At 34.9% G+C, this 134,285-nt stretch overlaps 23 protein-coding genes and 1 long non-coding RNA gene across 38 annotated transcripts; 12 read left to right on the top strand and 12 right to left on the bottom strand.

Moving 5' to 3' along the window:
- Nucleotides 1-4,271: 4,271 nt before the first annotated feature.
- LOC140965647 (cytochrome P450 94B3-like) lies at nt 4,272-5,884 on the bottom strand. The gene has a single exon (XM_073425781.1). It carries the CDS (start codon nt 5,851-5,853, stop codon nt 4,345-4,347), a length of 1,509 nt encoding a protein of 502 aa, XP_073281882.1. The 5' UTR covers nt 5,854-5,884; the 3' UTR covers nt 4,272-4,344.
- Nucleotides 5,885-11,229: 5,345 nt separating this feature from the next.
- LOC140965624 (uncharacterized) lies at nt 11,230-14,226 on the bottom strand. Of its 2 annotated transcripts, none has more exons than XM_073425741.1 (6): nt 13,934-14,226; nt 13,247-13,417; nt 13,055-13,144; nt 12,870-12,989; nt 12,712-12,789; nt 11,230-11,687 (listed from the first exon to the last, which is right to left on the bottom strand). In XM_073425741.1, exons 1-5 carry the CDS (start codon nt 14,114-14,116, stop codon nt 12,754-12,756), a joined length of 600 nt encoding a protein of 199 aa, XP_073281842.1. In that variant the 5' UTR covers nt 14,117-14,226; the 3' UTR covers nt 11,230-11,687; nt 12,712-12,753. The 2 variants fall into 2 exon arrangements, with proteins under 2 accessions (XP_073281842.1, XP_073281841.1); XM_073425740.1 differs by having other exon boundaries at nt 11,232-11,687; nt 12,712-12,778.
- Nucleotides 14,227-15,601: 1,375 nt separating this feature from the next.
- Nucleotides 15,602-17,990, top strand: LOC140965623 (O-fucosyltransferase 37). Its single transcript, XM_073425739.1, has 6 exons — nt 15,602-16,374; nt 16,537-16,705; nt 16,777-16,866; nt 16,962-17,245; nt 17,327-17,585; nt 17,727-17,990. Exons 1-6 carry the CDS (start codon nt 15,749-15,751, stop codon nt 17,940-17,942), a joined length of 1,644 nt encoding a protein of 547 aa, XP_073281840.1. The 5' UTR covers nt 15,602-15,748; the 3' UTR covers nt 17,943-17,990.
- A 1,893-nt stretch (nt 17,991-19,883) lies between these two features.
- LOC140965631 (mitochondrial pyruvate carrier 1-like) lies at nt 19,884-28,549 on the top strand. Of its 2 annotated transcripts, none has more exons than XM_073425751.1 (5): nt 19,884-20,052; nt 27,204-27,320; nt 27,404-27,458; nt 27,529-27,664; nt 28,245-28,549. In XM_073425751.1, exons 2-5 carry the CDS (start codon nt 27,228-27,230, stop codon nt 28,282-28,284), a joined length of 324 nt encoding a protein of 107 aa, XP_073281852.1. In that variant the 5' UTR covers nt 19,884-20,052; nt 27,204-27,227; the 3' UTR covers nt 28,285-28,549. The 2 variants fall into 2 exon arrangements, with proteins under 2 accessions (XP_073281852.1, XP_073281853.1); XM_073425752.1 differs by having other exon boundaries at nt 19,972-20,096.
- Nucleotides 28,550-29,306: 757 nt separating this feature from the next.
- Nucleotides 29,307-34,616, bottom strand: LOC140965671 (ribosome biogenesis protein NSA1). Its single transcript, XM_073425818.1, has 12 exons — nt 34,376-34,616; nt 34,159-34,277; nt 32,937-32,966; nt 32,699-32,835; nt 31,950-32,129; nt 31,801-31,864; nt 31,571-31,678; nt 31,135-31,288; nt 30,305-30,394; nt 29,879-29,934; nt 29,563-29,620; nt 29,307-29,476 (listed from the first exon to the last, which is right to left on the bottom strand). The coding sequence occupies exons 1-12, from the start codon at nt 34,455-34,457 to the stop codon at nt 29,313-29,315; spliced, it is 1,242 nt and encodes a 413-aa protein (XP_073281919.1). The 5' UTR covers nt 34,458-34,616; the 3' UTR covers nt 29,307-29,312.
- A 2,102-nt stretch (nt 34,617-36,718) lies between these two features.
- Nucleotides 36,719-42,347, bottom strand: LOC140965638 (uncharacterized). Its single transcript, XM_073425774.1, has 2 exons — nt 41,157-42,347; nt 36,719-39,576 (listed from the first exon to the last, which is right to left on the bottom strand). Exon 2 carries the CDS (start codon nt 39,553-39,555, stop codon nt 36,919-36,921), a length of 2,637 nt encoding a protein of 878 aa, XP_073281875.1. The 5' UTR covers nt 39,556-39,576; nt 41,157-42,347; the 3' UTR covers nt 36,719-36,918.
- A 328-nt stretch (nt 42,348-42,675) lies between these two features.
- On the top strand, nt 42,676-44,310 carry LOC140965688 (uncharacterized). Of its 2 annotated transcripts, none has more exons than XM_073425838.1 (3): nt 42,676-43,069; nt 43,195-43,870; nt 43,995-44,310. In XM_073425838.1, the coding sequence occupies exons 1-3, from the start codon at nt 42,971-42,973 to the stop codon at nt 44,066-44,068; spliced, it is 849 nt and encodes a 282-aa protein (XP_073281939.1). In that variant the 5' UTR covers nt 42,676-42,970; the 3' UTR covers nt 44,069-44,310. The 2 variants fall into 2 exon arrangements, with proteins under 2 accessions (XP_073281939.1, XP_073281940.1); XM_073425839.1 differs by having other exon boundaries at nt 44,013-44,310.
- Nucleotides 44,311-45,963: 1,653 nt separating this feature from the next.
- On the top strand, nt 45,964-49,156 carry LOC140965687 (uncharacterized). 4 transcript variants are annotated; one of them, XM_073425834.1, is made up of 10 exons: nt 45,967-46,293; nt 46,675-46,697; nt 46,915-46,990; nt 47,069-47,290; nt 47,785-47,907; nt 47,980-48,037; nt 48,123-48,196; nt 48,561-48,649; nt 48,750-48,828; nt 48,922-49,156. In XM_073425834.1, the coding sequence occupies exons 1-9, from the start codon at nt 46,198-46,200 to the stop codon at nt 48,817-48,819; spliced, it is 831 nt and encodes a 276-aa protein (XP_073281935.1). In that variant the 5' UTR covers nt 45,967-46,197; the 3' UTR covers nt 48,820-48,828; nt 48,922-49,156. The 4 variants fall into 4 exon arrangements, with proteins under 4 accessions (XP_073281938.1, XP_073281936.1, XP_073281935.1 ...); XM_073425836.1 differs by having other exon boundaries at nt 45,972-46,293; nt 47,069-47,278; XM_073425837.1 differs by lacking the exon at nt 47,785-47,907 and having other exon boundaries at nt 45,964-46,293; nt 47,069-47,278.
- Nucleotides 49,157-50,004: 848 nt separating this feature from the next.
- On the top strand, nt 50,005-51,045 carry LOC140965621 (non-specific lipid transfer protein GPI-anchored 9-like). The gene is made up of 3 exons (XM_073425734.1): nt 50,005-50,386; nt 50,552-50,593; nt 50,837-51,045. Exons 1-3 carry the CDS (start codon nt 50,068-50,070, stop codon nt 50,950-50,952), a joined length of 477 nt encoding a protein of 158 aa, XP_073281835.1. The 5' UTR covers nt 50,005-50,067; the 3' UTR covers nt 50,953-51,045.
- A 753-nt stretch (nt 51,046-51,798) lies between these two features.
- On the top strand, nt 51,799-58,278 carry LOC140965629 (uncharacterized). 2 transcript variants are annotated; one of them, XM_073425749.1, is made up of 12 exons: nt 51,799-52,371; nt 52,486-52,577; nt 52,935-53,129; nt 53,925-53,972; nt 54,042-54,170; nt 54,900-55,024; nt 55,362-55,472; nt 55,846-55,954; nt 56,063-56,181; nt 57,058-57,211; nt 57,696-57,840; nt 58,009-58,278. In XM_073425749.1, the coding sequence occupies exons 2-12, from the start codon at nt 52,545-52,547 to the stop codon at nt 58,065-58,067; spliced, it is 1,227 nt and encodes a 408-aa protein (XP_073281850.1). In that variant the 5' UTR covers nt 51,799-52,371; nt 52,486-52,544; the 3' UTR covers nt 58,068-58,278. The 2 variants fall into 2 exon arrangements, with proteins under 2 accessions (XP_073281850.1, XP_073281849.1); XM_073425748.1 differs by having other exon boundaries at nt 51,800-52,371; nt 52,449-52,577; nt 58,009-58,277.
- Nucleotides 58,279-58,379: 101 nt separating this feature from the next.
- LOC140965628 (GRAS family protein RAD1-like) lies at nt 58,380-61,107 on the top strand. The gene is made up of 2 exons (XM_073425747.1): nt 58,380-58,941; nt 59,041-61,107. Exon 2 carries the CDS (start codon nt 59,248-59,250, stop codon nt 60,757-60,759), a length of 1,512 nt encoding a protein of 503 aa, XP_073281848.1. The 5' UTR covers nt 58,380-58,941; nt 59,041-59,247; the 3' UTR covers nt 60,760-61,107.
- Nucleotides 61,108-61,543: 436 nt separating this feature from the next.
- LOC140965630 (nucleoside diphosphate kinase 2, chloroplastic) lies at nt 61,544-64,425 on the top strand. The gene is made up of 7 exons (XM_073425750.1): nt 61,544-61,939; nt 62,041-62,094; nt 62,377-62,463; nt 62,773-62,853; nt 62,956-63,068; nt 63,166-63,215; nt 64,126-64,425. Exons 1-7 carry the CDS (start codon nt 61,700-61,702, stop codon nt 64,191-64,193), a joined length of 693 nt encoding a protein of 230 aa, XP_073281851.1. The 5' UTR covers nt 61,544-61,699; the 3' UTR covers nt 64,194-64,425.
- A 1,419-nt stretch (nt 64,426-65,844) lies between these two features.
- On the top strand, nt 65,845-67,952 carry LOC140965678 (uncharacterized). The gene is made up of 3 exons (XM_073425826.1): nt 65,845-66,365; nt 66,442-66,534; nt 66,681-67,952. The coding sequence occupies exons 1-3, from the start codon at nt 66,291-66,293 to the stop codon at nt 67,635-67,637; spliced, it is 1,125 nt and encodes a 374-aa protein (XP_073281927.1). The 5' UTR covers nt 65,845-66,290; the 3' UTR covers nt 67,638-67,952.
- A 1,140-nt stretch (nt 67,953-69,092) lies between these two features.
- Nucleotides 69,093-69,599, bottom strand: LOC140965641 (uncharacterized). Its single transcript, XM_073425776.1, has one exon. It carries the CDS (start codon nt 69,597-69,599, stop codon nt 69,093-69,095), a length of 507 nt encoding a protein of 168 aa, XP_073281877.1.
- Nucleotides 69,600-74,354: 4,755 nt separating this feature from the next.
- LOC140965675 (uncharacterized) lies at nt 74,355-77,121 on the bottom strand. Its single transcript, XR_012173128.1, has 4 exons — nt 76,889-77,121; nt 76,030-76,237; nt 75,403-75,903; nt 74,355-74,613 (listed from the first exon to the last, which is right to left on the bottom strand). It is a non-coding gene; the product is annotated as an uncharacterized lncRNA (long non-coding RNA).
- A 163-nt stretch (nt 77,122-77,284) lies between these two features.
- On the bottom strand, nt 77,285-78,536 carry LOC140965665 (thaumatin-like protein). The gene is made up of 3 exons (XM_073425810.1): nt 78,334-78,536; nt 77,785-78,165; nt 77,285-77,715 (listed from the first exon to the last, which is right to left on the bottom strand). The coding sequence occupies exons 1-3, from the start codon at nt 78,395-78,397 to the stop codon at nt 77,414-77,416; spliced, it is 747 nt and encodes a 248-aa protein (XP_073281911.1). The 5' UTR covers nt 78,398-78,536; the 3' UTR covers nt 77,285-77,413.
- A 652-nt stretch (nt 78,537-79,188) lies between these two features.
- On the bottom strand, nt 79,189-89,279 carry LOC140965622 (probable serine/threonine-protein kinase SIS8). Of its 5 annotated transcripts, none has more exons than XM_073425736.1 (13): nt 88,176-89,278; nt 86,818-87,255; nt 85,755-85,855; nt 84,112-85,322; nt 83,973-84,013; nt 83,073-83,141; nt 82,585-82,685; nt 81,806-81,884; nt 81,672-81,707; nt 81,465-81,533; nt 80,280-80,329; nt 80,002-80,178; nt 79,189-79,477 (listed from the first exon to the last, which is right to left on the bottom strand). In XM_073425736.1, the coding sequence occupies exons 1-13, from the start codon at nt 88,656-88,658 to the stop codon at nt 79,399-79,401; spliced, it is 2,934 nt and encodes a 977-aa protein (XP_073281837.1). In that variant the 5' UTR covers nt 88,659-89,278; the 3' UTR covers nt 79,189-79,398. The 5 variants fall into 5 exon arrangements, 3 of the variants coding, with proteins under 3 accessions (XP_073281837.1, XP_073281836.1, XP_073281839.1); XM_073425735.1 differs by having other exon boundaries at nt 79,194-79,477; nt 81,609-81,707; nt 88,176-89,277; XM_073425738.1 differs by having other exon boundaries at nt 79,197-79,477; nt 81,609-81,707; nt 86,818-87,274; nt 88,176-88,351.
- A 1,803-nt stretch (nt 89,280-91,082) lies between these two features.
- Nucleotides 91,083-98,167, bottom strand: LOC140965677 (uncharacterized). The gene is made up of 4 exons (XM_073425825.1): nt 97,923-98,167; nt 96,961-97,824; nt 92,090-92,173; nt 91,083-91,530 (listed from the first exon to the last, which is right to left on the bottom strand). The coding sequence occupies exons 1-4, from the start codon at nt 98,055-98,057 to the stop codon at nt 91,369-91,371; spliced, it is 1,245 nt and encodes a 414-aa protein (XP_073281926.1). The 5' UTR covers nt 98,058-98,167; the 3' UTR covers nt 91,083-91,368.
- Nucleotides 98,168-99,335: 1,168 nt separating this feature from the next.
- LOC140965625 (uncharacterized) lies at nt 99,336-102,873 on the bottom strand. The gene is made up of 4 exons (XM_073425742.1): nt 102,652-102,873; nt 101,703-102,518; nt 99,884-99,967; nt 99,336-99,781 (listed from the first exon to the last, which is right to left on the bottom strand). The coding sequence occupies exons 1-4, from the start codon at nt 102,769-102,771 to the stop codon at nt 99,644-99,646; spliced, it is 1,158 nt and encodes a 385-aa protein (XP_073281843.1). The 5' UTR covers nt 102,772-102,873; the 3' UTR covers nt 99,336-99,643.
- Nucleotides 102,874-105,147: 2,274 nt separating this feature from the next.
- LOC140965681 (mitogen-activated protein kinase 9-like) lies at nt 105,148-110,783 on the top strand. The gene is made up of 11 exons (XM_073425828.1): nt 105,148-105,607; nt 106,336-106,744; nt 107,032-107,159; nt 107,265-107,324; nt 107,983-108,132; nt 108,337-108,492; nt 108,612-108,749; nt 108,846-108,922; nt 109,106-109,207; nt 109,791-110,031; nt 110,469-110,783. The coding sequence occupies exons 1-11, from the start codon at nt 105,590-105,592 to the stop codon at nt 110,538-110,540; spliced, it is 1,551 nt and encodes a 516-aa protein (XP_073281929.1). The 5' UTR covers nt 105,148-105,589; the 3' UTR covers nt 110,541-110,783.
- Nucleotides 110,784-116,607: 5,824 nt separating this feature from the next.
- LOC140965685 (protein MOTHER of FT and TFL1) lies at nt 116,608-118,196 on the top strand. Its single transcript, XM_073425832.1, has 4 exons — nt 116,608-116,825; nt 117,041-117,102; nt 117,436-117,476; nt 117,814-118,196. Exons 1-4 carry the CDS (start codon nt 116,631-116,633, stop codon nt 118,032-118,034), a joined length of 519 nt encoding a protein of 172 aa, XP_073281933.1. The 5' UTR covers nt 116,608-116,630; the 3' UTR covers nt 118,035-118,196.
- Nucleotides 118,197-118,396: 200 nt separating this feature from the next.
- Nucleotides 118,397-122,767, bottom strand: LOC140965679 (exonuclease 1). Its single transcript, XM_073425827.1, has 12 exons — nt 122,666-122,767; nt 122,531-122,567; nt 122,265-122,439; nt 122,069-122,147; nt 121,371-121,415; nt 120,864-121,013; nt 120,663-120,777; nt 120,344-120,444; nt 119,975-120,072; nt 119,622-119,714; nt 119,255-119,421; nt 118,397-118,930 (listed from the first exon to the last, which is right to left on the bottom strand). The coding sequence occupies exons 1-12, from the start codon at nt 122,741-122,743 to the stop codon at nt 118,488-118,490; spliced, it is 1,581 nt and encodes a 526-aa protein (XP_073281928.1). The 5' UTR covers nt 122,744-122,767; the 3' UTR covers nt 118,397-118,487.
- An 888-nt stretch (nt 122,768-123,655) lies between these two features.
- On the bottom strand, nt 123,656-126,326 carry LOC140965683 (small ribosomal subunit protein RACK1). Its single transcript, XM_073425830.1, has 3 exons — nt 125,783-126,326; nt 125,099-125,516; nt 123,656-123,993 (listed from the first exon to the last, which is right to left on the bottom strand). The coding sequence occupies exons 1-3, from the start codon at nt 126,250-126,252 to the stop codon at nt 123,892-123,894; spliced, it is 990 nt and encodes a 329-aa protein (XP_073281931.1). The 5' UTR covers nt 126,253-126,326; the 3' UTR covers nt 123,656-123,891.
- Nucleotides 126,327-127,073: 747 nt separating this feature from the next.
- On the top strand, nt 127,074-132,328 carry LOC140965669 (peroxisome biogenesis protein 3-2-like). 4 transcript variants are annotated; one of them, XM_073425817.1, is made up of 9 exons: nt 127,074-127,259; nt 127,476-127,596; nt 127,861-128,022; nt 128,113-128,312; nt 128,415-128,545; nt 129,576-129,703; nt 131,274-131,501; nt 131,607-131,814; nt 132,058-132,328. In XM_073425817.1, the coding sequence occupies exons 4-9, from the start codon at nt 128,174-128,176 to the stop codon at nt 132,190-132,192; spliced, it is 969 nt and encodes a 322-aa protein (XP_073281918.1). In that variant the 5' UTR covers nt 127,074-127,259; nt 127,476-127,596; nt 127,861-128,022; nt 128,113-128,173; the 3' UTR covers nt 132,193-132,328. The 4 variants fall into 4 exon arrangements, 3 of the variants coding, with proteins under 3 accessions (XP_073281918.1, XP_073281916.1, XP_073281917.1); XM_073425815.1 differs by lacking the exon at nt 127,476-127,596 and having other exon boundaries at nt 127,075-127,259; XR_012173127.1 differs by lacking the exon at nt 127,476-127,596 and having other exon boundaries at nt 127,076-127,259; nt 131,607-131,955.
- Nucleotides 132,329-134,285: the final 1,957 nt, after the last annotated feature.

Consider the following 134,285-nt stretch of genomic DNA (forward strand, 5'->3'; position numbering starts at 1 on the left):
AAAAACGAGCCATTAACGAGCCGAGCTCGAGCCGAGCCCGAGCTTCATAACTTCCGAACGAGCCGAGCCCGAGCTTCAAACCAAAGGCTCGTAACGAGCCCGAGCCGAGCCCGAGCCGAGAAAATATTTTAACGAGCCGAGCCCGAGCCTGATACTGTTCGGCTCGGCTCGGCTCATTTACATTCCTACAAATTAATAATATAAATTGAAGACCTTGCAGCTACAGAAAATTAAATAGAAAAACTATATATGGGTAGCATAACGTACAAAAAAAATACATGACATATCCTTACAAATAATGAGAACTTAATTTAAAGTTCTCCGCTTTCTATAAGCGAAGATATGGACTTCAATTAATAAGAAGTACTCTTGCGAGTTGTTCAATAATCAAAGGCAGAATGACATATCCAATACCTCTATTTTGTATTAATTTGTCACTGCAAAGACTCAAAAATAGAGTCAGAATAATCAATATGGATGGGAACAAGTTACGATCTTCACTTGTCATGAACTTTGTTTTTCTTGGAAATACAATCGTAAACTAATATTTCCTTTCCATATGTTTGTCTCCCCATCTATGATCCTTTAGGTAAGTTTAAAGGGTTGTTATTATTGTTGTAAAATTTAATGAAGAATCATACTGTTATTTGAAATAAGAGTAGATCTCTTGTGAGACGGTCTCACGAATTTTTATCTGTGAGACGCGTCAACCTTACCGATATTCACAATAAAAAGTAATACTCTTAACATAAAAAGTAATATTTTTTCATGGATGACCCAAACAAGAGATCTGTCTCACAAAATACTACCCGTGAGACCGTCTCACACAAATTTTTGTCTTGAGTTAATTATATTTATATTTAGGGTCATATCATGACTTTAAAAAACTATTGAGGGACTAAAGAACAATTTGAAATTTAAAACAAATGTATAATATGTACGTCATGTAACATTAATTTTAAGAGACATTAGGAAAGTGACTAAAGTGCAATTTGAAATGTTGAAAAAAATATATGATACATACATCATATAAAGATAATTTTGGAAAAAAAAAGATGTTATATTTAGAATATTCTTTATATAGTTTTGATATGCTTCACACCTAACGTACACGCCTATGTAAGCACCGATGAGGTGTCAGTCACCCATTGGATGTGATGAAATATAGAAAAATTGTGTATCCAATGGGCGAGCGACACCTCATCGGTGCTCAGATAGGCGTGCATAGTTTGTGTGAAGCATATCAAATTTAATTCTTTATATATAGATATAGATAGATAACATAGATATTTTATTTGACTAAACTCCAACACAATATCTTTAACGTCTTGCAAACTATTTTAATTTTAACTTTTAAAAGGTAATTCAATGCAGTAAGATGACAAACGAGAAAGCCCGCATGGACCCTCTGCAATTTTAATTTATTCGAATCTCTGGTCGATTATTCTCTGGATTTATATATATATGAGTAGAAATAGAAATAGAAATAGAAAAAGAGAGATTATTACTATATTTAATTCTCATTTTAGACATTAAAAACCTGCAATAAGAAAACGAAACGTAGTTGATAAAGAAAATGAGAGCCATTCCACCAGATATTCGACAACTGTTTTTATTTCAGATTTTCCATTTTCTTGATTGATGGGAACTAAGGATATGGTGGGTTCCAAGAAATAATACCAAATCATGGGCATTTTTTTGAATTTGAAAACCTAGTGCCAACAGTTTAATGCTGAACCGGTGGTCTGCGTTGGATAATTAATATTTAATTCATAAAGTCATATTTGAACGTAATAATCATATATTAATTTTAAAATATGAACAGCATAACTTCAAATCATGCTTGTATTAATTAATATTGTTTAATCCAAAATTAATTTGACCTCTGTGGGTTCGGAAAGCATAGCTCTCTGATCTACGTCTGCTATTTGCATTTGTTGCTTTATTGTATGGCCTACACGTTTGGCTGTGCTTCATATCTCTGAACCTTTCTTCGGCAGACAGGATACATCACAATACCCATTGGAAATGGAAGAATCAGAGTCATTCATTTTAACCAAACAATTAATTTTTATCAGAATTATCGTAACAATAATGTTGTAAATTTTTGGAAGAACTTATTGATTTATCTTAATTCCTAAAACAATAACAATATCAAAACAAAACTTGTTTGCTTAAAACACATATTTAATATATTTCTAATTTTTTCTTAAAATTTGAAACATAAACAAACATTAATATTTTTTTCCCTAAAATTAATTACTATTTTTTCATTTTATTTTAAATAAATATATTGTTATAAAACTTGTTTTCTGTAGATGTATCATTGTCTATAAATGTATTATTGTTTTAATATCTTATAGATCACATTAATCACTTGCAAAGGAGGCCCATAGATCACAAAGGGAGCTCAAATCTTGGAATAAAAACAAGAGGGAGCAACTGTAAAGCTGGAGGAGTTGGTTGGGACAGTTAATGATAGGATGGTATATATATATGTATAGATTCAGTAGTCATTCTTCTCGATTCTTTTCACTTGTAAACAAATCATCATTTCAAGCTTGTTGGTATCAATGAAAACCCCAACCGCTGCAAATCGATGGTGTTCTTTTATTCTTCACGCTCATTCCATGTATGTGTTTGTGCTTCTGTGAATATCTTCTCGACAACTTTGATTCACGAACTCAAGAGATAACTGGTGGAAATCTTAACAATACCAAGGCTAGCTCGATCACCAGTTGCTGTAGGCCAACCGAACTTGTTTCATTGCTGGGTTGAGACGAGTCGGTAGCGGACTCGTTAGCCATGATGGGCGGACTAAAAATAAGAAAAATTGTATTTTTGGCCGTTCAATTTACTTTTTTCTTTTTTCACTTTTAGCTCTATTAACAACGAATTTGTATTTTTGGTCATGTAACTTGCATGTTTTTTTTTCGTTTTTGTCTTGTTAAAAATGAATTTGTATTATTGGTTATGTAACTTGTATTTTTTTATTTTTATTTTTGTTAATGGTGAATTTGCAATTATAATCATATAAAATTTTTTTTTCCATTTTTGGGCTTTTTTAAATTAGAAGAGTCCATCCAGTTTCATTTCAAATAATATTTTTAAAAAATCATGACACATATGCAAGTTTCCTTCTAAAATTCATGTTAGCATCCACGTCCCCCAAAAAATTGACCAATTAGTTTAAAAACATTCATGTAAGTTACATGTGTAAAAATGCAAAATAAGACCAAAAATAAAAAGAATATTATTCATCAAAAATATGTAGTAGAATATCCACCCTAAGAAATGTTATATTCATCAAAAGATCTATTGAATAAAATTTTCATGGATATTAAATTTTCCACAACAAGAAATTAAACCAATTTGTTTAAAAGTACTGTTATCTTCCTAAAGTGCCATTTTAATATTATTATTTTTTTATATTAAATAATTTTATATCAAAAAGTTATTCTCGCATTGAATTTTTTTACATTAATTTAGCATTGTTTAAATATAAAATAATTTATATTTCGGGTTTAAAAGATACAACTAACGTGATTATATATAAATAATATAAATATGTAATCAATGAATATGATAACGTCACATATAATATTCCAAACAACTTGGTTAACATATAGATCGGTAAAAAAAAACTAAATATACTTTTAAAAAAATAAATTATTTGCTTGCAGAGTTGGTTTAATTCAAAATTCAATCAAACTTTAATGTGACTCTATAATTTTTAATCAAAATGTTTAAGTTTTGATAATATTAATTTTATTTTCAATAATTAATATAAAAAGGTCTTTCTTCAAGAAAATTCGTTTTTTTGAAACAAATTTGTAGAAATCAAAACATAAACAATTACCAATATCGTCACGTATGTACAAATTTTGACCAAGGTTTGATTACAATTTGCTTATTTCCAAAAGGTCAACAGCGATACTGTCGGGAGAAAAAAGAAAAGAAAGCATTAAAAGTAAAAACTTGATGGTAACAATTGGTAGAACAGTCAAAACAGACCATTTGACTTCAACCCTGCATGTAATGTAATGAATGACGATACCGAAAATTGGACTTCACACTCCTCAACGGTTGTTTTTTTTTTTTTTTCAGTCTCTGGGTACTTTTTTATTACCACATTTCCACGTGAAGTGTACCACATTTTCACATGAAGTGTACCACAATTTGTATGACATAATACCACAATTTTGTGGATAGGAAGTGAACCAAAAGAAATGTTTTGAGTGGGGATTTTTCACCAACTTCCCATGACGATATACATAAAATTATATAATTTTATTTTATAGTTTAAATTAATGTAATACAAACATAAAAAATTATCATCGCCATTTACGCTGCCCTCCGACGTCGAATTCTAACATGGAAACCTCCAGCCATGTGAGCCGTCAGCAGAGGAACAAAAATCGGTTGTTCCTGAAGAACCGGTAGAAGCTCGAACCGGTTTAAGACCGAAGCAACCACATATTTCATCTGAATGAAAGCCATTTCTTTCCCAAGGCACACTCTTGGACCGGCCTGAAACACGGGAAACTTGTAAGGGCTCACTTGTTTCAAAACCCCGTCATTATGGAACCACCGGTCCGGTTTGAACTCTAGTCGGTCTTCGCCCCATAACTCCTCCATTCTGCCCATTCCATATGGAAAATACGTAACCCGGTCCCCGCGGTAAACCGGAGTCCCGTCTGGCAAAATGTCGTCGTTTGCTGCATGCTTCGAGTCCCACGCCACTGGTGGGTAAAGCCTCATGCATTCACACAAGCATGCTTTGATAAAATTCATTTCTTTCAAGTCTTCGAAAACCAATTTGTTCTCGGAAATCTTGATTGAAATAATTTCCTCCACTGCTTGCTTCTCGATTTCCCGGTGACCCGTAAACAACCAGAACAGCCACGTCAAGGCGGCGGAGGTGGTGTCTCTTCCAGCCATGAGAAAACTTATAGCCATATCTCTTACCATTACACCATCCAGACCAGCTTCCAGAAACCTCGACAAAAAATCGCCGCCGCCGCCATTATTTTTTATCTCCTCTTTCTTAGCTTGAATTATTTCATCCACACAACCATGCACAATATCCACAGCCTCTTTCAATTCCTTCTCCGATCCCAAATTCAAGGCTCTCTTCAATTTCCACATCGTGGAAACGGGCGCAACCCCGCGCATGGCGGATTTCTCTGAAGCAGAATCGAACGCAGCCGCAAGAGGCGGCGCTGCTCGAGAAAGGTCCAAACAAAAAGGGTCCGCCCCCAGTGCAACCTTACAAATGGTATCGAATCCGAACCTCTTCAAAACCTCTTGCATGTCCAAGATCTTGTCATTTTCCGCAGCATTTTCGAGAATAGGAATCAACCTAGTTTCCACCTCGCCTTCAAGAACTTTCACCACAAATTCCCTCAGAGATTTAGCACTGAATTCATGGCTAGCCAGCTTGCGCTGAGTGCTCCATTTCTCACCATCAACGTTGAAGATTCCGAGCCCAAGAAAATCACCGAGCAAATCCGTAAAAGGCCTGCCCTTTGGAAAGTTGACGAAGTTCGTTTTCAGTATATATTCAACGTTTTTCGGGTTTGCGATAACGACAATTCTCGGTGCACCGATACGGTGCACGATAATCGTCTGTGTTTTGGATTGAGACAAGAGGTGTGTGTACCAATCCAGCAGGCGGTGGCGATTCTGGTAGAATGAAATCAGACAATTAATGCGAAGGATCAACGGAATCTTGACAAAATTACTCACACAGGAGGCGAACTTTTGGAATTTTAGTAAAAGTTTTTTGGATGATATAATGCAAGAAACCAGAAGAAACCCTAGAGTGACACAAGAAAGAAGAGAGAGAAACATGGTTAAATATGAAAATGGAGAAGATGATTGATTTGGGTAGGAGTTTGGAGAATTTGCGCATAGATTTATATTAAGAAAATAGGAATTAAGTCACGTGCTCAATTGGTGAAAAAGAGTGTGTGCAATAATGATATATATCTCAGTTTGACTGCCAAGGTGGACGAATGATACGGGTTGCGAGCGAAAGCGGGCGGGGTTCGGCGCGGTGACGGAGAAATAGGCCCACATATTTATTGTCCGAATTAAATTTCACTTTTTGGTAAAAAAATAATAAAGCAGGTCGACGTAACCTATGAAAGTTGAAAATAATAATTATTATTAAAAAAAACATAATTATATATTTTTATTTAATAGTTTGAACTCGTGCGAATAAGATATTTATCACGGAATCGTTGGTAACTTTAATTATTTGGTTATAAATTTGTAATTGCAGAAAAAAAAGGAGAAGACATTTTTATTTTTCATTATATAGTTGAAACATGCTTTCGAGGAAGAAATTTTTTTCGAAAATCATTGTCTCTCTCTAATTGTTACAAGAGTAGGTCTCTTGTGAGACGGTCTCACGAATATTTATATGTTGGACGGGTCAATCTTACCGATATTCACAATAAAAAGTAATACTTTTAATATAAAAAATAATATTTTTTCATGGATGATCCAAACAAGAGATTTGTCTCACAAAATACTACCCATGAGACTGTCTCACACAAGTTTTTACCTTGTTAAAAATTCAAAATCATAGAAAATCTATCAGTATATCAACTTCGGATAATCAACACATATAAATATAAANTACAAAAATTTCATTAATCAAATTTTCATGATAAATTCAATACAAAATCTCATGACATAATAACAAAATCTTACGATATAATTACTGTAAATATCGTTGTATCATATATTTTTAGCATAATTCTATATTTCATTATCACTATTTTTAATGATATATTTGTTATGGTAGGAAATCGATTTTGTTCGATGAAATTATAAGCAATAGTTTAATCAGGTTCTGTACAATGAAATCGAAAATAGATCGATTGCACAAAATCCATGTCTCAAATAAATAAGTTTAGTATGACTATTTTCTTAAAACCGGCTTCTTTTGTTCGAGAAAATGATTATTACAACAGAATCTTGAATCTGAAATCTCGTCTCAAAATTAACATTAGTGCATGTCAAATTAATAATTGTAAATCAATAATTAAAAATTAACTTGAAATTAAGAATCACACTATCAATCAAACAAAAGGTTGTGCGAATATCATTCAAGAAAGAACAACTTGAAATTATCTCCCCCTACTGAGCAATCTCTTGATTTGAATTGAAACATTCAAAACAAGAAAATATTATCATTCGTACGAGATAATGAAATATGTATAATCTAGAGACGATAAATCAATATANTTATATTTTTATCATATTTCTACTGGTGGTAATTATAACAATCGGGGATCGAGGCTTTGGTGAATGTGTTTTTACCGTGACCCGAAAATTTTAATCAAAAGAATAACATTGTCCAAGAAAATCAAAATTGAAAGGAAAACAATTTTAAAATACGCTGGAATATTTATATATTTGTGTGTGTGATTTTTTTAATTTGGAGGAACTCTGACTACGCATTATTTCATCACGTTTGAGGATGATTAGTACACATTGCTTTTATTTTTTTTTAATAGTTATTGACTTGTCGGCGTAGTTCTTGATATTCTCCAAACCAGAAAACTAGGTTACATGTCGGCCCCGACGCACCATTTCAACATGAAACGTGGCATCCTTTCTTCCTTTAAATTTTATTAACTATATTATTTGTGATCGATATGCGATTACGTGACATTTAATAATTTTTTTATATGATAATTGTTAATTTATATTAAGATATGTAATCAAAGTCTAAATGAAATCATATAAAGTAATACTTTATTTCAATTTATTTGACAAAAATATAATCCAAACAGAGTTACGTTGCTCACTTGCCTAGAAACAGCCAAATCAAACCGCCTTCTGCCTCCTTTTTTTTTTATTTTATTTTTAGAATTCAAACACATCACCGCTCCCAAACAAAAACAATAATAAATAAATAAATAAAAAACATATATACATAATATATTTATAGAAATATTATTGTGTAAATATTAAAAATTATATCCATATTTTATATACCATTTGAATCATAACATAGACAAAAAAGGTCTTTTTGGAATCCCTAAAATACCACTTTTTCTTTTTTCTTTTTTTTTTATCCCCCGTTTTCTTTTTCTTTTTTGGTATGGGAAAATAAATTTATGTGAAAAAAATCTAAAAAACTTATAAAAAATCAGTAAGTTATAATTTTATTTTAATTTTCGAATTTTAATTTAATTTCTTTAACAAAAGTACTCATTAAAAAACCCGAATAAGAATGCACACAACGCGTGCACATGGAGATAATGTATATTATTTTGTTTTATGAATGTGATATTTTTGATTGATCATTGATTGCCCATTCTATATGAAATTATATTAGGTTTTTTAATTGAAATTAAAATAAAAGATTGCAATAATTTATTTTTACCTCTAAAAACGTAACCATTTTTATTTTTTGGAGCTAAAACGTTAGCATTTTTGTCAATGGAAAGAGACATAGCCATTTTAAACATAAATTTTATTTCAAGATTACTTGATTGCACTCCACGTCTTCAATAAAATGAAACAAAATATTTGAGAAAAATTACGCTTATATGTGCATATATGTAAAAAATGCTTCTATAATCTATATATACACACACACGTACACATTCATAATTGATTCGCTCTCCACTCACAGTGTCTACTAATGAAATGTCATTTATCTATTGGATGTGATAAAACATATCCAAATTATGCATTTAATAGATAAGTGACACATTATTAATTAGTACATAAGTGGATAAGGTGAATGAACATCATATCAAAATTATATATGTGTGTGTTGTACGTGAAAATAATTTAAAAAAATATTGAATAAGAAAGGGGCAATAGTCTCCCGCATCTACATAATTTAGGTGGGATTAGGAAAGCAGCCCTGCGACTCTTTTTAGAAATCCCCCGTCGAACAAATAGGAATAATATCAACTACTCACCAATTGAATTTTTTTAATTAGATTAGTTTGATGCCAATTTCACTCTTTTTTTAAAAGCACGTGTAATAACTCAATTTTATTTCAGAATCTGTCCTCTCGATTCCCACTTTTTCCGGCGCCGCAGTAAATANGTGTCAAAATCAGACACGACTTACCAACCGTTACATGGTTCAATCCGAAAAAATCAGGTTTGAGTTTGAAGTTTTCGGGATCTGTTCAGATCGGGTTGGACCCGATAGCTGACCCGAAAAAATGATCAGGTTGGGTTTGGTCCGGGTTGATCCGAAAACTTTAAATTTTTTTTTCAAAAAATATAATTAATAAATATTGTCTACATTTTTATATATTTTATGTGTGAAAAAATATTAATATATTTAATATTTATTTTGAACATTTTTTATTTTTTAAATAATTGTTTATTTGATTTAGTAAATATATTTTATTTTTTATAATTAAACTTTCAAATTTAAATTATATATTAATATATATGAGGTAGATTTTGTTTATATGTTTAAATTAAAATATTTTTTTTTGAATTTTTTTAATTTTATTTTAAAAAAATTAAAATAGGGTTAATCGGATTGATTCGGGTTCGAGATGAGAGTTTTCGGGTTGACACGAGTTCGGGTTGATAAATTTTTGAATAGTACTATTAATTAATCCGACTAAACCTACTTAACCCATCCAAATTGACACTCTTAAATTTACTTGGGTAAAAGTCAACATTGTGAGACGTCAATGCACGTGAAGTAGGATTTTGGAGGTCAGCACTCGACGCTTGGAGTCGACATCGGACCATTTTGAATCATTGACCATTGTGTGCCACCTCTCTTTCCATTATATATGGGTTTATTATAACTGGAGATTTAAAAAAATTATTGGAAAATTATTTTCTCTCTTATTTTAGTCTTATTTAATGAATAATTTTAAAAATACAATAAATAGAAATTGATTTATAAAAGAATAGCGAAAATAATACTCTTTACATCCTAATTATATAGTCTTTTTTTCCCTATGTAGATTAAGAATGTCGTTGAGAAAATAAATTGTACACGTAAATTTTCTGATACATCTTTATTTAGTGATATTGGGAAAACAAAGTGAATAAAATTATACACATTAAATATGGATATATTAATAAAATGATTTATTAAATGTGAAAAATAGACTATTTATTTGGGATAGACTAGAAAAACAACTTGACAGCGAAGAAAAAAAAACATCAAGTTTATTTATAAATAATAATTGAAATTACAATGTGTTTATTCCAAAAAAAAAAACTCGTCGACATTACATAATAGCGACCATCAGATAACCTATTTTTTATACATCAAAACAAACTATTAAAAATAATTGTCGCTGAATAAGTAAAATCATATCAAATTAGTAATTGATAATTATATTTATTCTCCAAATAACTTATCGTAATATTTATTAACTTCTATGCATTTATCATCTTTATTTATTTTTATTCTTAAAAACGACTAATTAAATTATTAACCACACGGTAACATCTTTGAAATCATATTATATATAGAGTAGGTCTCTTGTGAGACGGTCTCACGAATCATTATCTGTGAGACGGGTCAACCCTACCGATATTTACAATAAAAAGTAATACTCTTAGCATAAAAAGTAATATTTTTTCATGGATAACTCAAATAAGATATTCGATCCACGAAATTGATCTGTGTGACCGTCTCACAAGAGTTTTTGTGTGATATATGTACATATTATATTATTTTCCAAAAACTTTAAATTCACCACTTACATGTTTATATAACATTTCATGATAAAGATGATTTTCAATTCACTCAATTATTGAAACACATTCTGCTTTATATTACTAATATGTAAATTAATAAAATGTTAATTTAATATTTAATCTATTGTTTCGTTATAAACAATAAAATCAATCAAAACACATCTTCTCACTATGAGGATTTGGTTAGAATAATTCAATTTCATGATTGAGTTTATACCATATTAATGGCATTAGAGAAAGCAGATAAATATGGATTTCATTTCCATATTTTATTCACTGAACGTCGAGCAATCTTACACTAATTCTTCTCTAAATTTTTCCAGAAATTGGTTTATTGAGTCTAAATTCCAACTTTGTTAATCAATTAACAATTGTGACATTTACTTATGCATTTTCTTTGTCTTAAAATAAGAAAATATACTTAATTACTGGCTTTCTTTGATTTGTTGTAACACAGGAAATTGATGCTTTTAATTTGATAATCAAAACGCACGTAATGGTTACTCTACGTTAAAGAAATTCTGAGTTTCACAAGTGTCAGATGAACTCACTTATTGTGTCCATCTATGAGATGAAACTCATCTATTAGATTTGATGAAAGCATAGCCTCATAGTTGGACACGGTGAGTAAAATATCACTGTACTTATCAGAATTTTTCTACGTCTTCAACTGGATGACAAACGCAAACCTGATGCCCGATCGAGCAGCACCTGACATCCCCTCGACCGTAAATATATAACGGTCTGCTGACATCTAATAGCGAGTTATGATCAAGGAAATAAGAATGACATTTCCCAAGAACAAGGGCCTCTTCGGTGATTTGGCACATGGATCTCAAAAATTCCATTCTTCATACAACATTAATGAACACCATTCAAGAAGTCACAAGTCCAAACCACCAAAAATTTTCACTTTTGTGGACTTGTAAATCCTTCGAGCAAAGTCCCACATGCATTGTGTGCCACCAAACCTACAAAGAAAAGCAGGTAACAATGGAGAAGCTGAGAAGGAAGAGCAGAAAACTGTCACAAAAGATGGACTTCGCACAAAAGGGTAGATCATAAGGCAAATCCAGGAATTTGGATCATGGAATGACCAACTTCATCTTTGCTCAATACTTTTGTGGGTAAAACATATATTCACAGAAGAAAAATATACATAAAATTCAATTAACAAATCATTTTAATAAAGTTCGATTAGAAAATTAATGTTACCGCCAGAGGGTAAATATGCCCCCGTTACAAGGGCTCTATTCAAGATACATTAATCCGGGAGATCAATGGTTGGGATGTTTAGGTTGGACTCTTGACTTAACTCTATACCTCAATCATATATATTTTAATAAAAAATCCTACGCCTGCTACCATTCTTTTCAAAAAATTTATACACTGAAAACTGTAAGCATGTGATCCGAAGTGCGTCTTGAACGTTTCAAAATTAAACTCCATATTATATTCTTCTTCTAATCCACAGACAACACAGTGGATAAACCAAGTTTCCAATGTTTTTATCTTCATCTTTCTGTTACGGAATTATTGGAACTATACATGAAGACTTGTCACTTGTCAGTCTAGGATGTTGAAATTTTGTGGTTTGAGGGACTCGCTACTCAGATATTTAAACACGCTTTGTGACAACGGCCTCTAAAACAGTCTACAACTTGTAAGCGATATCAGTTGGGACCTAAATTTAATATTCATCGGTTATCAATGATTTGGGGAGTAGATGACTCATAAATTCATCGTAGGACTGGGAAAAATGAGTGAAATTTGCATCAGGCGGAGAGTTAAATGCTGTAAACCAAGTACAATCCACCTTGAATTTTAAAGACCTATCAGATTTGGCGATATCAGGAAAATTTTCATATGAATATGAAACAAAGGAAATTTTAGTTTCACCGCAAACTGTGAAACCAAACAAACACAATATCCATACCGGTGATGCTCCAACACAGGCACAGATAATCAGAAACAAATAGAGGGATATTTGATTACTTTTCTAACCGAGTGAAGACGAAGCAACATTTGACTGATGAACTATGGGCCTTCCCAGTGTTTCACCCTGACAATGGACTATTATGAGAAAATGGGAACCGGGTAAAAGTCATTTAAGCTACGGACATAGATAAAAGTTATAAAGACATTAAACTTACAGGGTCAGACAACTGATCTTTTATACAATACATGGACTTCAGCATCATTTCCATCGAATCTTTTGCCAACTGAAATTTCACATGCTTATCACCCATGTTTGGCTTAGCATCACTCTGAAGCTGCGAAAAATAAATTTTACACCAGAATAAAGTATTCATCGAATTGTACTAAAAATCCACTATACCCTCAAGTTAATAACAGCTACAGGCTCTGAATGCTGCACATTCTGATTTGCCATGTTCCATGTAATTGCCTTGAGGCGAGGGACAGTTTCCTACGCAGTAATAAAACAGCCAAAAAAAGGAGAAAAAAAAATCAGTATATTGATATTACAAGAGCAGTATTATTCTAACCTAATAGGAATTTAGTTTTCTACCGGATCCTTTGAAATATCTTCACGCCACTCTTTCTGGAACTTTTGTAGTAAGATAGTTAGCAATCTTTGCAATTCAGGAAGAACTTCAGCCGGAAACAACTTTTGAATATCATCTTTATTAACATTCTTATAAACACACTTTCTAATCAATACCCGAAGGCACACCAACAGCTGCAGAAACACAAAAAATTTTATCCCTTCAGGCGTGCAAGGTGAATTAGCACTTAGCAGCACTACAAAATCATTCCATGAATCCATGAGAAGTCACTATGTCAAGGGTGGGAGGGTAGAGGTATTCCGAGATGGGTCTTATACTGTGAAAGTTTAAAAATTGCTAAGCATGCATCATCATGCCACACACCAGCATAGCAAGCGAACCAAATGTTAAATAGTGCAGCTTTTTTTCCTAAACCTGATATATGCATTGGGGATATTGATATCTGGAACCCATACACGTCACTCAGAAAAATTCAACAAGAACCCACATCACTCCCCCTAACAATTCAATGAAAAAACAGAATGTAGAGTCAAACCTCATTAGGAAAAAAAAGAAGACAGAAGCTCAAGCTACATGGACAACAAGCCTCCAAATTATACCAGCAAACAACATTTTATATGTATTACGGGATTGCAAAACAATCCCATGGTTCGGCCTAGCCTCCAAAAGACAAAGGAAAGAAAACATACGGGGTCGAGATCAGAGTCTTCCGAGAGTTGAAGGATGTCGCGAAAGATTTGACGGTCGGCGGCGTCAAGGCCAGTACGGCGAGTGCGCCAGAGTGCCTGAAGTATGTATTCGACGGAGTCTTTGGAATTGGCCCTTACAAGAAGTGGCAAATGCTCCCACATACTGTGATTTCCATCTCCCATCGCCTTTAATAAGATCACCACTGCGAGGATATGGCAAAATTCAGAAGTGACAATATTTAGCAGAATTTCGATTCGATAGAAATTTTGGGCATTTTTGAAGAGCCGGGATTGAAATCGGGCTTCTCGAGGAAAATAAAATTTATGAAAGTAGTACTCTTTATTATTATTTTTAAATATTTTTAGGGATTGTTTTTTTAAATTTTTAATAATAAAAGTGGCCTGAATTAGGGAAAAATGCAATTTTTTATCTTGTTGCAATTTTTTGGTCTTTATTGTTAAAAAGAATATCACTCGTGTATTTTTTAACTTTCAACCATATTAGTTTGTAAATTGAAAAATGTTGATATGATACTGCACACGTGAGAATCAGATCGAGTTAGTATCATGTTGGCGTCACATCAATACTACAATAAAAAAACCAAAATTACAAAAATACAAACATACAATAATAAAATTAAAACTTAACAAAATAAGAATATAAGATTCTCAAATAGGCAGCTATATAACACCAAAATCTCATATATCAGCACCCCTTAGCACGTTACGTAAATGTATATTAAATTTTTTGGTAAAAAATATTTAAAAGCAAATTACTCAAATTTATTTATTTATTGAACAAATATAAGAAAATCCACTACCATACTATCTGTATTTTATTTCATTTCAATACTATATTTAATTTTTAAATGTGGACGTATACATTGTTATATGTCACAAAGTAATAAAAATATATCCTCTTATTAAATATAAAGTGCAATTGAAATAGCTAACTAAATCAACAGAAACATAGACGAATGCATATGAACAGAAGAATGAACAAAATAAATACGGACACATTAGATATAAAAATTAAACAAAATCAAATTTTGAGTTTTGAGTTTGTGATGATAACTAGTGTAATAATCGCAAATAATATGTCTTTTCCATAACTACAACTTATAGTTTTTAGTAAGTAATTTGTGAGACGATCTCACTGATCTTTATCTGTGAGACAGATCAACATTCTCATATTTACAATAATAAATAATATTTTTGACAAAAAAAATAATATTTTATCATAAATGACCTAAATAAGATATCTGTCTCATAAACTGATTTGTGATATCGTCTCACAAAATTTTTTATGTATGGTTTTTGTGTTTCTTTTAAAAAATGACCTATGTATATACCAATTCCAAATTTAGTAATTAAATTTGTAAAATAACCCTATAATATTATAAATTTTATGTTATTGCAAAAAATAATTATTTTTGAAAGAAAATTAATAATTAGTAAGTAAAATAGGGTGACAAAAAAATCAACAAACTGCCAACGACATAAAAGGTCAGGTGGACGATCATACCCCTCGAGTGTTTATCTATACAGACTAATCACTGTGTAATTTACAAGAAAAACGAGGGTAAAATAGACTTGAAACAGGCCATAACTGATATTGGTTTGTTTTCCCTCTTCCCCACTGCTCATCTTCACCTTTGTTAGCTCAAACTCACACTTTCATATGCAGATTGAACTCTCGTTCAACCAACTGCACAAGAAATCACGCAAGATCTCGAGAAAGCATAAAGAACCCAGTTCGTTCTTGGAAAATCTTCCTTTGTGCAGTAGAAAACAGTGAAATTCAGACCGATTTTCATGGCAAAATCAAATAGGAACTTCAAGAATTCATTCATCACTGTCAACCCATCGTTTTTCACTCATTTACTATCGGTTTCTCCATTTTACTCCCCCAAGAAAAATCCAAAAATCCCCCATCACTGCTCATCATCAAATTTCGTTTTACTCTTCTTCTCTTCTCTCTTCATTCTCTGCACTTTCTTGGGGATTTGCTTCCTGACTTTCAGTCCAAATTCCTCGACTGAATGCTCCGAACTCTGGCCTTTATCAACATTTCCTTCAATTTCAGTAACCTCCCTTTCATCAGTCCTGAAACATAACTCAGGTAGTCGAGAATATGATGTAACGGTGCCACTGCCTCCGCGTGGGTTGGCCTCGAATCTCAATCTTTCAGCAGAGGAGGAGGATTTCTGGAAGCAGCCGGATGGAATGGGGTTTCAGCCTTGTTTGCGTTTCAGTCTCGAGTATCGAAAGGCATCAAGTGGGATCGCTAAACAGAAGAGGAAGTTCTTGGTTGTGGTTGTTTCAGGAGGATTGAACCAGCAGAGAAATCAAATTGTTGATGCGGTTGTGATTGCGCGGATTCTTGATGCTGCATTGGTTGTGCCTGTCTTGCAGGTAAACCGCATCTGGGGAGACGAAAGGTACAAGGAATTATAGATGTATTGTATTTTTTGGAAGAGATTTTTGTATTTGCTTGGTTTTAGTTGTGTATTATGTATTTTAAAATGCAGATTTATCTGTGCGTTGATTTGATTTAATGGGCAACCCATAGCTATCTCTCCATCTGTACTTTCCTTTTGCAGTGAATTTTCTGATATATTTGATGTTGAACACTTCAAGAAAACTCTACAAGCCGATGTTCGTATCGTTTCATCGCTTCCTTCTACTCATCTAGTTCCAAAGCAATCGATTGAAAATCAAATCCCATGTCATGTGTCACCAATGTGGATCCGCGCAAGGTTCTTTCGACGGGTAAGAAAACAAGAACTTCAGTCGATGTGCAGAATCTTGTTCTTAACAGAATTTTATATTTGTCCATGCAGCTGAATGAAGAAGGACTTCTCATACTGAAAGGGCTAGATTCGAAGCTCTCAAGGAATCTCCCACTCGATCTTCAAAAGCTACGTTGCAAGGTAAAAAGTCAGATACTATTCTATTCTGTTACAAAGATAAAGATATCATCAGTTCTAGAATTGAGCTTGTTTAATCTCTTTTATTGTTCTTATAGGTAGCGTTTCATGCTCTAAGATTGGCCAGCCCGATCCAAGATCTTGGTAATCAAATGGCCAGAAGAATGTGGATTGAGGGTCCTTACATAGCTATCCATTTAAGGCTTGAAAAAGACGTGTGGGTCAGAACCGGATGTCTCACCGGCCTAGGAATTGAATATGACAAAATAATAGCCATGGATCGAGAGTCTAATCCTGATTTCTTAACTGACAAACTGAACATGACGCAATCTGCACGACGGCTTGCTGGACTGTGTCCTCTCAGTGCACAAGAAGTAGCAAGGTGAATGGGATGGTGTTGATTACTCTCTTACATTTCCACTATAGGTAAAGAGAGATCATATTTTTTTGTGGAAAAGTGCAGATTTTTGAAGGCTTTAGGAGTATCAAGAAATGCTCGAATGTACATAGCAGGAGGAGAACCTTTTGGAGGAAACAATGCAATACAGCCACTTATACAAGAGTTCCCAAATATCATTACAAAACATATGTTAACAAGAGAAGGAGAACTCACTCCTTACATGAATAGGCCTTCAATTTTGGCAGCCATCGATTATATTGTTTCTTTAAGTAGCAACGTATTTTTGCCATCCCACGGAGGCAACATGGGACGAGCTATGCAGGTGCGAACTCCTCAAGCACCGATTCTTTATCATCATCATATTTATCAGAGTTTATCAATGCACATTTCCAAGATTGATTGTCCTTTGTCTTGTCTTGTGTTGTATTGTTTGGAGAAGTGATTACTCGTTATGTATATGAAGGGACACCGGGCGTATGTAGGACACCGGAAATATGTAAAGCCAAACAAGCGCATGATGCTTCCTTTGTTCGAAGATACATCGATTTCTGAGGAGGAATTCAGGAAGAACATACAGAAGTTGCATAAATATTCGAAGGGTCAACCTGAGCTAAGGACCAAGAAAATGGACAGAGATGTTTTAGCATATCCTGTTCCCGAGTGTATGTGTAAACGATGAATGTAACACGAAAAAAGATAACTTTGTATTCAATTCATTACCTAATATACATGAATCATTGTGTACAAAACATGCATGTATCATAACCAAGTTCAAGTTAGCCCGGTTTATCTTTAAATGAAATTGTTAAAAAATATAGAAAGTAAAAGTTAGGGGGTTGTATTGTATAACATTTGATGTTTAATTATTTTATAAAATTTTAATTAATCATCTTAGTTTTGATTATAACTCAAAATTCAGTGGATACAAATTTTATTCACTTGAATNAAAAATATTAATGTATAAATTAACGTTTATTCTCTATTTTTAGATACAAAATAATTGTCTTGTTTATCTCTTTGATAGAAATATTGTCAAAAACAAAATTTTATATTTTTTTCATACAAAAATTTACTCAAAATGAATAAAATTATTTTAAGTTTGATTATTTATTAATATTGAAAATTATTGTTACATATGTTTTAAAATATTAATTAATTAAATAAAGACATTAAATTGACTTGAATGATTGAGACTTAATTACAATAAATTTAGTTATGATTTATTTATCATCTTTCCTAAATTAAAACAAAAATTAAAAATTATTTATATTGATAGAAAAAAATATTTTAAAGTAGTAAAAATTATTCACGTTCAACTGTTAATTTAAATAAATTTTAAAAAATCACAATCATAAATTATAAAATTCATATGTTTTTATGAATCTGTTATTTAAAAAAAGTGAACAAATCTCTGCAATGAATACACCCCTTAGCAAAGTTGTGTGAGTAAATAAGTTTAACTAATTATGTTTCCAAGACACAAATTTACACCAAATATGTAAAGAAGATATGAAAATATATCATTCAAGTTATTATAGGGTAATTAAAAAGTTATTACAAGGTAGATCGAACCAATTTCTTGAATTAGCACTGTCAAAATAGGTCGGCAAAATGGACTTACGCATAACCCACTGCAATCCGCCATTAAGAAGAGGTGACAAAACTACCAAGCCAACCAGCATATTTATGTGGAGAGGCTGGTCAGACTAACGAGTTTATTTAAACTGGGAAAAAATGAATCGGGTTTTTATTCGGATTAATTAAATTTCTTTTAATTTTCAATTGACAACCCTAATACATATGTATGGGTGTATATGTAACTTATTTTTGTTGGTATGTGGGAATTAAATACTTTCAATAGTTAGATATGTTATGAGAATTTTAATCTATTTTATCCTAGGACCTAGGTTAGTTATATCACGTCACATATTAAATTAACATGTTTTAAAAAGGAAGCAACCGATTTTTGTACTTTTATATACTCCTCACTAGAAAAGTCGTCCAATCAACTCAATTTATATATGTCTTAATGATTTATAACGGATTTTTGTACTTTTATATAAATTAAATACAACTAAATAATATTAATGCGATTTCATATATTTTATTACTGAAACCTAACATCTCCAAAAATAAAATCTTATAAAAAAAATGAAAAATCGGTTAGTTTTATTCTCGACCTATTTGAGTTATCAAAAAAAAAAAAAAAATCAAATGAAATCAACCAATTTTTAAATTGTATTTACCCAATTAAATTAAATTAAATTATTTAATCATAATTACAATGTTTTGTGGAAAAAAATTACCAAGAAAAGGGGTTTTGATTGCTTTTTTTAAGAGAAAAATAACGATACATATATTTAGCTTTACAACTTGTTTACCAAATTAAGTATAAAACAAAAAGAAAATATTATAAATCATCACAATAATTTTATGTTAAAATAAACCAACTCAAGTCGATGACATATAACTCATATGACAATATAGTTTTAAATTTAGGACGAAATATCAGGTTCGAAATCCATTTGCAGTATTCCATCCCTGAACTAAAAAAAATCTCAAAAATATATTAGAAATTAAAAAAAAAAAAATCTATTGAAAAAATAATAGGAAAATAAGCAGAGGTACTATCCAGCCGCGGCCACACGGGCTTCATATAGTCGTAGCAGCAGACGAGTTCTCCCAATTTTTATTTCTCTTTATTTAGTATCGCTCGGGTTCTTTCGTTTTCCCAAATCATAATCTGCCAATTTGTTGACGAATTTCCCATCAAATTATTCTTCTCTGCGGTAAAATTGCGAACTCTGGATCTGTTTTCCTACAAAGGATAAGTGTAATAATTATCGATATGCTCAAGTTTGCGCTTGTTTTTTTTACGCGTGTGCGTGTGTCTGTGTTTGTCTGCAAGTATGGTTTTTTTTTAACCAGGTAAAAATGTATGTTTTGATTGTAAGATGATGCATACTTATCACAAACTCCTAATTTGTTTGTTTAAAAAAAGTTTGAATTCGTGAAAATTCGAGTTTATTTTTAAAATATAGACTCTAGTAATTTTTAAGAATTGTAATGGAATGCTGGGTTTGACCCTGTGTTAGAATTTAATTCTCATTTGGATGAATTACTGCAATTTTACTTGATCTAGTTTTATGCTTTGAATCTTATGCGGAAGGAGCTGAGGGAATATTATGTTGAAAGTAGAACATGGAGTAATTTTATCCAAATTTGAATGGTGATACCCTATGTCCCATCAAGATCAGTCCCAAATCAGATTTTGGACCCCCGACCCATTCCTAGCCAAGGTAGAAAGCCCATGTATCATCATATAAATACCAAGTTTGAGTGTCTAATTCGGGGATCCACTATATTGACTTTCAGTAGCACCCTTAGCACTCTCTCACTCTATTCGCAGTATCTGAATTGAGCGTCGGAGGGGCTACGTTGGGACACCCTCCCGGTTCACTTCTAACGGTCCTTTTCGTGATTGGAGTAAATTCGAGTTCTGCATTCGAACTGCTATCACCTGCTGGAACCGAACCTTAAATTTTCTAGTGAGTATCACTTGGCGCCGTCTGTGGGAAGTTTGAGCTGAGACGTAAAGATGGTAGGCCGGAGAGGAAGCAGAAGAACTAATTCAGTGTCGTCGCGTCCTCAGTTGAGACCCGAACAACCTCTTCTTGAGGAGACGGGACGTGAACAACCTTGTCGTGAGACGAGGGTCGAACAACTTCGTCCTGATCATAATTGTCAAAAGCGAGAGGCGCAAAAAAGCGCTCAAGTGTCTTGGGGCTTCAAGTGCAAAGCGCAAAGCGAAGCGCACGCTTTACGGAAAAAAGCGCAATAAACAAAATATTATCAAAAAAATCAAAATAAAATAACTAGTCTTTGAAAATGTGATAGATGAAATATCAAATGTCATTATAATCGTCATCTTCATCTACCAAATCTACGTCACGCTTTACGGGAAAAAGCACAATAAACAAAATATGATCAAAAAAATCAAAATAAAATAACAAGTCTTTGAAAATGTGATAGATGAAAAATCAAATGTCATTATAATCGTCATCTTCATCTTCCAAATCTACGTCATCAACCCCATCACTTGATTTGTATCCATCGGTATCTTCTTCTTCTTCAGTTTCATCATCTATGTTGATCTCTTCTTCGTCCACAAGGCTGGTTCGAGCTGAAGATTGTTTTCTTTTTGCTGAAGTGGATGATCACGCTCCTTTTGAAGTAGATGCATTTCGAGATCGAAAGTCATATGCACTTTCACCAACCCCAACCGCTTGTGCTACATCACTCCAACGCAAATCATCATCTTCAAAGACCAAATCATTATCATCATTCTCTTTATCACTATCATCCAACTTTCCCAACAACCATTCGTTACTATCATCTATTTCTGACAAAGAAATAGGATCAATCTTATCTCGCATGGCATATCTTCGCCTCAACGCTCTGTTGTATTTGATATATACCAAATCATTCAATCGTTGTTGAGACAACCTATTTCTTTTTTAGAATGTATCTGTCAAAAAATTAGAAAGTAAGAAGTTAGGTTCATACTCCATAATAAAAAATTTAATATGTAAAAAAAACTTCTAACTTGCATGTTCAAATACACTCCAATTACGTTCACAACCTGAAGAAGAGCATGTGAGGTATAAAATCTTCATTGCAAATGCTTTTAATTCAGGTGTTGATGCACCATAAGAAGAACACCAATCAGCTTGAAAGTTGAAACACAAAAAAAATACAAGATTAAATTTCTTATCATTCAAAGTTTGCATCTATGCTATAAGTAATGTTTGAGAAATAAATTAATATTGCACTAAATATTATTTACCTTGTGATTTTGAAGCTCTTTGTCTAATAGCCATGGGTAAACCAAAAAGTCCTGCTTTTTTGTATTTATCCAATGGATTTGTAATTTTATCTTGTAAATCTTCACCTCTCACCAAACTAGCTATGCATTTGTACAGACCCTCCAACACTTCTTCATCATTTTCTATGTCACCATTTGAGTAAAAAAACTCGGGATTTAAGAAATATCCAGCCGCATGCAAAGGATGATGGAGTTGAATGTTCCATCTTTTGTCGATGATTTCAAAAATACCACGATATTTCTCTTCATTATTATTAAATGATGCAGCGATACCTTCTTTTGCTCTGTCCATTGCCTCATAGATGTAACCCATTGGGGACCTTTTTTCACCGTCTACTAGCCGCAATACTTTCAGCAATGGTCCGCCAATTTTTAATGCAAAAACTGTAGTTTTCCAAAAAGAAGGCATCAATATCACTTCTGCAACACGTTTTCCAGCCGCCTCTCTAGAATATCGATTTTTTGCCCACTTTTCAGATGTAGACAGCTTTCTCAGATTTGCTTGTTGAACTTGAAACCGCTTTAAAGTCAAAAAAGCGGTTGCAAAACGAGTCTTTGCAGTTCTCACCATGTCTCTCTGTCCAGTAAACTCCCTCATCATGCTCAACAATTGTGGTCTATTGTAAATTTAACCATTCACCATCAATGTCCGTTCATGCAATTTTTTGAGGTTAGGAATTTTGAATATTTCCTCAAGCATCAAATCTAAGCAATGAGCTGCACATGGAGTCCAATACAAGTGTGGAAAATTGTTTTCCAAAAAACGACCTGGAAAAATGAAGTAAATTTACTTTAAAAATTGAAAAATCAGATTTTTAATTCAATTTGCAATTTAAAATATTACATGCTCTAACATTGCAGCTTGCATTATCTGTTACAACCTGAACCACATTCTGTTTTCCAATTCCATTCACAAATTTAGAAAGTAACTCATACATCTTATCAGCAGTGTGAGAATAACTTGAAGCATCCACCGATTCAACAAATATGCTTCCTTTAGGACCATTTACCAAAAAATTTATAAGAGTTCTTCTTTTTTTATCCGTCAACCCATCTGCCATGATTGTACAACCATACCTAGCATGATCTTCTTCGTGGGATTTGAGAAGCAGGTTCGTATTTGCCAACTCCTTCTATAATACTTAACTCTTACTTCATGATATGATGGAGGTTTCATTCCCACTCCAAAAGTCCCAATAGCATCAATACAGGGTTGCAAAGAATTATATTTAACAGCATTAAACGGAATTCCGACATCATACATCCACATAGCAAATTTCTGAACTGCATCTTCTCTTAATTTCTTCTTATTTTCATCATACTGGCCTTTATTTTTCGCACGTCTCTGTCTGACAATTTCTTCTACATCTTTCACAAAATAAAGATCAATAGGCCCTGTTTGTTTACACCTTTTACCCTGCACCGTAGGGCCGGAAATTGGTCGTTTCCCTTTCCTTTTAGTTTGAATATCATCCTCATCTTCATCTTCTCCCAAGTCAACAATATCATCTGAATGAGGAATATCATCCATTTGATTTTTCAAAACAGTCTTTTTTTGCATGAACTCTTTAATTTCTTCTTTAACATGCTCCGGACATTTCGGACAAGCTTTCACATTTCTATTGCCCCCAACTAAATGTAGCTTGGGCCGATAAATCCCACCATTTGTTATTTTACCACAAAAACAACATACGATATTTGGATTTTTAGAATCCGGAAGTGTTGCATAATTCCAAGCAATGTCCTTTCGATTTGATGGAATTGTTGTGTTTGACATGTTTAAATACTGAAATATAAATACAAATCACCTATTATATTATTAAAAATAAAAAACAAAATTTATAATTTTAAACAAAAATTCCTAAAATTAGGGTTTAGTGGTTTACCAATTGGGTAGCAAATGAGAAGAGGACACGGCGGCGGCGGCACAGAGGAGCCGCGGTGACAAGGCAGAAGCAGAGAAGACACGCACGCACAGATGGAAAACAGTGGACTTGGGCAGAGAAGCACTAAACGATAGGGATTTGATTTATGTACATGGGCTGGGCTTATATTTAGAGCCTGGATTTGGGCTAAACTTGGACTTGGGCTAAATATGACTTGGAAAAAATTTTAAAAAAAAAAGGCTGAAACGCATAGCGATCGCTCAGAAAATCCCGGGCGAAGCGCACTGAAGCGTGCGCTTCATCCACTTGCTGCGCTTCGCATTGTTCTGAAGCCCAACCCGGTCGCCTAGCCTCGCCTCGTGCTTAAGCGAGCGAGGCGAGCGCTTTTTACAACTGTGGTCCTGATGAGAATGTGAGGATTTTGACCCTGGAACAATTGGGTCAATTCATTAACAAGACAGTAGACGAGACCATAAAGATGAACCAAGAATCTATGGTTGCCGAAGAACAGGCCACTCGCGTTGGTGTTATGAATGGGTCGTAAAGGAAGAGGTGAAAAGAGCACGTGTAGAAGTCGACATGATTAGGAAGGGAAGAAGTGGGTTGCCCGTATTGGAGAATGAGGTTCAGGAGGTAGCAGACGAAGAACTTGATATTGTAGAGTTGGGGTCTGAGGAAAAGAGACTCCAGATAGCCCCTGACCTTGAGATGTTGGAAGAGAAAAAAGAGGCCGCGAGCATTCGCATGGAAGTTATAAAAATCGTATTCAGAGAAGCTTCTAAGTGGGTGATTTCGTCCTGGGAAGGTACAAGAGGAGCAGAGAGGAAAGTTGGAGAGTGCGCAGGGCAAGGCTTTAAAGAGACCCTGGAATGCTTACCATATTAGAAAATATTCCTCTTGACTTTATTGTTGATGTATTTCGTTTCTGAATTTGTCCTACGCAATCAATTGACATTTAATAAAACCAAGTTCTTGTATTAAGTTCATGAATGTTGTTATATTATAAGGATGAAATGAGCTGAAGTTCACCTACTTGTGGTGCGCCTAGTATAGAATAAGAGTTGGGGAGAAGAAAAATTAAATTTTACCTACTCGAGCTGCGCCTAGTAGAGGGGAAGAGTTGGGGAGGAGAAAAAAATTAAATTTTACCTACTCGGGCTGCGCCTAGTAGAGGAGAAGAGTTGGGGAGAAGGAAAATTAAATTTTACCTACTCGGGCTGCGCCCAGTGGAGGAAAAGAGTTGGGGAAGAGAAAAATTAAATTTTACCTACTCGGGCTGCGCCTAGGAGAGGAGAAGAGTTGGCGAGATTGAAAATTAAATTTTACCTATTTGTGCTGAGCCTAGTAGAGGAGAAAAATTGAGGAGATTGAATATTAAATTTTATTATCCGGGCTATGTGCGGTAAAGGCGAAGAGTTGGAGAGATTGAAATTTATTACTGCTAAGGTATCGCCTAACAGAAGAGTTAGAGGGTGAGGAGGTGAAAGTTTTTTCTGCATCGCCTAGCATAGGAATCAGAGGGTGAGGAGGTGGAAGTTTTGTTTTCTTGTTAAGGCATTGCCTAGCAGATGAGTCAGAAGGTGATGAGGTGGAAGTTTTGTTTTCCTGCTAAGGCGTTGCCTAGCAGAGGAGTCAGAAGGTGATGAGGTGGAAGTTTTATTTTCCTGCTAAGGCGTCGCCTAGTAGAAGAGTCAGAGGTAAGGAGGTGAAACTATTATTTTCCTGCTAAGACATCGACTAATAGAGGAATCATGTGGTGAGGAGATGAAACTTTTATTATCCGGGCTATGCCTAGAAGATGAGTTAGATCGAGGGCGATGCCGTAAGGGGTCTTTCATATTTCCTGCTAATGCTATATCAAGCAGAGGAGTTATGTGGGGAGGCAATATGGTAAAGATCTTCCATTTTTCTTGCTAAGGCCCGGCTTAGCAGAGGAGTCACGAGATGAGGAGGTGAAAGTTTTATTTTCTTACTAAGGCTGAAGCCTAGAGGAGCTTGAGGTGTTGATGGTGAAGGTTGGAGACTAGAGGAGCTTGAGGTGGTGATGGTGATGGTGATGGTTGCAGCCTAGTAGATGAGATTGAGGTGGTGAGCGTGAAAAGCTTGAATATGGAGGGGGAGGGTTCATAATTTTCCTACTAAGGTTGGAGCCTAGTAAGAGAGCGTTGATGGGCGAAGGGACGAAGAGGGGCAGCGCGAGGGCGAGGGCGAGGGCGAGGGCGTGCTGCGGTGGGTGAGGCGGCTGGGCGAGCACGAGGGCGTGCTGGGTGAGCGCTCGAGGGGCGATCGAGGCAGCTGGGTGAAGGGGCGAGTGGGGCTGTGGCAGGGGAAGGGCTTCGCGGGACGAGCGTGAGGGCGTGCGGGCGAGGAAGGGCGAGGGATGTGCAAGCGAAGGCAAGGGGCTGGTGAGGGATGGCGAGGGTGGTTACGAGGGGGGCTGTGGAGTGGGCAGCTAGGGCGATGGGCGAAGCAATGGGATGCGCAAGGAAGGGCGAGGGCGAGGGCTGTGATGGCGAGCAAAGCTTGCAGGTGGGCGAGGCTCGCGAGTGGGCTAGAGGAAGGAGGGCGGAGGCGGACGTGTGTTGGCGAGGGCAAATAGATTTTTCATCTTGGGTCACCTCGTCCGCTTGCCGTCCTTATTTGTTTCTTAACCCTTTTGTTTGATTCTGTTCATGTGTCTTTGATGAGAAAATTGATTAGTTTATTTTCATGAAAAGTGGAGGTATGAAAGAAAAAACTGCCAACCATTATTCGGTTTGCAAATATTGGCAGCAGTTAAATAGTACATAGGAATTTAGCTTTTAGTTTTTTGATGTTATGTTTAGGATATTTTTGGCATGACGGGCTCTTTTAAAATCTAACAAACTCTGAATTTCTAATACACGCCTTTCTCATATTTGTTCGTGTCTTGATGCTTTTTGTCATAATTTATTGGACATAGTAGAGAGTTTTAACATTCCATTTTAACTGTGGCCATAACTTTATAACCTGGAGACAACTTATTGAATTATCTTGCATTCAGATTTTCATGTCTTGGCTCTTGTTTTCTCCTAACAAAAGTTTCAGGAGTTTTGGGAAATTGTCGAGTTCTTAAAATGTATTCTACTATGATTTTGTGAACAACTTAGCTTGTTTTTGCTGATTCTGACTTTTTGGTCGTGTCCTGCAGATTTATTGAGCCCTTTTCTCATTTATGGCTTCCTTCAAAGCATTTCTGAACAGTCCTGTTGGTCCCAAAACCACTCATTTTTGGGGTCCCGTAGCTAATTGGGGATTTGTTATAGCTGTATGCTTCTATGCCTAAATTGATAGGCAAAATTAGTTATTTGATGGTGAAATTTGGTCTAAATTTTCTTATTGGTTTTCCAGGGACTTGTTGATATGAAAAAACCTCCAGAAATGATATCTGGAAACATGACTGGAGGTAAAATAATGAGCTCCTTATACTGCCCTGATTACATATTTGGATTCTAATTATTATTTCCATGATGCAGCTATGTGTATATATTCTGCATTGTTCATGAGGTTTGCATGGATGGTACAGCCTCGTAACTATCTGTTACTTGCTTGTCATGCTTCCAATGAGTCTGTGCAGCTCTATCAACTGTCCCGCTGGGCCAAGGGCCAAGGGTACGTGGTTTAACACTCAAAGTTTGATTCCTGTGGTGCTTATGCTTTATCTCTCAACTTGCACAAATGGATCGATGTTATTGCTGCCACGATCCTTTTTCAATGTTTTTATTTTTCATTTCTTCTGAGAGTTAATGTTTTTTATTTTTTATCAACTATTGTTTTTATTGGTTATACAAATTTAAATCACCTATAAGAGTTAGAAAAATGAAGGGATCTGAACGGATAGCGAGCTTAAAAAAGAGTGGAGAAGAGAAGAATTCAGGATCTGAAAATAAAGGCCATTGATATATTAATTCATTGATGCTGGACTCGATGTGAGCTTGCATATAAGCATCGCCACAAAGCCCCTTCCGGCCTCTTGAAATTTGGTGTTGGTTTTATGTCTTGTTTCAACGAATACATCTTTGCATCATAGGGGATTTTAGGTGTTTGAACCACATTCGATTCTTGCAATATCAGAAGTTGTGTGTTTGTTCATCAATTCCCATTTTGGTGTTTATAGTTTTACACGAGAATGAGTTGTTGTCCTGATCTGTGCAGCTTTGCGATAAAACTAAAACAACCATTACTTTTCCAGGTATCTGGAGCAAAAGAAAGCTGAGACTTCATCTCAGTGAAGTATTCTGCTCTTCTATATCATCTTCCAGCATTCAAGCAAGTGTTTCCTCTCCCCTCCTCCACCTGGCACCTAGAAAACAAAGAAAACCTAAACTCTCTCATGGTTCATCTTATCATTTTCATTTCTATGTATTTTGTTTATATTGTGAAAGCTCTTCTCGGCTCATTTTAGTTAACAGATCTTCCCGAAAGACACTACAGAGAAAAGGAGGCTCTCTTCATTCTTGCAGCTTTGTGGGAATATGATGAAACTTGTGATTGTCAGTTGTTTTGTCGATGATAACCTTAACTATTGATGCAAAAATTGCACATTTCTCAAATAATAATCCCATTCGAGAGGCTAAAAAATAAATAAATTTAAAGTTCTATTTTCGAAAAATAAGGAGTTTCTATTTTTGGAGAAATACGAAACAACAGAACAGAATCTGTTTTGTTTCTGCTCGGTTAAGCGGCTTGTTTCCCTTACCTTGTATTTCACATGCCTCGTTCTTTTCTTGGAAAAAAGTAGACAGTAAGTTTTTTTATGGTTTTAGTTGGCGTATTGTCAAAATTGTTTTTCCTTGATAAATTAAATTTATTTTTAAAAAAAATTTATATTACGATCTAACATATCAATTTTATGAGATATTTTATTTAAGTTATTTATAAAAAAATATTATTTTTTGTTGTAAATATAAATAAGATTTACTTGTATCATTTATAAGAGACGTACTATTAAATTTTTAGAGTGTCTCATGTTTGTAAATTTCATCGCATGAATCAATGGAAGAGGACTATTATCCTACTTGAAATAAACAAGAAAAAATAAAAAAAAAATAAAAAAACCTTCCATTTTTCTGTCTCAACTGTTTTTGTATGTTGCAATACAATTCGGGAATGTAAATGAAACATAATTAGAGGTAAAAAAGCACTGGCTACTTTGTCTCGGGTAAACCGATATCTCGGAACATTTTTTCTCGCTATAGATACAAATCTGGACAAAACTAACCGGTTTAACCGAAGCCAGCAAAATGAACATGTGGTGGTGTTAATGTTCTTCAACTTTTGACCTCTTGCTACTTTTTTTAGTCGACATTTTCTTGAATTCCTTGTGCTTCTTAGCACCCATTTTTCGTTTGACACGCCGGGGTTCCTCTTCAACTATGTCCACACTCTGTGTACCTTGTGGCTCAGGCGCACAAACAATAATTTCTGCACAAAATTGTAAGATAGAATCGAGCTTGGGTTTGTGTAAAAGCAAAAAAGAAAAGCGATACAAAGTAAACCAAACACCGTACCTTCACTGTGATAGTGGGAATCGAAAAAGACATTAGTAAGCGGCTGCTTCAAGAAAACCTGTATTGAACCAAAAGCAAAAATACAAGTAGAAAAAACTATGTTTCAGCAAGAAATTGATGAAGGGTGTAAAATCATCATCTCAAATTCAAATGTAACATCGTAGGAACTTCAAATAAAATGGATTCGATTACAGTTCTTGGCGAACGTTTTGCAAAATTGGATAAACCTAAAGAACTGGATGTAATTTATCTTATTACAAAGTTCAGCAATGGAGTATAACTAATAAGTATTGTTAAAGTTAATATCATGGCATACCGCAGATAGAAGTTGCCGTGAATGAATATCCCAGATGCGCAAATAACTGTCAAGCCCTAGTAGAAAAAGGGGAATCACCCACCCAGTCAGCAAATAACTCCAACCAAAAAAAAAAACATATAGTCGTAGAACCAAACATGAAACAATTTTTTTTTAATAATTACGATAAAGTCCCGTCCATTGAAAGATATCAGGGATCCGAACAGTGACAGTCACAAGCTATGCTTTCAAACAAAGACTTTTGGTGCTAAACTGGTAGGATGTTATACCAGAACAGAGCTGAAATAGTTTTGATCTTCAGAGTCATGTACATTTTCAGTTTATTATTAATAATTTATAAATTAGGATTAAACTGAACTGGAAATATTAAGACGGGAACACTGCACACAATATATCAAGATGTCCCGTTTTATATAAAGTACTCACCACATGAAGCAAGTATGGGAAGTTCTGGGTGCCTGGCTATGGATCTTACACTTCCAGAACATTTTCCAATAAAGCATCCCAAGAGTTTCCCTACAGTTTTCAAACAATACACAAATAATACAAACTCGTGTCCCCAATATATCAACAGGTCGCAATCTCGAATTAGCATAACACACAAGTCGAGGCAAGGAAACTAAAAACTAACACAAGAGGAACAAGAAGCGTTTATAATTACAATAATAATAAGGAAAATAGGTGAATGAGAGATTAAAAGACTTCAGAACAGAAAGGTGCGTCAACCAGATGGAAGCAAAGGAATCAAGAAGAAGTAATTTGTGTAAATTTCAAAACCTGAAAGCAATCGACAAAACTATGTGCTCACAGTTGAATGGGTGATTATGGTTGTCAATTTTTGAACGTTTAAAATTAAAACAACTACATGATAAAAAAAAAAAAAAAAAAAAAAAGTGGCTGAACTCCGCAACTGTAAGATGCAAAATTCCTACCAATATCAGTCAGATATATCAGTGTTCCAAAGACATTTATATCAATTTGATGCTATAAAAATAAAGGAATTATGCATTTCTAAACTTGTTCGGACTATCAGAGAAGTCAAATTATTTACATCTTCGAACAGGTGAATAATCATAAGTTATGAATGTTTCAGGATCAAAAACTATGTTGCAGCATATCACACTGTTTGGTACAGCAACAGAGGAGTTGCCTTCACGTTATAACATAGTACAGAGGCGTCTCATTTAGAATAACAGTAAAAAGTGATTCAATGTCTAATAATCAAGTGACACCGGAAAAAGGCACCTAAATAGTACCTGTGCGCATATCAATGGAACCAAGATCACCTGAGCCATTTCCTACGTATATTGTGTGTCCATCAAAATCTTCGGCAACAGATTTAATAGGAGTATCCCGAAAATCAATTGACATGACAGGTCTTCTCTGGGAAGATATATCATACAGTCGAACCTGCCATATCATATGGTTGGTTCAGTAAGTTACCGAAAACACCGAAAGATTTGTATAAATTTTTTATTTTCAACTTCTCTACAGGGTTATAATTAAACTGTATGTTATTAGGAGCAAGTTGCAATTTCAATATTTAAGAATCTCAACTAAACAATCAGACAAGAAGGACAACACGACTATACCATAAATAAAATGATCTTTTTGCTAGCAACTATCTTAGTGTGAAGCTGCCCTTTTATCATAAGCACACAGTAAATGGGAAAAATTTGAGTAGAACATTACCTGATGAGAATTGGTGCCGGCCACAAATTTACGGTGATCATCTTTACTCAAGAAGGTCGCAGATGTAAACCAAGTTGGAGTAAATATGCCAAGAGAGTTTTTTGGGGGCTACACAAGACAGATTCAGCAATATCAAACATTTAACCCGATGCAAGAGCAGTAATCATTTCTCCGTTGAGCATCCATACCTAAAAAGACTGCGGAAAACATAGAGTAAAGTAGTAACTTACAGATTTCGCAGTCCAGGTTTTTGTATTATTGCTAAGATCCCATACATTTACTTCAACACCCTTCCTGAGTGTTATATAAATAGGTCACTATCCCTCGGACAATTCGAAAAGACTGTTTAGTTTATAAACATATGAGCTAATAAGCTTACCCTCCATATAGAGCATAGTTCTCACTTCCATCTACTCTTGAAATCAAGATTTCCCCAGATCCACTTATATTCCATATAGTTGTAGAAGGATCACGCATTAACTCAGCTGATGATTTGCTCACATCAATTGATTCCAAGCTCACATGGCCTTTTCTTGTGCAGACATGTAACAAACATGACCTAAACCGAGATATTAGAAAGTCAATATGTGCAACAGAGTCGCACACTGTGAAGTGTGAACGTAACAGGCAAAAAAAATACAACCCTCAAGTAAACAAGTAACAGCATTGCCACTACATATCAAGTCCCTTTGAAAAATTTAGCTCAATTTCCACAACGGAAAAGATTAATCTATTGACTGTCAGCTAAACCATGTCTTAGCATTGCATTCTATTATGGGTCATTTCAATGATTATAATGCAACCTAATTTCCCTATTCACAGGCTTTCACATGGCAATGACGGTCTACATTATATGCTCCTCTTCCGGGCCAAAGAAAGAAGCCAAAACTGCTAGTTATATATATATATATATACACAGGCTTTCACATGGCAATGACGGTCTACATTATATGCTCCTCTTCCGGGCCAAAGAAAGAAGCCAAAACTGCTAGTTATAGTTATAACATCAATTGCCGAGTTCCCACCGAAAAAATGCTAAACAAATCATCTTTGAGAAACATAAGGTGCATCTGGATAAATTTAAAACAAGAAAACAGAAAAAGGAAAAAAGGCGTGAAAATATGATGCCTGGATGATGACTCTGATCGGTGTTTTTTGAACAAATGCAATCCCGTGACGATATCTTCCTGCAGACTGGTTGCAGTTTCATATAAACTTGGAATGTGAGCACGAAGACTCCCATTAATTGCGCTAATAACCTCGATCTGTGGAATGAACTATCATCACCAACATGTCTTCCAGGGTTTACTAAAAGTAACAAAGAGGTGTATAATATTTGATATTACAAAACAAGATAAAGACTTACAGAACCACATTTTCTTGCAATACCGAGCAGCTGCCATGTTACATATTTCCATGCAATACACCCAACAATGTGTCAAACCACAATAAACAAAACAATTTGCTTAAAACAAGATTATTGTAATTCAAAAAACACAGCAACTGAAGAACAGGATATGGACCTTCAACAAGGTCTTATCATATATCTTAAAAATGCCACATTTATTAGTTATTACAGTATCACTATCTATATATTTGTCCGTGCATTGACAGAGTATGAGGAACATCCGAGTCCCGAGATCCCTCACACCAAAGATACACCCAACAAAAAGTTTTCGGCATTGCAAGCCTTGCGGAAGATTCGACATAATTTCCTTTAACTAGGACATAGTCAAGAAAATAACTAGTCTCAAAATTAGACTTCATAATCCCAAGTGATGAGCATCCACTTGAACAATAAAACCTACATCACGACAGGATCATAACTCTTGTAATATACAGACATTTATAGCACATTACCTACAATACCTTGAGAATTTTGTAACCCATTAACCCAAAAAAAATTTAATTCATGATCACACAATTTATTTTAATCAATCATCAATAATCCTAACATAATTCTAACAGTGCCTCCATGGATATATCATAATGTGGTAGTGGTTCAAGAAGTATTCCAAAACCATATGATGTCATTGTATTTGTAAGTCCAAGAACTTTTACAGTCTTCTCAAGCTTTTTATTACCAAATACCATGGAGCAATAATGGAATCCATTCCACAATGCACATAGATGAAGTTCCAACTAATCCCTTAACACTGTCCAACTGACGGAATATTAAATTAATGCTCAACTTAATTCACAAGGGTTTGTTCTACCTACGCCCATGGGAACCCTATGGGTCTTCATTGCATGGAGTTGACACGTGTCATCTCCTCAATGGTTTTGGGACATATGGGTAGGGTCGAACAAAACATTTTCACAAGAGCTGCATAATGCCCTTACAATTAAACCTAACCTCGATTACAAATTTATAGTAACAAGATAACTGCAGCCACAATTATAATGAAATATTATTAACCAGAAAATTTTGCAAGCCTTCCGACCACGAAAATTGTTACCCACCTCGATACATTCCAATATTAAAAATTATAAATCTCAATGGACTGCAGATAAGATATCTCATCACTAAAAGCTCATAACAAGTACCACAAATCATGTCACTAAGATATACATCCAACATACGGTACCGGGTCAGACTCTCTGTCCAGAATCGAAGCAGAAAGCACGCATTTAGATGAATCCGGGTCTCCCCAACGCTCCACCATCTTGACAGCACCACCATTCTCCCTTTTACTCGCCTCAAAAACTGTTGGAAAATATATTCGCAAAACAGGGAAAGCTTTTACTTGGTACCTCATGATTCTAGTTTCGAGAAAAATAAATATAAAAATCCATTCTTTTCACCTTTGACAAGGCCAAGAACGTCGAAGGTTAAGGCTCGAAGTGGAGGGCAGCCGGGGCTCTCCACCGTCGTCGTCCGTGGCATATTCCGCTGTATGGAATACGCAGCTCCGACCGGAAATAAGTAAGTATTCTGGTCTTTGTTTGTATACTATCCGTCGAGGAGGAGAGGAGAGGAGAGGAGGGCGGTGGCGGCGGTGGCAATGCTGAAGCCTGGGGCTCTTGCCTGTTTACATAACCCACAGTTGTTGTTGATATTAATAAATAATTAATTTGTTAATTAAAAGAAAACAGTGTATTATTTTAATTTAATAGAAAAAATAAAATTTTGAGTATAAAATTAAAATAATTATATTAATATTAATATTTTATACATTTGTTTATATGTTTAAATATTATATATATGAAAAAATTTATACTGAAATATCATATATTAATGTTTTTTATTCCTATTGCGAGTAGGATCATATTATAAACAGAGAGTTGTATAAATACATAGTCTCAATTATGATATGATTATGGGTGTTCAACTACGGTTTAATTTGATTTTAGCTAAAAAAAATAGAACGAAACCATATTTTATTGGTTTTATAAAATTTAAAACCAAACAAAATCATTAAAAAAAAATTTTTAACCAAACCATGAATTTTTGTTTTGTTTGGTTTGATTTGGCCTGATTTGGATGAATATTTTAAAATAAGTTTCATATTGTCATTTGAAATAATTTAGCAATTTATGGTTTACAGAAATTGAGTTAACATTTTATTTGATTGTGAATTATAATGAATATGAGTAAAAATCATATATTGACATACTCATGCAAATTACAGAATTTTATAACAGATAAAAAAAATTAAACTTTTAATGTTGTAAATATGTATACCTGAGCTAAAATATGAAATAAATAAATTTTCAATATAATTGGATTGTTACAAAATCCATTAATAAATATAAACTAAAAATCAAATAAAATATTTTTATATACAAGAAAAATCAAAATAAATATACAAAATTTATCACGTAGTTTGTTATATTAATGCATTCAGTTTTGATCATTTTAATTTGATTTAATTTTTTAATCTAAGACTTAAAACAATCTAATTTTTAAGATTTGGTTGATTTTAAAACTAATCCAAACCATAATTCAACAGTTCGGTTTGGTTTGGTTTTACACTTTGGATCGGTATGGCAAAAGTTTATGAACGTTATATATGACAATGTTTAATAAATAAATAAATTATACGTCAAATATTCTCGATGATACCTATATAATTAGAAATAGTACAAGCAAACATATCACGTGTATAAAATAGTAAAGAATATGTCTCTGGTGAGATGGTCTCACGAATCTTTATCTGTGAGACGAGTCAACCTTACCGATATTTACAATAAAAGTAATACTCTTAGCATAAAAAGTAATACTTTTTGATGGATGACCCAAATAAGAGACCCGTCTCACAAAATACGACCTGTGAGACCGTCTCACACAATTTTTTGCCAATAGAGTAAAATACTACAAGTATGTGACATATTATTAGGTTTAATAATTCAAATCATTAAAATGTCTTATATTATACAATTTGACTATAAGAAATGAATATCTGCAGTTACTCAAAAAAGGATAACTAAAACTTAAAAATTATATAAACAGCTCACCATGAAATTCAAGTCAGTGTAATCAATTTACTACAATAGATATTGATATCTCTTAATACACAATGTGTTCATAACATATTAAATATCAATATCAATGTAAAGTATAATTTTAAATATATTAAGTTCTTGTACAAAGTCAATTGATGTTGGAATTTTTTCATTATATTTTATTTATTTTTTATAAAATAAAGATATTATAGAGATATGTCTTGCAGCAGACAAATTTTTTTTTAAAATAAAAAAAATTAATTCGTCTTATATAAAAATAGAAACTGATGAGGATGTGTACTTTAGACAGGAAAGTGCAAGTCAATTTGCCAAGACAACTAAGCAATCCTTTGGCTACGTGCCTGTCTCGAAAAAATGCCCATACATATTCGAAGTTATGCGTGCAGCTGTGTACTATTCGTGCACAAATATCTCAAGCATGCAATGTCTGCATAAATAGTGCAAATACACCATCTATGCACATAAAAAGCACAATAAATTGTGCAAATACACTATCTATGCACAGAAAAAGCACAAAAGTCCCCCAACATAGCATCTTCAAACATATAGCGTGCACTAGGTCATTCTTAAATATAAATTGATGATCACGGGTGCTGAAAAAACAAAATGATAATCAGACAGTGAAATGTTTTATAACCAATTCTAGAAGTGAATTTCATGAGTAATAAATAGTTACTTGTATAAAGGAAAAATAGAAAATTTGGTCAACCAAAAAATATTCTATACATCTTGATCATGGTAAATCTTTTATCTGAGAAGTTATTTTTTGATTTGTGGCTAAAATTTTTTCTTCTAACAGTAAGTATAAACTATATGATTCAGAAAATGGAAAATGGAAAATGAAAAATGGAAGGAAGACCAAAGCCTGTCCAACTTCAAGATCACTCAACTTCCGCAGCCACCTTCCTCATTTTGTTCTTTCTATAGTATGTAATTATAGGCTTGTCTTTCCCAATACTTCCCCTCTCCGCTGCTGATTCTGTCAATTTCACTGGACATCGGGCTATTTTTCCTGCCTCTGCTTCCTCGGCTTCTGTGACCACCTTGAGAAGTTCCAGAGGGAGAGCAGCAGGATCCAGCTCAAAGCAACCAGATGGGGAGTTTTCAGATTCTTTCCCATTCAGGGTGTAGTGAGGCACCTGATGAGAGAATCGAAAGATCTCCTCTCTTGGAATTGTCAGGATCTCGGTTTGATCCAAATGCTGGCGAAACACAGACGCGAAGCCAGCCACTTTAACTAGAGGAACAACAACAACACCTCTATGTTCGATGTAATCTTCAAGAATCATCACCATATCATATTTATGCACTGTTTCATCAGCAGTTAGCACATCCCAATCCGGAGACCAGTTAGTGTACAGTGCCCAAATATCACCTTTTGTTGGAAAGACCTGAATTGCTCCCCTTGCCCCCTTTCTCCACTTGACTGGATGGGAAAAAGAAGTCAAACTAGTGCTGAATTCATATTTGCCAACCCTGAAATACCCACTAGTCTTGGTAAAGCCAGAACCTATCCAGTCAAGGGATCCAAATTCAGATGTCGTTTTGGAATTAAGCCAGCTGATTTGCAACTTAAATGGCTTTGCAGATATCACTTGGTGAACCACAGCATAGTAACGAGGCATGCCATCATCATCATCATAGGCTGCCCATACTTGGTTTCCACGGAAAGACTCCTCCGTACGGCACTGGTCGAAATTGTAGAAATCAGCATCAGGCACCGTCATTGATACAGTTTGCACAGGATTCGCACGCACATCATCATTGTTATTCAAAGCAGAGGACCCTTGAGCATGTGATACATTATTCATGAGCAGGTGATCTATGCTCTGATCTGCCTTCTGATCACTAATCAAACCTTCATGCAAAATACTCATTGAATTTTTAATTTTAGGTTTCTTCACAGGGGCAGATTTTGATTCGGCAATCTTCCATTCATTAAGTTTGCAAAGGATTTCTGACTTTGCCTTTGCCATCAGCATATCACGAATCTCCATCTGAGACAAATCCCTTACCCTTCGTGGCTTGTCACAGCCAGAAGAAACAGCTTGCCCAGCTCCAACACTTCCCTTCAGATTTTCTGAAGTCCTCTTCTGTCTTGATTTGCTCTCGCTATTCACCTGTCTGGGACCATTACAGTTCAAACCATCCGTGTGTCTCCTATTGTTTAGCTTCTCTTCCCTTCGACCACTAGAACTAGCATTAGAATCTCTCGATGGTTCAACATTTTCTCGGTCAATGACATTCTTGCACAGAGTTCCATCAACCATAGAAGAAGTCACGTCCTTTTCAGGCCTTCTGTTGAGAGTTGGACCAGATGGTTCAATTCTTATATTATTTAAATTCTCTATCTTAACAGCTGGGATATCAATGGAACCATTTAGCGCTACAAAGTTACCTTTCTGCTGATGGGGAAAGAGCCAAGGGCATGAACTGCGGCCTTTTACAGTTGGAGCTGGCATTTCTGTCGCCAAAAAAGGCTGCCGACATTGTGGACACAGAAGTTTTTGATTCAGAAAATTCTTATGGTACTGATACTGAATCCTGCACATGTTGCATGCAGTCCAAAATGTTTCGGGTCTCAAAGAATGATGACTGGATCCTGATAAGGTATTTCTGGCAGGAGTATAATTACGATGCGTTGGATTAGGAGTAGGAGAGTACTGGGGGGAAATGGTGGTTGCAGAACTGTTCTGATAATTAGGAGATGGGTGGAGATTGCTGGATGATGCATATTGATAATGAGTCACTGGATTTGGATTCAGCAGGCTGAGTTGAGGGTGTGTGTGATGGCTGCTGGTTCCAGGTGTTGGATTATGGTGTTGGCATGGAGCAGCATAATATTGTGACCAATCAGCATTTTGGTGTCTAGGAATACATGCACCAGCAAAGGCTATCGGATGACTATGATGACTCGGAGTGGAAGAACACTGTGAACCAAAACTGGCTGTCTGACTTCTCGGGTTCTGTTGAACGGTACTAAATTGTTGACTAGTCGTAGAAGTCCTTGGCCGAGTTGATATGTGCAAGGGATTGGTGTCCAAAACTGCACGCCCTGCACTTGATGAGCATGGGCTGATGCTAATATTGTGCAATCCATTTCCCCATTGACTTGGAGCTCCTAAATTCATCTTCAAATCATATGCCGACTTCTTTTCCTCATTCGACAGAACATCCCATACTTGCGACAGTATTTTGAATGCTCCCTCTGCCCCAACTGACTTGTTCTTATCTGGGTGAATTGCGAAAGCCATTTTCCTGTACTGTGTTTTCAACACTTCTTCTTCAGAAAAAGGTTCCACGCCAAGAATTCTATAGCAATCCATTTCCCCATTTACTTTCTCTTCAAATGCATCGTAAATGTCAATGACCTCCAAGAACTGAGAAAGACCATCAAGCTCAGAGTACATGCTTTGAGCCTGTAAAGCAAATTTCTTGGCTCCTTTGATATCCCTCTCTAACAATTTCTTCTCTGCGATTTCTTTTGCCCGGATGGCTTCATCTCTGCTATAATCCATTTTTGTAAGTCTTCAGGCCCACTAATAACAAAAATAAATCGGAATTAGAACATCAAATAGATATATTGGTGCAAAAAATCTAGAAATTTTACAAAGAATCGGTGTACAAAATAAAAAAATATTTCCAACACCATGTAGGTTTCAAAAGCCTAAAATTAAAAGTATCCTACAAAAGTTACTTAAATCACAAATCAATTAGTCAATCAGTATAAAGTGGCAATTTCTGTGCTGACGGAAATTCATTTCGCAATCCAATTATCTGTACCTTTTATGCTGTGCGAAATATGTGCAAATTGTTGTAAAATTGATAATCAATGCAATTTGATCCGTGCAATTAAAACTCGCTTTCATACAAGGACTATTTCATACGACTTACATTAATGAAACCTTCTTCATCCATAACATCATCATACTTTCTTATATCACTGAATTGGTAGGTAAAAAAAGATAACCAAGAACGTTCAACTTGTCACACAGGCAGAGTCAAAAGGCCACACATTTTATTTTTGTCACAATCCATGAAGAAAAGATTAAAGAAACTAAAAGTGAAAAGTTAGAGAATCCTCTAACAGATCTACCTAAATTAATGCAGTTACTTCTATGTCACCTTAATTACAATCAAGGCTCATACCAAGAACATTAAACAGAGATACCGCCAAAAGGCACTGAAGAAATAAAATTCTGATATATTAATCAACCAATTATTGTAATTCGACGCAGCAGGAACACAACAAGATAAAAGCAGTGTTTTCTTTCGAGTTCACCTGTGATTAAAGAATCCCCAATTCAATTAATTAGTTCAAGAGATCAACTTCTTCAATAGAAGAGATGAAAGTCAATGCGAAAGTTTTAGCCAATAATAAAACTAAATGCAGTTTGTCCAAAAAATCCCGAATTTACACAGTCATGATAAACAAATGTCTTCGGGCATACATTTGGAAAAAACAAGACAAATGCAATTATTACATAGTAAGTTCAAATGAATTATCAGGAATCGGCGAATAGATACTACATTACTAAAAAAAGCAGATAAATATATTTGAAATCACTCCTGCATTCATAACTTCCATTGACCTAATGTTTTAACATTTCGAGTGATTTAAGCTGAAATAACAGCCTTAAAAAGTAAATAAAATTGGCACCAAATTTCCATGCAAAAAAAGATAGATTTAGTACTGATTTTACCCAAATGATTAAATACCCAAGAAATGTGAACCAGGTAGTGAGGACATAAATTGAAATAGATGCATTTTCCTGCAAGAAAGGCGACTTTCTTCTAAGATTTTTGGAATCTGGATTAATTTGTAAATAGAAATATTTTAGTCAGTTTCGAATGTCGTTATTCTGTCATGCAAGGGCGTCTAACAACGTAAGGGAAAAATGTTTACAAAATGACAAGTTGACAAACAAGATTACCGAACTTTGAAAATTTGTTAACGAAATTGGCGCGAAAACTCAATACAACCTTATAAACACAACATGCATGATCAACACCATAGTTAAAAGAACTCAAATTAACCTTGTTTATGTGGTGCATTTCAGAATTGAAAGAGTGCATTTATCACTCAGAATTGTTTCAAACAGTAAACAAATAACCTGACCTTCAGTAAACATTGAGAAAAGGGTATTGTAATATTTTCATCTTCTTCTCCGTCTTCATTTCTTCTTTTTTACCCTTAGAGATTTTTGGTTAGACAATCGTTCTCTAAAAGTTAACATAAACATTAAATGGAAGCTTTAAATTTAAATTTTACTTCAAAAGAAATTCAAATCAAGATCAAAAGCAAAACAACCAGTGGCAACAAATACAGAAGATTCACAGACCTCAAGAGTGCCACACTTTCAAGAATTGGAGACACACTAGCTTCAAAATGATTAGAGAAATAAGATCTATAGCCGTCAAATTCCACTTAGAATGAGAAATCCTGGTTATAATCTCTTAATTTAACATATATAAAAGATTTTAACACCCTCCAAAGACAACCCAAAAAAAAAAGCGGAGAGATTATTAAATATCAAATAATCTTATAATCATTCACAATAACTGGGAAAAAAAACAGAGAAAGAGAGAAAGAGAGGCATATATTATTCTGTGATTAATTCAAGTGTTGGCCATATATTTACCCAAAAAAATTAGAATCACAGACAGCCTCAATCAACAAGTGAGAAAAGTACTAAGTAAATCCATCAAACATCAATTAGCCACATCCACAAAATTCACATGCAAAGTCAGATTATTGTAGTTATCAAAATCCATATAATAAATCAACATTCAACAGGAACCCAAAAATAATACCAACAGTTGATCTTCGCTCAGATTAAATAGTGATCAAACATCAAGCATCAACGAGGTTATAAACACAAAAACAAAGCATGCATGCAAAATCATAGCGACATTTATCCAACATTACCTCCAGGAAAAAAAATTATGTGATTCTTTTGTCGCCCAGTTATTTTTTATTTTTTGCTTAAAAAGGAGAAAAAAAAAAACTGTTCGAACGCTCCGATTCACGAAAGAGTTCCCAAGCCAAGTGAATCGGTGCATTCAACAAGCACAAATACAATCTGGAGACATTTGATCATAGAAAACTGTAGGGAAAAAAGAAAAAGAAATATTGAACGGGAAAACCACGTTGGATTTCTGGGTTTCTAACGTAATCACTGCCCACCTTAGTTTTGGGGAGGTTTGGAAATATTCGGGGTTTAAACCCTAACCCTTGTTGGAATTTAACCATGGTTGGTTGGCAGTTGCTGGATTTTGGATTACGAGATTTACTGTGGATTTTATTGAACATTTGGATTTAATGGATTTTGCTAATTCTGTTCGGATTCTTTTCTGTATTTGTGTCATTTTACATTACGTTAAATTTCCCATTTTCCAAATTTTTCGAAAAAGTAAAAATATCGAACAAATTTGAACTTAACAGTGGCAATCTCTTGATTTTATGTCTCAATCTGTATTGCCTAAGAATGATATTAATGAAGCTTACTGTCTTTATAATCTGCTCGCAATGAGGAATTAATGAAAATCTGCAGTACAGATTGCGAAATATGTATAATATTAATGTGACAGAAGATGCAAATATTTGAAAGGAAATTATGGTAATCTAATCCATGTAATTAAGTGATAATTATAATTAATGCACCAGATGGGAAACAATTCATCACCTACCAAACAAACATATACTTTGGTGAATGAGACATGGCATTTAAATGGGATTGAAACAAGAACATGTTCCCATTGACAAGTTAGCTAGCATCTTTTTTGGAGGTAATTTTTTTTACATAACTTTCCTTCCTCTGTTTTCTCGATTAACTGTGGCTTTGGTCTCTGATTTTCTGCGCTTTTGTATCTCTGTTTTAGGAGTTGTAAACAAGCCAAAGGGATTTGCCACAAGCAAGTCTACGACACACGATGTCCGCAGGCGTATGTGGTGCAGTGTTGGAAGATGCTCCTCTGGTTATCCTTCGATTTTTTAAAATTATGTTGAACGAGGAGTATTCAAAAATTCTGGTAATTTTTTTAACTCACGTGAAAGTTTGGACATTTGTTCTGTTTTTGATCAAATGGAGATGACGATCTAATCTAAGTCTAAATCTGAAAACTTTGTGTATTCATGGATTCTACTTTTCTTGCAGTACTTGCCTCCTGCATTTGCTAGAGAGGTAGAGCATTTGTTAGATCAAGAAACTTATCTGGAAAATTCAAGTGGGCAGCGATGGGCTGTAATAGTATCCAAGGTGGATGACTCCCTAGCATTCCACTGGGGGTGGAATGAGTTCTTCACGCAACATTCTTTGATGGTGGGACATTTTTTGGAGTTCCATTACATAAAAGGTTCTCATTTCCTTGTTCGAGTATACGGAAGAAGTGGCTGCGAAAGGATCAACTTCAACAAGAATGGACTTAAAATTGGGGAAACTGATGACAAAATAGATGCAGAAGACAAACCAATTCATAAGCTTGATGATGCAGTTCCGATTTCAAAACTCGAAAAAAGAGTCGGAAACAAGGCAAGAAAATCTTGTGAAAAAGATGCTCGAGAAGATAAGGAGAGGCCAAGTATCCTCACGAAGAAAAAAGAATCCCACACTAGGATAAAAACCAGATCCGGGAAATCACTTGGCCTACCTACAATTACACCGGTTGAGAGTGAAGTTTTGGTAGATGTTCCAATATTATGTGCAGAAAATTATAATAGGGTCGATCTTTCGAATTTGTGTTGCATCAAAGCATTAGCAAACCTTGAAAATAAGATGCCAAACGTGTTCTCAGGCTTCCAGAGAGGTGAAGGCAGCAAAGCATTACTCCCAGGTACTACAGCTGAAGCTTCATTTACTTGCCACTTTTTTCCTATCATGCGAATGTTCAATCAGTTCTTCTTTAAGCATTGCAGCATATTGAACATTAACTTATTGTTATCGCTAAAACATTCTAGCCTTTGTTTATGCTGAAGATGCAGCGAAAAATGCAGAAACTCAGACAAAAGTCAACATAAGGACATTTTCTTGATCTAGCCGGAAAATGTTTCCAGATCGTTATCATGAAATCTTGGTAGACGTGGGAAAGAAGGCGAAACTCGGAGAAATACCAAGATTATGGGGTTTCTCAACTTTGGTTATATGTCTGAAGTAGTGAATCTTGATTATCTAGTAAAAACGTAAATGCATACTACTACACTTCATTGTATTGGTAGCAGTTATGGACTCGAGTTGTCTTTGAAGAATTATTTTCAGTATTGGTCTCTTTTAGCATAAAACCATTTAAAGCTACAGTATCAAAATCAGCACAGTAATGAAAAAAAAGGGTGAATCGCTTGGGACATAAAAATTAAGGAGTAGGTCTCTCTTGAGACGGTCTCACGAATCTTTATCTGTAAGACGGGTCAACCCTACCGATATTCACAATAAAAAGTGATACTCTTAACATAAAAAGTGATATTTTTTCATGGATTACCCAAATAAGATATCTGTCTCACAAAATACGACCCGTGAGACCGTGTCACACAAGTTTTTGTCAAAATTAAGAGCTAGATTTGATTTTCCAACACTTCAAATGACCTTATTCTTAAATTGATTTGTTTAACAAATAAGTTGGTGCATGAAATTATTTCTTATATTTATTTTATAGTGGTAAAAATCCACTACTTGCGAATAAAAAGTTCAGTCTTTTTAATGACTGATTGGAGTATAAGTATTAAATAATTCGAAGATTTATAAAAAAATTATTAATTAGGTTAAAAATATATTCGTGGTAAAAATATATATATATATATATCTATACTATATTATAATATTATTAAAACAGAGACTTTTATTGTACAGACTTTGATATTATGGTCGGTTTTTATTCAACATCAAAATTATCAAAATATTAGGTTTTTAGGGAGACGTTCACCCTGTCCATGTTTACAATAGTAAGTAATATTTTTTTTTATAAGTAACCTAAATATAAAATTGACTTTTGAAATCATCTCACAAAAGTTTTTGGGTTTACATAAATTCGGGGGCGGAGCCAGGATTCATAAGTACCTGGGGCTTGCTCCATCCTATGTTAAACAATAATAAGTTCAGTTAAAATTGAATCGAATTTTCTAAAATCGAATTAACCGAACCTATTTTCGACAAACCGAACCGATCGAACTTTACAACGAAAACCTAACAAATCAAATCGAGAAAATCGATTATTTCGGTCAGTAACACAATTAACCGAAATTTTAGAATTTTTTTAAAAATAATCATGTTTTAAATAAAAAAAAGTGTAATTTAAAAATTGGATTAAATAAATTTAAATTTTATTTATTAATTTTTTTTTAAAAATATAGTACTATAGTCTAATAAATTTTATTATAAATTATAATATTTATATCCTTATAAACTTTAATAGAAAATTTAATAATATTAATTTTATTTATAAAAGTTTAGTTTGTTATGTTAACCGAAGTTTTATATTGAAAACTGAAATCAAACCGAATTAACATGTATTTTAAAAAATTTAAACCGAACTTCCGAATAAACCAAATGTAGGACAATATTATTACAACTCGAATAATCACAACTAAATATTCAATATACTTTTTAGAGTCGTTGAATTTTTATCTGAAAGTTGCATAATTTCAGAACATACAAAAATAAACCAACCAATACAAAGTAATGAATTATGATGTGTGGAAGTTGTTTTATTTTTAATTTTTAAACATGAGACTTAAAAAAATGAAAAAATAAAATTGATAAAAAAATCTGTTCTATTTTTAATATGAGCTGAAAAAAATTTAAAAATGCCAACTTTTTTTTTAAAAAAATTAAGTGGGTTTGGAGCTCATGTACCAAAAATACTAGTATGTTTAATCTACCCTCCGAATAGATGTGTGGTGTGGGTAAATTACGACCCGTGAAATGACAAATTGCAATTTTGTCCGATATAACTGAAAACTGGCTCGATCCATCGGGTCAGCCCACAATTTCCCAACCGGCCGTCTAAGACGGGACGGCTCTTCTTGAAATGGATCAAAACCGACCTTCAACGACTCACTGACGACCGCCCAAATAAATAACAGTGCGTCTCCAAACGATCTGCTTCTGGGTATTTTAAAGAATTAATGGTTCTTGAGATTGAAAAGAAGCAGCGAAGAAGGGGAACAGATGGCGGAGAATAAAGCAAATCCGTGGCGAAGTGTTTTACTTCTGTGGTTGATGCTGCAAGTCACTCCATCTGTGTCTCAATCAAGCCCTAAACATGTAAAGTTTTCTCTCGCTCGGACGATCGAGATCCCCCCTTCCCCGGGTCATGTTTGTCGACATGGATTTAGTCAAGTCTTGAAAAACGAGATTTTTTAGTTATCCAGTTATGTGGGATTTCTATATATTGTTTGACATTTTTGTGATGAAAATCTCGAGTCTTATAAATCTTGCCGCTTAATACTCCAGGTGAGTTCTATATTTTTGTTGATCCTTAGAAAGTTTTGGTTGCTTTAGGCTATCCATTATCAATGGTAGGGTCAACCTTGTCCAGCCTTAATCTTTTGTAGGCGTCATGATGTTTCTGTTGAATTTGTTTGTTCGTAAGGGTATTCTTTTATCTCTCGATCAATTAACATTTTTAATTTTCTTGTGCCGCAGGGTAGCGACCACTCTGAATCAAGGTAACATTTGTTGTCATTTCATTTTAAATTCTGATCGTCACTAGTTTTCTGATCTGCTACTTCAATACTACCATCGCTTTCTTTCCCCCTTTTGGTGAGGGTGGAAACTACTGAACTCTCTTTTTTGGTTGAATTAAGCACGATAATTTAAAAATGTTGTGGTTAAAACGTGACGTTCATGTTGTTAATGACTTCCAATTTGTGTTTTGATGCATAGAACTATCATGAAAGACCAGCCTGAAATTCATTGTTCGAGAGAGAGAAGTCGAGCAGCCTCGAAGATTGTGGATGAGGTACCTTACATTTTAATAGTTACCTGTAAGTAGAATCATCTTCTGTTCTTTACTAACTTTGAAGAACTAATTTTGCAGTATCTCATGCCTTTTGTGGAATCGGAGAAGTATCAACTTTCACATAAATGCAGACTTCATCCAAGCAATAACATATTTAGAGACCAAGAGGAACATAAGATTCATACAGATATAAGTGAATGGAGGTGTGGATATTGTAAAAAACTCTTTCGAGCAGAAAAATATTTGGATCAACATTTTGACAACAGGCACTCCAATCTTCTAAATTCTGTGCGTAACCTTGTACGTTCATTCCATGATTTAAATGATAAGGGCAGAATCATCCTTTTGTTTACTGATTCTTTTATGCATTGCTGTACCAGTTGATTGCACTAACTCTTATTAACAATCTCTTTCCAGTCTTTTTAATTCCAGAATATACTGATTTTATCGACAATGGTGGAGCCCTGGAATTAAAATAATAGCAATGACTATGCCCACGAGAGTACAAAACATGCATCGACTGATATAATGGAATCACCATGAACTGCAAAATCCACAAATTTTGGTTTTGCTAGCATCTGAAATTGTTTGACTGTGATGTACGGTCCATTATAAGTTTTTACCCATCTCGTGGTGTGTTCATATCTTTATAATAAAAATCTTAATTTCTTTTTGTCGATCTGTTCATACACATAACTCCTTAGGTCCTCATATTTGGAATTTACTAATCTTTCATGCTTTTGTACGTGGCCCAAGTATGGTGATATGATTTTAAATCCTTAATATGTGTATAGAGTCAGGACAAATGCTTGGCTGATCTATGCGGAGCTTTACATTGTGATTTTGTTATAAATTCATCATCTCGAAAAACCAAGTGTAATCCTGCTGCTGCTGCTAGGAACCGTCACTTATGCGAGGTTGTTCCTGGATTCTTGATCAGTTGTATGACATGTTTGACTATTCCTTATGTTTTTGTTCTCATTTTAAAGGATCTTGCCAACACCTGTTTTCCTTCTAGCAATGGTCCATCTGCAGCTCGTCTCCATGGTACCATTCTTTCTAGACTCTAGTCCTAGAAAAGTAGGATGAATTTGGTACATTTGTTCACATACTCTTTCTGGTGATCTGCTAGAGTTTTTTCTACGTCAGTTCTGTGATGCCCACATTTGCTTAAAAGGCAGAAAACCTTTCTCCAGGGGTGGCAGGGTAAGTGATTTATTCATGATATTCCACCTATGGTGTGCTATGAGAAGTTTTTGTGCATAAATGGAGAATCTAGAGGAAATTTTGATTTGATGATTTTGTAGCCTTAATTCGAAGTTGATCCTATAGGTGGTACTAAATGGTTGGTGGTTCATGCATATGCTTAATAGCTGAATTTTGCTAATAAGTCGAATGATTTGGTATTACAGATTTGAAATCCTTTAACTTCCTAATTCTTGGATCCAAAACACCCTAAAAAACAACCTTTGAAGCGAGTTGAGTGAATTGTGCAGTTTCATTTTCTTTCGGATTTCGCTTTTAAGCCTTCTCTTTCTCATTATTTCTATCTCACTTCTTACATTGACAGAAGCATACGGGAGTCTTCTACTTGGCCATGTCAATACTTATTATGATGCTTCTTCCGATATTTTATGTGATTGTATATCTCTACCAAAGGTCCTGTTCTTACTTGTCAATTTTCGGTTTTCTTCTTGGATTCAAGTAAATATTCTCAAGGTACTGATTTAGCCTCTCCTTGTTTTGTTACATATGACAGAGAAATGAGAAAAGGAGCACAACAGCTTAAGTTCGTTTCAAAACCTCAGAAAAAAACGAAGCCTTCTTGATTTTATCTGGTAGTTAATCTACAATGCCTTGATGTTATCTGATAATTTATAAAATTGTTCACAAGATCAAAGCGCATTACAATTATCCTTGTTGCATTTCAGGTTAATATTTTGTACGTTATGGGATATAAGACATGGCACAATCAGGGATTAACCGCACCATTTGAGATTCTTTATGTTGTACTTTATGTAGAATGGTGTAAAAGTTTTTAGGTTTTATCGATGAGGATTCATTTGTTATGAATATTCAGGTGGGTAAAGTAAAAAATATTTTTCTTGTGTGTCAAATTTTTGCTGATAATCTGATAAATACCAAGAGTTCCTTGATCTTTAATCATTTTCGTGACAGAATTTTTCGGTTTTTACAAACGATGTTTACATTATGATAGTTACGAGAGCTAATACTAGTGCTGATTATTCAACTAAAGTGGACCAAATAGATTCTTAACTGATGGTAATCGAAACAACTATCCTTATGAGTTTCCTCGTATAATTGTCAAGATTGCTTAAAGATCGTCGAGCTCCAAGTATGAAGCAAGATGGACCAGAAGCAACGAAGCAAGCAAGTTTATGCAGTTATAACACCAAATGAAAGTGATATAAGCTCATTTGACAGCAAAAAACCTTCCGGATCACTGAGCCGAACAAATGCGCTCATTTCTCCACTGATCGTTCATCAGCAAAGATGTCATAATCGTAATGATCAAGTCTACACATTGAATGTAGTAAAGTAAGAAGAATTGGTGTACTCTGTCACTTATACCTACGGATGCAACAAAAATATACTTTTAAAGAAAATTGTTTTTTTTTTTTTTAAAAAAAAATGTTTTAGTCCGCTCATATGTTGACATCAAAATTGACAAGCATCCTACATCGTGTGTGTGTCTACATAAAAGCATTAATAGACACAAATGTATCCCTGGATTAGATGGCAAGTGACATTCCTTTCTTTAAAAGATTCTCCCATATGTACCACCTATTTACATGCACGTAGTTACGTACAAAACTACACCAATTCTATTTCAAATCCGTTTCCACTAAATACGTAAAGTTTCACTGTCAATATTAAGAATATGTATATAACCTCGTTCAACAAGCCGTTCCTGGTCACATGGAATCCAGATCTCCTCTTCCGAAAAATCCCTGCAGCCCCTTTCACTCCTATATATAAACGCAATCAACAAACACCAAAAGGACCAAGAAAAGCGAAACCAAAAATAGAAAAAGCAAAAACAAAATCAACACATAATGGCAATATCCAACTCATTTCTCTTGTTCTTTCTGCTGTCATGCTCATGGGTTTTTGTGGGTTTTGCTCAAGGACAAGGAGACACACTGCCGTGTGTGCAGAAACTGTTGCCATGTCAACCTTATATGAAGGTGAATTTGCCACCGGCGTCATGCTGTGTGCCGATGAAACAGCTGGTGGCGGATGACAAGGCATGCCTTTGCAAGGTTATAAACAATCCAGGAATATTGCGGAGCCTTAATATCACCAAAACTGATGCTGTGAATCTTGCCAAGAATTGTGGAGCCAATGCTGATTTGTCTGTCTGCAACAAAATTGGTATTTCTAGTTTATATATATATATATATATATACTGAAATCTCGATATATAATTCATTAAAATGAAGATTTAGGAGTCGGTATACGTTTTAAAAGTATATATTAACCTTTGTTAAACAAGTGGCCATCTATTAAATTGAATGTATCTTTATGTTACAATTGCAGTTATTCCATCGCCTGGATCAACTCCATCAGCTCCTTCTAATGGTTAGATTTTTTTATCCACTGATTTTGTATATTTCTAATTCTCTTGTTAGACTAGCACAAAATCAGGTTTAGGAAAGCTTGCATTTGCGAATTTCCCCCTTTTAAGTCACCACATAAAATATTGCAAGACAATTTTCATGAATATATATATTTTAAAACTATGTTGGAAATATATTCCAATTTCGAAAAATTCCTAAAAAGAACAAGGTCGAATTAATGAATGTGGTCGTTCTTTGTTTTCAGGTACAACACCGAGCCCACCTCCGAAGAGCGCAGCTAGTGCGGCTAGCTTCCACCATGTTGCCGCATACCTGAGCCTGCCCGTTGCAGTGCTAATCTTTACTAAATCTTCTAATTAAATTTACCCATTAGCAATTTTCAAGTCAACTCCAGCTCATGAATCATATTTATTTGTTTATTTTACTTTTTCATTAATCAGTTTAATATATTTATTCGGCAAATAATAACTAGAAAAAATTAAATTCCTCTGTCGTCTTCAACAATTTTGCTTTAATGCGATAATCGGAAGTAAATAATAACATATAGGAGCAGATTAGTGCACGAGCCGCGGAAAATAAAGAAACAGCACATGCAAGCATATGGCGCTCCCCAAAATCTGGGCACCGGCAAGGGCTGATTACGCTATTCAATCAACGCATCAGCAACACTCCTGGATGCCTTTTTTCAAGTCGATGAATCATTCAGAAAGACAAAAAGGGAAAAAACAGTAAAACACCGACAAAATCCACACAGAAAACGAATGCACTCGAAGAAAATGGAGGAGTGCTTTCATATTTTACGTGTGTAGGAGGTGGCATCTGAAGGAGGAGCCCTAAGTGATTAGTGGGCTCATGTCAGGCCCATACGAATGTCACTTTAAAACGAAGCCCAATACAATTAAGAACATTTAAAATGGGGGAGTTTCAGCGTTTTAAAATGATATATACTTGCGTAGGAGGCGGCATCTGAAGGAGGAGCCCTAAGTGATTAGTGGGCTTATGTCAGGCCCATACGAATGTCACTTGAAAACGAGGCCCAATACGCTTATGAACATTTATCACAAGTAAAGTGAGTGGTTTATCCAAATTCCGAATACGAAAATGACACATATCAAGATCTTAACATGAAAGTGAACGGATAAGATCGAATTCCGAATTTATACCACATCTTAGTTATCAAACTTTTTGCAACCATTCGAGACCCGAGAGCAGTAGCAAATTTCTTGACACCACGGTTGAATTAGCTACATAAAAAATAGATGAAGCTAAGCCAGTGTGAATTAAAACAAAACTTTTGAGAATAAACAATTAATTTAATGTATGAGCTCTCTATTTTGTTTTGTTCCGGACGTTCCGCTCGGAATTAGATGGCCTCACTTTTGGAACGATGATAAGATACGAATTTCGATCCATGTTTCTTTCTGCCTTTGGGTTCTCCAAGGCCCACTATCTCAGCACGCACGCAGCCACGCCTTTCATTTTGTTCGTCTCTTCTTTTTCTGCCCCAAATTTTACGTTTCACCTATTCTGAAATTCTCGTCACGTAGTTTTTCACGCATTAGTCAGCATCCGAATTATATCCAGGAAAGAAATTCAAGTCGACACCAAGATCACTTTTTTAAGCGAATTTTGAAACGGGTCTCAGCTACATAACACTGAAGCGTCATGCTTCATATCGATGTGAAGGAATTTCAAGAGAAGTTTTCTGCTCGCTTCAGACCGTGGCATCGTTCGTGGGAATTTTGGATTCGAGTCGCTGATATCTATACTGGTTACAAGGTGTGTAGTACATGCGTACTTTGTTTGAATGTTAAAGGAAATATTGAATTGAAAGAACACAATGTCTACACGTTTAGGTGTTTCAACTTCGAGTAAATTTCGAGAAAAATGCAGAGAGACGGGAGGCTTTGTGGGAGAAGCAACACGAGTTAGCTGCTGACAAGATATATAACATGTGCGCTGAGCTTGGCGGGTTTTTTCTCAAGGTATTTTTAGTACTGATCTTGTGGTTATTTACGTCAAATCCCAAAGGTTCTGTTCTTTTAAGTTGATTCCTTAGTGGGTTCTTGATTATCATTCGAATTCATAGAGTTCATGGGAACTAACATAATTTTCATAAGAACTATAAATGGAGATAAGCCCTCTCATTTTTCTATCTCTATTGCTCCTAACTCGTGTTCCTCCTACCGTTTCGGTACTTGTACTTGATTATTATAATGAAGACTGGATTTCCACTCTTATGGAATTCTCATTGTTTAAATATTTGGCATCTTGGCTGTGAACCAGTTTTGGACTAACTATTTTTATGGAGGTAGAATTTATTTAGTTTTTGGGTGAATTAGGTTGCACAAATAATTGGTAAGCCTGACTTGGCACCAGCTGCTTGGGTGAGAAGGTTAGTCACACTGTGTGATCAGGCTCCTGCAACACAATACAATGTGGTCAAGGCTGTGCTTGAGGAGGAGTTGGGCCAAGGCATGGATGAACTGTTTGAAAGATTTGATGTTAACCCCCTCGGTTCCGCATCAATTGCACAGGTACTTTTCTGTGAGGACTTTGGTTGAAGATAGATTCTATTTGCTCAGCCTTTGTGAATTTGTATTCAATCCAAAGCACATATAATAGGAAAGCCTTAACTAATACCGTCTTTTTTCTTGGCCATTCAGATCCATTCCATCCGTAGCATTAAATCTCGCAAATAAAATTCATGGTCTCATGAAAAGTTGCAGAAACAAGTGCTTTCCACGTTTTCTTATTCTTAAGATTGTCATTTCAGGCTTTTATGCAGTCAATTCCACCTTTTCACCTTTACTTGATGCTAAGTCTAGCTTATCCTGAACATGATGGAGATTTGGAATAAAAGGTCTCAGGTTCAACATGAACTTTTTTCAGAAATTCTAGAGAATTATGCCGTGTCTAAGAGAATTTTTGGTGTTGGTTGGATACCTTTCTGGTACTTCCAGAAAACATTTCTGGATATGTGTTTAGACATCAGTGTGGTTTCAGTTGTTGAATTGGAACATATAGATTATAGTATAATTGTGCTTTCTGAAGAAGTTCATGTTTCATTGGAGATCTGATATTTTGTCGGAATGCATTATTTTAAAATTACTTGATTATTTTTAAATTTAAAAGAACGGTGTGTTGATTAGAAAATATACTACAATCGACTTGTTTTAGATGTTGTGCAAATGTTCAATTCAGAGACATCCCTTAGGATTTTACTGTTTACTAATGTTATTTTCACCCCTTTCTAGTTATTTTGACATTTTATGGATGGGTATTGTTGCTTAACACTAATACTGTGCTCCACTTGTTCATTTATCCTCTAGGTTCACCGAGCACGGCTCAAAGGTGAAAAGAGTGATATTGTTGTGAAGGTAAGAGCAATTTTCTGTTTTCTTGCGGTCTTGATGTGTGTGTAAAGTTATAATAATCTCATCACATAGGTGCAACATCCAGGCGTTCATAGTTTGATGATGACTGATATTCGCAACATGCAAGCTTTTGCACTGTACTTGCAAAAGACAGATATAAAGTTCGATTTTTATTCCGTAACCAAGGAAATGGAGAAACAGGTATCTTGTCTTACTTTTCTGCTAATATACCTTTTGCTGGATAACCTTTTTGACTCTTTTTTTCTATCAGTTCAATTAATTTTTTGATGTTCTTTGTTTTTGTCATATTTATTTGAGACAATCATATTCAGAAAACTGGACAAGAAAAGAGACTGAGTTACAGTATATCTATAATATTCTTTGTTGGTTCTTTCGCATCTTCAGATATTTCATTTCTTCCCATCTTTTAGATCTGTACGGGGCCATTGGTGAAAATAAACTGCGTTGAATTGTCTTGCAGTTGATGTTCAGAACCAATTCTTGTGATTTTTTACCCGAACTACACTAACACAGCATTTTATAATAATTTTCTGAGGATTACTTTCCTCTAAGTATCCATATAACTTGCTTTTTATAATTGACAGTGGCTCCTCGTATGCTGCCTGCTGTCATTCTAATCCATATTTTGGTTTTCCTTTTTCTTTCTGCGGTTCCCAATTTGTTATCAATTTTGTTGCTAGAGTTTTATGGGTGACCTGTTTCACTTCTTTTCCAGTTTGCAACTTCGCTCTCTGAATCTGCTTTCTATATCTTGAGTGTCTGAATCCTAGATTAAAAAGTGTAGTTCTGATATGCAGCAATTGCTAACTTGGACATCGTTTTCTTTCTAAATAAAACTAGTTATATCTGTTGTGTTATTTTTTATGTTGTTGACTAATGCTGGCTTTCATTTTTGCATTTGTTTTTCAGATTGGATATGAGTTCAACTTTTTGAGGGAAGCTGATGCTATGGATAGAATTCGGTGTTTCCTTTATGAAAATAACAAGAAGTCCCCTGTTCAAGTCCCACGTGTCATTCGAGGCTTGGTCACGAGGTATACTTCAGATTGTTGCTTTCTGTAAATGTGCAGTAATAAAGTAAACCGAAAATAATCAAGCCCTCTTACAATTCAAGGCTAACTGAATCTAAAACACTAAAAATTGTTTACATCCCTAATAGATGAACCCATAGCCTTCATTTATGATTCATCATTCTTAATTTGGATTTTGGGCATAACATTATTTTTTTCTACCGTCGCCCAATATTTAAAATGTCAAACAGTTCAAATTTCTTCTCAGGCGATGATCATGACCCAGAAATTTCCTAATAATCAAAAGAATAATCCGATACTGATGTATACAGAGTACTAACTTGTCTACTCCTCTTCGTAGGCGTGTTTTAGTGATGGAATACATCGATGGAATCCCAATCATGAAGCTTGGTGATGAGATAGCAAAAAGAGGCCTAAATCCTTCTGGTAAGGTGGCAGCAGCAGCAAAGCAGTAAGCCCCTACATCATCCTAGAGAGTATGATATCCTTTGTTAATCATTTATGTTTTTTCTCAAAGAAAAAACCACAGCTGAGCAGTGGGATTAAGACAGGCCCTTACCTCTTTCTCTCTCGCTCGGTTTATACTGATTACTGCTCACATTGTGTGTGGGTTTCAATTAATCATGTATGTCTCCGGATATCAAAAGTTAATATATCTTATTCTTATCAAATTAAAGGTATTTTAGCAAATAAAAGAAGTATAAGATATCAAAACCTAATATAATAAATATCTAATGTTTCCCTACTTTTTTCACCTTGTCTTTCCGATTTAGGAATTGGTAATATTATTTGTTATCTTCACATTGAGTGATCTTAAAATGCAGGAACATCCTTAAAAGTTTGACACTTATTTATGGACAGATGATATTGGGGAGTGGTTTCTTTCACGCAGATCCTCACCCTGGGAATATATTGATTTGTAGAGGTTCTGAGGCAAGTGTCATTACAATATCGTCTATTATGATATCTTGCATAGCTTCTCCAGTTAGTTTCCTCATCTTAGCTCTTTAATTAATTGATGGTTTGTGCCTTGCAAATCAGGTTGCTTTGCTTGATTATGGACAAGTGAAGGATCTTCCTGATGCATTGAGGCTAGGATATGCTAGATTGGTGCTAGCAATAGCAGATAACGATCCTACTGGGGCATCAGAGAGCTACAGGTGCTGCTTTGTGTTTTTAGATGCATCTATCATGATTTTTACGCAGATTCTTAAGTTAATATGACATTCAAAAGTGGTGTGCGACAGGGTTATGAGCTTAAGCTGTGCCATGAAGAACATGCATACTCAACAGCTAGAAAGATACAAAAAAATAAAGAAAAGAAAAGAAAGCAAATCGTAGTTTATACGCTCTCCTGAGGTTTTTTAATGTCAAAAACCACCTTTAACGATTTGGCGCATCCTATTGTCCCCAGTCCTCTCAGTCAAGTTACAGTCCTAACTGTATTATCTGTGTCTTGGGAGTTTGTTTGGATGTGGGTATGTGGGTTATGTCTAAATATAACTCAAACCTTTAACAAAGTAGACATGGTAATATATCGATCCTTTTTTGCTCGATTATTTTATCTGCTGCAAAAGACAATAATTTGATAATGCTGTCTGAGTATACACATTCGTATTTATCTCATATATTTAGAACAAATGGACACATTTGGCATGCTATTTGAAGAAAAAATACCAGACAGCGCATCAAATTATCTTTCCTCATGAGTGTTTCTTCCTCACATTTATGAGAATCACAACAGAATCTTTTTGGGATAGAACTGTGATTTTGATTGTAGGTCAATTAAATATTAAATTTTTGACATATTTTTGGGAAATAGCTAGAGTTGTTCTGTCCTGAAGAGCACTAATGTACCTTAATAGCATACCCTTGGTACTGTCAGTATTTAAGGTTGGACGCATGATATCAGTAAAATAGTACCTGTGTTAATGTGAGAAAGATTGTCCCCTTATATTTAAAGTCAAAATAAGATTGTCCCCTTATATTTAAAGTCAAAATCTTTTGGCATATTTAATGTGCTGTTCCGACATTAGGGAGCTTGGCATAAACACCTTGAGCAAATGTCCGGATGAGCAAAAGGAATTGCTTAGGTTGGCCCAAACAATGTTTGACACAAAGCTACCACCTGGTGTGACAGTGCTACAACCTTTCTCGGAAGGATCTTCGATAAAAAAAATCGCCGTTCAGGTATGATTTTTAATCTTTAGGGGCTCCAGTACTGAATCTTACAACCATCTCAACCCAAAAAGTGCCTTTTTCCCATAAAAGATCTTATTTCTAATTTCCTGCATTACCTGAGGTGAATCTTCAACATTTAGTAAATTGTGGAACTTATTATTGCATAAAATCTATTTGCTTTTATGTTTTTTTCTTCAAACCTTATATTTTAGATATACACATTACAATCATCAAGTTCTTTAGGTAAAGACATTTCTTTTTGGTCAAGGGAATGTTGTTGTGCTGAAGTGAAACCAAAACTATATTGAAGTTTGCAATATGTAAGCGCTAGTCTTGGAACTGGAATAAATTTTTGATTCCGTATACTGGTTTTTTGTCAAATATCTCCTCTAACTTTATCAAATAGTGTGGCATTTGATACTGTTTAATGCTGTGAAAAGTAAGTGATTCGTTCAGGACTAATTTCCTCTGTGTTGTGGTGGGTGATGTTTAGAGTTTCCCAGGAGAACTATTCTCTGTTCTTCGTACAGTGCATTTACTAAGAGGGCTTAGTGTTGGGCTCGGAATAAACTATTCATGTGCCGAGCAGTGGAGACCCATTGCTGAAGAAGCTCTTTGCCGTGCTGGGAGGCAAAAAGGTGATATTTTTAAAATCCTACGTATATTTGTACGTGAGTCTATGTGCTACGCGTGAGATATTTTAGTTTTTCTTGCATACTGAGCTGAAGCTTATCATATAATATCTTATAGTCTTCTGGAAATATGTCTGCTAAAGAAAATTTAAATTTATTGCCGATATGTTACAGTTAAAGATCACAAAGGATCCGAGAAACGTGGCCTTTTCAGAAGCATTTTTGGGAGGTAACAAATATACGAGACATTGAATTAACCATTGCAATTTATCTGGTGTTCTACCATTCTGTACAGACGGGGCCTAATTTTTTTTTTTTTTTTTGTGTATTCATCTGTAAAAAACTATGGACGTCGTTCCCTTTTTTTAATGGTTTTTCAAGAAACATCCTATATAGACGGGGCCCGATATTTATTTTGTTTGTTTATTCATCTGTGAAAAACTATGGACTTCGCCCCCTTTTTTAATGTTTTTTCAAGAAAATTGTTAGTTTTAGAGATACAGTGAGTAATTTCGTCGCCAAATCAAATTTCGTCGCCAAATCAAACTTTACATTGTTGGGGCCAAATTCCTAAGTTGCTATCTCTAAAAAAAAGTACTGTATAAACTTTTTTTCAGAGTTGGTAAACACTGAGCGTATGTAAAAAAGTATGAGAAGTAAGGGGATTGATTTATTTGGATGTGTTAAAAAAAGTGTGTTTGGTATTTGGGGAAAAAGAATGGGATTCATTATTTTTTATATTATAATAATAAAAAAATTCATCAACAAAATATATGTTTATGATGGCCAACCGTTTGCCAATAAAATATGCTATGCCGAATATGATACCAAATGAACAATCCAATATGAAAAATCCAGAAGGGCATCGTCATTTATATACACTTATTATTAATTTCATATAAAAATTAAATTTACTGTATCAGGAAAATCTTTTAACCTCCCCAAATATTTATGTACTTATTTTTAACTTCTATTTCTACCATATTTTCGACAAGAGGTCGCTTTCTTAATTAAATAATAATAATTAATTGTTCATGCTAGCTAGATGTGGTAAGCCTCCTACATTGGAAGACGATGACCAACGAACAAGATTCCAAAGACATACTTGTGAGTACTAAAACAATGGAGCAAATTATTAAATATAGAAAACCCGGATTCAATACAATTGATCAATGCTTATTATTTTGTGAATTTTCATCCTGGCAGGAGACAATCATTAAAACCGTGTTATTCCCTCGAAGCTTTGGATTCATGTTTAGCGACAAAAAACTTTGTAATTCGCTTCGAACAAGAAAATCACGTCCCCTTTTTTTCCATATAAGCTGCTTTCTTTGGTTAAGTGGTTCTTTCAAGAGCCTTGCTAGAGATCAAGCACTAGAGAATATATATAAAGAGTGGGTTTTCCTTAGTTAAATGGCTTACATTTTCTTGCCTGATCAAGACTATTCATGTGATGATCGAAGAAATTATGCTGCTGCATTGCCAGTTTTGGACAATGCGGATGCTGAAGCCTGGCTTCCTAGTTTGTACGACGAGAGCAATGATTTCAAGAGGCTGAAAAGGACAGCAAGTTTAGGCAATTTCGCTGACAGCAGCTCTAGCAGCATTTGCAGCAATGGGAGTATTCCTCGTACTAATAGCGTGAGTAGTCTGAGCAGCATGCCAAGGCCTCACTTCCGAGATCATATAAAGATGTACAATCAACGATTCCTTGTGGCTGAGGCGGTGGAGGAAGCGGCAGCAGCCATTGGCAATGCTGAGGATGGAGGAGCCGTGGAAGGAGAGGGCAATGGTGATGGTATGAAGCTGCTCCAGCAGCTCATTTCTTGTGCTGAGGCTGTTGCTTGCCGTGACAAATCGCACGCCTCATTTTTGCTATCCGAACTTCGGGTTAATGCATTGGTATTCGGTACTTCTTTCCAACGCGTGGCGTCCTGTTTTGTGCAGGGGCTTGCCGATAGACTGGCTCTGGTTCAACCCCTTGGCACCGTGGGCTTTGTTGTTCCAAAAATGAACGTCACAGATGCTTTATCAGACAAAAAGGAAGAGGCGTTGCGCCTAGTTTATGAGAATCTGCCGTATTTTCAGTTCGGTCACTTTATCGCGAATGCCTCGATTGTGGAAGCCTTTGAGGGAGAGAGTTTAGTTCATGTGGTGGACTTGGGGATGTCACTTGGTCTACCACATGGTTACCAATGGCATGGCTTGATTCAGAGCCTTGCCAACCGCTCTGGCCCACCGCCTCGGCTCCGGATCACTGGAGTCGGACTATGTGTTGACAAGTTTCGAGCCATCGGAGACCAGCTCGAGACATATGCACAGAGCCTAGGGCTAAATTTGAACTTCTCCATCGTGGAGAGCACCTTGGAGAACCTAGATCCAAAAGACATTGTGGTGTATCCGGGCGAGGTTCTTGTGGTGAACAGTGTCTTCAAGCTGCACTCGGTGGTTAAAGAGAGCCGTGGCGCGTTGAACTCGGTTCTAAAAAATATCCACGTGCTGTCGCCAAAGGTACTAGTACTAGTCGAGCAGGACTCGAGCCACAATGGACCATTCTTTTTGGGCAGATTTATGGAGGCACTACACTATTACTCAGCTATATTCGACTCCCTCGATGCCATGCTACCAAAATATGACACTAAACGAGCCAAAATGGAGCAATTTTACTTCGCTGACGAAATCAATAATATCGTGAGCTGTGAAGGGCTTGCTAGGGTCGAGAGGCACGAGAGAGTTGACCAATGGCGCCGGAGGATGAGCCGGGCCGGATTCCAGCCGTACCCTTCGAAAATGCTGTCACAAGCCAAGCAATGGCTAAATAACATCAATATTTCTGATGGTTACACCATTGTGGAGGAAAAGGGTTCCCTAGTGCTTGGTTGGAAATCTAAGCCTATTGTGGCTGCTTCTTGCTGGAAATGCTGAGTAACAGTTTCGACCGATTCTATGCTCCGAGCTGATACATTTTCTGTATATTAATTATTGTTGGATCATAAAATATACACTTGGTGTCTACTTTATGATCCAATAACAATTAATTCAGACAATGAATATCATCACTCTCTAGTTAGCATAGAATCATCACCCCATTTCCTTTTTTTATCTGCAAAAGTGGGATTGAGAGTGATCTCACATAAAATAAAACAATGATCTAAATATATATGCGACTAAAACTGTCTTAAAAGTTTAGAAATTCCTAAAAACAAGACAAAATCCTGAATTGAGAATGACATCCTTATAAAAAATTTGGAATTGGTTTGGCGTGCATAGAAAGTGTGGTTGTGGTTAGAAACAAGAATATTCACATTCTTTCATTCTTTGTCTAACTTTTAGGCCGATTGTTTCATGGCCTTATGGAGGAGGTATAATGTTTCCCTGTTAATTTACTTTTCTATCATTTTATCTTCTTTCGACTTACACTATTACTTTTACAAATGTATCTGTACAATGTTTTGACCATACTGTTAATTAAACTTAATTTACGTATGTTGACCGATTTGTTAAAATGAAATCAAACTAAATTTATATTCATAGCTCTCCTAATTTAACTAAACTAATGCATATTGATTTTTAAAAAAGATAGACGATCCGGAAGAGGGAGAAAAATTCCTCTAATCTAGCTGAATACCATTTCAAAAACCAAAAATTACATAACCCCCTAAGTATATATAAATTATATTCAAGTGGAAACCAAGATGTGTGTAGGATCGATTGAAAACTAGCCAACCCCTGTCGAAAGTCGAAACCCGCTGTCTGGTCTTGGGTATTAATGTGAAACAAGGTGAAAAGTTTTGGGCTGAAAGCTTCGAATACTCGAAAACGGGAAGTTGGTGTGAGTGTGACTCGGGAACAGAACTCGTTTGACATGGATTGTGTAGCCATGGTCTGCGGAGGAGCTGCTGCAACTCCCTATGTTTCATCTCTACTTACCTCACCAACCGCAAGACACGTACGCGTATCCTGCGCATCAACCCACCTGCAAACCGCCCACCTCGCAGTGTTCCGACCAAAATCCCATCTTTTCGCCTGTTTCTCGTCTTGTCACTATGCATCCAAGAAATCCAATAAAACCCGTGTCTTTCTTCCTCACTTGGTGGCTTCGTTGGTATGTGTACGCTTCAATGTTCTTGAATTTGCTTTGTTCAATTTCTTGGGAGTTTTTACCTCTTTCTTTTTTTGGGGTTTTTCTTCATTGTTTCTGTACAGGAAGTGGAGGAGACTTATATAATGATTAAGCCGGATGGGGTTCAAAGAGGGCTTGTAAGATTTCTATCTTTTGCAAAAGTCTGAAATGTTTAAGCTTTATTTGCGTTTTTGAAATTTTGATTGGGTTTGGTGTTTTGTGGATTTTATTCGAAAAAGTGATATGTTTGAGGTGGTTTTTGTTTTGTGTCTTCGATTTCTTTTTCCTTTTCCTTTAATGTTGAACTCTTTAACATTACGTGCATCGATGTTGTTGAATTAGTCACAAAGTTTGTTTATTTATTGAAATTTATTTGCGAGCGATTATTGTGAAGTGAGGTTTCATTTCGACTTCTGTAGGTTGGAGAGATAATTTCCAGGTTTGAGAGGAAGGGTTTTCAGTTAACTGGATTGAAGCTCTTTCAGTGTCCCAAAGAATTGGCACAGGTCTGTTTTATGAACTTTAGTTCAATGTTGCTAGTTGTACAGTCAGTCAGGCTTAACTTGAGGTTCAACACCTCGTGTTTTGGGAAAACATATATTTTGAAAATTATGCATTATGATTGAAATATTTTCTTTGAGTGTGCAACTACTTCCACCCGGTTTGCTGTCCATGCTTCATAATGCAAACTTACTTGAAACAAGTATTGTATCAGTTTCCAACATATTTGTGTATGTGATTTGGTGGGCTTCGTAGTCTTGGAGAAGTGACTAATTGGTTGTGCCTTTTCTGCGTATTTTAATATCGGTGATTAGGAACATTACAAGGATCTACAGTCGAAGCCATTTTTCCCAAAACTTATCGACTACATTACTTCTGGTCCTGTTGTTTGTATGGTATGATTTGTCTCATTCATGATCTTTAAACTTGTACTTTTGTAAAGTAATATACTTCCTTTGCGGGTATTTGACTGTTGTGGCTTGAACAATTTTGGCCAGGCATGGGAAGGAGTTGGTGTTGTTGCATCAGCCCGAAAGTTAATTGGTGCGACAAATCCTCTTAATGCTGAACCAGGCACAATTAGAGGAGACCTAGCAGTTCAAACTGGAAGGTAACTCTGTGAAATAGAATTCCTTTGGCAATAGACAAGAGTCTTGTTTTCTTTTTCTATCTTTTAGCTATTGAACTGTTGATTAATGAATTGGCAGGAATGTGGTTCATGGAAGTGACAGTCCCGAGAACGGAAAACGCGAAATAGGTAAATCTACCCACTCCGTTCACTTTATCTCAATGTGATTATTCAAGTCCTTGTTTTGCTGAAGGTTTGAATGTGAAAACTTGATCTTTCAATGTAACTTTTTGCTGAAATTTCTTAGTAGAAAGTGGTTGTAATGTCATCTATATCCAACCTATGTGTTATACACATGTAGAATTGTGGATCTTGAACTCAGTTACTTCCGATTGTGAGGAAGATGCAATTATCATTAGTTATTTTCTAGTTCTTATAGTTGTTTTATCATGAGTTTCTCATCTTAAATTCTTGGTTAGTTGGTACCAGCTTAATTTTTACTTTAATTTCAACGTAAATAATTATTATCAAACTTGTATGCTGTTATCAGTAGTTTGTGTGTTTTACCTCTCTCTTTAGTTTTGAATTAAACAGAAGTGGAATCTATATATGGTTTTACCGCTTATCATTTATCCACCGTTGTCTATCATGAATGTTGAATTACGAAGGCTGTTAGTTTGTATTTTGATTAATATTCATATGGCAAATGGATTGTTTGTGGCAGAAACTCATCATGTGAGATTCTGAGCAATACCAAATGTCAGTGGAAAAGTTAAATGAGTTCTAAGTTGTCGAAATAAACAATGTGCATTATCGGTCATATGTCGATATTCATATTGATGAATGAGGCTTAACAGGAGGAGCTAGAATCTCCCTATGAATCAACCTGAATGAAGTGGAAAGGATCCATTCTTCATTGCATAAGAATAAATATATGTAATTTCAAGTAATGATTTAAATAGTTGAATTTTAGGCTGCTCAGACAAACTGGCAGGTTTGCCTATGGCATGAAATCTTACATCTAATGTTTGTGTTGCAAAAACCCTTTTGTATCTAGAACCTATGGCCACTATTTTCATGTGGGATTTCTCTTCTGCAGCTCTTTGGTTCAAAGAAGGAGAGCTATGCGAATGGACACCGGGTCAAGAGCCGTGGCTGAAGGAATAGTTTTCTTGCTATACCGAGGATTATTTACTTCTACTCATCATGAACTTCACGGAACTTTCTAAATTCCAACACAATTTATCATGTGAGTGAATTTTTTTTGTTTTTGTAATTCTCACAACTGCACTTAAACTTCACAATTATTCAATTTTATCCATGATTGTCAAGCCAAGTTTTGTTGAAATTATTGGATCATTCTTTTGTCAATTTGTTGGATTATATCTTTCCTATTTCAAATCACCGTTTCTCGATCGAGCAACTACTATCTATGTGCAAACCTTTGTAGCTGATGATCAAGAAGTCACGATCTCAAGCGAGAAATGAGAAATAATTACCGGTGTACAAAAATAATTTATATATTATAAATAGAAAAATAACAGTGATAAATCCATGCCCCAGGCATATACAGGTCAATTTGGGTAGAAATGTGGAGAGTGGACAACTCCTGTAAAAAAAAAAGAAGAATTATTTAATTAATTAATCTCTGGTAGTCAAAAAAATAAATAAATAAATACTTCCATGTCTAGTCAAAAATAATATGCTGTTCCAAAAAGGAGCATACGAAGTTTCCTAATCATCATTTTCAATAATAAATACAAATGAAACACCTCCTCGATTGTATCGACTTTTGTATCATTAATCATTTTACGAGAAATTGACCTTCAGTCGTCGTTTTTTTTATGTTCAGTCTCTGAGTACTTTTTTAATACCACATTTCCACATGAAGTGTACCACATTTCCACATGAAGTGTACCACAATTTGTATGACATAGTGCCACAATTTTGTGGATAGGGAGTGAACCCAAAAAAATGTTTTGATTGGATATTTTTCACCAACTTCCCCATCATTTTATACCATAAAATAATAATTAATTAAAATTATAAAATATCTTTTTATTTATTTATTTATTTTTGCAAATGCTCCATCGTATAGCAACGTCTTCATCATACGTACAAAAGTTTCTCTAAATATTAGAGTAAATATTAAAACATCTGAAATACGAAGTCAAATCACAAAATAATAATAATAATAATAATAATAAAAGAAAAGAAAATGGAGAGTCAATTTGATTGGTTCATTTGACTTGGTCAATCTTCCTCATAATAACTAAAGAAAAAGGTTTATTTTTTAAAATGGTCGCACTTGAAAATTTCAATGCCGGAACTATTCCTCTTCTTGGGGACTTTCCCATGTTGATTGATAGAGACACGAATATTCTATTTTTCATCCAATAATATATATGAATTTTCTTACTCTTGTTTGCAATAATAGCTTCTGGTTTTAAAAATCGGTTAAATTTATATTTATTAATTATAAAAAAGTTTCGCAAAAATCCGAAGCGGATAGTGTTTAAAAATATAGTGAAAAGTTGAAAATAAAGATGTAGGAATAGGTCTCTTGTGAGACGGTCTCACGAATCTTTATCTGTGAGACGGGTCAACCCTACAGATATTCACAATAAAAGTAATACTCTTAGCATAAAAAGTAATATTTTTTCATGGATGATCCAAATAAGATATCCCTCTCACAAAATACGACCCATGAGACCGTCTCACACAAGTTTTTGTCAAGATCGAGATCGTTAAATTCAAATGGTGACGTTTAATGTTATACTAAACATAGTTATCCATTTCCAGATATTTATAAAAAAAACATACGATTACTAACAATTAACGTCACCGGATTGATCCAATCGTTCAAACTTAGGCATTACAAAACTAATAAATAAGAAAAACCAGGTGACGTCACTGTGCATGCCAAACAAATAATAAACCATGGTTGTCTGCTGAAACTGAAATAGTTCTCATTCAAGAAAATATTGTTATTGTCGTTATGATTTTTAAACCTTAGTCCCTATCAGCAAACAATAACAGTGTTTACGAAAAACTTTCTTGATTTTTTTCTGCGTCGTTTGCTAGCAGTGTGATCATCTACTAGCATACGAAGTTTCGATGGATTTTTTTTTCATGAAATTTGCTCGTTTCGAGCAGCTACCTTTGTCTGCTTTCATGCTGCTGATTTGAGAGTAGATACCTGGTGATTCGTTTTTTTTTCCAGAATTCTGGTCTACTCGACATCGGATTCGAAGTCGTCGGTTTATGGGTTGGGAAACATTGCGAACAATAATGGCGAACGATGCAGAAAAGAGCACAGGTCTATCACAGAAGATGAAGGTGAGAATTATCTCTACTATGATCCTAGAGAGAATAAAAATATTGATTTGTATGTCTTTTGACTTTTATGAATCAGGGAACTAAGGAAGAAGACATGAGAAAATCGTTATTCGGTTTCGTTTCGAAATCGCCAACAGAAAATGCCAGACCGAGCAGTATGGTTATTAAGGTAAGACCTCTGCAGAAAGAATTATGATTTTTCAGGGAAAAATGTCTGATCATTCACCAATTGAAATACATGAATTCACCCCTTTTTATCTACTGGTTCTATCAGAATTAATCATTCATCTATTTTTTTTTATTGAAATGAAACAGAAGAAACATGGAGTTATTCCGGCGCATATAGTTGCAGAAGCCATTTCAACACTCCATGGTCTGGATCTCAGATGGTCAGGACCGATAACTCCAGCAGAAATGCAGTATGTGGAACAATATGTTATCGCGAAATATCCTGAGTATTCGAATGCCCTCGTAGAAGGTGGAGAAAAAACCGATCTTTATGATCTCTGTGTCAAAGAAAATCTCACCGAATCCCAACCCGTTGACAAGCGAAAATCGCCTAGAGGGTTTGTTTCCCGAGATTCATTTACGCATTCCTTTAATGGAAGCAGCCTCACCGATCTTGAAAACACGCAGCTGGAGCCATCAAGATTGCTTAGCATCCTCACCAAGAAATCATCATTCCTCGGGAGCTTCATTTCAATCCCTGAAATTCAAGCACGAAACAAGGTTCTTAAACATTGCGGATTACCGGATGATGAATATCTAGTTCTCTTCACGCAAAACTACAAGGATGCGATGATGTTGGTTGGAGAAAGTTACCCGTTCTTCAAGGGGAACTTTTATCTCACTGTTATTGGAGAAGAAGCCGATAGTGTAAGGGAATTCGCAAGCTACAAGGAATCAAGAGTAATCTTGGCACCAGAAACTTGGTTGAATTTGAGGATAAAGGGATCACAGCTGAGCCATTACTTCCGAAGGAAATGTAAAAGCACACCTAAGGGACTTTTTTCTTACCCAGCTGAAGTGAATGGGGCCCGATATTCGATGCATTGGATTTCAGAAGCGCATCGTAACTCGTGGCACGTCTTGTTGGATGCTACGGAAATGCCGGTGGGCGAAGAACATCTTAATCTCGCTCTCCATAGACCAGATTTTGTGCTGTGCAGCCTTGACAACGCGCATGCTAATTCTTCCAAGGTGACCTGTCTCTTGGTTAGGAGAAAATCTTTTGACATGTCGTCTTGTTCGTCCACTCAAATGCACGAGTGACAACGTCACATAATTAAGGTTGATAAACAACAAGTGCCAATGGATTCATGAATCGCCTGACCCGCGCAAGCTCCACTCATTGATCGGACTTATCATAGGACCAATGGAAAACAGCGGATGCAGCTACCTGATCAGCTAGCCCTTATCGTACAAGGCTGGCTAGATTCGTTTGAAGTACTCTCGTCCCTACAACATGTTAATATATATTTTGTTATTTACTCGAATAAAGGTTAAGTTTCACTGTTGTCTCGAAACTTTTCGTGCCATACACATTCATGTCACGAGAGGTTCAGTTTTTCTTGTTGAGAAAAATTGTGTGGCATTTCAATTCACGAAGATTAACATGGCAATTAGTGCTGATTTTCCACTTCTATCTGCATGGTATAAAGCTGAGAAATTCGATCTCATTCAAAAAAAGTTTGATATGCACAAACTCCGTAACTGTGTCCATCTTTGTGCTCACCGCTGTGGGTAGCGTACACATAGTGGATGTACGATTTTGATATATTTCATAATTGGAATATAAAAGTTTGATATGCACAAACTTTGTATTAATTGGCAAACAAATTTTGGAATATAAACATAATCTTTCAATATACAAACTTGTCAACTTGTTTTATTGTATATTTGTATAGTTATCCTATTCTCTTTTTCATGTGACTCGATATTGATATGATTAATTCACTCGATCGGAATATAAAAGAAGCGATATGAAATGAAGTAGAGAATAACGTTACTCGTATATTTATAATTTTTTTTGTAGAATTATAATTAGTAGAAATTAAATTTAATTTGATGCAAGATTAATTCAACTCAGATGTTAAAGAATCCATATAATTCAAGACAATAGATTCCATGTGCCAGCTCACCCCGTGCATATAATGTTTTAGGTATGTCCAAAATAATTATTCCATGCAATTGCAAATACGTTCCAAAATTATACATTATTATATTTTATAATTACATGGCGTGACATGATAAAAATCTATATTCAGAAACAAAAATAATAATTTATTTATAAAAACAAAGAATTTAATCAGGAAAAAGGGAAAAAAATTTATACTTCAAATTTGTTATTTCATCTATCCTTGAATATTTTGGAAGATTACATTCAAAATTTCTTGATCTTTTCAATTAAAATGTTATATAAAATTACAAATAGGTCTATGGAATTTATAACTAGAAAAACCTAAAAGCAGTGATCTCGATTTTGAAATTCATAGACCCAAAATCTTTTCTTTCACATGATATATATCTGATTATTAGCTAGTATTAAAGTAAATACAACTTATTTATTCACATCTCTAATTCAATAAGAAAATTTTATGTATATTAACATACATAACTTTATTTAATTAAATTAAATATAACAAGTATCGAAATTATTAAAAAATAATCAGCTAGATATTAATTAAATATGTGTTTAGGACCTTAAAAAACAACAGGCCTCTCCTACTAAATGTAGGGTGAAGTTTCGAGGATGGTTTCCAAAGCAGGCTGCCATGATCTTTGTCTCGAGAACCCGTCTTCCGCCGCCTTCGAACAAACCCTCATCGCGAAGTCTTCGACTCTCTTGGCTTCCAAACTACTAGGAAATAGACAGAATTCCGGGAAAATCTTGGAGAATTTTAGGGTTAACGCTACTTGTTTGAAGTTCTTGGATGCTTTGTAACCGAAGAACTTCATCTCGTCGAACGTCAAAACCGAGTATAACATCTCCATTGGGACGAGGAAATACAGCTCTCCTCCCTCGAGTTCTTCCTCCGCGCACATTCCTTGAATCCTTTGCCCGACTTTGAAGTGGTGAGATTCACACAGAAACTGGCCTGGATTTTGCAGCATGATCTCCGCTGCTACCACTGGTTTTCTTGAGTAAATCATCAACTTCCCATCAAGGGCTAGCACCTTAACTACACTACTACTAGAAGCCATTGATGGAGCACAAAGTGCTACATTACCCATGGTTTTGTGTGGTGTGATATGTTAGCTAGATAGACATGTGCTGCTCTATAAATAAAGTTTGGCTCCACAAAATACACTAGTTTGGAGTTTTAATAATTTATTTAATTTAACGCAGACTAAAATTTTTAAATCAGCATTGATTAACTTAATTATGTCTTTTTTTAAAAAAAATATTTATTTATTTCTCTAGATAAATAATTAACTGATCTTCTGATATCTGAATCGTCATGAGCTTTATTGATAAATGAGAACGTAGTTAGGTTAATATTCTTTTTCCCTAAATATTATAGATATAGAATATGTAAGCCATCTAATTCAGTTTAGATACCGTACGAGGTCTTATAATTTTAAACAAAATTTTCAAATTAAATTTGGTTTTTATGGAGATTGCAGTTTTTACTTAATCTTGAAAAACCACAAAATAATCTAAAAAAAATAATTAAACTATTTTATTGTCTTAATTTCACATATCTATACTATACTATATAATTAAACTCGAACATCTCATATTAACCGACTTTGATATGTCAACGTGACACCGAAGTTTTTTCACAGTTTTACACTTCATTATTTGTTGGTTAACTTTGCAGGTGTAAGTTTATTAGAAATTTTTATACATCAACATGTAAATATTATTCAAGTATATAATCATTAAAGAATTTCCATGGGATAACAACATTAATCAATGATACAATCAAATATACCCTTTCTAACCGGAATTATTATTAATTTAAGATCCAAGACAAACCACTACATAGCTGTCGTTCATTAATTGAGTTGGTGAAGGATCAATCGATCTCTAGGTATCATATATATATTACATACTTGCATGTAAATTTATTTATAGAATTGGAAACAAAGTTTCGACCGTCTCTTCATCGACAATGGTTTGAATAGTTCTATTCACTCTATCCTCGCCTTAACGCGATCAAGGTACGTCGAGTCAAAGCAACCCAACCGATTGCTCCTCTCGCGTATAAATTAATTTCGAACCAACTATTGATCACAGTTTGAAACTCGTGATTTTATACATAAACAAGTGAAGCATGGTTACTTTTATTTGATTTATTATTTGCTAAGCACATGGTAAGGCATGGAGCAAGGTAATGTGTGCATTTATCAAACCACCAAAACAATTATTGAAGATGGTATACATTAAAAATTCTAGTAATTTTCTATTTTGGTGCTCACCAAACTTTTATATTTTAACCTACATAGATAAATATCGTGCAAGAATTGAAGAAAATTATATTATGGTCTGGTGAGAAAGAGAATCTCAACGGGGGTTTTTGTTTCCAATATGACAACTTATCCTACGTACCTAATTTAGGTAGGAAGTATGTGTCACAATTTTGTATTTTCTTGATATCAATTTTATTTTTGGGAGTGTACGTACGTTATACTCGAAATGAACATAGTGGAGAGGGTGAAAGGTAGTGTTTTTCAGTTTGGAAATAAATCCTTAAAAGATAATGATATTCAAAATTTGAGAATGAAACCGAAAACTATTAATTTCTTGACAAATTAATATATGTAGGTATACACAAAAACTTATATAAGAGCGTGTCATGGGCCAATTTTGTGAGACAAATGTTCAATCTGACACAATTCATAAAAAAATATTATTTTTTATGTCAAAAATAATACTTTTAGTTGCATATATGAATCAGGTCGACCATTCTCGTCGATTTCTATTTTGTAATCAAATTTGAAGTGTATAACATAATTGTAACTTTTCGTGTCTGAAAGTATGCATAGATGGAATCCACCATTTTTTTTATTTACCAGTTAATCATAAAAAAAAAATAGATATCATATTATTGAGGTTTGGAATCACAGAAAAACTAAAGAGATATGTTAATTGATTGATTTGGTAAGCCTAATTATGCTTCTTGGACATTTTAAAATTCAAATATTGCCATATTGTGAGTTTTGAGTGCCTTTTTTAACTTAATTTTTATGGCTGATAGACTCCGAGGTATATGAAATGCATGGAGTAATACAAAAGCAATGATTTTGATTCTTTTGTTTTAATAATCTGCAACTTATTCAAGGTATAAGTGTTACTAAATTTTCCCCTAAAAAAAAGTGTTACTAAATTTGTTAATATTTATTCTTTACAACAAATAATTATTAGGAAATTTTTTTATCATATATATTTATTGTTTTGTGATTTTAGTTAGCTATGTTTTCAGATTTTAGTTTTAATATTTTTTCCGATTTTAGTATTTTTTGATGTGATAATGACATAACACCGATGTAATGCCCGAGATTTTAGTATTGTAATCAGACATTGATTAATTGACAGAATTGAGATTTCAGGAGCTAAAATAAGACGTGAAAGGAGAAGCCGGGAGTCGGTGTCTGATAAGCCAAGATGTTGGACAGAACATCTGGCGTCCGAGCAGTAGGAAAAGACCGCCCGAGCGCCAATGCATCACAAGATTTAAATTTGGACAGAAAGTCTGGCGCCCGAGCGGTAGTTTTTGACCGCTCGAGCGTCAATGTTGAACAAGAGGAATACGTGGACAGAAGGTTCGGCGCCTGAGCGGTAGTTTGTGACCGCCCGAGCGCCAATGTTCAATAAGAATATGTCTCGGACAGAGCATCCCGCGCCTGAGCAGTAAATTGCAACCGCCCGAGCGCCGACTGAAATGTGTGAAAATAAGCCACGTTTCTCTAGCATGCAACTTGTGATATATATATGTTTCATGCCTTCAGCAAGAATCAGAAAAGAAGAAATCGAGAAAGGAAGTGAGAAAAGTCCGTATAAAATCCTTACGCCTTTTATCTTATATATTTGTGATTTGTGCAAGATCCGGCCGTCAGAATTTCAATCCGACTTCAGTATCGTGTTTCTATCGACGAAAGCTTCAACTAAACGTAAGTTTTATTGAATTTTGATACGGTTTGAAATTATGGTATGGTCAGAATCGGATAGGATTGATATATGATGTTCTTGAGATGTTAGACATCATAGAATCGAAGTCATATTGAAAAACAGATTGATTACGGATCTGTTATAATTTTTCAGATTATATTGATTGGTATTGGACAGATTTGGATTATGGTTGGATTACAGATTGTATTGGATATTGATTATAGATTGTAACTATTATCTGTTGATGTTGTATTAACGGGGATATCGAGATTGTCCCGTTATGCCGTTGATTTTGAAGTAAATCCAGATTGATCAGATTGGTATTGATTTGAACAGTATATTGATATGAGATTAATTGATATTGTCCATTGCCAGATCGTGTATTGGCAGACTTTGACTTCCAGACGGGAACGTCGTCAGAACAGCAACAAAAGAAAGGTATAAGTCAATGTGGTATTGGGAGATCGACACAAGTAGGATATACTTGTGTTTCCCTAAATCACATACTATTTGTTATTATTTGCATTGATTTGATTTGATATGCTTGTTCTATTGATGTATAGAGAGCATGTGTTAGACGAATATTAGACGAGTGATCTTGTGACAGAAGTACTTGATAGCGGCGGGATCGCCACGGGCACATTGCACGATGTCACAAGATAGTGCATTGGCGATAGTGTCACAGTCTGTGACGGATAGGTCAATACACTGGATGTTTGGTTATATCGACGTGGATAGAATCGGAGTTTCTTCTATTACTGTTGGTCGATATAGGAATACCAACGTCTGGAAACCGGGATCCCTAGACTAGGATTGAGTCTAGTCTGAGTCGTGGAGTCACGAGTATGATTGATAGTTTGATATTAATTATGTTTCAGATTTTGATATATATCTGATATCTGCTTCATGCTTTATATTAAGTATATGGTTTTATGTTTCGTTGATTTATACTGGGATTTATTCTCACGGGAATTATCCGGCTGTTGTCGTGTTTGTATGTGTGTATGACAACAGGTGGGACAGGTTCAAGGTCGAGGAGATGAAGAGAGAGATCGTGATTAGAGTGGAGACTACGGACTTGATCTGAGATATGGTTGAACACTTGATATTTAGTAGTTGAACCTTAGTTTGTAAATGATTGTATATAGTACAAGACGTGTACTTTACTTTTATACTGATATGTATAGTAGAGTGATTCCATTATGTTCCGCATTTTGATATTATATTTAAAAAAAAAATTTAGATGCTATTTATTATAATTGATTAATTAATCCCAATGACGATTAAGAACATGATTAGCGTCCGGGTCCCCACAACCGATGTGATACTGACGTAGTGTCACATCGACTTCATCCTAACACAAATAAATAAAATTGTCAAAAATTAAAAAAATATAGACTTAAATTAAAATTTGACAACAGAAAGACCAAAATTGCAAAAATAATAAATATATATGAGACGGAAAATGCAATTTAGTTAATATTTTAACATTTAAAACTTAGCTTTATTTCATATTAATCCAAAATATAAACGTGAAATCCAACGCAGTAACTCGAAAGGCCAAAAGCAAGATTATGATTTCCATCCATTGTAATAATATGTTTAGTTGCTTAGGGCCCCATGACAGACAATCAACCATGCCATGTGTTCTTTAACCTGGATTATTTTTTCCCCTCTTACCACATTGGTCATGCCTAAACTGAGATTAACTTTCCACTTCCCCGTATGATTTAATTATACAACATTTCTCAAGGAATCATTCATATACAACTATTGCCTCAGTAGCTGGTAGAAGAAACAGAACCAGTTTCAATGAATTAGTGGTCCTCACGCATGGTTCAAAGTACAGCTACAAATAAAGTGCACAAATCCAGTAGAACAAAGACGAGATTGTAGAATGGTAAGATTGGTTACATAGTTTCAAAAGAGCAAAGAACAGTCGTAATCAACTTTCACCAAGAATATTAAAATATAAGTATGAACAATGATTGCATGGAAATGAAATGTAACATACTCAGGGCAGTTCCAATCGCCTTTTCTCATTTCAAATCTATATCATGAGAAACATGCTTTGGTCCCTTCTCTTTGCATTGTAGGCATTGTGTATTTCTTGCAAAGTTCACAAAACTTCATCTGCAGTAAATTGATGGGAACTTATAACAGGAATGGAAGTTTTCTTAAAAAAGAATCCGCTAAGTATATTATTACAACCACAACTGATGACAATGATTCAAAATTGCCTAAAAGCTTAACAGGAGTGCTATAAGAGGTTTCCACTTGTTATTCGAGAAACTTATAGAATAATCATCCGAAATAAACATAAACAGAATGGGAAAAGAAATACTATCAATATATGATTACAATGATAAGAAGTGCGCAAATATACTAGAAACACAAGCAAAACTACAATCAAGGAATTGCCACTGTTGTGTCCATCAGTGCAAACACCACATCTTTAGTGTCCAAAAGCATTATAAAATTTTCATTAAACAGATGAGTTCTAAATTTCTTTCTCACTCATATGGACCACCAACTAGATGCCATTCTCTAGAAAGACTTTAGTCTGGCTGGCTCTTTTTCGGGGGGTTCCATGAAATTATTTTCTAGAAATATATATTTTGAAATTGAATGCCAGACTACAATATATGTTTGATTCTGTTATCGTATTTAACTATTATGCCGTGGCATTCATGTCATGGAATATCAATATTAGCAATGCAATTCTATATGTCTTGCAAAATTAGTGAAGTTGAATTTTATGGCCACATTGAATCGAAATCAGCTAATTGTCAAGAAAAGTGAGACGTCGAGCCATCATAGAAGTAGACAATAACAGATTCACTATACCATACGATTGGACAAAACTTTCGACAAAGCATGCAAGGAAACTGTTTATCGATGTTATGATACAAAAACACAAACCTTAGTTGTCAAAAGCGCAAAAGCGCGCACTTTAAGCGCGTAACACAGCGAACCACATTGTCAGCAGTTTATTGCACTATGAAGCGTTTCGGAGAAAAACGTACTTTTTCAAAAAAAATTCTGATAGAGGTGAAATTGCATTTTAAAGTGCGATTTCTCGTATGTCTATCATTAAAAAAAGCACAAAGAACCCCAACATTGCGTCGCCTTTTACCCCCATCGCCCCGCCCTTGTGTCGCCATTGGCCCTTTGCCCTCGCATTTTAATATTTGATGTTTGGAACAAACCTAATCGCCTGGTCTCATTTCAACATCTTGTGAGCTTCCTCTGTCAAATGAATTAAGAGTCTGTTTTTCCTGTCAGAGGAGTCACGACCACCAAATTTAGAATATCAGGGTTAATAGGGGGTCTCGCCAAGTTCAATCAAATCTAGCAGCAACTTTTTTGCAGATGCTTCAATAAGGTCTCTGCCTGGAGGATTCTTTTCTCCAGAAATAACAACTGGATCCAACGCATAAATATTAGCATAAGAACTATATCTACCGTATGTGGAACTGCTTCAGAGTCATCAAGCAAATATATATATGCTTGATTACATAATCCACGGAGATGGCAAGAACAGCATACCTGTCATGTCAGATGGTAAATCACCATTGCATATCCAATTTCTACATCAATCATCAACAAAATGAACATGGCGTGAAAGCTATACACACATCTCCTTCATCAGGTTCTAAATATTGTCGCAATCTCTTTCCTGAATTAACCAGACTTCCGGGAAACATTAGGACAACCCTTTTCAACGATTGTCTGAACATCTTTTGGCAACAATGACCTGCAATATCAAAATAGGTAGCTGAACTCCCATAAGTCAATTAAATTTTCTCAGCATCTAGTATAGCTCGCACTTTCTAAGACCACACCACACAGTATATTCTGATTACAAAAGGAATCCTCTACTATGAAAATGAATGACTAGCAAGTTCTTGGCATTTTTCCAGGCACATATCTTCCTAGTTTCCTTGAATTAAACATCATAAAACAGCACCCTGACCTTTCAAGAGATTGTATTTAGATATTTCATTCGTTCATATATTACATACTAAAACTAAACACCGACGTCCACTAGCTAAAAACCAGCAAAAGGAAATAACTAGAGGCTGGCGCAGACGCGGGGTTGTGACTTGTGTATAACCTTTCTAGATATGTACAAGTTTTATCTGAAAATACAATAAATTGCCCTCTCTACAAATCTTTGGGTCTAAACCGTACTTAATCATTAAATTAGCTGAATAAACATCAGACAGAGATATAATTCTTTATCGAGCAATATAAAGACTTTTGAGTGGCTTGAGCTCCAGAATATTGAAGAAAGTAGGAAGGAAAAAAGAAGCAGGAAAAGTGGAGAACAGGGTTTTCTTTTTTTGGGGATCCCTTATTTCTCATTTAGCACTAAAAAAGAACAAGACAAATGCAATACCCATACTTGAAAATATTATATCGGGCACGCGAAAAGCTCAAGCAAGCATTCCTGAGCAAGTTGATATCCGTGTAATCGACCACTCCTTGATCATTTCCACCATCACTCTCGAGGTGTCAGCTTCTGGATTGAGGTAGCCTTTGGCTTTTAATCGGTCGACAAACTTAAACCCATACAGGCCAGGGGTGAGTCGAAGGTAAATCAGCGGCGTAAGCAGAATCATTTTAACGGAGTCGAAATCTTTGATATTTGAGTGTTTGGTTTATTTGTATTCGTTTCCCCTTTCATCTCTCATAAGTTGTAGTTAATCATTTCCATTATATTGTCCATTTCACGTACAATTCATCTTGGTTTTCCTTCTTTAAATGGTATATTTCTGTTAATTTTGCGGCACTCGTCCAATAATCGAGAAAAGAGAAACTTTGATAATAATTGACCACAAGTGTCATTTGAATTTGCATGCCAACTAAAATAAACAATCTAATAAATGACGATAATAATTTAGAAACCAAATGGGAAAAGGAAGAGTGACTAAAGGTGAGGGCAAAAGGTGAGCAAGTAGGCGGCAGCAGTGCAAGTGGCGATGCTGGTGGGATCATCGTAAGCATAAGAGTAAGCCTTGGGGCATGCGGCCTTGAAAATCCTGGAATACGGGGTGGGCTTACAAGACTGCGGGCTCCCGAAGCTGCCTGTGCAGCAATACCTAGGCGAGTTGAAGGCGTAGCACGCGCTCTTGCACGCCACCACTCTTTTCTTGTTGTGGGACCGCACTTGAAGCCCCATCGGGCAAATCGTGTTCAGGTCGCTGATGCATCCTGCGTAGCTGCATTTCCCTGCAACATCCAAAGATGTAAACAAAAAGAACACACAATGAAATTGAAATGATTATTGAAAATTCAGACCTGATCCCCGGTGGGGCGTTAGAGAAATGGCAAGATTATAACCATCAACCAGGCTGACGTCATAGAAGTCCTGGTCTTTCCCGAGGGTGATCTCAGCGAGGGTCGCCGGTGGGGCCCCACCAAGCCCATTGCAGAACAGGGCTCCGCCGCAGTCACCGGTGGCGCAGCGGCCTCGGCCGGCGGAGTTGAAAGAACAGCCGTGGCGGCCCCACACGCGGCCGGACCATCCATCTGGGAGCTGGAGAGTGTAGGACTTGTCAGGCAGCAGCTTAAATCCACCTCCCTTCTCTAAAATTTGTTTTCCGGCAGTCGGTTGGATGCCCGGCCAGACAGGGTGGCTGCATTTGTTGTACAGAGTCATTGTTGTACCTGAAGCCTCCACTGCAGCAAATAAATAAATAAAATCAGAATAGTGAGAGAAAATAAAACATAAGAAATGGGAAATTCACCACTGAGTTTTCCAGACATGAACATGGACTTTATTCAGTATCTTTTGCAACACACAGAAAAGAAAACTTGGATGTATCAGAAGGAAATGTAGGTAGATACCCGAAACATCGAGAGTGAGGAGAGCGAGAAAAATCAAAGGAATGAGATATCTGAATGCATCCATGGCTGAGGAAGGTGGCTCTGCAAGCAACAAGAAAAATGGTGATAATGAAGTGAGACGACGTTTTCTATTTACCCAGAAAGGGAAAGAAGAAGGATAAGTTTTTCTAGTGGACGGAGGAACAATAAAGTTTGATATATAACAAACAAAGAAATAAGCAGACACCAATATACTATGAAGAGTGTTTTTCCTCTCAAAATAAAAAATAAAAAATAAAAATAAATAAATAAATATGTGATATAGTATTAATAAGAACAAGCCTATTACCATAAAAAAATAAAAAAAGCTTACTCAATTATTTATTTCGATTATGGAGTGCAAAAATAATATATCAAACATCACTAAATTTGTGTTGAATAGATCTCTGAATGTCAAAAGGTGCGGTGTATATGCATGAGAGATTGACTCAACTTTATATTTATCTTAAAAAATAATATTTTTGATAAGTTTGAATTGTATTTGAGATATGTCTCATAAATTTTTTTTGTGATTTATGATATATATTCGATGAATTAAAAAAAATTGAATTTAACTGGTAAAGTAATAGAAAATATTTTTAAAATTGATTAATTGTGTGAGCTTTGCGCTTGCTTGATGCAAAAATTAGTATCATTCCATGATATTGAATAAAGAAAAAGAGTTAATCGGCATAGATAAAGGGTACCCTCCAAAAAATGTTAACTCAACATATTCAAATTTTGATTTCGTTGCTGACAAACTTTACTATTTACATCGAATTGCACGACCTTTGTTTAAAGTGAATGACAGACCAGTGGAATTTTACACTTTGAAACAGAAAAGGACGTTCTATTTATTTATTTCATCCGGTTTTTTTCCCATTCTTAAATGGTGGAAAAGCCCCACAAAATTTCTTTTCTTTTATCCTAGACTGCCAAAACAATTCTTTTACAGTCAGTCAGGCATTGATTACAGTAAATACATATGAACATAGCCAGCCATACACACTGCACAAATTTACTTGGATGCACACTGACCCTTTTTCCTCAACTCCTGGTAATAGGCTTCTGAAGAGGTTTAAGGGCAGCCATAATTTCAGCGAAGGACGGCCGTAACCTTGGATCTCTACAATTTTCAACACAGAATGGTTAGCTTCCCTTCGCTATACAAAACCACTCCAACAATCCCAAAATTTTAATTCGATGTCAGACACAGAATTAGTAGCTTACACAACATTCTTAAATCAAATGATTCCTAGTCAGGGGAGGGTCGAACTTGACCGCCAAAACAAACCTGGATCTCGAATAAATTAATGACTAAAGGACATATGGAAATAGTTTAACCAGCCATTCAATATGAATTGAGTTATTTTATCAACATAATAGTCCATTCAAGCAACATAATAAACAAAGAGTCTTGTATACTGGGTCATTTTTTCTTGCCAAATGTAATCGTAGAAACAAAGCATTGGAAGGGAGGGATTCAAACTGAATTGGATGGTTTCAAATTCATCAGTTCTAAATTCTTGATGGGACAAATCACAAAGGTTGAGTTCGAGTTGAATGGAATAATTTGAAACATTTGGTGAGAATTCATGACTAATATTTGTCATGAACAAACTTAAAAATGAAAGGGAGCATGTCACTCACGTTTTCCAGCATTTAGTGATTATATCAGCGATTACTGGATCCATGTTATCTGGAATGTCAAGACGACGATGCTGAAACCCGACAGCACCGACAACTTGCATTGGGTTCATTCCTCCCCAAGGCTGCTGCATAGTGCAAAGCTCCCACAGTATGACACCAAAGCTAAAAACATCACATCTGCATTCAAATCAATCAAAAACCAAATCAGACGAAATATATTTCATAATCTGCTTATGTATGACAGTATGAACTCCATGACTAATAAGCAGAGGACATACTTCTCATTTGATGGTTCATTTCTTAGAACTTCTGGTGCCATCCACTCTGCCTGAAGAAAGGTAAATATGAGTTGATTGTAAGAGTCTCGCAATCAAAATTTGAAGTCTAAGATTTAACTTCAAAGAGATTTTCCAAGCAATGAGAAGGCAAGGTTAGTTGCAAATATAAATAACTAAAACGCAGTTGTTAAGTTGCATTGATAAAACATTGAATTTAAGATCAACTGTCAAGGAAAATAAACAAAGATTTTAGCAATGAGTAAATAAATACAAGTTTAGTTACACAACAGAAAATTAGCTCACATTGCCCCACACAAATTATTGCCAGATGAATCAATCACGTGCACTGAAGAAAATAAAGGATAATGCAGATGCATCACGGGTGTCCCATTTCTTATTCTCCAACCTGTACTTTAACTATCTATTTCAGATACGCAAAAAAAATCCTGAGAACTAGTTCATCACTTCTAATCTTCAGAAGAACACAGATTCCACACTGAAGATATATTGGAGGTAAGGATGCAAAAATTAAGTCGATGAAAAGTGACACTATACTTTTAACAGACATTGGCACAGTAATTTGAATTTATTTTTGGACCACAGATCACGGCAAACCACTTTTTTTAAGGTAAAACTTGATAATCAAATATCTCCAAAGGATTGAAAGTAGTAGGACAACCAGCAATTGAGTTATCATCAACTAAATGGCTGATAATCAAATGATGTAACAAAACTTAGCCGTTGGCATGATTGGATTATTATGCTATTTCATGAAGCCATAAACACATGAGCATGCACCTAGATGGAAAATGGAAATGGACTTTTATGATCGATGATCATCTATTCTAGCAATTGATTTCAGAAACTAACTATTTGCATGATTAGATATACAGGGTGTCAAGGCAAATGACTTCACATAAGTTATGTGGAAACAAATAATCAGCATTGCAACATGTCGTGTCATATCATTTAGACAATAAAAACCTAAACCAGGTACTAAGCAGGAAAGAATGAAATCCAGAGAACAAATATTGCTAGAAGGGGGAAGGTAAAATTTCTCCAAGTGATGCATGAGCAACCAGACAAATGAATGCCCATTATAAAAACAGAAAGTATAATTTCTCCAAGGGATGCATCAACCATCAGACAGATGAATGACAATAATGAAAGACGATTTTAGCTCACCGTCCCAGCAGTTGACCTGGAAGAAAGATAAGTACTGTGCTTCATTCTTGACAGTCCAAAATCGCATACCTAGAAGAAGAAAAGCATACATGATGCATATAAGTGAAAAATGACAGGCTCCATTGTCAGATAAAAGAAAGTCACCTTTACAACCCAATTCTTATCAACAAGAAGGTTTGGGGATTTCAAATCGCGATGAACTATTACCGGTGTGCAATTGTGCAAATAATTCATTCCTCGAGCCTGTAATATAAAATATATTACATCTGTACAACAAAATTTACTCACAAAGTAGAAGTTAACAAATGCTAAAGAATTGAAAGATACAAACTCAAACATACCGTATCAAGAGCCATCCTTAACCGTCTGCATTCGTCTAGTTGATTGTTGGGACGATGAATCAATCGGTACAAACTACCTCTGTAAACATAAAACTGCTTCAATTTATTGCCCAAATTGCGACATGGTGAAACTCGTCCACTCAATAATTGCAAAACAGACAAAAATATACATAATATATGAAATCTGTATTAACTATGAACACCAAAGTAAGTCATCCATGAAGTTAGCAATGCTAACAAGAATTGATCAAGGATAAACCAGTCTCCCTATGAGATCCATATCTAAACAGGCAGCATTCTAAAATTTTGTTATTCGAATCTTTCAATCAGGTTCTTTAAAATTTGCCAAAATTTGATGGAGTTGCTTGATAAGTTGAAAAAGGAAATATTCGGATTAAAACGAGAGAGAGAGAGAGAGAGAGAGAATCTAGAGCAAAGCCATAAGAATACCTGAAATACATTCAATACCAAATTGCATCTTATCTAACCCACCTAGCTCCCCCTCAGCAAATTATATTTAACATTAGCTACAGTTAAAGAAATTTCTTTCCAATAAATTTACTTGGCTAGAATTTGGATATACTTCTCAGTGAATATCTTAAAACAGGCAGAGGAAAGGGCGACATTTAAAGGTTAAAACTAAAATGTGGCTTGAGCACGTTCAAGGCTATCAAGAATTTTCTACGGACAGCTGTGTGCAAAATAATATAATACCATATCATAAGCAACAGAACTACATGGACTGTAAAAGTCAAGAACTTAAAAGGATTTCAGCATACCTAGGAAGAAATTCAGTCACAATTGAAAGATTAGGGGGGCGAGTAACAGCTCCCATGAAGAGAACTACATTTGGATGCCTGAGTCTTTTCATGATTAGAATCTTGCAAAAATCATGCAAATAATGCATTTCAGATGGTAAAATGCAAAATAAGTTGTTAAATACAGAAAGTAAAATATGGCAAGGACGTGAAAGTTCTGGCGATGAAACAATTGAGCAAGTTGAGTGACAACTGTTATAAGTCCTGCTGAACAAATTTTCAAGGACATCCAATTGTGTAACTAATCATTCAATTGGCAGATTATTCTATAATGTCAGACAATTGATCAAGATAAACATCCCTTCAATGCGTGTGAAAATCATGAGATCCAAAGGAATAAGCACTGGTGATTTCTCAAACTGCTTCAGATCCAATTTTTTGCAAAAAAAGGAAAACTTGTATCAATTAGAACATAGTATTGAAATGTACTTCCAAAGTATCTTATTTACCTCACTTTTAAATTCCTCCAGAAATTCTCCAGTAATATCTTGGTCAAGGAATTTTTTGACAGCAACTTCCTAAAAGTCAGAATCAAGTTATATTTATTCTTCACTCAAGATCATAATATGAAAAAAATTACAGCCTTATGGAACAACAAATAATAAATACACACAAACAACTACTATCACATAGGTAAATGTCTAACATGTAGAAAATCTTTCGATTCCTCAATTTTGAGGAGCATGGACATAAATTATTTGAGAGGCGTCATGCTGATGACTGGAAAATGAACAATTGTCTTGCTTGGTCTAGAAAATGCTGGCAAGTTAGAAGTACACATGGTATACAAAACAAGAACATAATGATTTAAGTATTTGAGAGGTGATCGTGTGGCACTGCCAAACTCCTCACTGCATTTGGTGCTCCTGAACCCGTATGTATTTCAATATAAAAGTCATGTCACTGTGTCCAATAGAGAACACAAGCCTATTTAAACACACATGCTACTGCAGTGAGTATAAAGTTGTTTTCTCCCAATAAACAAGGAATATCTGCCGATTGCCTATCTCTAACATTATATTTTGGCACACGTAGCTTAAGAATCCAATCAAGGCAAAGAAAAGAGAGAAACAAACATTTTGAGTTAAAAACCATGAGTTTTATTCATCAATTAACATTTTCGATATTTGAAGTTTCGAAGGAAATAACGGGCATCATCGACACTTGTAAGAATTTCGATATGTAATGAGATGAAAAAGCAAGAAATTTGTTATGATTACACATCTTGCACACAACTAAAGTTCAACGACATGATATAAATGTGGCGGATACTTCACATGTTTTATATACCATCTTGAGAATAATAAAAATAAATGTCCCCAGCTAACAAAAGACTTTAAGAAACTCACAGTTCCATGCCACTCTCCACGGTAGACTTCACCATAAGATCCTGCAATAAGAAATGTCAAGTTAAAAATTTGTGCTCGGAGTTGGAACAACTAATCCAAACAATTATATATGTGGCTGAGTATAATTAGAGATTCATACCAAGCCCAATGCGCTCACCCAAGGAGATATCCTCCCATGGGATTTCACAATCAGCTACATCATCAAGTGTCACATCAGATTTAGAACTTTCATTACCCGCCGATCTGTCTGATATTCTCTCCCCCTCTGAATTTTCCCCTAGACCCTCACGTTCATGGCTACCATTTCCTCGTTGTTCAGAAACAGCTACATCTACATCTCCATCACTTCTTATACAATCCGCTTTATTTACAACAGCAAAAGGACTATCTGGCGAAAGAATAGTTGTTTCCAATATCTCATACTGCTTACTAACTACAGCAGTTGTTGCTACAACAGCTGCAGCTGCAGCTGTTGCGGTGGCTGCAGCGGCTACAGGAAGTTGAAGCTTTGAATCACTTGCCTTTACAACCGCAGCTACCATTGAAGAGGCAACCGCAGCAGCAGCTGCGGCTGCGGCGGCGGCTACAGGAACATTATTTTTGTACTTTGCAGGATCAATTTCGCACTCTGATGAACTAGGACGCGCAGTAATTACTTTAAGATCAGACTGCTCCTGCAAAGGAGTATCTGAATTGCCTCTATTACGAAAACCATGCTGCGGCAGTGGAGGTAGAGAACTTCGATCTTGGTTGGTGTGACCCTTAGCTTTATTTTTTCCATCGCTTCCTCCTTTTTCTTTTCCTTGTGTCATGGGCTTGATGTCCACCAGTGGCACATCTAATTGGTCTGAGTACATTTCAGTGAACAAGTTTGGAGGTGCAACAACGCCACTTTCAAGTAGAACATCATGGAGTTTCTGAGCTAACTGGGGATTTTCTTTGGCAGCATCAATGACTAACTGTGAAATATCCTTCGCTTTCATTCTTCTGGCAGTTGGAGAGCTTACGCCTTCGGTCCAGGAAGGCGATCTTGCGTGTGCATAAGAATGATCAGACCTAGTTTGGAGTTCCCTTGATGGCTCCTTTACAAACAAAGGTGTTTTTGAACTATCATCATTGTATTTGGACCCTTCCTGAGCTTTCACCGTTAATTCCTTTTCCATTGGAATATTCTCTCCAAATATGTTTTTCTTATTCATAGTTGAAAACTCTGGTTGGTCTTCTAATAAACTGGATATTCCATCACTTGATGAAGCCACGTGAGAAGAGTTATCGAGATCCATATTCACCCCCACGACATCATATGGAATGAGTGTACCAGGGTCCGCCATTAAATCAACAATGTATTCCCTGAAGCATATCCACTTTGTATCAGAAAGAGGAATTCGAGAGAAGTAATATATCACAAAAGGATCATTCGTAATGTTAAAGAAATCTGATCTGCAACAGTACATTTTTAGAAACAAAGAATTAATCAAGACAATTAAAAAATGAGCAGTATCATCAATGATGTTCAAGAGAAATGATGTCAGATAAGACTCATGACCACCTTAAGAATTCTGACAGCTAATTAGAGTCAAGAAGTGCATGTTCTACAGCTTAAGTACAGATTATAATTTAAAATTTCATTTAGTATCTGAATGACATCCTCATAAGGAACAAGGAGACACTTCAATAACTCAAAAGATACAAAAAGAAATAAAGGACAGGAGGAAAGAAGGAATAGCACGAGGTCAACATTTCAGTTAAAAAGATTGGGGAAATCTGTCAATTACAACTTGCCTTCCGTCAATTTCAACAATGTCCATTGCCACATCAGCAGAGCCTGCAAATTCAAGTCCCTTGACCAAGCGGCAACGGATTCCCAAACTATCTGCCAAAACCTGCATAACAATGCCCGATAGACAGAAGGCTGAATGAAGAATTCAAATCATTAACTTATACCCTGAATCGTGAGGACAAATATGTATGAATGAAAGCAGACTTCTCAGTCCAGGATTCAAGTTAGTAATGGAAACTAATAAGAAGCATATAGGCATGTCAGCTCACCACAGGGATGTATTCACCTAATGAAGCCATTTAGCAACCAGTGAAAAATAAATTGGTTATGATGCAACTAAAGTGGAAAAACCTAAGAACTGATACTAAAGGAAAGAACTGAAGCAGAGATGAATTCATCGTTGTGTAAGACAAAAAATAGGAATAATAGAAGGAGAAATCCAACTCACCTTCCCATAGTTGGAGGGAAAAACAAATGAAAACTTAAGATTTTCAACGAATAAACAAAGCAGAAATGAACAAGAAAATTTAATTTCAAGTTTTGTCCTTATATTAGCATATTGTTTAGGTCAACATGATCTAGGAAACCTTTAACCTTTACATGCTTTCCTCAGTAACAGGTTGATCTTCATCAACGGGTAAAGAATAAAAGGAGAATTAAAGGCAAGAGGTCCAAGTTCTAGAGATGCCCAGGAGCAACGTCTCACTAAGCTTCTGAAGGGTACTAAGTTGTAAAAGACTGTTCCACTGCTCCGATTTGAAACAAGATAAAAAAAATTTTAAAAAAAGCAGAATAAAAAATTCAGGGTATTTTTGTTTTCATACATCCTTCACTCTTCTCCATTTTGGAAAAACCACATATTACACCCTCAAATTTAAAGCTGGATCTACATTCTCAATCAGCAGATCCAGCTCCAACATGAGAAAAAAATTGCGGTTTTGCAGGTTGATAGAGGTTTATCTCATATAACACGCTAGGAATGCCAAAGTAAGACAATAGGATGGGTTGAACAAATAACTTGCAGGTTGTTTCATGAACAAATTCTCGTCAAGATGAATTTAGTACCTTAAACAACAATGCTCGATGACGAGCCAGACCAATTGTCAAAGAACCAATAGGCAAAACCATGCTCCTGTGGGTTGCTTTCAACCTATGGCTAATATTTCTCCATGCAATCAACATCTTGTCGGGATCACTAACCGGGCCCCCCATGTGATCAGAAACTATTTTAGCAAGCTTCTGCACCATACTGGACGTAATAACATTTTCCTGGTGAGGTCTTACTTTAGAAGCCAACTCCAATGCTTCCTGCTCAAGCCTCAACAACTTGGGGTCGGCTGCTTTATTTACTAGAATCGCTTCCCAAGTTATATCATCAGACACAGGTGCTCCTTGCAGATCAACTAGGGAAGGCATTCTTGATGATGTGGACTCATTTAAAATGCCATATAAATCATAGAAACCATCCAGAATCTTGTCATCATAGCTAAGGGCATTGTAATTCTGTGAATAGTAGTTAAATCTAGAATATGAGATATGTCAGAAAAGGAAATTAAGTGGATCATGCATGGGACCAACAAAAAATACAGGATACAGAAATATGTGAAATGATCTGATATTTGCAAATGGACAAAAATAGGATAACTCCTTCCAATGACTTCAAGTGAAAAAAAAGAGCAATTTCATACATTATGTCAAAGATGGGTCATCATGTTTTTTCAGATTTCTATATTGTCAACTACTAAGAGACTGAACGAAGATAGAAGAATAGAGCAATATTGTGAAAGACTCTTAACATTATAACTAAGACATTACACAGTCCAAAGCCTTGAGGACCAGGGGCAATGTTTCAATTGCCTGAATGATAGTTCCGAAATTTTTTGAAATTGAAAACCTTGGGCCTTTCCTTGCAACAATTACAACTAAGTTGACTTTAAACCAGATATAGTACCCCACAGAAAAAAAAAGAAAAAAAAAAAGAAAGATATGGTTAGTACTTTATAATATGCGAGTTTCAGCACTGTTAGGGGACATATGATGACCAGAGGATTATTCCTACCATTAAACATAAAAGTTAAAGGTACAGAAAGAATTGGACTCTCCAAGAAAAACGCAATCCCAGTACTTTAAAAAATATTACATAATGCAAAAGACTAACGGTGGACTAGGAACTTCCATCCACACAGCATAAATGGCACTAACAAAAACTCATTCAATATTCAAACTACAAACGCGTTGAATATTTGGATTCTCCAGCTTAACTGAGAAATGGATGCATAATTTTCACTTAACTTGCCATCATGTGCTAACATGTTCATGCATAACGTCAATCTACTATAACACTTGATAATAATAACTATAATCAAGTAACAAAAGGCCGAACAGATGAAAACCATAGCAGGACACGATGTTAAAGCCCTTACCCAGTAACGGTACGCAGCAACTTCAGCTGGAGTATTTTCAGCAGGAAAAGAACCTAAACTTATCTGCTTTACAGCTTCAATTTGAACTGCCTCAGGATCCTCCTTTGCACTCAACTCCAAAGCTAACTGTATCTGATATTCCTCTATATCAGGATCCCTCAAATTACTTGATTCTGAATCAGCCCTCACTGCATCGAGAGCAGCGTCCAAGCTACTACTGCCCACAGGATCAATAACTTCCTCTCTTTCTTCGCTCTTTGATTTGGAAGACGACGGTGGACTATGAGTATTCTTGTTTGTTACAGAATTTAACCATCCAGAAATGTTGGAAAATGGTCTATTCTCAGATTTAGAGTATGAATGCTTCCCAGTTGGATAACCATCTCTGGACAACCTATTATTACTCTTAGAGGATGAAGAAGAACCTTCTGAATCTGCAGACTGGTTAAACCCTATGTGAAGCTTCTTCAGAAAACTTTTCATATCTTTTCATCCTAAACACGAATCACTCTCAAAACAAGTTAAGAAGAACAAGAAACAAAAACATCAAGCTCCCGTCTGCAAAACCCCCTGTGGATCAAATACGCCAAGAACCATCAAAAACATTTTCTTATCTTTCCTCTCCGGTCATGAAACACTATCAACAATAGTCCAGAACAACAAAAGAAAAAAAAACACAATTATTGAGCTCCTTCAGCAGAAGTCCTCTAGGTTAATACCCAAGAATCCAAACAAAACCCACCAATACCAAGAAAAAAATCCAATTAAATTAGCTCATGTACAACAATACCCAGAAGCTCAACTTCAAGAAAACACCTTTTTTAGAAACTTCTCACGGAAGAACCAAAGAAAGACAATTCTCAAAACAACACAAGAAAACGCATGGATGGCTCCTCAAATCTTGCAAACAAAAGAATCGCATGCGCGCATTAGAAATTGGAATATATATTTTGCTACTTATAAAGACTGCCACTGTATTGAACAATTGAAGCAAAGAATTACGATTGGATCAACCAGCGAGGTTAACTGGCAACGGAAATGGTGTCCGAGTCAAACGTAATTCTCCCCGGTGGTGATATATTGACTTGAAATGTGTGAACATAAATAGATTGTTTCCATTTTCGGGCCATTAATTTGAACAATAAATTAAATAATTATGTAAAAAACTTTTGTGAGACGATCTCACGGTTAATATCTTGTGAGACAGATCTCTTATTTGAATCATCTATGAAAAAATATTAATTTTTATGCTAAGAGTCTTACTTTTTATTGTGAATATCGGTAGGATTGACCCGTCTCACAGATAAAGATTCGTGAGACCGTCTCACAAGATACCTCCTCAATAATTATATGCGTGCATGCTTCAACTGAATTACTTTAATTTAATTATTAAATTTTGATATATATATATATACATATTAAATGTGATACTAACAAATAATAATAATAAAATACGATTATTTGATCCATGATTTTAAATTTGTTTTGGGAAAATTAAATTTATCGATATTATAATTATGTTAATCACAAAGAATTTCAATATTATAAGGATTTGAAATGTATCGTGATTATTATAATTGTAACATGAATAGATAGTGAGATAGATGTAAAAATTCCTTCCATGTAAACTTTAAAAGAAAGAAATTACTTAGTAATATATTGCTACTCAATTTATAAGATATTTTATCAACTTACATACTTTAATTATATCTTATTTAAATTAATTTTTAGAGTATTTAGAAAAACTAATTCCTCGTATGAAAAATCGAGAGGAAAAAAAAAAAGAAAAATATCAATGACGAGGGGATTGAGATAAATAGTAAGGAAGACTAAATTTGAGGAAAATTTGGGACATAGAAATAAGTTTCGAAATTATTTATAAATTATTTAAAATATAATGTAATCAAGATTAGTGGATCTCACGTGAGACCGTCTCACAGATCTTAATCTGTGAGACGGGTCAATCCTACCCATATTCACAATAAAAAGTAATACTCTTAACATAAAAATTAATATTTTTTCATAGATGACTCAAATAAGAGATCTGTCTCACAAATACGACATGTGAAATTGTCTTACACAAATTTTTACTTTTGGGCAAAGGACAGAGCAGTGATGCATAAAAATAATATTATTATTAATTGTGTTGTCTGAATAAAATAGTTAAGCTGTGATTGGTTAATTTTGACAAAGACAGCTGTGGCCAGTGGGAATTTATATATGGGACCCACTTTGAGGTTTTCTCATTTAATTATCATTTTTCTATTAATACTAACATTTCATACTTTCCACATTTTAAATGGAAAATGCTCCCAAATACAATTTAATATTAAAAATAGATTTTTAAATATTAAGAAGAAAACTCCGTCGAGAAATTTTATGTATAAAAAATGGGTGGAAGGAATTTTCAAATTTTCTTTTACATTATTTAAAAGTAAAATTTTTTGGACCAACAAATTTCGAATAAACGATGTAATTTAAAGTTTTTTTTTAGTATAACGCTTTCAAAAAAAATATAAGATTGTATGCTAGTTATCAAATTAATAGTTCGGTTTAGATATTATTTAGTTTGTTTAGTTGATTGATTAGACGTGTATAAATAACAAGTGTAAAAACTGACTTTCAATATTTGAATGAATCAAATCCATCTTCTATTCAGTGCATGCTTATCTCTGTAATATTAGTTATTAATAGAAAAACATCGGTATGATACGATTATGTAATTAAAATATTTTGTAATAATTAGATAAAAATGACGAAAAAATAGAAATTTTGCATAGCTTGGCATCCTCCACTCGAAACTGTAACCAAATGTTGATATCCAAGTATGTATCATAAATTTGAACGTGGGAAATGAGATGCTACCTTACGAAGGTGAAATTTCTCCTGAACTGGTTTCACATATTAAATGCAACACATAACTAAACTGGCCAGCCAAAGTTTAAAGATTCAACATATAGGAATTAACAATACATATGGCACCAAGAAAAGAAACAACTACACTGCACTTCTCCTAATTAGTGTAGCTACATACAAAACAAGACATTAGCATACAAGTCATACTCTTAGTCATCCACATAAATACACAAGGAACTTATCGTGTTCAAGAAAACTACCCCGTACAGTACACGATTGCGAATCTCCCGTCTAGATACACCCGAGTCCATTCAGACAGACAGCAAATTAGCGATGGTTAACATTGAGGCTGAGGCTGAGGCTGAGGCTGTTGGGGCTGAACATTTGATGAGCTGATTTCCATATTTGCTAGAGTTTCTAGTTCTTGCAGTGCACTTGCTGTAGCTTCATTGTTCAACTGTGGCTTTATAACGCTCACTGAATGCTTGATTCTTGATTGCTGCAGAATTTTTTAAATACACGCCCGTTAGAACATGATTATGAAATTACAGTCTTTCTTTCTAGACGATACGAGATTGACACTCCGATGTGCATTTAAAAAAAAAAATTAGACGAAGCACAGCAGGTGCATACATTTGAATTGAAGATGTTCATGACTTGAGATATTTTATTGTGCTTTAAAGTTGAAAACATAGTCAGGTTTTTTAAAAAACCAAAAAAACATAGCCAGACAATTTATCCTCTGAAAATATAAAAACCATTATTCTTCTTAAATCTCAAAAATTGAAACTATCTTCCAACATGTACATTAAAAAAGGATTACAAATAGATGAAAATTTTAATTTTGTAATTACGAGAAATAATTAGAAAAATCCCGTCATGTCTTAAACTTGCCACACACTGCGAACAGCACATTACAACTGAGTCCAACTTTTTATTTTTCTATTAGGATTTAGGTCATGGACATGCTATGTGTGTGCACATAAATCATGGCTGCCAAATCCATTACAAAAGAATATACAAATAACACAAACAGCTAAAACGTTTCTCTAACTTACAAAATATTCGAGCTTTCCTTTAACATCGAGGTAGGCCATCAGGAGCTGGTTGTCTGAAGGTTGATCCACGATTCCTGATGCAAGCTAGCAATCACACAAGCCAAGGCAAAACATTTTAGCAACATAAATGACTGCGCTTAACCTTAGTAGAGAAGCAACACAGTTTTTTGCATGCTCATCTGGAAATTAAAAGGGAATCACAAAGACATGCAACAAAGATTATCACACAAAAAAGAAACCAATCCAAGATCCTTCACAATGCAAAATCCGTCTCATCAATTTTTTTCAGCTTGATTTAGTAACATAGTTATACGTCAAAATAAAATCTACCATTTTGTCAAGAAACTTGTGATATAATGATAAAAATCATACACAAAGACCTTTGCAGTTTAGGTGGTAGATGTAAGTTTTGAGAAATCTTTAGGCAATTTTAATCTCTTTTTAAAAATCACTTTCAATTTCTCCCAAATAAAACCACATAAAATCCATTCCCAACACAATTTTCTTGAAACATATAATCTAACTTTATTTTTATCTCTCATAACATAATTACTTGTAATTTATATTTCTTTATTCCCAAAGGTACTATATTATTTTATAGTATTTTTAAATTCTAGAATATATCACGATACACCAATATTAAAATAACTAAATATATAATATGTGACGAGAATATCTCAAGAGACTTTTGCCTGAAATGATATTTGCAACAAAAAATTGTCTCGCCTAGACGATCAAAAACAATGCCAACATTACCAACACACACATGGACAACTTATCCTAAAACTAAGAAATATCTTGGAATTGTCCACTTAAATAAGCCATTTCAATGAGCCGATTGAGTGGAACAAAAGAACATCCGCTAGTAAATGTATGCAAATGAGCATGCACATGAGTGGTCTCAGCATAGAGTACTCTTTACCCCCAAACCATACAAACAAAGTTTCAAGCTATAACAGTTTAGGTAATGATAATAACCCAAAACATCCTTCTATTGCTAACTACACAAACTCTCCCTTCCCACTGCAGCTATACAGGGGACTATCGTTAATGTGACTAGACCGTCCCTGATTTCCCATTATTTGCCCCCCAAAACTATGTATGCAGTTGAATTGTTGTTCTATAGCCATCAAAGAACCTGGGAGTCTAGGTGTTGAGTAAACATAGATAAGATCTCCTAGTTAAACATAAATCTTCAAATACAAGAAGTTGGTGGCCTAGTTAAACACTACAAAGAGTAGTTGTTACTTGTTACTAGAAGTCTAGTATTTAAGAGTTTAGGTCTACAAATAGGGGTCCTCTGATCATTATTTTTTATGTGACGTCATGTCCAAGCGTTACTTTCTCTTGCTATTCATCTTAACTAGCCTCGGAAACAATTAGCAGTAAAAACACTTAGTTGAATGGTAATAACAAGAGTTAATGAACTTACCACCGTGCTTTTGAGAAAATTTTCTTGAAAGAGAAATTTGCCAATTAAGGAAGAGTGTGGTGATAAAAAAAATTCCTAGGGCCTAGTTCGACAAATTCTGAAAGGTCGTCAAGCTTCAAAGTTATGTGCAAACTCAATCCAATCATAGTTGTAACAGGAGCCAAGCGCACTAACGCACCAAGGGGTCTTGGAGCCTAAGGAGCGAGGCGAAGAAGCAAAGCAAGATGCACTATTAATAATTTAAAAATAAATAAATTTAATCATTATACTATGATATGGCAAAAATGATATACCAATAACAACAATGAAATTTAATCAAGTGATGCAAAACTTACCAAAAATATTATATCAAGTCATAATCAATAAAACTAAAACATAAATAATATAATAAATCAATTAAAATTAGATAAATATCTAGAAAAAAACATTATCGTGGTCTATAATATTCACATCAAAATAATTAAAAAAAAGATAAAGAATCAAATCTTTTAATACTAGGATGATTTGGTGTTATAAATGAATATTATAATACTTGCTCTCTTTGTTTTTGTTTGAATTTCTTAAGGTTGTGTTTAGATGGATGGATTTAAAATACGTAATAAGTAATAACAAATCCATTAGTTTGTTTGGCAAAATTTGCCACTTGACAAAAGATTTCTAATCCCAAATAGTTATTTTTTGAATGACTATGATAGATTTCAAATTCACCACAGTATCGAGTTATTTCAAATCATATCTTCAAATACCCCTCTTATCGTTGGATGTTGATGCCATTGGTTTAAATGGGGCAGCAACTTTTTTTTCACCAATCATTTATTATCTTGCACCTATTCATGCATTGCATTCATGCATGATACCATTGCATTTCTATGCATATATCGTGGTTTCTTGATGTCTCGTACTAGGGTTTCTAGCCCCTAATAGGAGGACTCTCGTCGTGTCTTTTGTGTGTGGACATGATAGGTGGTACTGGTGGTTCGACCTCATGTGCTCGAAAGAAAGCATCCGGAAGTACCAGAGCTTCTTGAGAGTGGAGCTCAGTTGTATTAAGATACTGCCTAGTGTTATCATCTCGCAGATNTATTTTTTAAAATTTTCCGATGTTTACTAATTAATCATGATTGCATGTTAATAAATCGTGATTAGGATAACGGACTCTCACAATATTAATGGTTCATATGGATGATATCATCCTGAACGAAGAGGGTGTCTCTAAGCTTATGCACTAAAAATCCTTACTCGTAAATTTAAAATCAAAGACTTGGGTCCACCAAAATAATTTCTTAAAATGGAATGGAGAGGGTGTCACTGAGCTTTATGTGCTAAAAGTCCTTAGTCATAAATTTGAAATCAAAGACCTCCACTAAAATATTTTCTTAGAATGGAGATTACAAGATCCAAGAAAAGTTTCTCTCAAAAAAAAGTACATTCTCAATTTTCTAGGAGATTGATGTATTGATTTTTTAATTCGTAATTTTGTTCATGTAAATTACTTATAACATATATAGTTTGGCCCACCCAAATACAATCTCCTAGTTAGGTCCATATTTGATAAGAAACAAAAGATAATTTCCCAATTTTCCCACATTTTCTCTTGTGCTTTATATAATTCTTACTTGTTAATATCAATTCCAATACTAAAACTATGTTTCATTCCTGACATTTTTAAAAATTTATGTTTCCTGAAAATATGTTTTTGGAGATTGTATTGAAGATTGTAGCTTATGTTTTGATTGAGGAGATATGTTTTCCTAAATTATCATTTCATGTAAGAATGCCTTAGTAAGTGATATCATGCGATATAGATATATATATATATATGCACACACACACACACTAGGCTAGAATATTGTATAATAATTATTATTATGGTAATTAAAAATTGCATAAAATTACACTTTTGCGGGAAAAAAATGAAAATGTGGTGATAATATTTTACCTGTAATGTTGTATTTAGGAGATGGAACATGTTCGAGGAACTTAATACAAACATGGCCATGGCTAACAATCTTCGAAAGATTCGGAAAAACATGAAAGTATTAGTTTCATCACATAATGAAGTAACTTTTCAATTCGGACATAGGTAGCCCAATTATATTAACCTTCAACGATATAGACAAAATTCTTCATTCAGTAAATCTCTTCAATAAACTCAGTGGTGAAAAATATAACAATATCCTTGGACATTAAAAAAAACATACTAAAACAGTGAAATAACTCATTTAGATTTGCATTTATAAAAACAACTTAAGTTTTTCTTTATCATATTTGCAATTTTTACCATAACTAAAAATATTAAAATTGCATGTATAACCTTCAATATGGATAGCTAAATCTTGCGCAGACAAAATTTTTAGAAGTTTCAGCAGCAAATTTAAGTGATGAACAATGGAAGTTAAATTACATCTAACATGCGATAAAAATTACTTGACCATGTGAAGGTATAATTAGCTAACACTTAAAATGGGAGCTAGATCAGAAAAATATCGTCTCAAAAGAATAAAGTCCATTGATGAACACTACAATATTTCTTGACAAGGACAACTAAGATAGTGACGAGCGTAAATATTAATTTACACCTTAAAACACTTAGAAGATTACACAAAAACACTAAATGAGCTAGTTTCGACTCACCACAATTTAATGCCTAAAAAGGGAGTTAGGTTGGTGAATCTAAATTTGTCGCTGAGTGAATAAAGTAGTCTAACAACTTCGCATGGTGCGATACGTCACTACCATATGAAGGCAAGAAAAAATACCAAATGACTACAAATTTGGCATTTGGTAATGCTCTCAGGGCTACGTATTAAAAAACTACAAACTTGGCATTTGGTATTACTCTCATAGCAACGTAACTTGATATCGACATTTTAAAATATTTTCCACTAGCATCAGATTTTATAAAAACTTTAATGAACTTCAAGTAAGGGGTTTCTTGCATTAGCAATATCTTGAAGTAAACCCTAGTATGTTACGATTTATGAAGGAATTTTTTACTTCCTAAATACACTAGTCTCTTTTCACCACAAACTAAACCTCAAAACCAGATTTTAGTTTTGCGTGAGGATATTTCAAAATGAGATTTAAGTGGTCAAAACTTTTAATCAACAAAAGACAGGTCCTTAAATAAAACATCTCACTATGGTGATGAAAACAATAGCAGTACATTCGAACTATCAAACCATATTGAAAGTCCTAGTAGTAGCCCACTCTAACTTTATTTTACTAATCCAACTGTGTAACACATAAAAATGCACTCCATGCAAAATTTCTTTGCACCTGCAAGCAATGGAAACAACTACTTCTGAAGATTTGGGCTAAATTTGCAGGTTTTAAGCATAAACTGATGTTGCCCTTAGCAGCAGATGAGATGAAAATAATAACGAAACATTTACCAGCAGGTTACGTAAAATCAACATTATCTTAGTAATAGTTTCACCTTTTTCGGCCGGCCCAAAGGCTTCCCACCAAGCTTCCTCGGCTTCTTGGGCTCCCCAGTAGCCACCTTCCTAGGCCTCTTTGCCTCACCACCAGCCTTTGGTGGTCGCCCCCTGCGCTTCCCTACCTCTGACACAACTCCACTCCCTGGAGGCAGGGCACCATCCGTAGCAGCACCAATCGCCACAGCCCCCATCACGCCAGCACCAGCAGCTGCCACTCCTACCTCCGGATTATTCAACTTCCGTGGTCGCCCACGTGACCTACCTAGCCGCTTCACCCGTGCAGCAGGAGGGGCAGCAATTTTCTTTGGCCTTCCCCGGCCCCTCCCCACCCCAGTCTGGACTGCACCACTCTTTTGGGGACGAAGCTTTGACCCACCCTGTTTAGGCGGACGACCGCGGCCTCTTGTGATCCCACTCACTGAATTCCCACCACCCGGGCCAACAGCAACATGAGCAGGCCTCAGTGACCCAACAGCCGCACTCTGCTGTTCGACCATCACCGGGACAACAACAGGAACATCATTCATCGGCACGTCCTGCTGACCAAAAACAGGCACGGCAGCTTGAACAGACTTGGCCTTCGGAGGGCGACCAGGCCGCTTCTTTGATCCGATAGAAGCAGTAGAATCAGGAACGGTGCCGTTCGCAGAAACGGGTGATGAAACACCAGATCTAGGGAGCTTGTAAGAGTACTTGACCATCAAAATTTGACCGCTGTTCTTCAACCGCTTCAAGTGATGAGTCAACAGAGCTGAATGAGTCGGCGGCAGGTTCGAGTAATGAGACTCTATGTACTTAACGATAGCCTTCTTGCTCGACCCGTTCCGCTCATTCAACGCCGCTATAGCCGCAGTAATCATCTACGAAAAAAAAGGTTAAAACCCACACAAAAAACTAACAAATCGAAAAACGAGAAAGAAGAGTTCGTTGTAACTATGATGGGTATTAGAGAAAGTACCTCAACATAAGGTGGGTGATTGTGGGCAGCGGGGTTGGTGGGTGTTGGATTGGCGGCGTAAGCTGAGTGATGGGGAGCAGCGGCAAAAGGGACCATGGGTTCAGTGGACGAAAGTGGATCCAGAGGTAGGTCCATATACGCAGAAAATGAAAATCTGAACGGGGCGAGGTGACAGAGAGAAAGAGATGGAACAAAAGGGAAATCGGGAGGGGAAGCGGATAGGATTTGATTTGTTTCAGTTTCAGTTTCAGTTTCAGTTTCAGGGTGAATAAGGCTTACGGCCCAGGCTTCGAACATCATTGGACCGTTGGAGCTTTAACTTTGTGTGTATGTCAGAAAAATAAAAAATAAATAAAAAAACAAAATGTCAAAATATTTTTTTCTTAAATTTTTAATGATAATTATCTGATTTATTTACATTGCTCCTATTGTTGTTTACTAAATTATATTTAAATACTTTTTAATATAAATAAATTTCGAACTACAAATTGAATTTTTTTGGAAAAAAAACAAATAAAGAAGATTTGTGTGAATTCCATACTAAATCAAATCAATTAAACAACAGAATTTGAGATTTGTAAATTATAGGTTTTCTTAGTCACTAAACATCCCAAAATAATGTAGAATAGGTCTCTTGTGAGACGATCTCACGAATCTTCCATAAAAACTAATACTTTTTCATAGATTACCCAAATAAGATATTTGTCTCACAAAATACGACCCGTGAGATCGTCACACAAGTTTTTGTCAATAATTTATTAGTGACACGAAAATTTATTCCGAAGATAATATTTGTTTCTTGAAATTCATTACGACACAAAGTTTGGTCTCTGATTTCTTTTAATTGTTATGTAATTTATTTTAAATCAATATATTCTAATTTTAATAACTTCCGTTGTACTAACTCGAGAATGTTTTTGGAATCAATTTTTATTATATGTCAAATATAATAAATGTTATTATTAGTATCATTTTAAGTACATTTATAAATGTGGAAACAATATATTTATATTTTATTTTTTTCTAAAGATCATCAATTTTGAAAATAAAAAATTGGCTCCAGAGAAAAGTCTAGCTCCGTCCGAGGTCACATTCCCCATCCCCGCTACATCTTAGGATAGGCCTGAGTTCAGAAAATAAAATAATAATAATAATACATTACAAAATCTCATTAAATTAAAATTTAACAAAAAAAAATAACAAGTGATTATTCAATTTTATGAAACGAATCGACACAAATCATAAAAAAATTTATTTTTTATGTAAAAAATATTAATTTTATCGAATTGTCAAAACACGCAAGCTCATTCGAAATAAAGTCACCTGATATCAAACAATGTGCAATGCCGCAGTAATATAACCATGATACCATCTCTAACTCAAGGATCGCAAATTAGTCATACTAAATCTTACTTGCAACAGAAGGATTTCAATTAACAAAAAGTTCATGATAAGGTTTTAAATGAAACCAAGAAAGGCGATACTGCATAAAAATTCCTGATCTGCACAGCAGCATACAGAATAAAAAAAAATTAAATGAAACGGGTCTTGTCCTAAATCAAGTCGCCATGAATATCCCTCTTATCTTCTGCCAGTTGTTCATCCATGAACTGAACTGGCCTTTCCCTACGCAACTCTGCCGAATGTACTGAACATCTCCTATTTGTCTTCCAACGGTTCGGTTAGCACGAAGTTTACTCCGTCTGCTAGTTAGTATCTCATTAACTTTGGTGTGGAATGTTCAATGGTGCATTCACATCCATTTCTGCTAAAGTTTCTAGTTCTCGCAACGCGGTAAAGGCAGCTTCACTACTCAAGTGTGGCTTTATAATGTTAACCGTCTGCTTGATTCTTGATTGCTGTAACAAGTTCAATAACATTTTTATTAGACCATGAATGCAAATTTCATCAAATATGTATTTCAATGAAACAAACATATACAAAATATGTAGAAAACTTACAAAATATTGCAGTTTTCCTTTGAGATCAAGGCCAACAATTTGCTGTGGGTTTACTGGAGTTTGACTACCCGCTGTTGATACAGTCTAGCAACCATAGACAAGAAAGCACAAACCATAAACTAGTGCAGTAACATAGATATATATGAAAGAAAAGATGAATGTGTCAGTTTAACATAATCCAAAAACAAAAAAATTTGTGCATGACAAAAAATTTAGAACCCAATAACAATTAACCACTGTCACCAAGTTAAAACCAGATTGGTGGTGTTGGATTTGTATTTTTGGTTGGCTTGTAAACCTTGACAAAACAATTATTTGTTCAAGAAAAGTCAAAACACTAGAGATTGCAAGCCTTGAGGAGATTTTTTAATAGATTAGTTGCAGATAATGAAACATATGCACTAGGAGTTATTTATACTAAATCGGATTAGTAGGCTTGTCAAACTCTTGTCAAGTTTAAATAATTGCCAATTGGCAAGTTTAAATAATTGCCAATTGGCCCAAGGCTCTGGTCCAATGACCTGCAGCAAGATAAGTCCAGATGAAAATCTCATACTTAGCATAAATCAATGACAAAATAATGTTTAATTTTCTAAAATCTAATTCCTAGGCCACCTTTTTCCATTGAAACCAAGCTTTACACTCTAATTTTCTGTTTCTTTCCCCATAGTCTTCAAACCTCCCAAAACAATCGATCACTACTTTTCTAAATATTATCTACTCCCCGGAAATAAATATTCTATTTTTTTAATATACTTTACCACAATATATTGTACTTTAAAATCTTAAAACACCTTATATACCATTGAAAATTATTCTAGTGTGGTATCACCAACTCAATGCAATACATTATTATAACTTCATCTACAGTTATTAAAAAAAGAAGCATATTTCGAAAACAAATACACATGCATCTTTATCTTAATACATTTTTCAGAAAATGATGGAAATAAACTGAAACATAGCTATGGTTTTCCATAGTGAGATCAATTGTCTTATTTCACTCATCCCAAATGTAAACACACATACTACAAGCACAAGTTAAAGTCTTTTCCTTGGTTCTCAATGTGGAATATGAGTTCTCCCAATCACTATTGAGATCAACGATGTGCATTTCAACAAAATATTTTTAATATTAATTTCTCATTATTTAATATTAATTTTGATCAATTCAAAGTTTTACAACAATCTAATCGCAACATGAGTTATGTTAATGTATAAATCCATTATTTTCCAACAACCTCTAATGCACAAAGCCAGCACATTCGGTTGATGAAAACTCTATGAGAGACCTCTAGTGGAAAATATTTGCATCAAGGGAAGAAACTTGTGACTTTGATCTTCCTGGACGCAATTATACCCACACAACAACCTCCCCCAAGAGTTAATGTATTTATTTGAACAGCTATCTCAATTTCCTTATTTTAGAAAATCTTTTCATATTACTTCTTCAAATTATTAAAATTGCATCTACAGTTCATTCCCCTAAATAGCTCATTTTTAGGCTTATTCAATTTTTAAATACGCCACGAAAGAATGGCATCATAAACCTGAACAATCAGTTCTTGAAATTGGATTTATTGCCATAACGACCTTTATCAACATGTGTCGTATATAGGGAACTAAACGATGCACTTGAACTGTCAAAAGGTCCACATATCCGGAGAAAAAGCCACAAGTTACTTTTCCATCCGGTGATTTCATTTTCATTATGAAATGGAAAAAAAGTACAGATGTGGGAGTCGTGCATACTTCGTAGTTTGTAAACAATCAACATAAGTTTATTTAAAATTGAATTCCCAAAATATCAGAGTTTTACCTTTTTCGGCCGTCCCAGAGGCTTTCCACTAAGCTTCCTACGCTTTTTAACCTCCCTACCAGCCTCCTTTGGTGGCCGCCCCCTGCGCTTCCCAGCCACCTGAGAAAGACCACCACCTGCTACAATCGACGCACCGCCAGTAACAACCCCAAATGCCCTAGAACCCACTGTCCCACTATCAACAGCCGCCAACCCTCCCCCTACATTAGCCACCTTACGCGGACGGCCACGGCCTCGGCCGTTCCCGGCCATGACAGGGGAAGCAGCGTTCTTCTTTGGCCTTCCCCTGCTCCTCCCAACAATAGCCTGGACGCCACCCCCTATTTTCGGGCGACCCCGCCCACGTTTGACCCCACCCTGTTTAGGGGGACGTCCACGGCCTCTTGGGATCCCGCCCATGACAGGCCCAAAAACCGGAGCAGCGGCAACATTCACCGACCCGAGTAGCGCAGTAGCCGCATTCTGCAACTGACGACTAGTATCTGGCACAAGGTTCTCAGGCATGGACTGTTCACCAAAAACAGGCACTGCCGCTTGAACGGACTTGTGCTTCGGAGGGCGACCGGGCCGCTTCTTTTTCCCAACAGAATCAGCCCCATTTACAGAAACAGGAGGTGCAGGAGCAGATCTAGCAAGCTTGTACGAGTGCTTAAACATCAAAATCTGACCTTCGTCTCTCAACCTCTTCAAGTTTGGGGTCAACAGTGATGAGTGAGTTGGCGGCAGGTTCGAGTGACGGGCCTCTATGTACTTAGCAATAGCCCTCTTGTTCGACCCATTTGGCTCATTCAACGAAGCTATTGCATCCGTTATCATCTGCACAAAACAGGAAAACAAAAACAAAAAATCACAAAACCACGAGAAAAGAAGATAAGTAGAATGTATCCAAAGACTTGGACAGAAGTAAAAAAAGAAACACATGGTTGAAGTTGGATTTTGTAGAAAATACTTCAGCATAAGCGGGGTGATTTTGGACAGCGGGGAGGGACGGTGTTGGGTCCGAAGCAGCAGCGGCAGCGGCAGCGGCTTCCGGGACATTTAGATCGGTGGTGGGTGGGTACAGAGCCATACGCACACTTTAGTGTAGAAATCGAGAAACAGACAAACAGTGCAGTGTGTGTGAGAAGAAAGGAAGAGGAGAGGGCTCCGAAAAACGGGTACGGGTCGAGGTATTGAACCGTTATAGCCCGTCATTTGTGTTGTTAATCAATTGTTTTAACCACACTTTTTAAAAAAAATTAAATATTTTGGATTAATATATTTCATTTAAAACCTTTATTTTTTACTTAATTAAATTTAATATTATGTTCAATTTATTTTGATCTTAAATCACTTGTATTGTTATAATAATTTATACTACCAATTTTCTCAATAACCTTACAATTTACAACAAATACATTTTCTAATCTCAATTAAAGCTTCACACCGAATTAAGTATGTGTAAATGAAGAATAAATGTCATGTTAAATTACTAACATATTTGGATAATTTGTTTCGATAAATTAATAAGATAATAAATTTTCAGAAGATTCTTATATAAAAATATGGTCTTATCAATATTATAAATTATTAATTTTATAAAATTACAAACATAAATATGGGAAATAAGTAAAATATGATCGTATTGTTGTTTATTTTCTCATTAAATTTAATTTTATTGTTGTTTTTATTAAAACGGTTAGCTTAAATTGATTGGTCGACATTGTGAGTTTCAAGTAACCAATTAAAACAATGAAAATCAATCTTGTATTTCTATTAATTTATATGTAAAATGAAATTTTTACATATTAATTTAAATAAAACGGTAAAGACATTGATGAAATACGATAATTTTTTATTTAGTTAAATTTATATCGGATGAGTAAAAAAATCACTTTTAAAATAATAAATTATTGAGTGGGTCTCATGTGAGACCATCTCACGGATCTTAATCTGTGAGGCGGGTCAACCCTACCCATATTCATAACAAAAAGTTATAAATACTCTTAACATAAAAAGTAATACTTTTTCATGGATGACCCAAATAAGATATTCGTCTCACAAATACGACACGTGAGACCGTCTCACACAAATTTTTGCCTAAATTATTAATATATAGATTAATTGATAACTATTTGGATTAATAATTTTTTCATGATTTCAATATTATTAATTTATATAGATTTTTTTTAATATAATCATAATATAAACTCAATATTTGAGCTAAAAGTATGGAATATCTCTTTTCTTGATAATTTATCTTAATGTAACTATAGCAATTAATGTTTTGCTAATTTTGAACTCACCCCGTGTAGAATGCAACTTGCAACTTTACTTTACTTTCTTTTCTTTTTTTTTTAAATCATAATCAATAACACATTTAGGGTTGACAACTTTATCCACGAGTTTGAGATTCCACGTGAAAAACCCAAAGCGGAGATGTGGATACCCAAATTTTTCGAGTTTGAGTTTGGGTTCGCAGATTTTTTTAATCCCTAATGTAGTTTGGGGCGGGTATGGGATTACTGTAATCATTCTCAAACCCGCCCCGAAAATAATATCAATAATAAAATAATAGTATTATTAGTATTAATAATATAATATTATTATTATTATTTTTAAAAATATTAATAATAATAATATTATTAATATTAATATTATCACTAATAATAATAGATAATAATAAGTCTTTGTTTGAGAAAATCTCTGAATCCGTCATTGTCTTGTCATATTAATATTTTTGAAACGGAGATGAGAAGTTAATCCCCAAAGTTTCGGGTTTGGGGATTCTCCGAACCCAAAAAAAGGAGAATCGGGGCGGGAATGGAATTCAGAGACGAGGATGAGAATGGCAAACCCGCCTCCGCCCCCGCTTCATCCCATCACATCTCAGTGTCATCCCTAAATACGTTAACTAATTTATAACATTTAAGCACGATAAACATCATATTTAATATTGTGATTAGGTATGTGGTGAGATAATCTGATGATATTGGATAACTCAGACTATATTTACAATAAAAGTAAGTAATACACGTCTCACAAAATTCACTCGTAAGACTGTCTCATATGAGTTTTTGTCTCTAATATTTAATTTCAAACTTCAAAATTAATTGACATCCCTAAAAAAATCATACAATTCTCATTTTAACACACAAAAATAGAATAGGTCTCTTGTGAGACGGTCTAACGAATTTTTATCTGTGAGACGGGTCAATCATATCGATATTCACAATAAAAAGTAATATTTTTTTATAGATGATCCAAATAAGAGATCTGTATCACAAAATACGACTAGTGAGATCGATACAAATTTTTACCACATAAATGTAGCCTACTTCACAGCTAAATTCTATTATTTACGTACACCTCTATAGTCTATATAAAGGGGAAAAAAGCCATAAAAAAAATGAAAGAGAAAACCGATAATCATTGAAGCTTGATGCCAACTGGTTGAAAAAATAATCCAATGGGGCCTCAGATTCGAGACTTGAAAATTCAAAACAAAAGATTTATTGATCATCCTCTCTCTTTGCAGCACATAGAGCATAGAGAGAGCGAGCATTGCTGAGCGTGAGCGGAACAAACTCAAGAACCGGATCGAAGGACACGGGGCCTCAAAAAAGATTGAATTTTTTTCTTTGTTTTGTAACAGTCGGAGTTATATACGGGGGTGGTGAGGCATTCGTGGATGGGTTCGTAACTGGTTCCATTGCAGCTCAGCGTCTGTTACTTCTCATTCTCCTTCCAGAATTAATGCATACAAGAGAAACCCACAGGCTGTTCCTCTAGAAAAACAAGAAGAAAAGAATAAGAGATCACTATCGTTCAAGATTTTGACTTTTCGGGACTCGAGTCGATCGAAGTTCGCAGAGGGTTTGTTCCTCTGTTTCTTCTTCCCCTCATCCATGGAACCCCACAACAAGGTTAACTTTTTATGATTATTGTTTTACTGCGATATGCAATGTGTGGATCTGCGTGTCTGTTCTTGGTTTTGGGCTCTTCTTTTTATCGGAATGGAACGTGGGACTGTTTTATTCTTTTGCTTTTTCTGGTCTCTGGTCTTGGCAGCTTTTGTTTGGTTTGAAGTGTGAATTAATCTGAGAGGTGTCAGATCACAGTTGGTGCATCATTTCCGTTGAACGTTGATCAACTCTAGACAGGGAAAATATGAAATACCCTTCTTTGAATGACTGATCTGCTATGCAGAAAAAGTGAGAGAGACGTGATTTGGTCGAAAGGACAGAGCAGGTCAAACATTAAATAATTTGTTTTTCATGGTTGTCTACGTGTTATGCGACTAGACGATAGAACTTTGTTTTCCATTAACGGAATTACCAGATATTATTGTGATTTTAAAAACAGGTTACTTTTCCATGGTCCATTCGATTAAGCTATAACGACTTCCGTTCATTGCTTTCTGATGTTTGTTTTTGTAGACATAGAATGGAATTCGAAGAATGGGCTAACTAATTTATATGTTTGCTTTTAGTTTTGCTTTTCTGGAGATGAGACACCTTTGATTTACGGAGTCTTGTTGTAACGAAGCATTCTCAACATCTTAAGATGGTTTTCCTTGTTCTGTTTTCTCTAATTTTTTTGAAATGATGTTTTCTCTAATTATTTATTCATTATATGTATATATTTTTGGTAGAGTGTACTGGAAAAGGATTTCTTCACAGAGTATGGCGAGGCAAGTAGATATCATGTTCAAGAAGTTATTGGCAAAGGTAGTTATGGCGTCGTAGCTTCTGCAGTTGATACCTATTCTGGAGAAAAAGTTGCCATTAAGAAGATCAATGATGTATTCGAGCATGTTTCTGATGCCACGCGAATCCTCAGAGAAATCAAGCTCCTCCGGCTGCTCCGCCATCCGGACGTTGTTGTGATTAAGCACATCATGCTTCCTCCTTCTCGGAGAGAATTCCAAGATATTTATGTTATCTTTGAATTGATGGAATCTGACCTTCACCAAGTAATTAAGGCTAACGACGATTTAACCCCGGAACACTATCAATTTTTCTTGTACCAGCTCCTACGTGGCTTAAAATATATTCACGCAGGTTGTCTTATACATCTACTCGTGAAATCTTCATTTTCTTCCTATTAATAAAAACACTGAATGAGGATGGGGGGCAGATGAATGGTCTTGTAACACTCGTTAATTCTTTGTCATTCAATTCTTATGAACGCAAATTTGAATGTGGCCATCCATCTACCTTTGTCATTCAATTCTATGAATGCAAAGTAAGTGAATAATCACTCCACTCTAAGTGGGGCATACACTAATTTCTAGAACCAGGAAGGAAACTTCACTCATGTACTTGAAAAATATTTTTCTTTTGTCCAGCAAACGTGTTTCACCGAGATTTGAAGCCGAAGAATATTCTTGTCAATGCTGACTGTAAGTTGAAGATTTGTGATTTTGGGCTAGCCCGTGTCTCATTTAATGATGCCCCATCAGCCATATTCTGGACTGTAAGTCTGATTTAAATGAAGGTTATCATATATTACAGATTCTATTTTGACACGCAGTGTTGTACTTCTCTCGACTGTATTAGTTTTTGTTTATAAATGTTGAAGGACTATGTTGCCACTCGGTGGTATCGAGCACCTGAATTATGCGGCTCCTTTTTCTCAAAAGTAAGCTGATCTCCCAACATGCTCTTTTTTCAAATGCACAGAGTCTGGTTATTAATAAACACTATATCTAGTATGATCCGAAGGTCTTCACTAGTTTGTGAATGCTAATGATTGTTTTCATAAATACTTATTGCATTTTTTTCCAATGCTCCTCAATTTTGACATGGCAACCAGGGATTTTATGCTTTAGAAAGCATTGAAGGATTAGTTTGTTTTAGGCCTTGATTGTATTAACTAGCATATACATTAAAATTCTCATCCATTCACTTCTGTCTGTGTTCGTTTTACCGGGAATATCCTTCAACTAGACTTCACAGGTTACATAATAGAATAATGGTAGTAACTTGAAGTTAATTGTAGGTTACATTATGATGGTGCCTCGTGCACTGATGAAGTCTGAAGTGTTATATAGGGTGGACATGGTCAGTGGCAGAGTTCGGATCTTTCATCTGTAGTTACAAGATAAGCCGTCGAGAATATTGATGAAGCATGTATATTTGCTGTCGAAAGACAGGGCCATAGGGCATGAAGTAGCTTTTAATCACATGTGTGTAGGCTATGAATGTTATGCAATCAGGATTTGGAAAAAAAATTTATTCATGGGTTACACGATTTGTGCATACTACGTAAAATGGTTGCGGAATTTCTTTGTTTTCAGTACACCCCAGCTATTGATATCTGGAGCATTGGCTGCATATTTGCCGAGATGATTAATGGAAAACCATTGTTCCCTGGGAAAAATGTGGTCCACCAATTAGACTTAATTACTGATCTGCTTGGCTCACCTCCTCCTGAATCTATTGCCAGGGTTAGATATTTAATCCCACTGCATCGTTTTGATTTTATTTTCTTCTAAGCTTGCTCTACTTCCAAACAAATTATTCTTGATTGTTTTGTTATGTTACTTCTGAGAAAAACGTTATTGTTTCTCGAATCAATACGTTCCAAGGAATCAACAGTAAAATTGTCGATTACCTTTGTATCAGAGCCTTTTTTGCTATTAATATGGCAGATCAGAAATGAAAAGGCGAGGAGATATCTCAAAAACATGCACAAGAAGCAGCCTGTGCCATTTGTTGAGAAATTTCCCAATGCTGACCCTTTGGCCCTGCGTGTACTGGAACGTCTAGTTGCATTTGATCCTAAAGATAGACCAACTGCCGAAGAAGTAATTTCTAGTGATCTCTTGTTTGTTACTATTATTTAACTCTTTCGTGACATATATATATATAGACACACACTCGAATGTATGTAATGTGAGAACACTTTGGATGACTATGCTTGCAGGCATTGGCAGATCCGTACTTTCGTGGGTTGGCAGATGCTGACCGTGAGCCATCAACTCAGCCCATATCGAAGCTTGAATTTGAGTTTGAAAGGAGAAAATTGACAAAAGATGATGTTAGAGAGTTAATTTATCGAGAGGTTGGCCTTGTAACATGATAATAGCCTTTTGATTGTATGGTTCGTTGGACTTAAACTCCTTTATTAATCCCGAGTACTTTTATCTCAAGCAAACAGATACTAGAGTATCACCCTCAGATGCTACAAGAGTATCTTCGTGATGGAGATCAGAGCAGTGGCTTTATGTACCCAAGGTTAGGCCAATTGTAATGTGTGAATGACTTATTTTTTCACTCAGATAGTTCTTCTGATCATTATGGTTGCAGAAGCAATTTTACTACTTGCATTAGAATACCACTTGTTCCTATTTGGTATGCGAAGCACAAGACACTTTCTTTGGATTGGATACTGAATTTGGTTTCTCCAACTTTTGCTAGTGGTGTTGATCGATTCAAGAGACAGTTTGCGCATCTCGAGGAGCATTCCGTTAAAGGTGGAAAAAGCTCTCATATCCTACGGCATCATGTTTCACTACCTAGGTATGTCTATGATAAGGATATGATACTTCCCTTGCAGTTGCAGATCAGAGGAATTAAATGATTAAACAGACAAAAATCCCTACATTGTCCCGTATTTCACTAAAATCAGAGAAATTTATTATGCCGACCATATGCAAACAATGAATGTTAAATCCATATCCAACCCAAGTTACAATTTTTTCTTTTAAACGTTGGACTAATGACTAAAGTAAATTTCAAGGATTTTGAAAATTGTCGAGGCTCGGCCTTGTTGGTGGTGTCATGGGTCATGACTATCAACTATCTTTCAATGAGTTTTTGATAGTTGATTGTTTAGATAAAATTTGAGACATAGATGAAGCCTGAAGAAATGCTGAAGATTGGGTTGCATCTACACATCTTCAGCATTTCTTCTGATTGAAAAAGAACAAGGACAAAGAAAAATACTATTCCAATTGTGCTATAAATTAGAGTTAAATGCGTTTGACATTGCTGAAGAAGAAAGAAATATGATCCTATTTTATATCTGCATGTTATGTGTTGCTCTGAGTTAAATTGTTTCCACTGAGTGCAATTACTCTCTAAATCCGCAATTTATGTTCAGAGAGCGTGTCCCTGCACCCAAGGATGATGCCAGTAAAGAGAATGATGGTGAAAATCAAGCTTCAGCTTCTGTCTCCCCAACATTTCATAGTCCTCCAACCGTAGGTGATGGATCAGCAATTGTAAATGAAAGTGAACAAAATGGACCAAACAAGGCAAATTACAGTGTTCGGAGCTTGTTAAAAAGTGCAAGTATCAGTGCTTCTAAATGTCTAGGCGTCCAAGGAAAAAGAGAGACCGAGGTAGTTAACTGCTCTTCTTGGTTTCATGTTTTCGGTTGTAGCTTCCATGTTTCATCACTATTTTATGGTGAAATCTTTGTTACTTTTGTAGACTTGTGAAACCTGATAATCTTGAGGCTAAGCTCAACTTAATTAATAGTTTAAGATCGACCTCTATCAAATGAAAATATAACTAAAAATCAAGATCTTGAGCTCATGGATGTGTTTGTGAGCTTCAAAAGTAGCCAACAGGGTAGGCTGGTGAATAAGTGAACACTACAATTCAAAATGGTCGAGCTCGAATAGCTAAAACTTGAATTAGCTGCCTCAACAGGATTTTAAAAAATAATCAAAGCAAATGGTTTCATGTTGCATACAAAGATAGAAGTGCTGATTACTAGTTCATGTTTCTTTTTTATTGCATACTAAATGTTATAATCTTTTCCACTGGTTGGCAGGAAGATACCATTGTGGAGCAAGATGAAGAGGTTGATGGGTTGTCTGAGAAAGTTGCCGCTCTCCATTGCTAAAAAGATGGAGATAACATCATCCACAAGGTTATTTTCCCCTTGCATTTTTAGATGTTTTCTTTGTTTTAGGTTCATAGTAAAAGATATTATAGACATAGTTTATAGTTTACGAAAGGAATGCTTTTGATATTTGGATTTGTTGACCAGAAAGGAGGATTCACTAATGTGCAAAAGTTCATTATTTGGTTCTTGGATTTTTGTGTACAGTTGTCCAAAAATGACTGTAAATTTGCCTTTTTATTACTTGCTTGTCTGTATATTAATATTAATACGAAGTATTTGCTATTCAATGTGTAACCTGGTTCTGAGTTGTTCTAATGAAACTTTAGATAGAAACCATCATTGTTTTAACCATGAATAACAGTTGGTTTTATTACTTATGCTTAATTAGGCTCATGAAAATATAATCCAACAAATTCACATTGCATACCTAATACATACAAGTTTAATTCCAAACATGAATAATTATATTAAAAAATATATCCAAAATTTATTAACTTTATCAGTATCTACATATTTACATGATTTTTCAAAATGGAAACAAAAATTGGTAATTTTAAAATTTATACTCCCAAAATACCCTGCTATTATAAACATTCAATCCTTCTGGCATATGTTTCACGAGAAATTTCATGATAACCTTAGATAATACTCAAGGGCACTCCCAGCTACTTTGAATGGTTAACGCCAAGCTCTTTCCAATAACAAAGCTCGCTGCAATTCAAATCCCTTTGAAACACTTCGGAGAACAACACACAGCACAGCTCCTCTGGTTTCTTGAAGTGTCACTTTTATCATTTTTGCCTGGATAACGCAAAGGGTCATTTACCAGTAATCCCCACAATTACATTCTCCCACAAACCCGTAAGTTTTTAAAAACATGAACCGGTCTACCTTCGGGTATCTTAATAATTCCATATGCAACAGTTAATTTTTCACTATGGTACTTCAGCATCTGCTGTTTCTCCTCTTCTTCTACATCATGTAGAACCAGTTTCGAGGTGGAGTTATTACCATCCAGTTTCATCTTCAAATTAGCTCTTCCAAGAAAGCAAGTATTTTATCACTCTCTGGATGAGCAAAGTCTCCCACTAACCCATCTGCCCGAAGCTGCATATAAATTTGAAAGAAGTACATTCCAGCATATATAGTAAAAAATATATTTACTATATTGTTTTCATCAAATAATCTATTTAAATGATATTTATTTTGATTTACATATTTTTAAATATTTTTCCAAAATTTTCAATTTATATTAATTTTAAAAAATATCCACGTTGTGACCGTTCCGCGAAATGTCATGAGAACTGGAACGATGACCTCCGCGACTGTCTTCACGACCGCGATTGCGAACCATGAATATAATAATAAAAAAAATGGTTGAGCTATAGGCTGGATCCGTCTCTGGTCCACCGGCTGAATTCATCTCAACAATGCTCATAAAGTTTGACATAATTGGTAGATATTATATCAAAACTGTTGAAATAAAAATATATAGTCCTTAAATCTATGAAATTTAAATTCTTGAACTTTGATTTCAATCCATTTTTTTATTAAAATAAAGTATTTGAAATCCACAATTTTATATTGTGAGTTCAATCCCTTAATGAAATGCTTCGAACCGAACACAACTCTAGCTAATTAGCCATTTTATTTTTAGAGCAGTGAGAGAACAAAACGTAACTGAAGCATTTTGAAACATTAGCAATTTAGCACAATGATTTCAGATTGTGCGGAGCTTCCAAAGCGAAAGCTAAGGCTGAGAAAGATCTTCACTTACAAAAACAATATAGAATTCAAATATAGAAGATAAATATTTAGTGACAGTTTTATTTAAAACCGTTGTTAATTCAAGACCGTCGTAGTTTTATTTAATCCGTCGTTAATAAGCCCACAGTTTTAAAAAAAACCGCTGTATTTTGCCCACGGTTTCATTAAAACCATGGGCAAATTTAGCGACATAATTCGAAAAAACCGTCGTTAGTTGTCGCCAATGTAACGTTTTTTTTATAGTGTTAACTACCCAAAAAATAATGGAATCCGTGCATTAAAATCCATATCTACGTGGTTATGCAATCCCTTTTGTGTCAACCACACGTGAGCTTCTTGATTGGCACTCCTAGTACAAAACGTACAAGCTGAAGCATTTTTGAACATTAGCACAATGATTTGAGCTTCGAAAACAAAGACAGAAGTCCGAGAAAGAGCTTGAATTACAAAAACAAAACTGGATTCAAATATTTTTAAGGTTCAAGTGCTACTTGGGTCAAAACTTGTGTAGGAAATTATCTAACACGCACGACGCACGATGAAATTATCGCTATATCACATAAAACATGCAATAAGTCACATGATCGGACATGATTATCACTATATCACATAAAATATACGATGAATCGTGTGAATATAAATATAAATAGCAACAAATCCAATGAAAAATCTATAAATTCAGAAACTACTTATTCATGAAAAACACATTTTGTCCCTATAACATAAATCGAAATTTGGTATATAGCATGTTTTCAAAACTGCGAAAACGTGTTAAAGCTAGCAACCAAAAAAGTGAGAGAGAAAATCTCAGTAGCTGAATTGTTTGTATGTAAACGTGAATAACAATGAATCCCACGTGAAATCTAAATAATCCAAAAAAGGAATAAAGAATGTCATCCGATATAACACAAATAAAAAACTGGATAGCGCACGAAATCAGCACTGCAGAAACGTGCCAAAGAAAAACAATCATGAAAAAAAAAGAGAGAAAAATTTAGTAGCACATGAAATTATATGTTAAAGTTCATAATCCAAAAAATTACTTATTTACGAGAAAAAACACTTTGTCCTCTGTCACATGAATCGCAATTGAATAGCACGTTTTCAGCACTGCGAAAACGTGTTAGAGCAACCAATCCAAATCGCAATTGGATAGCACGTTTTTAGCATTGCGAAAACGTTTTACGGTGTTAGAGCAACCAACCCAAAAAAAAGAGAGATTCTAGAGGTAAAAGAAATTATATGTACTGAAAAAAGTACAAACACGAGAACCAAAAAAAAAAAAAAATAAAGCACAAAGGAACATAAAAACAACATTGATTTCAAATTTTTTTTTTAAGTCCGAGTAATTGCGGTAAAAACTTAGGCATAAAATTTTTCAATATACATTTTAGATGCAAATTATCACTATATCACATAAAGCATACAATTAGTCATATGACAATAAACGTGATTATCATCGTATAGCTTAAAACACGCGATGAGTAGTGTGAATATATACATGAGTAGCAACGAATCCCACGTGAAATCTATAAAACCAAAAACTACGTGCTTATTCACGAAAAAAAAAACGCATTTCGTTCTATAGCATAAATCGAAACTGGATAGCACGTTTTCAGCACTGCGAAAATGTGTCAAAGCAACCAACCAAAAAAAAACAAAAAACAAATTCTAGAGGTAAAAGAAATTCCATCTACTAAGAAAATTCAAACATGAGAAACAAAAATAGTCCTAGAAACAAAAATAAACATTAATTTCATATATTTTTCAAGTTCAAGTACTTGGGGTAGAAACCTATACAGGAAATTTTATGATATCAATTTTACCTACAAATTATCATTATAGTACATAAAACATTCGGTGGATCGCATGACCATAAATGTGATTTTCATTGTATCGCATAAAACATGTGATGACTAACATGGATATAAACGTGAATATAAACAAATCTTATGTGAAATCCACAAAACTAAAAATTATTTATTTACGACAAAGTGCGTTTCGTTCTATAACATAAATCAAAATTGGATATCACGGTTTCAGCACTGCGAAAATATGTCAAAGCAACCAACTACAAAAAAAATTCTAGAGGCAAAATAAATTATATGTACTGAAAAAAGTTCTAACGTGAGAACCAAAAATGACTCTAAAAGTACAAAAGAAATAAGAACATTGATTTCAAATATTTTTTAAGTTTAAATATTCGTGAAAAAAACTTATATGAAGAGTTTTCAAATATTCATTTTACGTGCAAATCATAACTATATCACATAAAGCATAGGATGAGTCGCACGACTATAAACATGATCATCACGGATCACATAAAACATGTGATGAATCGCGTGAATATAAACGTGAGTAGCAACGAATTCCACGTGAAATCTACAAAACCAAAAATACACACTTATTAACGAAAAAGTGCATTATGTTCTATATCTTCAATCAAAATTGGATAGCACATTTTCAGCACTGTGAAAACGTGCCTGAGCAACCAACCTGAAAAAAGAAGAAAAAAAAGATTCTAGAAGTAAAAGAAATTCAGTGTACTGAAAAAATTCAAACATGATAACCAAAAATAATTCGGAAAGTCACAAAAGAACATAAAAAAACATTGATTTCAAATATTTTTTAAAATTTGAGTACTCGGGGTAAAAACATATGTAGGAAATTTTATATATCCATTTTACATGCAAATGATCACTATATCACATAAAACATATGATGGGTCGCATGACTATGAAGGTCATTATCATTGTATCACATAAAACATGCGATGAATCACTTGAATATAAACGTGAATAGCTACAAATCTCACTTGAAATCTACAAAATCAAAAAACTACTTATTTACAAAAAAAACATGCACATTTCGTTTTATGACGTAAATCGAAATTGGATATCATGTTTTCAGTACTGCAAAAACATGTCAAAGCAACCAACCCGGAAAAAAAAGATTCTAGAGGCAAAAGAAATTATATCTACCGAAAAAAGTTCAAACTTCATAACCAAAAATAACTCTGAAAGTACAAAGGAAATGAAAACGTTGATTTCAAATATTTTTTAAGTTCAAATCCTTATGGTAAAACTTAGACAAGAAATTTTCTAATATCAATTTTACACGCAAATTAATTATCTCTACATGACATAAAACATACGATGAGTCACATGATTATATATATATATATATATATGTGTGTGTGTGTGTGTGTGTGTGTGTGTGATCATCACCGAGCACATAAAACACGCGATGAATCGCATGAATGTAAACATGAGTAGCAATCCCAAATGAAATCTACAAAACCAAAAACAATATAATGAACTTATTCACGAAAACACATTTCGTTCTATAGCATAAATCGAAATTGGATAACACGTTTTTAGCCCTATAAAAACATGTCAAAGCAACCAACCCAAAAAAAAAAAAAAATTCTATATGTAAAAGAAACTCAATGTACTGAAAAAAAAATTCAGACATGAGAATAAAAAATAACTCTGAAAGCACAAATGACTATAAAAACAAAGTTGATTTCAAATATTTTTATGTTTTAAGTAATTGGGGTAAAAACTTATGTAGGAAATTTTCTAATATCCATTTTATATGCAAATTATCAGTGCGTCACATAAAACATAAGAAAATTAAAGTCGCATGACTATAAACTTGATTATTATTATTCTAGCTATCACATAAAACACGAGATAAATATAAACGTGATTTACAGCACTGCGAAAGAGTAAGTCATCCTATATAACATTGAGCGAAAAAATTGGATAGCGCACGGAATCAGCACTGCGAAAGAGTGCCAAAGATAACAACAGGGAAAAAAAGGTTAAATTCAGTAATACATGCAATTATGTGTTAAAAGACACTGATTATAAGTTCCATACAGACGCATAAACATCTTGAACAGTTAATTTTTTTAAAAAAATTCATTAAAAGGTCATATCTATTTAAAAAAATAAAACCAATATGGAAATCTATCTATGAAATAAAATACATTCAACTGTGTATGGAAATTACTGCGCACAATGGAGACTATGATTATACCAATTAAGAGGACAATTATTTTAAAACAAAACCACAAAAAAGAAAAAAGAAAAAAGAAAAAAGAAAGTTGTGACGCCTGGCGAAGCAGCCTACAAAACATGAAAAGGGTGGTTTATGCAGTGAGGCGCAAGGTTTTCACACGTGGTGTACTGCTTTTTACATCGCCCTATGCATGTCTACCCAATCTCACAACTCTTCCCCTATAAATATCCATCCGGCAGCCACTGCAACAAAATAAATAAAATAAGCAATATTGTACGTTTCTGGAGATTGAAAATGGCAACAAATGTTGATCCTTTGGTAGTTGGTAGGGTGATTGGAGATGTGGTTGACATGTTTGTGCCCACAGTGAACATGTCTGTGTACTATGGAACCAAGCATGTCACTAATGGCTGCGATATCAAGCCCTCCATGGCCGCAGCACCACCCAGGGTCCTTATCTCTGGTCTTCCTACTGACCTCTACACTCTGGTACCCACCCACATGACCAGCTAGTCCTCTATTTCTTTTCTTTCTTCTTTACATGTTGATCAGAACTTGTTTACTTTGCATGTCTTATGTTTTCGAAAAAAATTGGTGAAAATTTGTATGCCGCTGATAAATTTTGTGGGTTGTGTTTGTTCGTGGCTAATCTTGTCCGGATCCGATGTAGTTAATGGGATGTGGCCGTGTTGCATGATGTGCAGGTGATGACAGATCCAGATGCTCCAAGTCCGAGTGAGCCTAGCATGAGGGAATGGATCCATTGGTAAATAATTGTTACATTGTCCCACTTAGATGAGAAAATTGCATTTTTTGTCAAACTTTTTCGTGAGTTTGATTTTATATGCTGTCAAATTTTAGTCTAAGTTTTATCTTTTTTAAAAAATTTAATCATTTTCAGACTTGGCAGTCACCGGTGTGTTGCATTACCTGTGCAGTGTCAGAACTCCAAATAAAAAAAAATTAATAAAAATAATATTAAAATTGAAATTTGACAAACTTAAAATATCAAAACCGTAACCACTTATTTTAACTTGAAAATTATTATACTTTTGGTTTTCATTATCAGTATAATTTTTTGTACTTTTTTTTTTTGAAGGATCGTGACTGACATTCCTGGCTGCACCAATGTCACTAGAGGTAAAATGATCTAGATTTCTTGAAATTGATTTATTGGTTTCCTATATAATTAATTAATTAATTAATACATGTTAATTAATGCATGTATTAATTATTTTGGTTCTAATTTTGCATGCATTGACACAATGAATTTTAGAGAGATCGACCATGGAAGTGCGATAATGTATACGGTCTCATGTCCCTTATTATTCTTTGTCTAAAATAATTCCATTAAAAGAATTATTGTACTAGCTGAAAATTTATTTGTTGGAATAAAACTGAGTGTCAGGAGTGAATATGATCTGAATTTAATTTTGCGTTAGATATTCTTGATTAGTGATTGGTGGTGTGGTTTCAGGGAAGGAGGTGCTGCCCTATGCAGGGCCGCGGCCACCGGTGGGAATCCACCGCTATATACTGGTGCTCTTCCTGCAGAAAGTGGCAATGAGCGCATTGGAGCCGCCGGGTTGTCGCTCGCATTTCAATACGAGGGCCTTCGCGCATCACTTTGATCTGGGAATGCCTGTTGCCACCGTCTATTTCAATGCTCACAAAGAACCCGCCAACCGGAAGCGCTGAATTAGTTGATCTTGCAGATAGTTACCTAAACCCTATATATAAAATATTGATGCTATGATTATATACAAGTTTAATAAAGAGTTGTAGTGTGCTTATTGGAGGATCCTCCTGCATCAGTAAGAATCATGGATGTTCTAAATTAATGGCTTTTATTTCATGAAACATGTGTGTATCTTTTGTTTTTGTCTTAAAAATTAAATATTTTTAAAAAAATTCTGAACGAATAAAAGATCACGATTATCCAGATGATATGTATATTTTTTTTACAGAAAAACGTAAAATAATTTGATTTGTTTCTTAAAAAAATCTCAAAAATTATAGAAACATAAACCATGAAATTCACATCAATGATATTACTTGCTTCTTGTTGACTCTTCATTGATTATTCAATGGAAAAGACCGACAAGATCTGAATGCATGAAAATCATAATAAATATTTAGAGAGAAAAATAATTACACTCTAGAATAGAAATTTAAGATACTTGTATTCTTAGATGCTTCAGCTGTGCAATGCCTATGTTTTGGTAGCTTTCTGCTAATATTTTCCACTTTTGTGGTAAGAAGAGCTGAATGTTTAGAGTTTATACTTTCCTGTGATTCAACAATGGGGCCTAGGCTCTCAATCTCAGTAACCGTAGAAACCTGTTCATAAATTTCAACTGTCCGAATTTGTTCCAGTTTGCGTTTCTTGAACGGGTTGTTGTTCGGAATCTTCGAAGGAAGTGGAAAGGGCGTTTTTACATTTTCTGTGGAGGCTTCATTGTTTGAAGGGAAAACCAAGTTTTGTAGTGATAAAATTTCACTGGAATTCAGCACTTCCTCCGCAACTGTTGTTGGCTTCAGTTGGGCTAAACCATTGATCACTGTGTTTGTTGGCACATCATCTGTGTGTTTGCCTGCAACAACATAAGCACTGCACTTGGGCTAACGATTCCTTAACTTAGAGCATATTACAAAATCGCTAGTGAAAAGAAAATTTCTGGCTGGTGAGCTAAAATGGACGACCGGAAGTGAGAAAAGGCACCTTTAAATTTTATGCTTTTATTTTTAAATGTAAGATTCATCCACCCAAATAAATTAAATTGCTGATTCCAAATCCATATCTAGGGTCCCTCATTAGCAAGGTATTTATATCTATGACCTTAATGGTTGGTCATGGGTTCAGTTAGATACACAAATATTTATTAGAAAAGAAGTTTTTGACACATTGAAAAATGCACCTTCAGTGGAATCAGTAGCTTCTTCTTGTCTCAAGAATCTACAAGCAGAAGCTGGAGAGTTGAGATTAAACTGGTTTCTTAGTTGAGGGAAGTGATCAAAAGCGTCCATTGTGCACGGGTCCAGATTTCCTTGAGCAATTGCAATTGCTAGTGATGGGGGTAAGTCCCTAATTTGACGTTGAGGAGAAAACGAGAGAAAAGACCGAGTTTTAAACAAGCTGCTCTTTCACATAAATGCTTTGTAGCAATAGCTTTGACTGGAAAACGAAGTGAATCAAAAGGGGTGCAGGTTATTGATCTATGATCTAAGACCTGCATCCTGTACATCAGCATGTTGAGAAGTAACAGATTAAAAGAACAAGGATACGGCCCTAAGAAATCAAGATTTTTATCTTCGTTTTGCAAGAGATCCGGCGTTAGAGGTCTGAGGGGTTTGAGTTGCTTTTTAGCTGCATCATATCTGCCAACAAACTTAAAACAGTGACGCAAGTATTATTGCTATGATCCCACATCATCTTCTCAACACATTGGACATTGGAAAAGGAAAATTCAAACCAAAAGAATAGTATCTTGAGTAGGAGAGTATCTCACATTTGTACACCATATGCACTGTCATTTGTTGAGACGTGATGTAAGATCATGAGATATATGCAACGTGATTACTGGAAATAAATTGAAGTTTCATGTGTTATGGAGTACCATATACTATCTTATACATACACTCGAGCATGCTGGAACACTGCAGCTGCTTCTTTGAAGGCCTCGGAGTAATCTTCAGGCATTTGTTTTCCCTTCTCAAATCTCAAAACTGATAGGATCTGTGAATTTCAATAGGATTTTTAGCCATTCCAAGAAACAATCAATGCTCAAAAGAATAAAGTTGCAGAAAATCGAAATGAGCATGCGTGAAAATCTGGCTGAAACAAACCAATTTTCATCAATCGGTGGTTCATGTACAAAAAGCATGTCGTGAAAATTCCAGCGACAGATTTGCATTATAACTGAGCTTTTCTTAAAAGCATCTAGGACATGATTAACATACTATCAATTACTTAGTTCAACTTTTACTTGATCAAAGATTGTTCTTACACGGGAGAAGTTTCGGTACTTGGCAACCAGATTGTGAGCTCTTGCAATTCCAACTCCAGGAACAGATGGAAGGAAATCACAGCCAGCCAAGATACACATACCTGAAATATTGGCAAACTAAACCCATGATTGAAGTCCTGATCAGTGCAAGAAATTAGTAGGGGTAGCGAAAGAAACAAAAATATATTTTTACCATGGGTACACATGACGGGTTAATCCTAAGTGACAGGTCCTAAAACCGAAACTAATCGGTCCTGTAAGTTTTGAAATTATGATAAGTCTTGAACTCATAACCCGTAATTCAACAAAGATAATTCACCTGTAAGCAATTCTCTATCAAAACTTTTGAAGGATGGTACGCAACCAACAGTATTAAAGACCTTGTCCAGAACTATCTCTTCACCATTGCCATATCGGTCCATCTTAAAGACTACCTGGAAGAATTGGCACGAGAAAAGTTCGAACTGAAATCAAGCAAAGGGTGAATAACATTTGATTTTGTTTAGGCGCGATTTCTTACAGCTGGACAACCATATGCTAGTAAGTCACTGTCCTCTGAAATGACTGCTACAACCCCACCCTCTTCAGCTTTAAGACCAGACAGGTATGCCAGTTGTGCATCTGCCTCGTATGGAGCTACCACAAATTCAATATTCTCTAATCTCAAAATCTGAAAATTAAAACAGTTGGTACTATTGATGAGTCCTGCCTCAGAAACTTAGTTTGGAAATGGAAGTTAGCATGCACCTCCTATATCATATCCGGGGAAATTGGGAAAATAGACGGGGTCAAACTTTTTTTAATCCTCAAGTTTATTTGAAATACACTATATGAGGTTAATTTTTTTTTAAAAAAAATAGTTGGCCGAAGTTAGATGAAAAAATACCCCGCCATATCCTTTTAACATAGGCATCCAAAAATATGCTGCGAGGATAAATTCTACAAATACTAAATATTGGAATATAAATCTTCATGCCACATTCTACAATGGATAGAAGCCTACAAATGAATGAACTGACATGTTTACCTGGATAAGTTGATGTGCCATCAGCGGAGTGATGCTCACTGCCCTCTACATCATATAACACAAATAATCAGGACGTGTAGCATGCAGAAAATATGGCATGAAGATTTATATTCCAATATTTAGTATTTGTAGAATTTATCCTCACAGCATATAATACTTGTAGGATATGGCTGAAAGCAAGAAAAAAAAACTCAACTTATCAAAGCCTAAGATCGTAAACTCATCAATTACTTTACAGGAAAAATGGAAAACAAACAAAGGTCCAAAGTAGTTTCTGCATCTTATATTTTATGAACCCATTCGTTCAAGATTATTTTGATTAAAAAAATCTATATATGATGGTTGTACATATCACGTGAGGTGTGAAGAAAATAAGTTCTCTAATTAGTTCAAAAGCAAAAATCCCACCTTGGCATAGAGTACCAAGTAACGAGATGATGTAGTACTAAAAGTACTCCCACTTGCACACAAATCGACATAAAATGTCATGGATAGTACACAAAGTCTGTAATTTATTTGTGATCCCTCAAGGAAGTTGGAAACAAACTGTGCTCCCTACGTGATTTCTATCACCTGCCTAGAACTCACAAACAAGCAATTACAATACTTATACTTCATAGATTCCCCACAAAATTTTAACTAGTGTCAAAAAGAGAAGGCTAACAATTAAAAGAAACAATACTACAATGAAGTAATACCTGAAAAAGCTCAGAGGCTGCATTAGCATTACCTTCCTTCAGCTTCTCCATCGCCATATCCCTATTGGCCTTTCTTCTCCTAAATCACATTAATTTGAAAAGGAAAAAAAAAACCATTGGCATACAAGTAATCTTGGATCGCCCTAGAACTTTGCACTTCTAAGATAACAAGCAACTGTACACAAACACAACATGCCTGTGCCTTTCATCTTCTGTGGCAGCCTTACAAGGGATATTCCCGCCATCAAAAACGACCACTGGAGTGATCTTATGGTGTCGAAGCATATTGATTCGATGCATAAAATACTTCAAATATTGGGATTTCTTGTCTCCATCAGTATTCAGACATAGCTCCATGCTACACGAATAAGCTACAAAAAGTGCCAATAATGTTATATTCAAACCCCCCCCAAAAGTAATTCGAGAAAAATAACACTTTTTTTATTCGAGATTATCTATCACCTCCTTTATGAAGCCATGAATATGCATCGATCCCTACCTGCGTCGAAGATTAAAAAAAAAACAGAGTTAGGAACTAGGAAGGACATGCATTTTGAGTTGGATAACAGAATCAAGTCCATAAATCAAGAATTTTACACGTTTGCCAGAGTATTTCTTGATGTGAACGGATTGAACATGCGGCTTCATGAATCTCAGAAGATTATTGATGCCCATTACTCTTTTTATTTTTTTGGCAAATAATTTTTAGGTGGAGAGTGTAATTCGTTGGATGAGAAATTGGCGGATTATTTATTGATGCGTTTTCTTTCTTACCCGCCAAATGAATTTGAAGTTTCACGAGGCGAAAGTGTTCCCGCGGCTTTTATTACCATCTCGGATGTCCCAATGCACGTCGGTTTCCAGTTTCCACAACTATATTTCCACTCTCAAAATTTTTAATAAATAATAATAAATTTACGATGATTTCATAAACACGTTTTTTAAAATATATGTTTTGAAAATTATGTCGAAAAAGGTGGTTTACATTTTATTTATTTATTAGAATTAGAAAAAGCTTTTTCTTTATTGTGAATTTAATATCATTTTGATCATTATTATTGATTTTGCATATTTAGATATTTAAATACATAATATGAGCTGTTTTAAATTTTAAAGTTGTAATTTAACTTTCATTATTTTCAGGAATAACTTCTGATTATATTACAATATAATAAATCATTTTAAAAATTCTAAAAATATTTCACACATAATCATTAAACTAATATAACACTTAAAAACGTTTTTAGTGTTTCACATATACCGAGACATAAAAAAAAAAAAAAGAATTCTTTAGCTAACTAGTTCGGATCTTCAAAAACAAAACCATAGACTAATTTCACCACGTGCAAATCATGTGGGTAAGTAAGAGTACATATGTAAAATTGTTGTCCCATAGCAAAAAGGAAATTTGGATGGAGACCAATCCTTAAAAAAAATGCTGCAGAGCCTCCCTATAATAAATATATCCTGCAAATTTCGCATCTCCCTCCCCCAATTTTTTTGGTCAGCCACTGCATATGGAGTTTTGAAAATAAGATAACATGAACCATTAGTATCGTCACAAGCATAAAAAAACTCAGTACCCAGTAAAACTGACAATATTCCACGGATCCTTCATTAGACAAAATAACTTAGATCAAATGTCCGTAAAAATACATGTAACCTAACAAATTATTCATCATAAAGAAAAAAGCCGCGGGAATATCAAACCATGGAAATAGAATTCAAACACCCAGCATTTCATGTTCAAATCTAATACTGCAACTTAAAGTCACTGAAACGACAAAAAAAAATTATTTGGCAGCTCCGTTGAAGTCGCATTTCTAGTAGCGTCCAATGCCCCAAACTCGAATAACGCCATCTGTGTAACCACTGTAAAGGGTGCTTCCATCAGCACTCCAGCTAAGACAGGTGCAGTAATTTATCTACATCAAGCAATTTAGAAAGTCAGCTATCATACAAAATGCTAACATATATATAATCCAAGGTTAGTAAGTGTTCACAAGTTTCTCAAATTATTTCTTTGTTGTTACATTCCTATGGCACATTTTAAAAGAACAAAAGCAGCTGCGTCAACAATTATCCATTGCAAGACCCAGACAAGATGGAAAGGACTTGTATCATGTATACATATGGAGAAGAGTTGGCCAAAAGAGAATGGAGTAGCTCCTGGTAGCATGTTATAAGAATAAACTTTTACTAGGCGTTAACATTACATGCTAAACTATAGGAAAGAAAAATAGGATACACATCATTATATTTACAAGAGTTGGAAGGGATTTTATAAAGCAAGTAACAGCAACTACTTCTCATTGAGAAATCCACGAGATTTAATTGTCAATCAATGAATGACAACAAATATATTAACTTGATATGGTCACAAATTCTCAATCAATTAAAAATCTGCAGCAAAAAAATTGGAATTGGAGGATTATTTTGACAAAAAAATTCGCTCATTACATCAGAAAAGGAGAATAGTTTCAACTAATTTCCAGAGGCGGTATAATAACTACAAGTTTGAAATCAAGGGATAACGAAAATGAATGGCATTGATAAACTGAATCAATAGCGAGCACAACAGTAAAAGATGGGGACAGCGTTGAAGGCATAAAACCAATATAAAAAATTCAGGGGTATAAAAAGCTTCCTTAGCCTATATATTTAATATAAAAATTTACGGAGTACAAAACGCATCCTTAGCCAACATATGTCATATGAAAATCATACAAATGCCTAGTTACAACAGACACACAATGATACAAAACACATTCCGCCGATTCAAATTTATTAGCCAATCGCAACCCATAGCGATTAAGAAGAAACTACAATAACAAAACACAATTGTATTGGTAACTCTATAACAACAACGAACTACTCAAAGTTCAAAGTGTACATGAAAGTTGAAACCCATCATAAAGTGCAGTAAAAGGTCAAGAAGTTAGAATCTGAAATTAAAGATCCATAGCATCAGATTAAAAACAACAAAATGAGTAAAAAAAGTAAAGAACTACTTAAATTAAGCAAATGTACCTTGTTTTTACAAGCAACAGACTGAGTCGTTTCCTCAGCAGCCATCTCGCTCTCTTGCTTCAAATCAACTTTAAGATCTACCACAACACTCTTGCTTTCCAAATCCCAAATCTTGATACTAGACTCTGTGGCAGCACACAGCCAATACCTATTTGGGCTGAAGCACAGAGCATGAATAACAGAGCCGGCATCCAGAGAATAAAGCTTCTTCCCCTCAGCCAAATCCCAAAGCAAAATAATCCCATCTTTCCCACCACTAGCGCACAAACTCCCATCAGGAGACACTGCCACAGTATTCACATATCCTGAATGGCCAGTCAACGTAGACCTCAGCTTACAATTAGCCAAATTCCATATCTTAACTGTTCGATCCCACGACCCTGAAACAATCATTGGCTGCAGGGCATTTGGAGAAAACCTTAAGCAAAACAAAACATATGCTTATCAACTCACTATTTTGCAGTCATCAAAAATTATAACTACGAGAATAATGTCAGCTTCAATCATGCCATGTCTTGATGAATGTTTCCACAGAAGTTTGATTTACAAGTCTCATTGTAACCAGACACTCAACTAGATCAGTTATCTAATTGGGATAACTACCTTTGAAATAAATATCCTTTCGCAAACCCATAAAATAGAACAATATAACATTAATAAGAAATACGAGACATGTAGTTATACCTCACACAAGAAACCCAATCGGAATGAGCGTCCTGATCCTGAATCGTATACTTGCATTCGCCAAGCGTATTCCACAGCTTAATCGTCTTGTCCCTAGAGGCTGACATGATCTGCCTGTTATCGATCGAGAAAGCAACAGACAACACGTCTTTAGTATGCCCCACAAAGCGGCGTGCTGTGCCCCCAGATTGCAGATCCCAGAGACGGAGCTCTCCATCCCAAGAACCAGAAAGAGCGAACTGGCCATCGGATGACAGGACAACGTCCTCAACGAAGTGTCCGTGTCCAGTGAGGCGGCGGCGGGCAACTCCATAGTTTCTATCCTCCTTGGTGAGGGACCAGAGAATGAGGGATTTGTCCCGGGAGGAAGAGACGATCATGTCAGAATTGTCGACTGGTGCGGCGATGGCGGTCACCCAGTCAGTGTGGGCGCGCATCGTGCCCCGAAGGATTAGTTGCTCTTGCGCCATGATTCTTGATTCGAGGGTTTCTGCCTGCGGAGTGAAGTTGCTAATTTAGGCTTCGGTGAGGCGAAATATGGATTGTGGCATATAAATGGCTTGGGAAATTAGGGCTTCTGTGGACGGATCATTTTTCTTTAAATTATATTTTTTTAAACACTTTAAAAAAAAGTTTTAATGCTTAAAAGGTATCATATTTTACTGAAAACTCAATAAAATTACTTACATAAACTTAAATTAGCTAAATCCAAATTTATACAAAAATAATTATTCTAAGCATGTTTAATTTATTGGTTGGACTTCAACAATTTAATATTATTTGACACGTTTGTAAAACTTAGACGAGTCATGTTTCAAAACGACACTAATTCTAAAATTAAAATAACCAAAATTTCGAACGTGAATCCCCGACTTGGATGTTGATTCTAAACTCCCGGGATTTTAGATGCTAACGAAATAAAATTCAAGCAAATAAAACTACGGAATCGATGCACAAATGACATAAAACCTAATTATATCATTTCAAATGATATTAAAAATCGAAAACGAGCAAAAACAAAGTCGAATGAAAAAGCTAAAAAAATAATTGAATAAGCTATTGGACATACAAATTTAAGCTATTGGGGGTTTGGTATTACTATTCTTAGTTTTATTCTTTATTAAAAATCATAATTTAATTGATTTATTTATTAATCTAAGATATTTTTTAAAAATAAAATTAAAAGACCCCAACCCTTCATTTAATTGAACTTTTCAATATTTGTTGATATTTTGTTAAATTTCTTTATTACTTATTTGGAAAAGGCAAGCCTATTATTATTATTATTATTATTATTATATTCCGGACAAACAAACGAGCGGAGGAGTCTTCACGAATTCCTCCACTCCCCAAAACCCTTTCGGCTCGCACTTGGTGGTGTACAAGAGAGATACAAATGTCGGCCAGTGCTCGGGGACGGTGGTAAAGCGAATTCAACACTCCAGAGAAAAAGGATAGAATAAAGAGTTTGAATGTGGTTTGTCGATCTCTTTTCCTTAATTTCTTTATCTGGGGTTTACTTTATGGATGAGTAACCATGGTTCTGTTCACGGTTCAGCTATCAATTCTACGCTCGAATCGCTTTCTTGTCTCCGTTTGTTCTTTTTTATATTTGATATTGGATTTGTTTCGTATTAACAAGCTGTTTATTGGGCCGTGACCTAATTTCTTGTTTCGTATAATGAGAACTTAGCCATGTCTGTTGTTGGGGATTTTTTCGTGGAAAGCATGGATCGAATTGCCTTTCCTGTTTTATCATGGATCTGATTTATTACATCCGTTTGGTTACTGGGAAGCTAAGTATTGAGGTGAAGGTGATTTTATCTAATATCAGTGTGTCGTATGTTTATTTCAGTTTGTAGTAAACACGAATTTGAAGATAGATGCTTAATTCGTGGATAGCGTGATGGAGTTACGCTTGCATATATTATGCTTCTCATTTCCATTTCACCTTTTATCTTCCCCAAATCCATGATCATTTCACATAAAAGGCCATATCTTGTGTTCATCTGTGTGTCACCTCATATTTTTCGGTTTATTTACATTTGATATTTATTTTCTCGTATATTTATGAATAGGGAGTTTTGGAGGAGGCATAAGAGGAAAGTGTACGTTACACTTGGATTTTTTGGAAGTGGATATCTGTTTTACAAACTCTATGATGCGAGGAGGTCTAGGCTTAATGATCTCGAGAAACAGTGTGTAGTTGAAAGAGAGAATGATGAACTCATCAAAGCTCAGTTAAGAACTAGGATGCCTCTGAATCTTCTTTCATTTGTTCTATTAAAGCAACTCATTGCTCATGTTCTTTTTTTTTGTTTGATCGATAGAATTCAAGCCCATTTTGAGAGCGTTCAGGGAATATCTGATTCAACAACACTTCCTCATGTAATGGATCTATTAGATTGTAGATTAGCTGAGAACTTGGACCTTACTCAGTTGACGAAGAGATTGATTCAAGGAAAGGGCCAGCCGAACACTTTATCTACGTCAGAAAAACTTGAATTATGGGATAAACTCAAAATTCTCAGTGTGTATCTACTGTGCTCCTTCATCTACTATGATAACAAAAAATTTAATGGTTTTGTTGGATTATCGCTATTTTTTATTCAATTGGCCTCGGTGCTTCCAGGTTTTACGAAGATGATACTGACTCTTTGGTCAATGACTATGCTGAGCCTTTATATCAAAGTCCAAGTCAACATATTAGGGAGACATCTATATATTGACACTGCACGAGGTCTTGGAAGTTCTCACATACTTGTAAGCATAATCCAGTACTATGTATTTGTTTTGTCTGATAGTCACAAATATCATTTTTGCTTGTATTTTATTATTGAGTTATATTTGATATTGCTTTAGTTCTATTCTAGGAGGATCCTGATCCAAATATACGATACTTGACAAATTTTAAAATAACCACAAGCTATTGAGAATCCCTAATTACGGTTCTTGATTTGGCTTAAGAAAAGAAAAGCACGTTCTTCTTTCTCTATGGATGAGCTAACCCTAATACTTCATGTACCAATCTACGTGTTGATGGTTTAAAATATAATGTTTTTACCATGTAATTGGAAACTTGCTTGAGACGATAAACTTGAAGGTCGTGTAGCTAATACTTGCGTAAATGCAGACTACCTGCTCTGTATAAGAACTTGAATATTAGATTTTCTAGTTTACTACCTTAAATCTTGTTTGAATGGAGCACGGTTGCAGTTAACGTTGATTCCTTTATATTTTTTTTGTACTTAGATCAAAGTTTAAATTGGATGTTTATTCGTTTGTGACATCTAATGCTATTACCTTTAGTAAAGATGGTCATTTTGAGGAGTAATTAGAATTGAACTCGTAACTTGTAGCCAACCCTGAGTAGGTGAAAATGCTTTGTTGAATTGAGCAGCATTGTTCCTCCTCTTTTTTGAATAACAAGATTTCAGCTTCATGGGCTTCTTGGTTTTATCCTCAACTAACCATGAATACTTTGTTTTTACTACCCTAGTTTGTCCTTTAGCAGTTTCCTTTTGGCCTTTTGGGATATGACTTCTTTAGACCAGCAGAATACTTTTGGACTTGGAGAATTTGGGACAACTTTTGGCCTGCATGATTCTATTTAACCAGTTAAATTTCTTGACCGCGAGCAGAGTTGGTGCTTTTTGCTAAGTTTATTTTGTGGCGATCTATGATTTAGAGAATCAAACTTGCATGTGAAAATGCCGTATGGATAAATTTGTGTTTCTTATACATCCTGATAGTTTACTATGTATCTGAAGGCTATTTCATTTCTGTTTTCCAGGATGAAGCCGAGCTAATTGACAGAAACGACGAGCAGCAGTTTTTGGCCTGTGCTGATTACCTTTCTAATCATGGCCTTCTTGCCCTTATATCTTATACAGAGGCAGCGGCTTCTGAAGTCCTTAAAGGGTAGGCCCTTTCAGTTAAAGTAAAATCACCTTTTTTTATGTAGCTGATTGGAGGTAGCGAAGGAACTTCTTTTTAAAGTTTTTAGTGTTTTGATGTGTACATGTGCATATGACATGCTACTGAATACTCATTCTTACACTTCTTTGAGATTGAGATGAAGTTAATAGTCTTATTAGTAGTTAATTATGTTATATCCCAGTTTTGTAAATGGCGGTAGGCGGCGGCGGGGCGGTCAGTCTACCGCCTTGGCCACCTAGGCGGTGCGGTTGAATTTTTTAAAAATAATTTTTATACATAATTATATATTACCACATCACCAAACATTCATATGATTATGAGTTGGCTGTAAAATAATTACCAGGCATTCATATGATATTACCAAACATGGAGTGTTCTCTGCGACGTGGTGGGGGTTCGTGGCGGTAGGAGGCAGGCTGGTGGGCCTATCAATGTTTTGACTTTTGGAGGAGAAAATGTTTTAGTAATTATGGTTTTATTAAAAATAAATGCGGCCTTGCCTGCCGCTGCTCATCTTCGGCCGCCTAAGGCAAAGGCAGTGCAGTTGGCGGCTGCCTCCTGCCTCCTGCCTAGGTGGCTGCTTCGACCACCATTTAAAACTCTGGTATATCCCCATGGAAGCATGCTAGGGCCTTCACTTACTTAAACCTCTGTGCTTTTCATACTTTGTCATGTAACTGTACTGTGTATTATTTTAACCTGTTTATATTTTGACAACAAATTCAGGTATTTATATTTTGGTCATGGGCCTCTGTGTTCATGGTTTAAACTTTAAAGTTCTTAGTAAGTAACAAAGTTGCGGAAATTTTTTAATAGTTACCCCATTTAACTTGAATTTTTTTATTAAAAAATATGTTGTGGAGTATATTATATATATTTGATGGCTCGCAATGTAAGAATTATTTGGCTTTTTCTGCAGCCATCATATTCAATTTTTTATTTTATTTTCAATGAAATGAACTAGTGAAAACACAATCGCAGTGGATTTCATCTGAAAATATGCCCAAACTTTCTCCGAGTTTGATGAGCGATTTAAACTATTGGTTAGATTAGTCAATTCATCATGTGTATCAAGTAGAGGGAAACTTGTTTATCCTCTTTCCATCACATACTAATTTATCCTGTGTAAAATATAACTTATATCAGCTCAGCAGTATATTATTTGGTAAATGAACTAGTCAGATATTTTTTGCCTTGAAAATGCACAATTGATGTGGTTAATTTACAGTAGAGAGTTAGGAGCCTTACTTTGAAAGTTTTACATAAATTAAAGCAACTCAACCTGACATTGATGATCAGTATCACCAGGCTCGGGTCCTTAATACGCGGCAGTAGCTTTCCTAGAGCTTGTGGCTTGCCTACTTGATTAGTTGTGTGAAGGAGATGAAATCCATGATATTACTATCTACATTTTCTTGCACTGTGTTTGTGAAAATTGTTATTACTTGATCCTGTTCCTTGGTCGTTCCATATAATTCAGCTTTTGTGCAACACCCAGTGATACACTTAGTTTTACATCCTGTTTAACTTCTCATGATCTTAAATTTTGCAGAGCACAATTGAAGGATTTCTTCAGTCTTTCGTCTCTCCATGAATTTATTATTCAGATACTTGACACTTTGTTGAGCAAGGGGAGCCCTCATCACTGGGTGAGTTATTTGATGCCTGATGATGCTGGAGCTTATAAACTTGTTGCATCCTCTGGCACAATTGGCTCCGATATTGCTCGTGCTACCAAATATGAATTACTCATGGCAGAGACACTGGCAGTTGTGTCAAGGTGTGGTTAGATGTTGCCTATTCAAAACTTGTGATACCTTAGTAGAACAAGTTAATCTTGAAACGCATAACGCCCCCTATTTTGTTATGATCTGTCTTTATACAGTGCTGAATTCGGAAATATTGTCGACATTTCGTTGCGAGCATTGGTGAGCATGATGTTGGAAGATCTAATTTCTGAATTTGGAGGTGGCGATTTAGTTTCTGGGATGCCATTGGCCAAACTTCTTCCAAGAATTGCTCGGATGAGTGAGTTGCTTCTTCAAGAATCAAATAGGAATAAGTATATCCAAAATATTCAAACCATACCAGAGGTAGAACTATTCTTCACCCTCTTGTACTCAAGTACGCCCACTTCATAGTGTAGAATCATTGTGGTAGTGTTGTAATCTCAAACATTCATAAAGAAGTTTATGGTGATCTGCGAGATCTGCAGGAGGAAGGCGAGACATAAGGTTGTGAAATATTGTAATCTTTTTTTTTAGCTTTTAGTGTTTTTATTCTGTCGTTTATCCCTACATGATTTAGTGTTCGTTGGCTGGATTAATAATTTTCAGAGATTCTTAGTGGGGTTTTCGCCATTACAGAGGATGAGGCCTTCTTTGTGTGTATGGTTCCCGGAGATTTGCAGACACCACGGCTCTGTTGTCAACATTTGTTTGTCTGCTACATTAGATCGCCTTTGTTTTTAGTGATCATCGTGTACCACTTTCGTTTAATATTATATTTGTGGATTGTAATTGTTGATGTGCGACTCAATTGAGATTAGCCGGTCGTGGCTTGCGTATCATACGTGTAATTTGTAGAAACGAAGGGAAATATATATTTTTTTAAAATAAAAATAAAATGAAATGTATCCTTTTTTGAAATTGGATTAGTAGAGAGAAAATGTGATGTGAAGAAATACCAAAAATTAGTTGCTTAAAGGAATTTAATTTTTAATAATTGATTATTTGTGTCTATTTTTTTATTTTATATTAAATAAATATATGTTCAATTTTATTATAATCTCTAAATGAAAATAATAATAACTTTTTTAAAAAAATATTTTATTATTTAAAATTATTTTTCTTATTTTACAAATATCATTTATTTAAAATTAAAATTTTATTATAAATTTGAATGAAATCATAGAAAAAAAATCACATTTGTATAAAATTTAAAAATAACATATAAATAAATGTTTCAAAATATGTAAAATAATAATTCGCAAATTGTTAATATTGTGTCCAAATATGCCCAATTCAGTCGCTACGAAGTTGGTGACGTATTTGATTGTCATGAACCTTGGAATTTTTCATGATATAATCATAAAATCTTCGGTTGGGTTCGTCATCTTCATTGTTGAATCAACTTTTCACGTGACACCACTTATCTTCAATAATCATGTTGTGCAATGCATACTAACAAGATGGACATCTGACAATCGCTCATCGAGCTTGGATCACCCCAAATGCTCATTCGACATATTTTCTTGCAGCTTCTTGTCTTTCCTTAAAGATCACATTGGGATCTTTTGAGTGAGGAAAAGCCTTCACGAAAGCAGCTCGTTCTTAATATATTATATTTGTTAGATAATATCTCTTCGTATATTGAGTGTCGTTCACCGTGAAATTAATCCTAAGCATTTTCTTTCAAAACATTATTGAATATGGGAGATTCACGTTAATATTATTACTTGAATCGATGATTCCAAATAGTGCATGCAAAACCGCAAGTCTTAAGACGTCATACGCGACCATTTCAATCATGATTGTTGGTGACTCGGGGTCTTTTGTAAACTGCCTCTCATCGTGCATTTGAAGAAAACACTGAACATCATCAATATTCGGCCTTCTCGAGTATCGATCACTAAATAATTCGACCACATATTAGCATAACTTGAAAAAGTACTTGATAGTAATTGATTCACCAATACTTAAGTACTCGTCAAGACGGTCGAAAGGGAATTCAAAAGCCAATCTACGACCTGGTGAATGTTATAGCAGGTCTTTCGGGCAAAAGAAATTTATTTATTCTATTTGATTTCCTTCCTCAGTGCACTGCTATAACATTCACAAGTGATAAATGAGAAATGGAAATTTTACCCTTTTTATAATTTGCGTCAAACTGTTTTGACTGTAAAATCACTAATTATATAAATATTTACTCTTTGAGGGAGAGAGCAAGATAAGATAGGAGGTGGAAAAGACTAAAACTTGGGCTTAAAAAGTACCAAGAAAATGATCGGATCTGAAAGTAGAGTAGCCATAATTTTATTAGAACCCTATGGAAGGAAACCTATCGTTGAAAATCTGCTCTTAGTGTTTGCCAAGCTACATTAAATTGTCATTGGGAGTGACGTTTTTGTTTTCCAATAATATTTTAAACTATACCAAAAATATACAGAGTCTCTATACACTTAACATGAGAGACTTCGATTAATTGATTTTTTTTTTTTACACATTTTAGAGAATTGATGCTAATCTAGAATACAATGAAATCACACAATCCAAAAATTCTTAATATTTAATATGTTTCCGCTCTGGTCTCGAATAAATATGTTTGTTTGTTTGTTTTTCACACATATATATGAATACTATTATTGAGAAAAATCAATTATACAAACAAATTTCATATTTATCCTACATTATTTTTAATCAATGAGTGTCATATATGATGAAACTTTAATTGCAATAATGAAAATTAAACAAGAACACATTAATATAAAAATAGCAGAAAATACTTTATATATTTAAGACAAGTGAAAAAGGTGACTCAACATATACATTTGGGAGGAATATAT

The sequence above is a fragment of the Primulina huaijiensis genome, unplaced genomic scaffold (assembly GCF_012295235.1).
Source record: "Primulina huaijiensis isolate GDHJ02 unplaced genomic scaffold, ASM1229523v2 scaffold11459, whole genome shotgun sequence".
Lineage (NCBI taxonomy): Eukaryota > Viridiplantae > Streptophyta > Magnoliopsida > Lamiales > Gesneriaceae > Primulina > Primulina huaijiensis.

What these genes read in the sequence shown, in the direction of transcription:
- LOC140965647 (XM_073425781.1), bottom strand. Translation starts at nt 5,853, where the DNA reads ATGTTTCTCTCTCTTCTTTCTTGTGTCACTCTAGGGTTTCTTCTGGTT.
- LOC140965624 (XM_073425740.1), bottom strand. Translation starts at nt 14,116, where the DNA reads ATGGGAGATGGAAATCACAGTATGTGGGAGCATTTGCCACTTCTTGTA. An exon ending in AAGACTCTGATCTCGACCCC is followed by an intron (nt 13,418 to 13,933) that starts GTATGTTTTCTT and finishes GTGTTTCTGCAG; the next exon opens with CTGTTGGTGTGCCTTCGGGT. An exon ending in AAGATATTTCAAAGGATCCG is followed by an intron (nt 13,145 to 13,246) that starts GTAGAAAACTAA and finishes ATTACTGCGTAG; the next exon opens with GAAACTGTCCCTCGCCTCAA.
- LOC140965623 (XM_073425739.1), top strand. Translation starts at nt 15,749, where the DNA reads ATGGCAAAATCAAATAGGAACTTCAAGAATTCATTCATCACTGTCAAC. An exon ending in GCGCAAGGTTCTTTCGACGG is followed by an intron (nt 16,706 to 16,776) that starts GTAAGAAAACAA and finishes TTGTCCATGCAG; the next exon opens with CTGAATGAAGAAGGACTTCT. An exon ending in ACATGGGACGAGCTATGCAG is followed by an intron (nt 17,586 to 17,726) that starts GTGCGAACTCCT and finishes ATGTATATGAAG; the next exon opens with GGACACCGGGCGTATGTAGG.
- LOC140965631 (XM_073425751.1), top strand. Translation starts at nt 27,228, where the DNA reads ATGGCTTCCTTCAAAGCATTTCTGAACAGTCCTGTTGGTCCCAAAACC. An exon ending in ATCTGGAAACATGACTGGAG is followed by an intron (nt 27,459 to 27,528) that starts GTAAAATAATGA and finishes TCCATGATGCAG; the next exon opens with CTATGTGTATATATTCTGCA. An exon ending in CGCTGGGCCAAGGGCCAAGG is followed by an intron (nt 27,665 to 28,244) that starts GTACGTGGTTTA and finishes TTACTTTTCCAG; the next exon opens with GTATCTGGAGCAAAAGAAAG.
- LOC140965671 (XM_073425818.1), bottom strand. Translation starts at nt 34,457, where the DNA reads ATGCCACGGACGACGACGGTGGAGAGCCCCGGCTGCCCTCCACTTCGA. An exon ending in CGTTCTTGGCCTTGTCAAAG is followed by an intron (nt 34,278 to 34,375) that starts GTGAAAAGAATG and finishes ATTTTCCAACAG; the next exon opens with TTTTTGAGGCGAGTAAAAGG. An exon ending in CACGGCAACTTCTATCTGCG is followed by an intron (nt 29,621 to 29,878) that starts GTATGCCATGAT and finishes GGTTCAATACAG; the next exon opens with GTTTTCTTGAAGCAGCCGCT.
- LOC140965638 (XM_073425774.1), bottom strand. Translation starts at nt 39,555, where the DNA reads ATGGATTATAGCAGAGATGAAGCCATCCGGGCAAAAGAAATCGCAGAG.
- LOC140965688 (XM_073425838.1), top strand. Translation starts at nt 42,971, where the DNA reads ATGTCCGCAGGCGTATGTGGTGCAGTGTTGGAAGATGCTCCTCTGGTT. An exon ending in AGGAGTATTCAAAAATTCTG is followed by an intron (nt 43,070 to 43,194) that starts GTAATTTTTTTA and finishes CTTTTCTTGCAG; the next exon opens with TACTTGCCTCCTGCATTTGC. An exon ending in CAGCAAAGCATTACTCCCAG is followed by an intron (nt 43,871 to 43,994) that starts GTACTACAGCTG and finishes AAAACATTCTAG; the next exon opens with CCTTTGTTTATGCTGAAGAT.
- LOC140965687 (XM_073425835.1), top strand. Translation starts at nt 46,198, where the DNA reads ATGGCGGAGAATAAAGCAAATCCGTGGCGAAGTGTTTTACTTCTGTGG. An exon ending in CCTCGAAGATTGTGGATGAG is followed by an intron (nt 46,991 to 47,068) that starts GTACCTTACATT and finishes CTAATTTTGCAG; the next exon opens with TATCTCATGCCTTTTGTGGA. An exon ending in TAAATTCTGTGCGTAACCTT is followed by an intron (nt 47,291 to 47,784) that starts GTACGTTCATTC and finishes ATATGTGTATAG; the next exon opens with AGTCAGGACAAATGCTTGGC.
- LOC140965621 (XM_073425734.1), top strand. Translation starts at nt 50,068, where the DNA reads ATGGCAATATCCAACTCATTTCTCTTGTTCTTTCTGCTGTCATGCTCA. An exon ending in GTCTGTCTGCAACAAAATTG is followed by an intron (nt 50,387 to 50,551) that starts GTATTTCTAGTT and finishes TTACAATTGCAG; the next exon opens with TTATTCCATCGCCTGGATCA. An exon ending in TCCATCAGCTCCTTCTAATG is followed by an intron (nt 50,594 to 50,836) that starts GTTAGATTTTTT and finishes CTTTGTTTTCAG; the next exon opens with GTACAACACCGAGCCCACCT.
- LOC140965629 (XM_073425748.1), top strand. Translation starts at nt 52,258, where the DNA reads ATGCTTCATATCGATGTGAAGGAATTTCAAGAGAAGTTTTCTGCTCGC. An exon ending in GTGGCAGCAGCAGCAAAGCA is followed by an intron (nt 55,473 to 55,845) that starts GTAAGCCCCTAC and finishes CTTAAAATGCAG; the next exon opens with GAACATCCTTAAAAGTTTGA. An exon ending in GGGGCATCAGAGAGCTACAG is followed by an intron (nt 56,182 to 57,057) that starts GTGCTGCTTTGT and finishes TTCCGACATTAG; the next exon opens with GGAGCTTGGCATAAACACCT.
- LOC140965628 (XM_073425747.1), top strand. Translation starts at nt 59,248, where the DNA reads ATGGCTTACATTTTCTTGCCTGATCAAGACTATTCATGTGATGATCGA.
- LOC140965630 (XM_073425750.1), top strand. Translation starts at nt 61,700, where the DNA reads ATGGATTGTGTAGCCATGGTCTGCGGAGGAGCTGCTGCAACTCCCTAT. An exon ending in CTAGCAGTTCAAACTGGAAG is followed by an intron (nt 63,069 to 63,165) that starts GTAACTCTGTGA and finishes ATGAATTGGCAG; the next exon opens with GAATGTGGTTCATGGAAGTG. An exon ending in GAACGGAAAACGCGAAATAG is followed by an intron (nt 63,216 to 64,125) that starts GTAAATCTACCC and finishes TCTCTTCTGCAG; the next exon opens with CTCTTTGGTTCAAAGAAGGA.
- LOC140965678 (XM_073425826.1), top strand. Translation starts at nt 66,291, where the DNA reads ATGGGTTGGGAAACATTGCGAACAATAATGGCGAACGATGCAGAAAAG. An exon ending in GTCTATCACAGAAGATGAAG is followed by an intron (nt 66,366 to 66,441) that starts GTGAGAATTATC and finishes TTTATGAATCAG; the next exon opens with GGAACTAAGGAAGAAGACAT. An exon ending in CGAGCAGTATGGTTATTAAG is followed by an intron (nt 66,535 to 66,680) that starts GTAAGACCTCTG and finishes GAAATGAAACAG; the next exon opens with AAGAAACATGGAGTTATTCC.
- LOC140965641 (XM_073425776.1), bottom strand. Translation starts at nt 69,599, where the DNA reads ATGGGTAATGTAGCACTTTGTGCTCCATCAATGGCTTCTAGTAGTAGT.
- LOC140965665 (XM_073425810.1), bottom strand. Translation starts at nt 78,397, where the DNA reads ATGGATGCATTCAGATATCTCATTCCTTTGATTTTTCTCGCTCTCCTC. An exon ending in CCTCACTCTCGATGTTTCGG is followed by an intron (nt 78,166 to 78,333) that starts GTATCTACCTAC and finishes TATTTGCTGCAG; the next exon opens with TGGAGGCTTCAGGTACAACA. An exon ending in AACGCCCCACCGGGGATCAG is followed by an intron (nt 77,716 to 77,784) that starts GTCTGAATTTTC and finishes TGGATGTTGCAG; the next exon opens with GGAAATGCAGCTACGCAGGA.
- LOC140965622 (XM_073425735.1), bottom strand. Translation starts at nt 88,658, where the DNA reads ATGAAAAGTTTTCTGAAGAAGCTTCACATAGGGTTTAACCAGTCTGCA. An exon ending in TAAGGATGGCTCTTGATACG is followed by an intron (nt 81,708 to 81,805) that starts GTATGTTTGAGT and finishes TTTATATTACAG; the next exon opens with GCTCGAGGAATGAATTATTT. An exon ending in ATCACTAAATGCTGGAAAAC is followed by an intron (nt 79,478 to 80,001) that starts GTGAGTGACATG and finishes TGAAAATTGTAG; the next exon opens with AGATCCAAGGTTACGGCCGT.
- LOC140965677 (XM_073425825.1), bottom strand. Translation starts at nt 98,057, where the DNA reads ATGGACCTACCTCTGGATCCACTTTCGTCCACTGAACCCATGGTCCCT. An exon ending in CTTTGGGCCGGCCGAAAAAG is followed by an intron (nt 92,174 to 96,960) that starts GTGAAACTATTA and finishes TGTGATTGCTAG; the next exon opens with CTTGCATCAGGAATCGTGGA. An exon ending in AAGGAAAGCTCGAATATTTT is followed by an intron (nt 91,531 to 92,089) that starts GTAAGTTAGAGA and finishes AAAATTCTGCAG; the next exon opens with CAATCAAGAATCAAGCATTC.
- LOC140965625 (XM_073425742.1), bottom strand. Translation starts at nt 102,771, where the DNA reads ATGGCTCTGTACCCACCCACCACCGATCTAAATGTCCCGGAAGCCGCT. An exon ending in ATCACCCCGCTTATGCTGAA is followed by an intron (nt 102,519 to 102,651) that starts GTATTTTCTACA and finishes TGTTTTGTGCAG; the next exon opens with ATGATAACGGATGCAATAGC. An exon ending in AAGGAAAACTGCAATATTTT is followed by an intron (nt 99,782 to 99,883) that starts GTAAGTTTTCTA and finishes AACTTGTTACAG; the next exon opens with CAATCAAGAATCAAGCAGAC.
- LOC140965681 (XM_073425828.1), top strand. An exon ending in CTTAAAATATATTCACGCAG is followed by an intron (nt 106,745 to 107,031) that starts GTTGTCTTATAC and finishes TCTTTTGTCCAG; the next exon opens with CAAACGTGTTTCACCGAGAT. An exon ending in GAGAGTTAATTTATCGAGAG is followed by an intron (nt 108,750 to 108,845) that starts GTTGGCCTTGTA and finishes TCAAGCAAACAG; the next exon opens with ATACTAGAGTATCACCCTCA.
- LOC140965685 (XM_073425832.1), top strand. Translation starts at nt 116,631, where the DNA reads ATGGCAACAAATGTTGATCCTTTGGTAGTTGGTAGGGTGATTGGAGAT. An exon ending in ATGAGGGAATGGATCCATTG is followed by an intron (nt 117,103 to 117,435) that starts GTAAATAATTGT and finishes TTTTTTTTGAAG; the next exon opens with GATCGTGACTGACATTCCTG. An exon ending in CTGCACCAATGTCACTAGAG is followed by an intron (nt 117,477 to 117,813) that starts GTAAAATGATCT and finishes GTGTGGTTTCAG; the next exon opens with GGAAGGAGGTGCTGCCCTAT.
- LOC140965679 (XM_073425827.1), bottom strand. Translation starts at nt 122,743, where the DNA reads ATGGGCATCAATAATCTTCTGAGATTCATGAAGCCGCATGTTCAATCC. An exon ending in TAGCATATGGTTGTCCAGCT is followed by an intron (nt 120,778 to 120,863) that starts GTAAGAAATCGC and finishes CAATTCTTCCAG; the next exon opens with GTAGTCTTTAAGATGGACCG. An exon ending in AGCTACTGATTCCACTGAAG is followed by an intron (nt 118,931 to 119,254) that starts GTGCATTTTTCA and finishes ATGTTGTTGCAG; the next exon opens with GCAAACACACAGATGATGTG.
- LOC140965683 (XM_073425830.1), bottom strand. Translation starts at nt 126,252, where the DNA reads ATGGCGCAAGAGCAACTAATCCTTCGGGGCACGATGCGCGCCCACACT. An exon ending in GATTGGGTTTCTTGTGTGAG is followed by an intron (nt 125,517 to 125,782) that starts GTATAACTACAT and finishes GTTTTGCTTAAG; the next exon opens with GTTTTCTCCAAATGCCCTGC. An exon ending in CTGTTGCTTGTAAAAACAAG is followed by an intron (nt 123,994 to 125,098) that starts GTACATTTGCTT and finishes TGCTTGATGTAG; the next exon opens with ATAAATTACTGCACCTGTCT.
- LOC140965669 (XM_073425815.1), top strand. An exon ending in TTGGAAGTTCTCACATACTT is followed by an intron (nt 128,546 to 129,575) that starts GTAAGCATAATC and finishes TCTGTTTTCCAG; the next exon opens with GATGAAGCCGAGCTAATTGA. An exon ending in GCTTCTGAAGTCCTTAAAGG is followed by an intron (nt 129,704 to 131,273) that starts GTAGGCCCTTTC and finishes TAAATTTTGCAG; the next exon opens with AGCACAATTGAAGGATTTCT.